Source organism: Achroia grisella, unplaced genomic scaffold (genome assembly GCF_030625045.1).
Source record: "Achroia grisella isolate CSIRO2021 unplaced genomic scaffold, CSIRO_AGI_Agris_v1 utg1867, whole genome shotgun sequence".
Taxonomy (NCBI): domain Eukaryota; kingdom Metazoa; phylum Arthropoda; class Insecta; order Lepidoptera; family Pyralidae; genus Achroia; species Achroia grisella.
The window spans coordinates 408,381-531,285 of NW_026712690.1; the positions used below are offsets into that span (position 1 = coordinate 408,381).

General features: G+C 33.0%; 5 protein-coding genes and 10 non-coding genes across 15 annotated transcripts; 6 read left to right on the top strand and 9 right to left on the bottom strand.

Annotated features, from left to right (window-relative positions):
* The first annotated feature begins 1,605 nt into the window (after nucleotides 1–1,605).
* On the top strand, nucleotides 1,606–44,101 carry LOC131841653 (mucin-2). Its single transcript, XM_059189978.1, has 3 exons — nucleotides 1,606–1,833; nucleotides 37,545–42,053; nucleotides 42,296–44,101. The coding sequence occupies exons 2-3, from the start codon at nucleotides 37,545–37,547 to the stop codon at nucleotides 43,229–43,231; spliced, it is 5,445 nt and encodes a 1,814-aa protein (XP_059045961.1). The 5' UTR covers nucleotides 1,606–1,833; the 3' UTR covers nucleotides 43,232–44,101.
* LOC131841668 (DNA-directed RNA polymerases I, II, and III subunit RPABC2-like) lies at nucleotides 14,699–18,107 on the bottom strand. Its single transcript, XM_059189993.1, is given in 3 exon segments — nucleotides 14,699–14,879; nucleotides 14,881–14,924; nucleotides 18,078–18,107. Coding segments are annotated over 3 exon segments (255 nt in total).
* An 896-nt stretch (nucleotides 44,102–44,997) lies between the features above and the next one.
* On the top strand, nucleotides 44,998–45,752 carry LOC131841662 (uncharacterized). The gene has a single exon (XM_059189987.1). The coding sequence runs from the start codon at nucleotides 45,100–45,102 to the stop codon at nucleotides 45,607–45,609; it is 510 nt and encodes a 169-aa protein (XP_059045970.1). The 5' UTR covers nucleotides 44,998–45,099; the 3' UTR covers nucleotides 45,610–45,752.
* Nucleotides 45,753–51,069: 5,317 nt separating this feature from the next.
* Trnal-caa (transfer RNA leucine (anticodon CAA)) lies at nucleotides 51,070–51,184 on the top strand. Its single transcript has 2 exons — nucleotides 51,070–51,107; nucleotides 51,140–51,184. It is a non-coding gene; the product is annotated as a tRNA-Leu (tRNA).
* Nucleotides 51,185–52,116: 932 nt separating this feature from the next.
* Nucleotides 52,117–52,278, top strand: LOC131841671 (U1 spliceosomal RNA). The gene has a single exon (XR_009357458.1). It is a non-coding gene; the product is annotated as a U1 spliceosomal RNA (small nuclear RNA).
* Nucleotides 52,279–54,779: 2,501 nt separating this feature from the next.
* On the top strand, nucleotides 54,780–54,941 carry LOC131841670 (U1 spliceosomal RNA). Its single transcript, XR_009357457.1, has one exon. It is a non-coding gene; the product is annotated as a U1 spliceosomal RNA (small nuclear RNA).
* Nucleotides 54,942–55,994: 1,053 nt separating this feature from the next.
* On the bottom strand, nucleotides 55,995–56,076 carry Trnas-cga (transfer RNA serine (anticodon CGA)). The gene has a single exon. It is a non-coding gene; the product is annotated as a tRNA-Ser (tRNA).
* A 2,166-nt stretch (nucleotides 56,077–58,242) lies between these two features.
* Nucleotides 58,243–58,314, bottom strand: Trnac-gca (transfer RNA cysteine (anticodon GCA)). The gene has a single exon. It is a non-coding gene; the product is annotated as a tRNA-Cys (tRNA).
* Nucleotides 58,315–59,497: 1,183 nt separating this feature from the next.
* Trnan-guu (transfer RNA asparagine (anticodon GUU)) lies at nucleotides 59,498–59,571 on the bottom strand. The gene has a single exon. It is a non-coding gene; the product is annotated as a tRNA-Asn (tRNA).
* A 1,031-nt stretch (nucleotides 59,572–60,602) lies between these two features.
* Nucleotides 60,603–60,764, top strand: LOC131841673 (U1 spliceosomal RNA). Its single transcript, XR_009357459.1, has one exon. It is a non-coding gene; the product is annotated as a U1 spliceosomal RNA (small nuclear RNA).
* Nucleotides 60,765–62,930: 2,166 nt separating this feature from the next.
* On the bottom strand, nucleotides 62,931–65,109 carry LOC131841659 (growth arrest and DNA damage-inducible protein GADD45 alpha). The gene is made up of 3 exons (XM_059189984.1): nucleotides 64,835–65,109; nucleotides 64,084–64,300; nucleotides 62,931–63,753 (listed from the first exon to the last, which is right to left on the bottom strand). The coding sequence occupies exons 1-3, from the start codon at nucleotides 64,894–64,896 to the stop codon at nucleotides 63,538–63,540; spliced, it is 495 nt and encodes a 164-aa protein (XP_059045967.1). The 5' UTR covers nucleotides 64,897–65,109; the 3' UTR covers nucleotides 62,931–63,537.
* Nucleotides 64,410–64,481, bottom strand: Trnad-guc (transfer RNA aspartic acid (anticodon GUC)). The gene has a single exon. It is a non-coding gene; the product is annotated as a tRNA-Asp (tRNA).
* Nucleotides 65,110–77,761: 12,652 nt separating the features above from the next.
* LOC131841674 (U1 spliceosomal RNA) lies at nucleotides 77,762–77,923 on the bottom strand. Its single transcript, XR_009357460.1, has one exon. It is a non-coding gene; the product is annotated as a U1 spliceosomal RNA (small nuclear RNA).
* Nucleotides 77,924–104,101: 26,178 nt separating this feature from the next.
* On the bottom strand, nucleotides 104,102–104,173 carry Trnaa-ugc (transfer RNA alanine (anticodon UGC)). Its single transcript has one exon. It is a non-coding gene; the product is annotated as a tRNA-Ala (tRNA).
* A 15,340-nt stretch (nucleotides 104,174–119,513) lies between these two features.
* LOC131841655 (tektin-4-like) lies at nucleotides 119,514–121,581 on the bottom strand. Its single transcript, XM_059189979.1, has one exon. It carries the CDS (start codon nucleotides 121,497–121,499, stop codon nucleotides 119,979–119,981), a length of 1,521 nt encoding a protein of 506 aa, XP_059045962.1. The 5' UTR covers nucleotides 121,500–121,581; the 3' UTR covers nucleotides 119,514–119,978.
* Nucleotides 121,582–122,905: the final 1,324 nt, after the last annotated feature.

Below are 122,905 nucleotides of genomic sequence, written 5' to 3' on the forward strand. Positions count from 1 at the left end.
TTTAAAATAAAATTATATAAAAAAATGTACAGCTTCGTGGCAACATTGGTGATATTCTTAGCTTCCTGTCCATGGCAGAATACATAATTATTAAAAAAAAATCTTAGCTTCTCTGGCCAACGCTTGCTCAAAGGATCATGTGGATGTGAAAAAGTCGTTTATAAGAAAAATTACATTGTACTTTGCTAGTAATGGGGTTATCAATCCATATCAATCCCTCCTGTACATATATTACGTGCTTTGTATATTATATATGTGTTTAATTCTGTCTGTTTATTATTTTCCTCCTGTCCTTCTTTGCTAACTGGGTAGCGAAGAAAAAACTTAAAACTTGGTTAGCATGCCATTCAAACTTAGGCCAAAATTTTAATAAATAAACAAAAAATTAAAAAAAATCCCGGGTCAATAACAACTAGTACTAACGAACGCCTTTACGGTAGCGTTAAACAACCAACAATGACGTTCCCAAGGAGGGTTGGTATTAGGCAGGCGGCCGGCCGTATAAAAACTTATGCCGAAATACCTATGCAGTATAGAAAATACGAATACAGTGGAAGAGAATGACATACTGCGCCAATCCTAAATAATGGGATAAAAGCAAGGCAATGATCATGATATAGTTTTATAACTATGTAGTCCAGCCATAAGTTCTGTTACAAATGAAAAAGCATTTTTTTAATGAAGTAATGTAAAATTTTTAATATTTATACCTACATATTTTCTAAAGTCTCAGCAAAAAAAATATTCTATTCGAAATGGCCACCTTTGGCTTTTATCAGGCCAGGATATCTATTTGGCCACGAATCTATGGATTTACGTACTGTATCCAAGGGAAATGGTCCCCTCCGATCGATCCCCCATTCAATTCAAACGGGGATCGAAATTACGACGGCCTGAGCCGAGGTTCGAACCCCTAGTGGTGCCCTCAGACTCGTATTCGTCAGGTAGGAGTTGGCCTTCAGCCGCTCCATAAGTCCTTCCGCGGGTTTGGAGTGCCATCTGCACTCGCCCCCTAACGTCCGGTGAAGCTGTAAAGGCCAGCTGCGGCCAACAGCATTAGAGTAGTCCGAAAAAAAAAATCCAAGGGAAATTTCGCCACTATTTGCTCCAAAGATTTAAGTGACTCAATGTCGCCGTGTCATTGTGAGCAGGCTATGTCTTCTAAAACTGATCAATATTTATCTAAAGATTTGAGATCTAGGCTAGATGAGGGCTCCATCTGCCGAAGACCAGAAAAGATCGGGGCGGCCGCGTGTTATTAACTAGAAAGGCTATTAATGCTGTTAAAGTCAGAATTCGTCGAAACCCCATTAGGAAGAAAAAAATCGTAGTTATAACAATGCAATTTAACTTGTCATTCATCACTTTGAACGCGTGCACTAATTTACCACTAATTCGTAACGAAAGTTTAATTAATTAATTTGTTTCTAACTTGATGTAGTTAATAAGTACTTAACACACGTTTAGTGTAATGCAACACACTTCTGTCTCATGAATAGATTAACATAGTTTAAATACCAAATCCGGCCCTGTTTCACAAGTGATAGTTAAGTTATTCTCTTTTACTTCGAACTCGGACTCAGTGTGAACACTAGCTTCGTCGTGGTAACACGTATCTTAAACCTCACTTAAGTTGATATTAAGTAATGCTAAGTAAGTGATGATGAACCATTTTTGTTTGACGGAAAATGTGATTCAGTCGACGAGACGTTTTGGATTTTGATGTTGGTTTTCTTTTTGTAAATTAACTTTTTTGGATTTTTTTTGTTGTTGTGATTGGACTTTTGAAGGATCGCCGGTTGGTTGGAGTTTTGTGTCGTTTATTTTAAAAAGGTGCGTATTGTACATATAATTCCTCATTTTTAAATAAATGTATAAAAATATTTTTTGTTTTCTAATATAAATATAAATTATTTTAAGTGGTATTTTTAAATTGCGAATACATATTCAAGAATTGGGTTTGGATTGTTCTATAAAATCTTTCTTTATAGAACAAAACATAAAAAAAAAATACGACGTCACTTGTTTTATGCAAGGCAAGACGTCGTATTTTTTTACTTATTCAGAATTTTCAATTATAATATTTTTTTTAAATTAGTACATACTTACGTCTTGAATTAATAATTCAAAAGGAATTTAATTTTTTTCTATATCATTTACGATATATTTTGTTACATCGATGTATCTAATAGAAGCACAATTCTACCAGACTTCTTTCATTCTTACATATTAAACTACCTTTGTCCCGTGGCGCTGCCTGCGTGGAAAACGAATAAAAAAACTTGTACTACTTGCTACCGAATTTATAAATCGGTGGAAACTTTTTTTTTTCTATTACAAATGTACTAAAACTAAATTATTCCCTCTTTATAATATTAATACAGACTATCGATGTTCCACGAGTGTACCCGCTGTTTCAAATAAACGAAATGGCGGTCATGGTCATTGGCGGATCCATATCCTAACGTCGCCCGAGGCACGTTCATGTTGACCCAACGATCCCATAATGGCAGCAAACCTCCCTATGGTTCCTCTCGCTACGTCCCTACCTCGCTATCACACCAACATACGACACCGTCCTCATACGTAAGGACGATGACCCCAACCACAAAGACCAGCTCAATCAACTTATGCTCCAAACCGTACTCGTTCGTCCCTCAGATCTATCCCCTATGTTATCCAAAATGAACCAATATTACGAAGGTCTGAGCTGATGTTCGAATTATCTGTACTGTCTGACTAAAGTTAGATAGTAATTTGTCTTCTATAAGTCTTCTTCTTTCGTGGTTTGGAGTGTCATCATTGTGAACATCATTAGAATATATAGTCTATAAATATTTTATTATACGAATCTAAAAACAAATTATTTCCAATACTTTCAGTAGTTTTGCGTGAAAGACTAACAGTCATCCATAAAGCATCATAAACTTTCGCCTTTAAAATATTAATAGGATTCCGTTCCACGATACGTAATAACCCAAAAGTTATTATTTAAGTTATTTAATACAGTAATTACACTGCATTAATTCGCGAGAACAAATGAATAGGTATTACTAAATACATAATAACACTTTTTATGCCATCAAATGACTTTTTATAAGGCAATAATAAATCATTCTTACTCTACCTCAAACGAAAGGTATATTTGACAGGTGGCGAATCAAATTTACTTTCACTAGATAGAACGTCAAGGGCGATTAAAACTGAGTTTTATATCATACAGCAGAAGGTTGGAAACTGTCCGTAATTTTAGATACGCGATTATTCGATTTAATCATTGAGTCGGATTTATATAAATTGTATATAAATATAATAAGGAGAGAGAGTGCCTACTTAGCTTTATGACAATGATGACTGCGCATGCGCTAAAGTCGAGGCAATCTAATAGTATATCCGATCGATTATTTATCCAAATCCGACGGATATCGAAGTTACGAAGACCTAAAATAGAAATAATCTTCTAATAAACTCAATATAAGCACTTTTGAAGAGTCACATTATTTTTATTCTACCACTCATTCAAAACGCATACTCGCCACAAGAAAAATGAGCAAGAAACTTGTGTATTGCTCTTTTAACCCGAGCCGAGGTTCGAACCCCTAGCAGCGGCTAATGCCCTGAAGGTTGTAATTTTATTTTATATGTGTATAGGTAAAAGGAAAACTATAGAAAAAGACTTGGAATACGAAGATACATATTAAGAAACTGTTGACAAGACAAAATTGAATTATACATATACAAGAATGTACTATAAAATAACTATAAATTTAAATAAAAATTTAGAATAAAACATACATTTCTGATTACCCAGATACAACAAAGGCTTCTCTCCGTGTTTGGAGTGGCCTTGCACTTGACTTCAAATTCGTGCGGTGAATCTGTAAAAGCAAACTTTCAGAATAGTCTGAAAATCAAAAGATAAGGATGAAATCTGGTCACTTAGTCTATAGAGGAGAATTGACCTCCACCCAAACTATCTACCATCATTATTGCCTTGTCTTTATCCCATTATTTGTGGTCGACGCAGTTTGTCATCCTCTTCCACTGAATCCTATCAACCGTCATATCATCAATCATCAATATATCAATCCATCCATTTATTTTTTGTTTTCCTCTCCTTTCCATCCATCCACGTTCATGTATATACTTTCTAATAAAACTAAAATATTCTCAAACTATCTATATGTCTCTAATATTTAAAATTCTGATATCATCACGTTCGCAACATAACTTTTTGATTACGATTTGACCGATTCTTATGAAATTTTGTTGGTATATTCTATAGATCTGAGAATAGGACGTGAATTATTTGTCCCTCAAGTGATAAGGGTGGTTTATCCTAAAAATTTATACTTGTTATTAAAAAATATATACGGGTTATATGTACTTTTTTTAAAGAAATAATAGCACTCCTACCCGCAAGTAGAGGAATGTTTCTACCGAACATTGTAGCTACCTAATTATTCAGAGCCTCAAGCTAACATTTTAAGTATGTATGTACATAAAAGATTCAATTGTTATTTGTATTGCATAATGATGGATGCTAATGTAGTAAATCAAATAGAAAGTTGTTAGTTGATGATTGTGTATTTTCTCATACATACAAAATTTTGCCTCAAGGCTTCTTGTACAACATATATGCAAGTTATAAAATCAATTAATTATACTTTTTGGTGTGACCTTGTAACCTATGCTCATTGGTAACAGGCTTAATGAACAAACAAAACAATAAATATCACAATTAAGTGATTCTTTTTTAAATAAAAAATTATAGATATAACTTTCTAGAATCTTCTAAAAGATCGTGACCATTTCTAGAACTGCAGTAAATTCTACATATATAGGAATCTATAATATGTATCTAAAGCTGCACTAGGAGGCTCTTACCACATTTGTTTGGGCAGGGAGAGAAACACGAGCGGTGAAGGTGAGAGTTGAGGTAATAAAGGGCCTGTTAAATCTACACCCAGGTGTGTTGACGTACGTTTTCAAGATGCCCCTTATACCTACACCCTGGTCACAAGTCCCGAGAACTGCTCGGAGTTTCCCTCTCTGCCACACGATGGATCCGGCACCCGTACTGTGAATCCATAGAATGATCCATAATTTCTTCTCTGAAGACGTAGGCATATTAGATGACACTGATGTCACAATTTCGACCACAATAGCCACTGGTCATATGCCATATGTCACGGTGTCATTGACCTTGCTTTCGCTAGATGAAAGCTCAGCTAGACAAGTTATTATTATTGACAAATATTCGAAGACAGTGAAACCGGAACTCTTCCGCAGATGGCATGGAGATAAGGAAATATTATACCTAACTTCAGAGAAATACTTCCGATGGTCGCAGGTTCGTTTCCTCGCACTGTGCAAATATTTGTATTCATCTGTCTGGCTATTTTCTATAAAACTTATCGAGGAAGACTATCTAAGGCACGTTTAAAACTTGCGAAAAAGCTATAAAAAATTGCTGCAAAACAGAGAAAATGTGACGCAGACGAAGCTGCGTGGCTCAGCTAGTGTTATATAAAATAATTTGAATAGAATACATAATTATTAGACAAGATTCGTTCATTTATTGACACAAAAGATCCGAACGAATCCTGTTTAGGTCAAGACTATACAATAAGAAGTTTCGAGAATATTTTCACATCATTATAATAGTCTTATGAATAAACCATAACGAAATGTTATTTCACCAATTAAGGGTGAAACTTTTACTTTTATATTTCAACTTACTGTAAAAGGAAGTTTTTTTATTTATATATATATTTATTTTAGTGGATAACGATACAATGGTGTTAATACTAACTATCAGATATAGATAGTCTATCTATAAGAAGTCATTCACCGATCGATCTCCCGTTCAATTCAAACGGAATCGAAATTACGACGGCCTGAGCCGAGGTTCGAACCCCTCAGGTGCCCTCGTATTGAAGGCGTATCCGTCAGGCGGGAGTTGGCCTTCAACCGCTCCATAAGTCCTTCCTTTGGTTTGGAGTAACATCTGCACTCGCCCCCTGATGAAGCCGTAAAGGCCAGCTGCGGCCAACAGCATTAGAGTAGTCCGAAAAAAACTGCATAATTCAACGTCTCATGTTTTAATTTGAGCACAATCATTTGCTGATAATATTTTTTAAAACAAATTATCTTATAGTATCATTACTATGTTTTAATTATTATTTGGTGCTGTTTCCTACAATTTTGTCTACATGACACTTTCGTTTGTAATAATAGATAATAATAATAATAATAGTGTGGAGAAAACCAGCAAAAGCTGAGAAAAAAAAAATAATAAAAGATGAGATTTTTTTTGGAAGTTAGGAATAATAATAATCTTTATTTACTGCTCACAAGGAAACTTATAATATTGAACAAAGTAACAAAAGTATGTATTTAATCTTACAAGATATTCCTTGTGAGAGTCTGGAGTCTGAACTAAGTCAAAACCAAAACCAAAAAAAAAGTACTACAGATCTCCAGGCTCTCTCCGAGGACTTACTGGTATTTAATAAATCTAACAAATCTAAAAAGATATCCTTGAAACAATCTACATTCATGACAAACATTAAAATCTGTTTAGTAGTAATGAGTAACAAACCAACAAGACAGACCGACAGACAGATCTAGACAGAAATAATTTCTCACTTATAACATTTTCAAGCATATTTCCAGCTTTTTATCTCGCATGTAACCGTGATCTTTAAAAATATACGTAAAGAAAATCTTGAGTTATTTATTAGCCAATAATACGCAGTGTTCCAAAATGCATACGGCTGGACAAAATGTAAATACACTGTCTCACAATAGCTCGCGTGTGATCCGCAGTGCGGTTATTTAGCGCAGTGGGCCGCCTGTTTCCACATACCAACGATTTTTATATGCTTAATTAATTTTGTTGCCTCTTATACAGTCAAATGTTACATTGTGCAGTAACGGTCAATGTTAATTACGGCCTGGTGTGTAATTTTGGGAATTTTTAATTTTGTTGTTGTTTCTTCTCGGATAACTATGTTATATATATATTCTTTATTGCACTTTAAGATACGGTAGCAATCTTAATTATAAACAATGTGAATAAAAAGTAAAATATTGTTACTTTTTAAAAGAAAATGTTATGTTTAAACGGGAAATACGTTTTTTAGTCTATTCGGTTACAGAAATTTAAAAAAATCAAATAGGATAATTAATTCATGAATAGTAAAATGTAACACTAGCTGTTCCCCGTGACATCGGCTGCTTATTTTAAGATAGAAGATAATAGATCTATGATAAGATAAGATAAGGATCTATCTTCACGCCAATGAAATTCATTACGATCCATTCAGCTGTTTAGTTAGTTATTATTATAACAACTGGAAACTAAGACCTTTATGAATATACGTATATATACATGTATCTAATAAACAACTGAATTTACTAGACCATTCTGAAAGTAATGAAAATATAATTACTTAAACGCCGTAGCGTAAATTATACACGAAAAACAGTTGAATGGGAACATCCGTTAAAATCGGTTAAGTATATCGTACAACAGTGGAAACACGCATAGAATGCCGGGTACGTCGACCGCACGGTCGCTTTCCGCGATCGTTTCAGATTGAAACCGTATCGAGAACAATTTCACTTGCCGGCGATGGATTGTTAGCGTGGATTCCTATATAATATCCCCTTTTTTAAGCATCCATCACAGCCCCACTAATCAATCCTGTCCCATTCAAGGATTGAAATTACGAGGTTCGAACCCTGATGCCCTCATACTAAAGTCGTCTCAAACTAAACAGAGTTTTATGGCAAATAAAGGTATTTACATCTCTCGACGTTTCAACTAGGTGCAAAGTGTTTGTAACAGAAATATTATTATTCTTATTATTGACTAGCTTTTTTTTTTATTTTTCTAAAATAAAAGTTGCCTAAGTTACTCCTTATTACATCCCGACATAAAAGTCCCGTCAAAATCGGTCCAACACCAACACAACAACTAATACAAATACTTAAATATGTTTTAGAAATGCACAATATATGATACATAGAATACACCCAGACTAATAAAAACAATTATACTCCTTAACACAAATGTATCGTGCGAGGTATCGAACCCGCGACCATAACCAAGTAACGGAGTATTATTATTACGTCTGCAAATTATTAAATTACAGTCATATTTAATGGCAATACACTTTCTCTTTTACAAATGATGTATCCAGCGGTCAACTGGAGAATTTCGTACTACTAAATATGGTTGGTAAAAGAATGTGACCACAAATAACAGCTTTTACTTGTTACTTCACGTACGCCCACGATAACCACTATTTAAACTTGGTATTTGCTTATCGATAACCTGTTATAATACTTCAATTACATATAATTGATACCGTCATATTCGTCAACGGTGCTGCTTGATGGGACTGGTCTGCGGCAACCTTACCCATTACGAGGCTCTGGGCTTTGCGAGGCCCTTTGTTCTACGTAAAAAGCGTGTGATACGAACGATTATACGGAAATTTTCAGCTAATTCAAGAAAACTATACCTTATTATAGTTTTTTTTTTCATTTGTATATTTTTGCAATTAAATACCTAAATTGGGAAGTTTTTGCAAATTACCACTAGGCAAAAAGCCACTCATTTGTTGTTTAAAATTTGCTGTGATTGTTATGCGAGGCCCCTACAAGAGCGAAGCCCCGTACGATTACCCTATTCGCCACCCCCTAAGGCTGTAACCCGAACAGATCTGCAGTGGCTGATCTGTTCGGGTTACGGCCTTAAGGTTTTCGGGTTAGGATACTAATTCTACTATTTCATTTGACAAAATTGCAATAGCATATGCTGATGATCACTCTATTCCAATTGGAATTAAAAAATAAATCTGTATCTAGTAAACTTGAACAAGCTTAATTGAAAAGAATAAGAGCTGAGGTTATTGTAATTGGCAAGAAATGATGTATAAAATTTCATTAAAATCCATTCTGTAGTTTTTGCATGTTTGATGTTGAAGTTTTGTTGATGTTTGTTACTCTTTCAGAGTAACAAACATCCATCCATCCATATATCCATCAATACTTATAAACTTTCGCGTTTATAATATTAGTAAAATATATCCTGTAATTTCATTTGCGGCTGAAATAGGTGAAACGGAAGTGACGGCAGACTTTTTACAAAGTCAAACCCGATAAGAGTAATTTCTAGACAATTTTAATAGTTATTATTTATTAAAACACGTAATACATGACGTGTTTTACCGTGTGTCATTAGTTGAAAATATCCAATTCAAATATCAGGCTGGATAACCTCTTGTTGACCTACTGTAACAGATACTGCATACTAAAGTTTTATTTACTTTGTTACAAAATGTCGAGTTTATAAAATTATTTCAATATCTTTTCTTATTCGCTATATCGTTATTTTTATTTCTTTAATCAAAATAAAAATGTGACAGACTAAAACTGTCTGTATGTCTGCGTATTAATGATTCATGTTGAAACAGCACGTGGTATTTGGATATAAATTTCACAGATTAGGTCAAATATGGTTTAATATATACCCTAAAGAAATCTTAGAAAAATGCCCATCAAAGAGGTAAATGTGTATTATTCTTAATTTTAAAAATGCTATATACTATTGCTAATTCATTTATTTATTAATAAATTAACAGATCGCTTTATACAAACTTATTATTTATTTCAAATCATTGATGTTTAATAAATTCTCTATGATAGTATTATACATTTCAATGTAAGCCATAAATAATTACAGCAAATATACTTTTAAGTTACGTTGTATAATTATAGGTTAAGATCCGTAAATGAGATAATAAGTAAATAGTTAAATGTTGTCGTTCCATTATCGTCTATAAAAGTGCAGGCGAAATTAAGGGGCACTACTAGTACTAAAAAATCACGTGACACGACGTAATAAAGCTTACCTATGACTCAACGGCTTGTAATAAGTAGTCTAGCCGAGTAACCACTGCGACTCCGAATACTTGTTATTCAATAGTGAGAACATTCCTTTAAAACAAGTGTTCCAAATATTGCATCATAACGGGTTTGCGTAATCCGATAATTAGTGTGACGATGAAAAACAAAAGATAACGTTAACGCGTCCGTCCGCGTAATGCGAAGAAAGTGAGTATCGCGACCTGTTATCGGCGAAAGTTGAATATAAGAAAAAAGTATTCAAATTCCGTAACAGCTGTACAATTGTTACACTGTCTTGTAATGTTACGTTTCAAGACGATTGTTAGGTTTTCATCAGGGTTGCCAACTGCAGTAGAATCTTTATAAGAGTACGATACATTTGGTTTTTTTTTTTCATAATAAATACTCGTGATCGGGTGCTGCTTGTCTGTTATCTGTTCGGGTTACGAACACTGATAGAATTTTTGCATTTGAAATAGCATATGTTGGTGGTCACACTATTCTCCCAAATTAGAATTTAAATGAAATTGTATTATTGTAAATATGTACAACATTTAAAAAAAAATACGGTTCGAGTTTCTTGTCAGTTCTTCTCATCTCGAAATCATTCCGAACTGACGGTAGATTTGACATATCATAAGAGTCTGTAATAGACCTACATGAATAAAGATATTTTGAATTTGAATGGAGATAATAATGAAATGATACCTGCCTGCGCTGATGGTCTACGCTGGCGGGGCACCAGTAGAGGATGATAGGATAACCATAAAGTCAATTCAGCACATCTTTAATTGAATAAGTACTTTTCAATATTTGAATTCTAAACTTGGCAACCCTAAATTCCGTGTACAAATATAGTTTCTGCATCTGTTATCACTTACCGCTATCACTCTATTAGTGATAATACGTGAAATGTTTTTCACCTTTTTAAGTATATAATGCAATTCACACATATTATATCACAAGAGTAGAGAGTCGTGGTGTAATGGTTTACTACCCGGATTTTCATCTCAAAGGCAGTGACTTCGAACTTAAAAACTATAATTATATAACATATATAATCTATGTTACTGCAGAATACTGTGTATTTCAGTTTTGAAAGAATTAAAATATGGTGAAATAGAAAATATGGTGCCCTGCACCAGAGTTTCGGAGTTTAATTTAATTCCTCATAAAACAGTCTGCTGCTTCTGTTTTTCTCTATAATATTAGTATAGATATTCTTAATATAACAATTACCATCCGTCGCCATAAATTACTTATATATATTTATATATTAAGGTTCTATATATATGTATATATACAGCCTCGGTGGTCTAGCGGTTGAGCACACCGCCTTTCTTCCGATAGTCGCGGGTTCGTCTCCCCGCACGGCACACTGTATCTGTCTGGGAGTTTTATACATATTTAATATTTATGTCTTTATGAAATATATCTATGTATTTGTATCAGTTATCTAGTACTCATAACACAAGCTTTAGCTAGCTTAACTTGGGTCAAGACGACGCCGTGTGAATTGTCCTAAAATTATATATCCCTTTGATACACTTGCATCCACATAATTTTAATAAAAAGTAGTACAAAGTAATTGTGATTTTAACTACAATATGAGGTCACACCGACTCTATCATCTAAGTATAACAGGTTCAATTCCGCTGCAGCTAAAGATAATAAGGCTGCAGTGTTCAGACGTGATCCAATTCTGTATTGTATGCAGATCCGACGTGCGAAGGACAAGGCGAGCTTTTGTTTGCGTTGCGATGTATAGGCGGTGATACATTTCATTATTTTAACAATGAAATTGTTAGCTAGAGATGAAAGATAATAAAAAAAACATTCATGTTAACATCAAGTTAATTATCGATATACTATACTTTTTTACACTATGACGTTGATAATCAAGCATACGGCTCATCTGATCGTAAACGGTTACATTAACCTATGGACTGACCCGTAGCGGTGCCCTCAGACTAAAGCCGGAGTGGGCCTTCAGCCGCTCCATAAGTCCTTCCGCGGCTGTGGAGTGCCATCTGCACTCGCCCCTATCGTCCGATGAAGCTGTAAAGGCCAGCTGTGGTCAACAGCATTAACAGTCCATAAAAAAAGCAATAGAATAGAATAGAATAGAAAATACAAGCAGTATACATTACAGTTTATTTAGACTAATACAATAGAAATGGGTATTTTTTTTATTACGGATTTTGGGCCATTGTTAGGTGCAAGGACCTGTAGCACTGCGATCTGCATAGATCTATTGTGCTCAAAATTCGCTACCTAGACCCGACAGGGACAAAATTGAGGGATATTTTTATGAGCGATGATTTTTATCTCCTCAGGATAGAGTGTAAACTTTCCAAAGGAGATATTTCGTTTATACATGAGTGGACTGCAACCACATAGGATGTCTTTTGCTTGGCAAAATCTGCAGATTGTTGTAAATCTAACGACTAATTTCGCCATCTGTTTATTCAATTTGCTGTGTCCAATGAGGGCCCTAGTTATCATGTATAAATTGATTTTACGCAATAATAATAGTCTATTAGAGTATTGATTCGAGTAGCCTGTTATTAAGGCTTTTGAATGTACTAATCCTAGCATATTCTACTAGTGACTCAGTGCTTGCTGTTTGGTTATTATTATGAGATGTGCCAGTTTTAGGCACACCACAAGAGTTGTTTGGGCAGTTTTGTATATAGATAAACCTGCATATATGTGCCATAACAATATAAAATGATTTCTTAGCTTATGATTTTGTGTAATCATTACATTGTATAAAATAAAGTCGCTGTCGCTCTCTGTCCGTCCCTATATATGCTTAAGTCTTTAAAACTACGCAATGGATTTTGAAGCGGTTTTTTTTAACAGCTAGAATGATTCAAGAGGAAGGTTTATATATAATACATGTACACCCGGGCGAAGCCGGAGCGAGTAGCTAGTAAACATATAAATAAAAACATGCATTTACAAAATGTCAAACAACGTACCTACGACTAGCCGTTTCTTTAACATTAAGCTCGTTGAAATCTTTTATATGTAAAACTAACACCTTGAAACAAAAAGATTTAATTATCATTTTAATTGTAGAAGTCTTTATAGAAATAACGCCTTAACTTTTACAATGGGTATAATTAAGAAGCCTACGTATATATTACTAGAGGTTACGCGTAATATGACGCCCACAATTGTCATTATTAAACATATTTAATGTACACTCATGTAGAATAAGTTTTATATGAAACTTACATTTCATTCAATATTTGTTTTTTTTCGTAATTGTCAGGATAAAAGTTGTATAAAACAAAATTATAGAATAGTGGTCTAGCAGTTAGCACACCGCTTTACTTCCAATGGTCGCGGATTTAATTTCTCACACGGTGCAAACATTCATAAATACGATTGTTTGTATCGATCTTAGTGTTTTCAATGTGTTATGTATGTATTTACAAAAAAATAATACCCTAAGTGTTTATATCAGTTGTCTAGTATCCATAACTCAAGCTTTGCTTACTGTGGGATAAGATGGTGCTGTGTCAATTATCCAAGTTTATTTATCGTATCTATAAAAGGGCATAAAATATTTTAGGTAAAAAATCCGTCTAATTACAAGAATATTAATTTAATACAAAATTTTGTGTAACAAAACTCTAATAAATTGTATCTAAGAATCATTTCATTAGACATGTTTGGAATCGACTTCAACTTAATCGCATATAAAAATCATTCTATTTTTATATTGTGCGAGGAATCAAACCTGCGAACATCATCGTGAAAAACAAATCAATAAATAACTTACCCACTGATTATATACTTAAATGTATACAGTACTATATAACTGTATAAATTCTTAGAAATGTTACAAGGGCATTCATTTCGCCCACAGCCTTCGAACATAACAATGTTGTACCTTATTGCTGCAAAGTATAATAATTAAATAAAGAAAGAATCAATGTTATAAAGTACTAAAGTTTGTGAGTGTAAATATTGGCCGTAATTTCCGGTACTACTAATCCGATTTTGAAAATTCTTTTAGTGTTCAATAGACCATTTATCGAATGTTATAAGCTATATAACATCAGGCTACGATAAATAACACCGGAGCTGTAAGAAACATGTTGCAAAAATGGCGAATATATAACGCATACAAAGTTTGCAAAAAATTACCCTTAAATTACCCCTTTTAACCTTTAAGGGTAAAAAAATAGGGCATTATAGTTCGTATGGAAATTCTTAATTTTTAAAGCTACAACGATGAAACTTTTTTCTTTGGGTTTTTTGGGTTAGATTAATAAATATATTTTTTTATTTGGTCACGCTCACTCTTCCACGCGGTCGATGTCGCGGGCATAGGTAGTACTATATAAATATGTGATGTATATACTAGACACCGTATTAGGTATCTAATATCTGAGATGCTTAAAACCTGAATGTAGGCTCGCTAATAGCGTTCCTTGCGAAATACCTTTTACGCTATTCTAACTACAATTGAGCAATGCGTGCCCATTACTTCTAGAATAGTTTTAGTTTCCTGTCACTATATGGTATGTTTTAGTTTCTTTGAAACCATTTCTACCATTTTTTTCAATCAGTTATACAATTTACACACAGCTATGTGGAACTACATGGCGCTGTGCAAATTTTAAAACTATACTAGATGTAATTGTACTAGACAAGAGATAAATATACATATTTTTTAATCATCAACATCATCATCATGACTTAAGTACTATATATGAATATCAAATTTTATTATTATAAAATAGAAAGACTATTTTTTAACTTAATGATCAATTATAATAAGTTCATCAATGCTCCAGTCTTCATAGGAATGATCTGGAAGGTATCTTCTGATGATAATTGGAATTTTACTTTGTTTTAATTCTTTCATAGCTATTTGCAGTGGATCAGTTTTTCCCTCCAGCTCTACCATAACTGGTGCACACATTGCTATTTGCAGCGCCCACTCTTGCACGCTCGTACTTAGTCATATATCGAGTTGTGATACGCTTTCATCTCATCATCATTTCATCATCGCAGCCCGGATGACGTCCACCGCTGGACATAGGTCTCCCCCAAAGATCTCCATTTTTTAATATCTACACAATATTAGTTTTGTACTTTTTGAAGTCTTAAATGAAATAATAAGTTTTAGTAGTATATAGTTGTTTGAAACATTTGTAATGTTATATATAAAAGTCTCTGGAACTCACTACCACTCTGCATTCGATCCGCTCAATCTCATGCAATATTTAAATATCGTCTAAAGTCTCATTATCTGTCTCTATAGCTCATTTTTTCCTATTTATTTCTGAAATCTTCCAATATGTTGTGTGTAAGTTTATTTATATATATCTATATATGTATGTCTATTTATTCGTTTAATAATTATAGTGTCTTGTGTGTGCCATTTACCTCTTCTATGTACCTTAGTCCTATTGCTTGCTAGCAGGTTGTCTGTAAGAAATTGCCTATAGCGATAAGACCGCCTTTTGTGATTATTTTTTTATTTACTATTTTTCTTATTGTATTATATGTGCACAATAAAGAGTTTATTATTATTATTATTATTAACATATACCTCCAAAACGGCTTAACCAAATTTTCTGAAATATTTTATATGCATATTTAGTAGATCTGAGAATCGGCTACTATATATTTGTTTGCCGGGACAGCTAATAAATCAAACATCTTTTTTCAGGTATGTAGAGAGAGTGAACTACAGTATCAGTAAGTTTTTCGGTTGTATACTCTTGACAAAGTGACTTTCATACTGATAAATATATACAGTGCTAAATTCTAAGCGAATAAACATAGGTCTAAACCACACGAACGTGGGGGCAAGGCAAACCGGACTATGAATACCATTAACTGGATAGTTAAGTTATAAACTTGATTACAAATTACATGGGCTGATAATATATTTTCTAACAGTCGTTATATGTGACAACTTCCTAAACGTTAATAATAATTATGCTGTAGTTCTAATTTATGTATTATATTTAAAATCTAATTTCCGACTATTTCGAGTCGTTACATCCAATGGTATTGGGTTCGATTCATTGCACTGCACATACTTTTGTATTCATGAGTATGATTTGTTAATTTATATATAATTGGTTAATTAACAAATTCGAATTATATGTTTAAATACATACACAGAATTTTATACAATTATCTATTAGAAATAGATAATTATATAAAATTCTTTGGTCAGAACTCTAAATAATATATAATAAAAGAATCTATAATAGATAATATAACTGTTTATTGCGCACAGCACGCTATACAAAACGCGTCCTTATACCTATATAATAAAGCATTTTCTTACAAACAGAAAAAATGTATAAAATCCCCAATATTTATCTATAAGTACATAAAATATTTCTTAAATTTTATATACAGTGAACAGTAATGTAAATATAATTAAACTAAACATATTTTCCTGTATTGATTATACAGGGAATCAAACCCCATTTACAAACTCTATATTCTATATATGTTAAAAGACTTTCTAATCATACAACAGTGTTTGCTAATTAAAATTACTTTGAACTAATTAACTAGGAATCCGGTCACTTAGTGTAAGTCGAATTGAAAAACTTTCTCCCTAATTGTAGTTAATTAAATTTATATTAAAATTTTCGAAATGTCTCCCGCAATTTGTCACAGATAATTAAATAATGTGTCATTCTACTCTCTATATATTAAAGTAGCTAAACTTTGTACCTCTTTTTATTAAAATTACACTAAATGACGAGTATCCATACAGTTACAGTTTATATGAGAATGAGTTCAAAACATTTAAATAATAAAGTTAATTCAGTACACAGCTTTACTTCCGATAGTAACAGGTTTTATTCCTCGTACGCTGCACAAAATTGTATGGAGGAGAATGATTGTTTGTATCGGTCTGGGTGTTTATTGTGTATATATTTATAAAAAAAGTATTTTCCATATATAAGTTGTCTGTCACTGTGGACTAGATGGCGATGTTTAATTTGTCCAGGATTATTATTAGACACGTATTTGACATACACACACATAATATAGTCTTTTTCAATATAACCCTAATAACATTGAAACCTGAGACTTAAAATTGAAATTAAATACGGTCTATTTTCGACTAGCAGGCGACTATTTTATATAAACAGTCTGACTTAAAACAGATAGGCAACATCGTGAAAACAGTGTCCGTACAATTATCCCACATTTCTAAATGGAGGAAACTATTTGAGCACACAGTTATTGCTTTGTAAATCAAGCGCACAACGAAAGTGGGGCATAGCTGTTTTAGAAATGCTAGAAATTTTCTTGTCAAATCACCTTAAAATATAGGTTGATGAAATTGCAAATCTTATTCAATTTACCAATAGGAAAATATTTCAACACCGCGGTTCTCTAGCGATCTAGGTTTAGTATCCGGTGGTCGCGAGTTCAGTTCCTCCTACCGTAAAATAGTACGATTATTTGTATCGGTCTATCGGTTTCAATGTATATAATGGATGTATTTACAAAAAAATTCTATATAAGTTATCTAGTTATAACACTAGCTCTTAGATTGGGTCTAGATGTCACTGTGTAAATAGTCCTGTGAAAAGAAATAGAGGATAGTTCCTTTTTTTCCAAATTAGATTTTATTTTGCGGAAATCATCTTATTACTTAAAAAAATTATATTAATTTATTTAATGTGCTGTTTACTTGTGATCATTTAATATGATAAATAGATTACTTGTTCAATGATAGTAAACTTAAAAGATGAGCATGAACTTTTTTATTGAAAGTATATTTATTGGAGAGTTTGAATGCGTTCAGGGAGTGAGTTTCAAAGCTGTGAAGTTTGTAGACTAAAAGAATGAATACAAAAAAAAAATATGGAGTTAGCAATAAAAGAGAATCCTTTCCTCTTTTAAACAGAAATGTTAAGAATTTAACGGTTAAATTGACAGTGAAATTACAAATTAAGAGGCATAATATTAAAGGTTTTTTTTTTATAATAGTACCTGATCCCGGATATTAAATTCCAGGCTTGTTACTTATTTACTAAACACTACACTACTTATTTACTACGGAATACAAGAGTACTTTAAACAGTCTAGAATATTACATGATAACGTGATGTCAGTAGTGCCGTTGATAATACGCGACGGTCACCACTTACCATCAGGTATGCTGTCAGCTTGTTCGCCATTCCAATTACATAAACAATATGAGCATCTATTTTAGGCGATCATAAATTATAAACGTACGGTCAAGTTAAAACTTTCACTTGTGGTCATGACCGGCCCGGTCACGATCATGACCGCAGTTCATTGACATTTGCCTCTAATCATATAATTGAAATATAATTGAATCTGTATACTGAACTGGACGATAGGGAAATAATTGAAATATAAAAAAATTTATGTTCATACAGCTGAAATGTCCTATATGAATAAATGTTTTTTGAATTTGAATTTGAATCATAAACTAGCTGACTCTGTCAACGTTGTTTTACCATATAAATAGAAATAACTATTAAAAAATAGGGGTTGGTGGTAGAAGTATATAAATTTAAGTCTGTGTGTATTTTTAATGCCACGTAATAAAAAAAAATTGTCGAATGAATGAAAAAAAATTTTATCACCCTTAACACTTAGGGGTATAAAAAATAGTTATAAATATAGTCTCAGTCGTTTGGGAGTAGTATAAACACAAAACCTGTAACACGAGAATTTAATATATTAGATATACATGATGACAATGCAATAAAAACATAAAAATATTACGAACTAATAAACCTATGTAGTTAATTTATACGCAGAGCAAGAGGTATATCAGCGAAATCGTCTCTACAATTTTCTAGAAAATCTAAAAGTAAGCAGTAACTTCAATGAAATCAAATCAAAATATCTTTATTCATGTAGACCTATTACAGACTCATGATATGTCAGATTTACCATCAGTTCGAAGTGCTTAAGAACTCAGAAGACCTGACTAGTAACTCGGCTCTTATTCATTTTTTAAGTTAAATTTGGGAGAATACATTGACTACCAGCATTTGTCATTTGTCTAATATTAATTTAGAAAAGTGTATGTCTGTCTATTTCTTAAATTTTCAATACTAAAGGGCTGAACGAAACTTTATAAAAATTGTCGTAAAAACAGATAAGATCAGAAGGAAGAATATGACTAAAAAATGTCGCGGTATAAGCTATTAATATATATGTCCAATCGCTATCTCGCAAACGGAATTCATTATAAAATCACTGCAGTAATCAAAATACAAAGCCTTTCACACCTCTTGTTTACATACCTGTCACTTTTCGAATAATACCAACAAGAAGCGAATGTCCCCTACATTCACATTCAAAAGTCGTAACTGTAATAGTTATATCATTTCGTCTTTTATATAATTGATTGTTTATATTCACTTTGCATTTCAATTTTCTTTCACCTATTGTTTGTCCTACCTGTGCGTCTAATGCGAACAGATGCGACGCGATAATATCATAGTAATATTTAATTGATGACGGCCTCGTTGGTCTAGCGGTTTAGCACAGGAATTTACTTCCGATGGTCTCGAGTTCGACTCCTCGCACGGTGCAACAATTGTATTCATGAGTATGACTGTTTGTATCAGTCTGGGGATTTTCTATTTATATTATGTATGTATTTAAAAATATCTAATTATTTATATCAGTTGTCTAGTACCTATATACAAGCTCTACTCACCGTGAAACTAGTTGGCTCTATTTTAATTGTCCGGGGTTATTTATTATTATTTAATTCGTTTATTTCTTCTCTCAAGAGGGGAAAATCTATGAGACACAGTTACCTAGATACATACTTGCAATTAATGTAATACTTGCAATTAATTAAGGTTGGTAAGATAAACTAAATACTGTCTACTAAACACTGCACAAACCGCGTCATTATCACATCTGCCTTGCATTTTACTATTGTTATTTTGTACATAAGATCGATATTTCAATATACATGTATCAGTTCAATATCATATGTAATATACATCACCTCAACTGACAATATCGTAATATTAACCCGCTATAATCCGCAGTTACCGTTCACCATTTTAGGACTCTATGTAGATGGAATCATATAATAGAAACACGGTATATAAGATCAAATAAAGATTTTGCTGTGAGTTCTGTCTATTCCCATACGCTAAAATCGCTGTTTCGATTTGAAAATTAGGTCGTATAAAATCATAATTCCAACGCATCATATAGCTTAATTTGTCGCGTGTTATCACTAGGCTTACATCGCTCATGTATGACACAAACACAGTATGATATAATGAGTTGGGAAGTAATTAGACAACTGGATGTTCTATTGTTTACCACTATGAGAATATCCGACGGTCAAGGTTAGCTAATTTTGTACATTCCCTAGAAATATTACATAAATAACAAAACGTTATATCATCAAAAAAACATAACACCAGATGCACGAATTTAAATTTTTAAAAATTTATGTCTCATGTAAATTTATTTAAAAACGTTATAAAATACCAAAAGATATTTTAGATCTACCTTTTAATAAATTAAAAAACGTATTAAGAAATACTTATTGAAGAAAGGATATTATCTGTAAACGAATATTTGGGTGAGGACCTCACATTGTATTCAGACAACGGATGTCCTATTTTAAATATATTAGATGTATATGCTATTTAAATGTTATATAATATTTAGATAATAGAGGCTTTAATAATAATAAATATATTTACTGTCAACAATAATACAGTACACAATTATACTAAAGTTTTATAAAAAGATTGTCAATAGGTACACACAAACTCGGATATTGATGGACTGTAGTGCATCTAAGGGGACGGGGGACAACACGGAGTCCATGCCTCGGGCGGCAAGTTCTGGGTGCGGCTAATTCTCCTTTAAAATTTGAATCATTAATACATCTTTGACAAGGTAACATGTGTATTGTAAAAATGTTGGCCTGAGGGGGAGGGCGGAGATAGTCCTAGGGGGGCGGCATTTTTAGATTTTGCCCGCCGCCGCAGTAAGAATAGGAGAACCGTGGCTGCAGACGAGCTTTAATTTTTAGTTTTTAATTTATACCTTATTTGGAGTTACATACTACTACTATATACTGGATCCACAGTAAATACACAATATTGATCATTATTCCTTAGTTTTGAGACGTTTCACTGACCCCCTGGCCGTTCTACTTCGTCGCACAACTGCTATGGCCTAATAACCTAACATTGTTTGAAGATAACTTTCTATATCATTAACACGAGACCGTGATGGGTATTCATTGTCATGGGAGAAAATACAACTTGAACTTGGAATGAAAGTGAATTTATTCCGGTTAATTAGTTCCTACTTATAATTATTTCCGGAAAGATCGATTTTTCTTTTCATCCATAATAAAAAAATATCTTCGTTTTTATGTGAAATGGCAAAGAAACTGTTAACCACACACACACAGATATACCTTGCACATTGCACAGATAAACAAAGAATAATAAAAGTATTTTACAAAAAGTCTTATCGCTATAAGAAATCTCATACAGACGACCTCGTATTGCTAGACTATATACATAGAGAGAGAATAAATTTCTTTCTTTCTTTCAAAGCATATGGCTTCGCGGCTGAAGAAGATGAGTCTGATTTACCTACAGACGATATTTTACAATCGGCATGTGTTAATCATTACTTACATAGTATAAAACAAAGTCGCTGTCGCTGTCTGACCGTCACTATGTATGCTTAAATCTTTAAAACTACGTAACGGATTTTGAAGCGATTTTTTTAATCGGTAGAGTGATTCAGGAGGAGGGTTTATATGTATAATACATGTACACCCGGGTGAAGCCGAGGCGTGTAGCTAGTTAATAAACATAATATGTAAATTTGTAAAAATATTTAAACCTATATTTATGACTTCCCCATCATGGATGACAATAAACAAACATTGTTTAAACGACCAACATTAAGTGTTGCCATTGTGGTTTGTCACCATTAATGATGGCAACTTTAAGAAAAAGCGTATACAAGTCAGGGTGTAACCGCATCGATTAGAGTGAAAGTGCCAAGCTGAGCCACCCATGTTGTTAATGCTTTCAACACCATACAAAGAGACTTTACATTAACATTACGTTAAACTTAACTTGAATGATGATGACGTTGTTATGTTGTAAACTGACAATTGTTTTTTTTAAATCTTCGAATCTAAATCTTACTAGCTAGCTAAAGCTTCTGTTATGGGTACTACACAAATAAATAAATAAATAAGTAACCCTGGACAATTACCATCTAGACCCAAGTTAAGCTAGCTATGGGTAATAGACAACTGAAGCAAATACATAGATATTTTTTTTTCATAAATACAAACATAATATGTACACATACTAAAAACCTAGAAGTCTCGCACGATACAAATATTTGTATTCCTAAGTATGATTGTTTGTATCGCTCTAGGTGTTTTGTATGTTTTATGTGTATTTACAAATATAAATGTATCGAAGTATTAGTATCAGTTGTTTAGTACCTATAACACACGATCTGTTTATCTTGGGACTACATGGCGCTATGTGTATTGTCATAGTGATATTATTATATTAATATTAATTTAATGCATTTTTTATTAATAAATGCTGAACGGTAATCGCTTTCAGCGTTACCAGTAGGTTTTAACTTTGAAGCTTATTATCTTAACATAATTTGATATGAAGTCGCTTCCTCTGTCTTTCGCTTAGATCTTTTAAACTACGCAATAGATTCTAATACTATTTTTAGCATTAGATAGAGTGATTGAAATGTGATTGAATATTGAAAATGAAGGTTTATATGTATAATACTTGTACACCCGTGAGAATCCGAGGCGGGTAGCTGGTACAACAATGTACAACCTTATTATTGTATTATTATTATCTAGTTGCATAAAAAGAGTAGTACTGATTATCGTTAAAGAAATCTACAATAAAAAAATGAATATTTACAGAAATTACTCACAAAAATTATCATAACAAGTAATACAAGAGCATAAATCTCTTATGGACGCACAAATTGTAAGGTCAGAGTCCAAATATCACACAAAATTCACTTTTTACTGAAGCCAACTGGTTTCGTTTCACTTTCCCCCAAACGTGTTCCATTCAGTGAGTCTTATTTGCTTTGTATATTTCTCTGCTCGGTATAGAAAAGGGCTTGTATAATAACAATAGAGAAAATATTACAAGTTTTAATTTATTAATACGGATATGTATATACGCCTACTGTTGCTGGCAGCTTGTCTACCATTCTTTTTATAAGCTTTTTATTTTTGATATCTATTTATTATATGTCACTTTTGACTTCTTCTTGTTTTTTTCATTGTTCTCTGTGAGCCCTTTTGGGAAAAATAAACATTTTTTTACTGTTATTTGATTTTTAATTAAAATAGTAGTTGTGTTCACGCTCAAGTCACACTTGCACTAACGGTCTATCGGTATGTACTAGTACTACTAGAGTACCATTGGAGGATAATAGAAATATTTATTCATATAAACTTAATATAAGCACTTTTGAATAGTCAAATTTTGACGACCTCGTTGGTCTAGCGGTCTAGCATACCGCTTTACTTCCGATGGTCGCGGGTTCGATTCCTCGCACGGCACAAACATTTGTATTCATGAGTATGATGGTTTGTATCGGTCTGGGTATTTTCTATGTATAATATGTATGTATTTACGAAAAAAAATTATTTATGTTTTTGTATCAGTAATCTAGTACTCATAACACAAGCTTTAGCTAGCTTAACTTGGATCTAGATGGTGCTGTGTGAATTGTCCTGAGATTATTATTATTATTTTTTGTTTTTACCACTCATTCGGAATGTAGACTCATCACAAGAATAATGAGCAAGTAACTCGTGTGTTACTCTTTTAAATAAATATTCTTTTAATTATATTTATATTAACAAGGATTAGGCATGCGACAATCACAACAATTCACAGCGCCATCTAGTCCCAATCTAATCAAAGTCTGTATCATAGGTACTAGATAACTGATAGATATATTTAGATATTTTTTTAACAAATTTTATACATGTATTTACAAAAATTCAGACAAATACAAACAATCATATTTATGGATATAAATATTTGTATTGTGAGTGGTATCGAACCCACGATAATCAGATGTAAGGCGATATGTTAAACCGCTAAGCCACCGAGCATGATAAATATATCATAACTAGCCGTTATCCGCGACTTTATCTGCTTTTTGAGATAAAACACAGTATATGTTCAGTACCAACACAATCTATCTTTAATAGACAGACATTTTCTTACAGCTACTATTATACCCTCAAATTCCTCTGCACAAACTTCCATCCCTTATTTCACCCCTTCCGGATTACATTTTTATACAAAATATAATTTATCTCCTTTATTCAATCAATCTCAAAACATAATTATATTATTTATCTGCTGTTTATTCCAACTTCCTTAGAAAGCGAAAGAGTGGATGCGCGTCGTCGGTGCAACACCGGTTCTTGGTCTCTTAACACACATACAGACATACATATTTAGCTGTGATATACAAAGCCACTCTCCATCCGGAGAATTTACTTGATTTTCCTCTGTTTTATGGGTAATCAAGTGAATGTACTTGTACCATTCACTTATTTTATCAATGATCTTGCAAGTGGCGTACAGTCAGCTTCATAAAAATCATAAAGATAACGATCAATACTATTTTAATGTATCTGGCCGCATAGCTACTAGTACTAGAGTTTAAGAGACTCCGGTCTAAGAGTCTCTCAACTTGGGAACTAGCGGAAAGGTTTTCAGTCAGCGCCTGACAGCTGACTCATTGAACCAGCCTCATCAATTGAAAGGAATATAGCGATTTAAAAAAACGAGCAATCAGATTGGATTATTGTCTTATTAATATTATAATCTCGAAAGTTTGTGTGTATGGATGGATGGATAGATGTTTGTGACTCTTTCACGCAAAAACTACTGAATGGATTTTGATGAAACTTTACAATAATACAGCTTATACATCAGAATATCACATATGCTATAATTTACAAAAAAAAACATTATATAAATTGGGCGAAATATAATGTAAAATTCAAGTAAGTGTAATGTGTTCATGTTAGTAAGATAGCTGTATGCACACAGTACCTTAGCTTTTCCTAATGGATACACAGAACGAATAAAAAACATAAATATTCTAAATTTAAAAATAAACTTCACTCAAATACCCCATTAGTTCCGTAATGGAACAAAAAGATCGTATTCACCGCAGCACAGAACGGTTACAAACCGGTTATAAGTTAATCTATCTACTGGCTGGACTGACCACTCTTCCTGACATTTCACTTATTTTTTACCACTCCGCGTTGCCACAGATGTCCGTCCACTGAATTGTAATCCTTAATCCTGGTAAACAAAGTCTCTTTTTCTAATCCCATGTCGTTTAACATTGTAAACACTTATAGGTTGTATACCCATTTTGAGCTAGATAAATCTCTTCCTAGATTGTATGTAACAATTTCTAGTATATTGACTTTCGTTTAGAAAATTAACAACACATTAGATTCGTTTTTATGCGCATAGTTATTAGAGAAAAATCTGTGACCGCTCGAATGCATATTAATTCGTTTCTAATAAAATAAATTAATATAGATTAATATTTAAAAACTAACTTTGAATTCCGCCATATTGAATCCATAGTGACGTTATATAATTTTTCGTATTTATTTCAGCAAACTCTTTCATTTGATATCCTGATTTTAGATAAAAGACCACCTATGTACATCCTCATGAATCATTCTTGTCGCCCTCGGTGATTTAGGCCTCGAACGGTGGAGTATGAAATTTCGCACACTTATAGTTTACTAGCTTTTTCCCGCGGCTTCGCTCACGTTAATTTATCTCCTTAGGGGTGGAATTTATCAAAATCCTTTCATAGGGGATGCCTACGTCATAGTAGATTTATGCATGCAAAGTCTCAGCCCGATCAGTTTAAAATTGACAAAGTTTCATACAAATTTCCATCCCCTATTTTATCTCCTTGGGTGTAGAATTAATCAAAATGCTTTCTTAGCGGATGCCTACGTCATAACATCTACCTGCATGCCAATTTTCAGCCCGATCCGTCCAGTGGTTTGGGCTGTGTGTTGATAGATCAGTATGTAAGTCACCTTTGAGTTATATATATTTAGATATAGATATAGAGAGTGCAGATTGTTAATATTTTTTTAAATAAAAAATTCATTAATATGTAACATTATATACACTATCGACCTCTAGGTTAGATAGATAGATAAGATTTATTATTTTTAATTTACTACACACCTATAGTTTTAATTACAAAGAGAGCATTACAGATACCTGAGTGTGAGAATCACTCAAGGAGGAAAAAACTGAGGAGGGTGATGTGCTATTTAAAAAAATATATATTAAAAATTTACAGCATGAGAGAGAGAGACTCTCTCTTAAAGTACCACATTCTTGTTATTGTTTGATTATTTATTTTAAAAAAATTATAATAAAAAAAAACATTTTTTCAAAAGAGCAGAACACACAAAGTTCTTGCTCATTCTTCTTGAGAAGAGTCTGCGTTCCGAATGAGTGGTAGAATAAAAAATATAATTATTCAAAAGTGCTTGTATTGAGTTTATTTGAATATAGTTTACTAGCTACTCGCCCCGGCTTCGCACGAGTGTACATGTATTATATATTTAAACCTTCCTCTAGAACCACTCTATCTATTAAAAAAAACCACATCAACATCAGTTGCGTAGTTTTAAAGATTTAAGCATACGTAGGAACAGACAGCGACTTTGTTTTATACTATACTACCTACTCGCCCCGGCTTCGCACAGTTATACATGTATTATATATATAAACCTTCCTCTTGAACTACTGGATCTATTAAAAAATCACTTCAATATCCGAAGCGTAGTTTTAAAGAGGATAGACAGCGACAGCGACTTTGTTTTATACTATGTAATGATTTCTATTTCTACCACACTAATTTACAGCTAGGTCCTATATAGATATAATAGAGTGATATGCATAAATCAGTACTGAACTAGTATACTTACGCAAAACGTAATATCTCGTTACATGTTAGAAAGGCTATCCCCCCATGCATATCGTATTTACGTACAGACAATTTGAAATTACTCTTAAACGTAGAACCAATATCAGAATTCATATACAACTCTATGCGTATTGAAATAAGATTCAAAATATGTGCTGTTAAAGAAGATAGAACGAAATAATTGGATTTAATTTTCGTGTACAGTCAAATGTCAAATTGGATCGACGTAATAGAAACTGAAAGCGTTCGCACAAAACAGCCTTAGTGGTCTAGTGGTTTAGCACACCGCTTTACTTCCGTTGGTCATAGGTTCGATTCCTCACACGGTACAAACATATGTATTCATGACTATGATTGTTTGTATCGGTCTAGGTGTTATCTATGTATAGTATGTATGTATTTACAGAAAAAGTATCTAAGTATTTATATTAGCTGTCTAGTACCCATAAGAGAAGAATTTGTAAATTTTTTTTATTAATTTTAATAGAATATCTTAAAAAGTGTAGCCTAAGTGACTCCTAATAGTATTAACTATCTACCAGTAAAGTATCATTCCGGTGATTAGATAAGAATAAACAGGCTGACAGCTAAAAATTTTTTTTTATTATTTGATGTAAGTCCTACCGTATAATTTGAAATTACAAACAGACAGTTGAACTTTAATTTTTTGTAAATAAGATACTAGCTGTGCCTGTGGTTTCACTTGCGTGAAATTTATAGCTATATTGTAAAGTTTCATAAAAATTCGTTTAGTAGTTTTTGCATGAAAGAGTAACAAACACTCATCCATTCACAAAATTCCGCGTAATTTTTTTGTTAATCTTGACCTGCATCTCAATATGAAAATATAACTTTTAAGTAATATTTTATACTTGCCTCTATCGTAATTAATTTCCAAATTCCCAACTCGTGTTACCTAAAACAAAAAAAAAATAGTCGCCCAACCATCCGGGCATAGAATTGAAACTGGTTCGACTGCATTCGATACAATCACTGAACCATAGCGGTATTGTCATTAACATTGCTGAATGCTTATTAGAGTTTTAATTGATGTAATTAGAAATTGTTTGTTGGCAAAATATTTGTACAGAATTATTTATGACGGCCTCGGTGGTCTAGCGGTTTAGCACCTTGTACTTCCGAAGGTTGCAGGTTCTATTCCTCGCATGGTACAAACATTATGATTGTTTGTATCGGGCTGGATGTTTTCTATGTATGTTATATATTCAAATTCAAATTCAAATTCAAATTCAAAAATAATTTATTCATGTAGGACATTTTAGCCAAGTTTTTACAATATATTTTTTTCCCTACCATCCTATATGTACAGACAAATCAATCTTGCATGGCAATAATAGTTCAAGCATAGGATTTTCACTTAATATTAAACATAGACACCTACATAAGTATATAATGTAAAAAAAAATGGCTTTTAAAAAAAATCCGTTGAGTTTCTTGCCAGTTCTTCTCAATTGAATCTGTATACTGAACTGGACGGGAAATAAAATATTAATACAAAAAACGTGTCGTTCATAAGCGGCTAAAATGTCCACAGTTTTGAATTTGGAATTTGATTTTTTGTATCAATTATCTCGTACTATATAATATTGTCTTATCTGTGCTAGTACCTATAACACAAGCTCTGCTTAGCTTGAGACTAGATGTCGCTCTGTAAATGGTCCAAGGATATTCATATTATTAAAGAAGCGTGTACTAATAATAACCAGATCATCCATTATATGTTCATCAATAACAATATATGAAGTTATTGTACCTGTGCATGTGACAGATAAACAAACAATAGATACATTGCCCTTGTACCACAAACGGTGACGTTCTCCTCATACATCAACCATCCAAACCAGTTTATATGACATTTAATGTAATGCAAATCATTATTAATAATACAAGTGATCTATTTTTTTTTTCGGATTACTCTAATGCTATTAGCCGCAGCTGGCCTTTACAGCTTCGCCGGACGATAGGGGGCGAGTGCAGATGGCACTTTAAACCAAAGGAAGGACTTATGGAGCGGCTGAAGGCCAACTCCCGCCTGACGGATACGACTTTAGCCTCAGCTCACTGCTAGGGGTTCGAACCTCGGCTCAGATCGTCATAATTTCGATTCCTGTTTGAATTGGACGGGGGATCCATCGGAAGGCTTTTAGTGGCTGGTAAGGGAATGGTTTTTATGGAGCAAAAATGTTAGACTTGATGCGGCCGATGAATTTAAGAAAGTTATCATTTAAGGAAAGATAGTATAAAAGATGGGAAGGGGAAGACCAAAGTAATTTCAAATTAACAGCTTTTCACTAAATACATTTTTTTTTGTCTGTCTGTTTGTTCTTGCTAATCTTTGAAACGGCTGTACTGATTTTCACGGGACTTACATCACAGATAACAAATATTAGGCTAGACTTAACATTAGTTAAGCTTAGACTACATTTATTTTTAAATTTTATACATTTAATATTAAAATAAAAACATAAATCCACGGGGTCGAATTTGCGTTTAACAGCTAATATGGGCCATAAGATTGCTAAAAACATGCTAATCTATTAAAAATATACTACATTCTACATTCGATAGAATTTTCATAGTCACGATCAGTAAAATCACTAAAATTCTATTCTATTCTAATAAAAGCCACCCCCGATCTTAAATTAGAAGACAAATAAACAACCAGACCATGTAACCATGCAACACGTAACCATGTTGTTATAAACATAAATTACAACAGGAAATCAGAGTGCATTGGACAACAACTTACAAGACAGACGTGTATTATATTACATTCAAACACATTACCTCGCTTCCTACAATCGGTAAATTGACACCGGTCAAGCAAAACAGACAGACATTGAGCTCGGGTTCTTGTGAATACTTTCCTTACTTTTCAACATACTTGCTCGTAAAATGGATCTATTTTCACCGGTTTTTGATATATAAAGCAGTTCATGAAACACACAGGCGTCGATAACGTAAATGTACTATTGAGTAATAACAATATATGCATCATGACTAGACAGCTTGCAGTGAGGGCTCACTGGACACTTCAAGCTGAAAAAGCACATGGTGAAATTAGGCCTTAGCTTAACATCAATCTGCAGATTTTGCCAAGCAGAAGAGGAAACGCCACTACACATCCTGTGTGGTTATAGCTTATGCATAAATGAAACATCTAAGGAGATGTTTCGTTTATATCCTCAGGATATAGTTGTATACTTTCCAAAGGTGGAAAGTATACAACTATATCCTGAGGAGATAAAAACCATCGCTCCTAAATTTGTCTGTCTGTCTGTCGGTCGGTGAAAGGTTGTATGGAAGTATCGTCAGTTTTAAAACTAGAAGTTTGAAACTTAATTTTTAGGCTGTTGATTAAATATAAATAAATATAACACATTTTTTTTTATTTTTACCCTTATGGGGGAAAAATAAAATAGAGAATAAAAAGTTTGTGTGGACTTTCGTCATTTTTGAAGCTAGACGATTTTTTTTCATTTGGCTATTTGGGTTAAATTATGAAATATATTTTCATTATTTGGTCAAAATCACTATTCCACACAGACGAAGTCGCTGGTACAGCTAGTTATACATATGTATAACCCCTCCTCCCCGTATACCTCTTTCCCGCCCTGACTTGCATGCCTAATTCCCATTAGCACTTAGCATGCAATTGGTATTTCATATTTCACCTAATCCGCCTTAAGCAACAACCAAATCGTTGTAATATTTTCATAGTTTCCCAATAACCGGCTTTGAAAACAATGAAAACATGTTAATCTTTCCGACATCAACTGATTGCCAAAATGAGGTTTAAAATTCAGTGGTGTTTTTTAATAAAGTTTTTTTAAGGAACGGCAGCTTCTCTGACAGCTAGGGTTGCAAACTCACGAAAAGAAATATCCGAGAGTATGTACAGGTTGTCCCAGAACTAAACACTCTTTATACTCATTTTTTTTAGTATGAAACTAACAAGTATTGTACTATGATACAATGCGCGGCACTTTCGTACCTTTTTTTAAAGGGACGCCTTTCAAAAATTATAATTTTACAAATAGTCTTAATTCTAGAAAACTTGGGGCAATTGTATCATTATTTTTGACTGTGGTTATTAGCCGAGGCAGAGACACCCACGCAGATGACTTTTTATAAAGTTAATTGATTTATTATGATCATTATCTGTATTGTGTTTTTAGATTTATTACCCGTTTTTTAATACTTCCTAGTTGCATATCTTACTCAAATTCCTTGTATGTCGAAATATAGGTATTTCGACATACAAGGAATTTTTCGAAGCAAAATATTTAAGTAACAATTTCGTTATAGGTAATAAAAAAACGAAGGTCATTTGTTTATAACTCGAATAGCAAACAAACCGACGGGCCATTTGGTAGGAAATGGCAATCGTAAATACATGAAAAACGTCATGCTTCTACTCTTTCGGGCAAAAATTACTGAACGGATTTTGATAAAACTGTACAGTAATATAATTTACACATCAGAATAACACATACGTTACAAATTTCATGCGGAACCGCGGGTATAGCTAGTCACTACATAGTATAAAACAAAGTCGCTGTCGCTGTCTGTCCCTCCCTATGTATGCTTAAATCTTTAAAACTACGCAACGGATTTGAAGCGATTTTTTAGAGTGATTCTAGATGAAGGTTTATATATATAATACATGTACACCGAGCAAAGCCAGGGCGAGTATCTAGTTAAATAAACAAAAGAATATATGCATCAAAGTGTGTGTAATTTTTTTTTAATGATTTAATGTATTTTTATACATAATTTAAAAAAATACTTATATTGTCATTTTGCACTCTCTCTCTCTGTCTATATAAACTATAACAGCACGTCAGCACAATTTTTTTAAAACTGGGTACAAAGTTTTTGCATCCCCTAATAATACATATATAGATTACTAGTTGTGCCCGAGGTTTCGCCTGCCTGAAATTTATACCCTATATGTTATTCTGATGTATAAGCTGCTATATTAGTGTAAGCTACATCACTATAAAGTTTCATCAAAATCCGTTCTGTAGTTTTTGCGTGAAAGAGTAACAAACATCCATTCATACTCACAAACTTTTACGTTTATAATATTAATAAGATTGAATGAGTGTCTTCACCAACACAATTGCGATATATATATAGATAAAAAATGGGAATTTATTTACGAGCATTTGTAGGCATTTAAACTTACATATACGACGCCATATTGGTCATGGGCGGTTGAATATCTTGGACAATTGATTGCGTGTAACGGAACGGGACTTAGTATTTGCCTACACATTTTACGTTCGGTTTTACGTAATTTATTACATATGTAAAGTTGACCAATGACTGGACTGCGCTATAATTTATCAGGAATCAAGCAATAAACGTTAATCAATGTTATAGTACTGTAAACATAACAGAATCTATGTAATAAACAAATGTTATAGTACTGTAGATACTTATATCTATTGGCCTTAGCCAATACCGTCTTTACCATAAGGGCACACGGGGCCCGTGCCCAGGGCCCCTATTCTCAAGAGAGCCCTGAAGGACTGACAATTTTTCTCACACATTTATTCTCAAAAGATTTTTGTCGGGACTTTTTTCACAAATCAGTAATGTTATTGTTCTACTACCTAATGACCTTTTTTTTTACTTTCCAAAAAGGCCCCGTATTCTTGTGTGTCCAAGGGCCCCAGCCTAGTTTAAAACGGCGGTGTATAATGCTTCTGTGCACGACGCACCTCTTTGTATATTATTTATGTATTTTATGTATTATTTTATATAGAAACATATATATGACATTGTCATTCTTGTCCTGCTAATTATTATACTTTTGTACATAATATTATATTATTGCTTCCTAAAACCCGTGTTTGCATAATTATATCTACCAGCCCATATATATACAATCCTTCGTTCACAGCTTCTATTCTATGTATATTATTATTTGCATGTATTTAAAAAAAAATCCATATCTATAACACAAGCTCTGCTTACCGTGGGACTAGATGGCGCTGCGTTAATTTTTCAGGGTTATTTACTATTTATTTACGGATAAATAGAGTCGTAACAATGACAGACTGTACAAAAACTGTCGTATTTATATGACAAAAACGTATGACTAATAAATTGAAACTCGTAAATAATCTTTTAATTGATCTATTTTTTGTTTACGTTACACCGTTGACTGTACCCATATTGAGAGCGTTTTTTATACTACAATCATGATTAACAAGGCTATTGGTGACATTTGGTTGGCCGTATGCTACGTTTACCGGTAACCGTCTGACGTCCATTTCCTACTGAATAAAAAAAAGTTAAGATATCTTTTACATCGTCTCTCTAGAACTACGAGAATGATTATCATCATCTTCTTTATATGTGCAGTTTATATGTTTATTCTATACTATAACACACATGTATTATACATATAAACCTTCCTCTTGAATGACTCTATCTATTGCTGAAAACTGCATTAAAATCAGTTGCGTAATTTAAAAGATATAAGCGAACAGACAACGGTGGCGACTTTGTTTTATATTGTGTAAAGAAATGTATACTCTTATCCTTATACCTATTTACCATATATATATTTGACAGTCATTATTAGCAACTAATATGTTATGCGGAGGAACGAGGACCATGTCTTATGGAAAGTGTATAATATGAATGTGGATGGATGTAAAGTGAGGGGACGTCCTAAGAAAAGATGGATGGATTGTGTGGAAGACGACATGAATAAAAGAGTATGTTCAGATATGACGACCGATAGAGAGCAGTGGAAGAGAATGACATACTGCGCCGACCCTAAATAATGGGATAAAGGCCAGGCAATGATGATATTAGCAACTAACATATATTCTACGTGAGCGGGGCCGCGGGATATATTTATTTATTTAAACTTTAATGCACAAATACAATATATAAATGTACATATGGCGAACTTAACACCTAAGGAAGGGCGTTCTCTACCAGTCAACCATAAGGCAAACTGAGAAGTTAGTAAGCGGCGCATTATACTTTATATCTAGTTATTTATAAAAAAAACTCATGAAAAAAAATTTACATCTATCTTAATTTTTTACCGTTCCATCATTAATTACAAGTCCCTTACTCTTATAGTCTAAATAATAATAAAAATCATCATGATCTTTATTTGTTTCAAACTAATACAGTTGCTACCCATACAATAATCAAATTTTAAACTAATGAACAAGACAAAACGGTCTATAACACAGTGAGGGCAGTGAATCCACCCTCTGCTATTCTGTTACAGCCTTTACCAGTAAATTAATACAATAAGAGATCGACAACGACGATAAGCTATTAACAAAGTAAACATAACAATTGACAATAACTTAACAAGACAAACTAATAAAATTGGATAATAACAAACTAAATCCATCTTAACTTAACCGTCTTCCTGATTTCAATAATATTATGGTGTTATTACAATATGCGACAAAATGCCTTTTGCTTTCCAAAGCTGTGGTGAAAACAGTATTATTACAGCACCGTGTTACTTTCGCTTCATTATCGTATTAAATCGATATAAGGAATAATACTTATCATTAGTAACCACTTAACTTGACGGCCCCGGTGGTCCAGCGGTTAAGCACACCGCTTTCCGATGGTCGTGGGTTCGATTCATCGCACGGTGCAAACATTTGTATTCATGAGTATGATTGTTTGTATCGATCAGAGTGTTATCTATGTATATTATTTATGTATTTACGAAAAAAAATCTATATATTTGTATCCGTTGTTTCGTACCTATAATACAAGCTTTAGCTAGCTTAACTTGGGTCTTGATGGCGCTGTTTCAATTGTGCAAGGTTATTATCTTTATTATTATTATTATTAACTTGAATGCCTTTATAGTGTAGTAGTAAGTAGGGAATGGGTTCCGAAATATCAGTTTCGGGTTCAATTCTGTTTAGAAAAAAAAAATATTAAAGGCATCTGTGTACTTAGATAAATATAATAAAGTGGAAAGGTTTGTAACTTCGTAACGAATAATTAAAAAAAAAATGCTACATCCCTGAGTAACATAGCCTATATGGTGTTTATTATTAGAAAAAAATACCAAAACTTTAATAATGTTACCCAAAGTTAATAAAAAATGCCTTTACACTATGTTTATATCAAATTGTTAAAATAAATAAATGTACGCCCGTGTAAAGCCGAGCTGCGTCGCTAGTATACAATATTCCCTCAAAAAACTGATTATAAATACATATACATAGAATTGTCGATAAAATTTCGTCTTTATTATATAATATGTAAAATTCTTTATTCATAAACCAACTAGCTGTCCCGCAAACGTTGATTTGCCATATAAATTTAAGTACTAATATCGCTATTTAAAAATAGATTTCGGTGATAGAAGAGTGAAAATTTAGGGTTGTATGTATTTTTATACCACATTATATATATTTTTTAAAAATTATCCAGAAAATACAAAATAAAGTTAGGATTGGACAACCCTTATCACTTAGGGGTATGAAAAATAGATATCAGCCGATTCTCAGACCTACCAAAATTGCTTATAAATTCATAAAAACCCATCGAGCCGTTTCGGAGGAGTATGGTAACTGACATTGCGACATGAGAATTTTATATACAGTGGACCCGCGGTAATCCGGCCCCTGTCTAATCCGGCCCCCCTTGTAATCCGACATTGTCTATTATTTATTATTGAATATTACTTTGACAATATACCGCAGAGTACATATACATACATATATAACAGAATCTTATCACTGGATCTGTAATTTGTCGGATTACAAGATACTCTTTTGTAAAAAATTCTGGACTATAGGGACCCTTAAGCAGCACTCTATAATCCGACAAATACGCTGGTCCGACACTGCCAAACATTTGTCGGATAACCGGGGGTCCACTGTATATTCGTTTATAGCTTATAGAACTTGAAACCTAAGCTAATAAGCTATAAGTATATTGCAACGGATAATAAGGGCCATTGCTCATTACATCATACGAAATCATTTAGTATGTATTGTTACTCTTCACGCGTACGTAGGTGGTCGTTGCTTCATTACCTCGATTGTGACATGGATATGACGTTTGGAATTAGTTAGTGGTATTACCTTCACTGTCCTTTCGTAATTCCACAAATAAACAATCAGCAGCAGGCGTGATGGATTTTTTTAATGGATGATTATGGTATGATGCACCCACCTGCGCCAATGATTTACGCTGGTGGAGCACCAGTGGAGGATGATAAGATGAGGTCAAGCCAGTTAGCCCACCGTGAATTTATCACGATGGTTTCCAAGGGATTCGCGTGGAGGTCAACCTGACAATATTACTAGCAATCTTCTTTCCTCTTAGGTTGAAGAACTCTACCGTTGTTGACCTCCACACTCTAGAAACCACTGTAGGTAATTCCTGGTCAACTAATCATGATATATCATTCTCCACTGGTACCAGCACCACATTTGGCTTAGCACTCTGCTTAGCTTAGAACTGGACAGATGTCCTTGTGTGAATTGTATGTGAATTAACAGGGTGTTAGCTTCAATACATAAAGAACACTCAGTTGACTAGTTTGTTACTTACATTTCAAATTTGGAACCGTAGTGAGTCACGTGATGTTGGTGGCGTCACGATTATGCCGCCACCAATAGCAATAGATATAAAGAGGCCGGGAACAAGGAGGGAGGGGACTGCTCTCTTTGTTCGAGGCGACCGAGACGACCAGACATGAATGTACAGCGATGCAATTTATGTGGAGTGTAATTAGAAAAATGAATAAAATAAAAGTACTGCTGCATTGACGTATCATTTCTGAAACTTCCCAATAAGGGATAAAATGACCTGATAACCAAATTGTACGTAGAGCCTCAAGAAAAATAGACATATGAAGAGAGAAGTATATATATTTCTAAATAAATCTTCAGTAAAATAAACACCAATTTGAAATCAATAAATCGTAACAAAAACGATAACCATCGATTACTAAAAACATCAAAGTAATAATTGAAACTTCGCAATAATATGGTAACATATGGAAAATAAATATCTCAATGTTCTGTACATTTCCCATTGGGTTGTAAACATTTGGAAACAATATTACGAGCGAGTAAACTTAAAAACATTGAGATTATATAAAAAGAGCAATTAGTTACATACGCAATGTATTGTGTAAGTATTCTTAAAAAGTAAATTGCTCACATCACGCCAATGTTGATTCAGTCTTTGTTTCTGAAACCCCATAAGATGCTAGAGATAAAGTTAAATTTCCATTGCAATGTTATAATTACTTATTCGAAGATTACAATAGAAACATCACGCGCTAAATATTACGTTTACCTTATATATAAATTTCTCGTGTCACAATTTTAGTTGCCATACTCCTCCGAAACGGCCGATTTTTATGAATTAATTAACAATTCACACAGCGTAATATAATCCCAAGCTAAGTACATACATACATACACATACTACATAGAAAACGCCCTGTTCAATGTGAATAGTTACACTCATGAATACAAGAAGAAATAAAATATCTTAAACCGTAATTTTTTTTTCAGATGGCGCACCACATTGTGCCCCAACTGGCCTGCTTCATACTGCTGTTGGCTGCCACATCATCACACAAGGAACAAACGAGATGGTCTCGACAAATTAGCTCCTACACTTCAGACATTAGCGATTGGGTACCTCTTTCCGGACCTATAGAGAGAGAGGCACCTCAGATCAAACCAGCGACTCCGATCAAGAGGCAGGCGGTCGCTGAACCCAGAATACTGACAGAACCTTTCCCAGGATTTGCAAGACCGAATGGCTTTAGCCAAGAATCTTTCCCATCGAGAACATACTTCAATTCCCCAGCAAACAGACAGTTATATTTGCAATCCGTGCCGTCAGCCCCACAGAACTTTTTAACTGATCAAGGTTTTGGCCAGAGCATTAGATTTGGTCTGTCACAACCAAATTTCCCATTGAACCAAGGTTTTGTCGCACCTCAACTCAGTTTCGAAAATGGTCCTCCAACACGCGCGCCTCAGAAACAACCTATACCACCCAGTCAAGTTCAATTTACAAAGCCAAATATACCGTCGATACAACAAACCAAACCATTTATAAATCAAGTACCGAAACCAACTCTGGAAACTGCGAAATTTGTAGACGGATACCGCGTGGAAAATCAATCTAGTAGCAACTTTGGTTTTAATGCACAAAAGAAACTGCAATCACTTCAGAAGCTTAAATTTGAAGTACCAAAAACAGAGCAGATAGCATCAAAAACAAAACCTGAAAGAGAAGAAGTACAACTACTTTATGTTCCTCTAGAATCGTTAAATAGAGGGCAGTTTAATTTCAGAAGTCCAGTAGCTACCCCACAAATATTAAACTCTGACTTATATTCTCAAGGACTACCAAAACTTGAACCAATGCAACAAACATTCATAGCTGATTATCAGAGACCAGTAGCGAAGCCAGTCGACGCTTTCTCATCTAATAAAGATTACTTCAGTAACTACGATCTTTTCAAAGAAATTGACCAAGTGCCAAAGTTCTCTACTATTACTTCACCTTTTCCCACTTCTCCACCTACTACTCCTAAACCAAAAAAATTGAAGCCGCATCAACCACCTCTAGCTATATTTCAAGAAGGGAAGAAAAATAGTAATATAAAAGTTGGTGACGTTTTAGCATCATTGAAAAATGCTAACACTATCGCCGTCCTAGATTCTGTCAATCCTTTAAATGCACCAAAGGTATTTATCGGCCCATCTTCGTTGACACCACCTGAAAATTTCGTCAAATTTGAATTACCATACTTGTCTAACATTGAACATACCGATAAAAAACTTCGACAATTACCATTTTTTGTTGCACCCTTGAGTTATAATACTCCTAATGGTTTTGCCAAAATTCCTTTTCCATCTCCACACGTGGGTTCTGTAGTAATAAATTCACTGATTAAAGAGACGCCATCTACTGCATATCCAACATCTAAGTTCCAATCTACGCCACAATACCACACAACGCCAACAGTGCTTTCAACTCCAACCGCTAAAATAATTCCAAATTCGTATTCGATAACCCCATCACATAAACAAGAACATAAACCGGAGATATCTCAAAATTATAATTATTATACTACGAGAGCTCCTAAAACGAATCCACCACCAAGGCATGAATCAACTTATTACTCAATTGAACCTCAAACGATCACAGCTCTACCGCCTTTGAGGGAATCCGCACCTAATCCTGAGAAAGCACAAAAGACTGGTTATTTCTTATCCAATATTGGTGATCAATATAATGCTCCTCAATTTGTTAAATTTCCAACTCAAAATGATGATAGAAAACCAGACAATACAAGATTTTATACTGCCGGACCAAAGGCAGAAACAACAACTTTAAAACCAACGACCACAGTTACGACTACGAAATCATCAACTCATTCAAATCAATTACTAGAGACACATAACCCTTATTCCATAAATCAAGCTTTCCACTTCAGTACCCCATTAGATTATCACAGTTATTTCGACGAATTCAAAGATTCATACGCTCCTCCTCCACCTGGATTAAAACTTGAATTACCAAAGACTTCCCAGGCCCCAATAAGCACAACTCCACGACAAAATCTGCCCGCGAAATCTGACGAAATTGTCACACAGAAATCAACACAACAAACATCTCCAAATTATTTACAAAATTATAGCCCTGAAATTCACTATGAATCTGAAATAGAAAACATAAAACATTCAGTGTATAATTCCAACGACTTTACCACAAAAACTCAAACGACGTATAATCCACTTCAAAATGCTAATATTGCTAATGTCGATACTAGTTTACAAAGTAATCAAAATAACCAACCACAATACTCCGTAAATGATAACGTACAAGGTTATGAAAACTTAACAGAAACTATAATTAATAAAATAACAGGACCCTCAGCAGAAGTAGATAATCAAAGACAAGTCTACAATAGATATGAAAATGGATACGAGTCCGAAGAAATCGCACGTCCAAGCCCTACCACTTCGACAACAAGTACTACAACGGCTGCATCCACTACTAGAAGGAACCCAATCAGAACCAGAGGCCGACCGAGATATACTACGACTCCGAGAACCGAGTCAAGCGAATCTATAACCAAATCTACGGTCACTCGTAGACCACTGAGAGAAAGAAGACCTCTACCTTCTAGGCCTAGATATGAACCTAACAAAATTTCAAACGAAAGGACGACTCGAAAACCTATCGATACTAATGAAAGTTCTACAAAATCTCCTCGAACGAGATCAAGAGGTCGTATTCAATACAAACCTTCTGGAAATGATGAAATATATGAGAAGAAAAATAAATTACAGAACGGAAAAGAGACTGATCTTGCATATCAAAGAGATATTCTCCACCAAAACTATCCAGTCACATTAATGGAAAGAACAAGTACAGTAGATATAGAGGCTATAACTGAACCATCTCCAAAAAATCATTATACTAAATCTGTACAAAATGGACCTGAAATTTATGATACAGAAAATGCCTATGCTCATCAATCCCCTGCTGTAACTCAATTGGGTGGTGATATTGATTACAAAGAAGAAGTTCCCAATTATACTTCACGGTCAGAATCCTCTATAGAATATCAGCAAACTCGAAGTAGCCCAGCACCAGTTCAACAAACAGTATCGCAAGAAGATTATATTGAAAAACAACAAGAACTGCCAAGTCAAACAATATCTGAACAAAATTTTGAAAAACCAGAAATAATAGCATATGCCACAGAGCCAACTTTTAGTGCCAATACTGAACAACCTGAGTATTCAGTTGCCCATGAAGAATCTTCGGCAAAACAAGAAGACACTACCAGTCACGACATTGAAATTACCAAAGTTGGAAGTCAGGAAACTAATACTGAAAGTGAACCAGAAGAAAATATTGTTCAAACTACGCCATCGTACAACAGAGTACGAGTACGTCCAGGAGTAATAAAACAATATCATCAAGCCTCGTCTACAGAAAGTTCTAGATCAAAATCTGACAGAAGAAGACCTGTACATGCTGTAACTTACAGACCAGCTTTTGATAGACGTAGAACTACAATGCGGATTGAAGAAATAGAAGCTGACTTAAAAACAAAGCAAGTACATGCTCGTACTGAGGTTCAGGATCATAGACATCCGGTCTATAAACCAGATTCTTCTACAGAGCCTTCTATAAGTTCATCTACACAAGAGTCTTTCATAAAACGTGGTCAGTTTCGTCGTCGTCGCCCGTCCTACTCAACAACAACTACTGAAGCTACAAGCACAAAAAAGATATATGAAGTAAAAAATAGATTTAGAGGCCGACGACCCACAGAAAAACCTACTGAAAAACCTGACATTCAAACGGAATCATCTCCAGCAACTGTTAGAAGTACATACAGCAGTAGATACAATCATAAATCAAGGTTATCAGAAAGGTACAACAAGAAACCCGAAATTGAATCTGAAGAATCAGAAGATCAGGATCCCAACTACTCCATCACCAGACCAAAGTATCTTGCGCCGGAAACTGAACAGTGGTCACCAAAAATTTCATCCGAATCTTTTAAACCCTATAACCCTAATGACATTTTAGATGAAAGTAAAGTTGCTACAACTGAGCGCAGATCTGACAAATTACAAGATAATATTGAATTAGATATTATAACAGCAAGAAATGAGTACGATGATATTCTCATATCTGTAACACCAGCTACAAATAATAGAGTCAACAAGAAGATACCTGATATACCACCGACACTTGAAGCTCTTGTAGAGCAAAGTAAAACAACAAAAGGCGAATCTAGCGATAATATGTCTACTTTTGAGACTATGTTAGAAGAAGTAATGAAAAGCTTAGAAGAACAAGATAAAGATGAATATACATCGAAAGTAACCAAACATAAGGGTGGTGAAATTGGAGAGATACCACCAGAGAGAATAATTTATCCAGGAGAAGAGTTTGCGACTAAACAATCTACCACTATCGAAGATGAGATTATAACAGCGGCACCTGCGACTGAAGATAATACTGCCAATATCAGCCAGGTACCTTAATATTATTATTATATACTTTTATTATGACTTATCGACATAAATGTTGCATATCCATTATTTTATTCCATTTTCCACAATAAAATGTAAAAAGTTAGCTTCATTTAAATAGTTGACATAATTCAGTATTTACTAAGAACTAAATTTTTTTACCTCAACTGTGACAATGTTTTATATTAGAAATTAGATTTTAATTTTTTTAACTTAGTACATAATTTACAATAATATTGTTTCAGGATGGGCCCAAAGGAAAAAATCGTCGTCGGGGATTCTGGAAGAAAGTTAAAGTACGACCCAGCACAGAATCTATAGAAGTAGCAGAATCTCAATACTACACTAACACAGTTAATCGACTTGGAGAATCTGTGAAACTTTCTAACGCGGTACATGAGAAATCTAATATAAACGAGAAGCCTAAAATATCTGCCACGACTTACAAACCGAGCTTCCAATTCATAAAAGATATTTTTGCGAGCAATGAGGAAAGTCTTTATGATGCCGATGCACTTTCATACGTAGACATACCAAAAATTGACAAAGAGGTTACATCAGAGCATAGTGAAGGACCTGTAGATGACGAAGCTAAAATTAGTGAAACGTATACTACGAAAGAAGCTACAACTATCAAATCAACCAGTGTGGAAGATGAAGATGTTGGTACAAATACCCCAGATCCTACTATCATGGACAATATGTATTTTAGTACACCTACTGAACCCACAGCGAGTGAAAATGTATTAGGAATACTTGACAAAACTGACAGTTTCAGTTTTATGGACTATCTCTTCGGTACAACTTCTAGTGATAATAAAGACGTAGTAAGAAATGACACCATTACAAAGGTACCTCAGAAAAATATCGAATTAACCACAGAACAAATAAAGACTAAATTATCTACCACCGAAACAACTTATATTCCTGATGAAATCACAACTGAACCTTCAAATCAGGATGATCAGGATACTTTTGAGGATATTAAAAAGATTTCTAATGACGATAAAACAAAAGCCGCAATAACTACAACCCCAATAACAAATATAGAAACGTCTTCTGTTTCTAGTTTTATGAACCCAGCGAATGTTCTAAGTACATCTATGTCAACAGAAATATCACATGAAACGGAAATTTGCTTTAGAGGAAAATGTATTAAAACTAATAAAGATATTTTATAAAACTAGAAAATGTTAATCTATGGTGCTAAAGACTTGTTCAGAAGTAGTGACTAGAGACAAAGTGATTATGTGTAAATTGTGTAAACCTCAAATATTTTTGTATTATTTTTTGTAGTATTTGAGTCATTGTCTAACGTAGCCTTATGAGATATTTATTGATGTACCTAAATGTAAGTTTTGCGGTGAAATCTTGTAAATAGCATAACCTCTTTACTTGGTTCCACCTTCTTATTTTTATTCTTAGGATGTAGAACTAATGTTATTTTAACTTTTAGGTTTGTGGCCACATCTAAAAGTTAGACGGTGTATAAAATTAAAATATAATATTACATAGTATTTAATGTATAGTTTTAAAGTTTTCTATTTTTGTATAAAAAAAATTATTTATATACGATGACAAGAAAATTTATATTCTAGACTTCAAATCATAATCGTCATGTTTTGGACCGTGTACCCAAAATTATATTATTGGAGCAAGGTATTACTTTCTTCGCTCCAACTCTTAGGTGACTCGCAGTATTCATCAGCTCCTGTATTATGGTACCTCGGTCTCGTCTCCGAATAGGATGAAGGTATTCGGAACTGATGGCCCTACATAATATGTATAAATAGGTTTTATGACTGAAAATTATGTTACAGCTACAATAGAATAGAATTCTAATTAAAAATCTTATTATTTATTTATTTTCTCATCTCTAACTACTATTTACGAACGGGCATTTTATATACATACCTACTTGATACAATTTATGTAATAAATCCCACCCGAAGCCTTGTTAAATTTAAAGCTATTATTCTCTATTTTAGAATTGAAATGGACTTGAATAGTATGTTTTGTACTAAAATGTTAAAATTGTAATTTGTATTAAACAAAATAAAGTATTCAATAATATTTATTTACTTTTTCATTAAGATTTTTTTTTATGTAATTGGAATGACAAACAAGCTGATGACCCACCTGACAGTAAGCGGTAATCGTCTCAAATATACTGTACCACATATACAACATATGTATACTTATGTATACTATAAGTCCTACCGCAAATTTGGTGTGCCATATGTACATGCCCCCTAGCATCCAGTGGAGCTGTAAATGCCGGCAGCAGCTAACAGCATTAGAGTAGTTCGAAAAAAGGACCAATGATACCATTCATGCGTTGCCATTCTAAAGGACTAATATGTCCTGTTTCTTGAAATTACAGTATTATAGCTAGTGTAATTTCGGGGCAAGAAATAGGACGAACTAAAGTTATTGCTTTTGCTCACTGCTGGGAAATGGAATAGCCCATCCCGATATTATACAAATGTACCTACCACCCGAACAGTTGGAGATAGTACCACAATTATTAAATAATAATACCACAGATGACATAATATTACACAATAATATACTAATACATATTTATCAACTTCTATCTTAATATGTACGATAGCGTCATCTAGTAGACTAATTATAATACACTCTCAGTATGATTTTTCAAGACGTTCCTTAAAGGGACGCTAGAGGGAGCTATTACATTTTTTAAACTAATGATTAAAATTAAATATGTAAAACTATGAAAAACTTATATTAAAAAAAATATGAATGTTAAAATTTATATAGGTACTGGAACTAGATATTAATACCCAACACACTCCAGTTTGTTGTTTGTCAATTTCATTTTGATACTTATATATTTTTTTTAGACTGTTTATCCTTTAAAGGAAACGCAAAGGGATCTGCGCTCATACAGCCATGTCTGTACGTAATGACACTTAGACAACTGTTGCTGTTTTGTCAGTTACGTTATTTTAAGGTTATCCGAAACATTAAAAGAATAGTGGTAAACCCGTAAATAATAATACAAATTAAATATCAACTAACAACGATGGATATTGAAACGAAAATAAAAGAAGACATGAAATCGCTCGGCTGTAATTCCGAATTGAAGATATCCCTGACATTCCATTTATATATACATTTAGTGGACGAGAAACTTATGTACGACACCGAATATTGCTATAACAAGGATATAGACACATTGTATGTTGTTGCGAGGCCCAGTAAGAATGATAAACTAAATATCTACGTACCCATTCCTACGTACGACGATATAAGTTTAGATTTTATTAACAAAATGCAAGAGAATTTATGCACAGTAGAGACCGGGCCTACTATTAATTTAGCGTTTATAGAAAGCGATTCCACAACTGTTATTTACTCATTTACAAAAGGATTAGTGGAGAGACAACCTCCTGAGAGGGTTATAGAAAATAAGGCAAAAGAAGAGCGACGTAAATTTATAAATAAAGAATTGAAAAATCAGTGGAAGGAAATAATAGATAGAGCTTTGAATGGCGGTATTGTTGATGATGACGATTGTTTAATACTCGATTGAATCAATAATAATATACAATATTGACTGTATCAACTAAAGGAAGTTATTCTAGTCACAGAGTACCTACTACCTACAGATGAATTTCATTTTTAACACAAATATATTTTTTAAAATAACTGTTGTACAATCACACTGTTGACTTAATAAAAAAGCTGATAAGTTACTTCTACAGCTTAATAAATTCATAGAAAACCTGAATTATCTGTGGTATTATAATTGACAATTATTATATATAATTATAATTATCCTATGGGACATATGCTATAGCATAGAGACTCACAGCAGTACTAGCATGTAAGTGGGAAGCACTACCATGTAGATTCACCGGTCCAGTTTAATAGCAGAGCAAATACTAGAAAGCCAGAAGAATTGAGCATTGAATGATAATAAAAATAATAATTATCATAGACTATTCATACTAAGCCATTTTGTTACAAGGAAAGCAGTTGTGTTTTTTAAATACGTAGAAAAAACTATAACCAATACAAACAATAATATTTATGAATATTTGCATTGTATTGCAATCATTAGTCCTATACTGCTAAACCTATGAAACTGACCATGAAGTAACTTGAAGTAATGACCTTTGAATGTATACATAACTTCCTTAACTGAGGATTTCAACCTGCGACTGTAAAAAGTAAGGTGGTGTGCTGTAATGTAATGTAAGTTGGATTCCATTTTCCGCAATCAGCCTTTCATCTGGGCTGTTATACGTGAAGAGCCGAGCTACTAAAGTAGCCAGCCAAGCTCCTTCCAAATGTGCAGAAGTCTCCAACTGTCTTCACAGGCGTCATAGAGCTACCTCAACATTCCGAAGACTTGTTTCCGTTGTGTGGCCACTACTATGCACTCCAGGATTATGTTATCAGCCAGTTATTCGGCTTAGGACTATAGTCTGAAGGATGTGGTGTATTGGCACTACCGTCAATATATTAGTATTATAATATTTATTCAAATGTATGTTAGTCTGTAAGGTATGAGCCTGATATGGGCCTGAAATAAATAAATAAAGTAAACTTCACCTTGGTGGCAAAATTAGGTGATTCTAAGGTCCCGACTCAGATAACATTTTACAAAATCTATCTTGGTGACAACCAAAGATCCGAGTGCAGCAACTAAAACACTCAGGCCATTTTGGTGTTCATAATTAGCACCTTATTTGTTCTGAACTATACTTAGAAGCCATAGAAATTATAAAATATCCTAAATCTAAATATTAAAATTTTAATAAGAGTAACAATATTTTAAATTTAATACACACCAGCTACCTTCCTCAGCGTTGCATGGGTATACATATAAGCCTATCTGTTGAATCACTCTTACCTTTTGCTAAAGACTGCATTAAAATTTGTTGCATAGTGTATGAGATTGAAGGAACTTCATTTTATTCTGTTTATAGATATACATATATTATATTATGTAGTATGTCAATGTGTATGATAATCCAATATGACAATATTAATTATAATAATAATAATATGTTTATTTTGGCATCAATGGCCCATTTGTTAGTATTTTTTTCTAATCTATTGTGAGTAAAGTTCTTAACTCTAGTACTACAGTTACAGTCGTTACAAATTGTTAGACCTCTGTCTAACAAGTATACTCACACATTGTTGTATCATAGGCAAATCAATTTTTTTCATCAATGTGTTCAGAATGTTACGGTTAACTAGCTGTACTTGCAATTTCGTCCGCATGGAATTAAACTTTATTTTCTACAATAAAAGTAGCCTAAGATACTCCTTATTACATCAGCTACCTGCCAATAAAAGTCCCGTCAAAATTGGTCCAGCCATTTCAGAGATTGGCCGGAACAAACAGACAGACAGACAAAAATTGTAAAAAATGTTATTTTGGTGTATGTACCGTATTAGTATTCATATCCATGTAATAAAGAATGGTTATTTGAATATTACAGACACTCCAATTTTATTTATATGTATAGATTATCCTATTTCATAATAATATATAATGTAATGTAACATTTTTCTGAGGTGAAAATAAAATATTAATATGTATTCACAATGGTTCTTCTAATTTCTTCCTCAGTCATCAGTTGTTAATTTTATGACCATTTATACCAGGGTCATGTATCAGAGGCATGCACAAAAGAAAAGTAGATCCAAAAAACCATGTAGTTTTAGCCTTTCTAGTATAGAGACAACAAAAAAATTAGTGTCAAATAAAACCAGCAGAAAATATATAATAAATATTAAATATAGCATATTAATTGTTTTATTTTCAAAAACTTGTACCTTATATTTTATATTTGTATTCTATCAATGAAAGGATCAATCTTTGAGATAGATTTCTCTTAAATTACAATTTTACAGGATAAGAAGTATGTCATCTCAGTTCTCAAGAATGGGAATGCATGAGGAGTAACACAGGTATAATGTGATGGCCATAGTGATTTTCATGCATATAGCCTGTGGTCACTGCTTACCATCAAGTGGACAGTCAAATTCTTTAACATTAAAGTGACATAATAAATATTAAAGTTAAAACTTCTATAAAATTGGTTTAAATTAGATTACATAGTCTACATACCCTATGTAACTTATTTTTGATGACCTCGGTAGTTTAGCACACCGCTTTTCTACCGATGGGTGCAGGTGCGATTCTCGCATAATACAAACATTTGTATTCATAAGTATGATTGTGCCGGTCTGGGTGTTTCCTACATATATTATTTATTTAATTACAAAAAAAGTATCTATTTATTTATATCGGTAGTCTAGTAGCTGTAACACAAGCTCTGCTTAATTAGAACTAGATGGCGCTATATGAATTGTCCAAGGACTATTATCATTATTATAATTAAAGTCCTTTAAATGTACCTAGTTTTATTACTTTTAAACAACTTGACATTTTACAATTTTAATTGTCATTTTTATTTTTGCTCTATTAGTACTGGAACGAAATAATCGAAGTATTGGGAACTAGTGGACCCATTGCCAGCAATGTAGCATATCAAGTCAACCTCCACGCGGTAAGCCCTATAAGTCTTGGTAAATTTATAGTGATTTCTCCACAAGGGCCTAACTGAACTGACTTCATCCTAATCGTATGATCCATCATTGGTCTCCAGCCAGCACGTACTCTTAGCATTAGAGGGAGGACCATACAATTTTCAGATTAATAATCAGATAATCAATACTACAGATTACTGTAATAATGATTACAGCAATGTCAGTTGCGCTAGACTTAGTGATTATTTGCTCATTGAGTCAAATCACATAGTGCGTGTGTATATTTTATCCACAAGTCGTTATTGTTGAATTAATGGCCCTATTTAATATTTAGTTTCTTTATAGGAGATCTAGTAAAAATTTCTTCTAGTGGAATAACTTATTCTTATTATATGCCAATTAGAAATATTACCCCCTGAACACTAACCAAAAATTTAAACAATCGGATTCTTTCTAAAAAAAATATTTATTTATTAGACGTCACATAGTAGTAATCTGTGAAAAAGGTACACAGCAAATTTTATAACATCTACTCTGTGGAACAGTGTGACCAGTTTCCGATCGATTACCTTAGAAAAAAAAAACCGTTTATTCGAAAATACAAAAACCATTTTTTTCTGTTTATTTATACTGTGTAGAAAGAAATACTTTAAAGTAGAACTTAGAACTTTGTCTTATAAATACATGTAGCTCTCAAATTGTTTTACAGGCTGCTACATTTTGAATTAATATATAAAATCTGTTAGACAAAAACAATGTATGAAATGAAATGAAACTTTTATTTGCGAGGAATATCCTAACAATGATTAGCTATATATAAGTAGGCATAAAATATTAGTTCCAAACAGTAAATGTAATACATATAACACTTAGTTCTCAGGAACGACAATGGTGGTACTATGACTATGGGTTTATAGGGTTGATTAATATTATCAATATTATCTTCTTTGCACTATTCCGCTGTATATGGAATCCAAATTTTTAGTATTAGATTATATGTATATTGATTAATATTAAATAAAAAAATAATAGATCACAAATCAGAGAGGTAAGTAAGGTTTTTGTCCTGTGTAATAGATAATCTAATAAAAATGACATATATACATTTTAAAATATAGTACCTTAAAAAGTCAATTTTAGGGTAATGTAGAAATAAAAAGTGACAACACTGCTGTGGAAAACATCTACAAAAAAGAAAAAAGATTTCAACATTTTAGTCAGTTGTAAACAAAAAAGTGTTTGCTTTTTAAAGTTTTATGATTTTAAACTAGCTGATATTGAAGTTAAAGATATAAAAATTGAATTTGGAATTTCAATAAGAATATTTTGCGTCGATGCAAAGAATATTGAGCCGTAAAAAAAGGTAAGTACCCAGTTAATATTAAAAATTAATAAGATATGTTGAAAACTCAAAATGTCAGAAGAAAATTTAACATATTTTCTTCAAAATATTTTGATTTTTTAATTTCTGGCTTAAATGGTAATAGTATTTTAGTCTGCTATATAATTAATATTACTATTTATAGGGGAAATGCCCGAAATTACGTAGATGTATCTTTACATAGTATAAAATGTACTCTCTTCCGTTTACTGTTCGCTTAGATCTTTTAAACTACTCAACGGATTTTAATGCAGTTTTTAACAATAGTTAGAGTGATAGGACGGTTTATGTGTATAGTATATTTACATCCGTGCGAAGTCGGGGCGGGTAGCTAGTAATTTATAAATTTATTTTAAAAACTAATTAAAGAACTTTTAAGCACGTAGCGACATCTACTACGCAGACAGGACAACCACAAGTATGTGATTTGGATGATTTTAAAACTACTTAGTTGCGTTTACTTTGCGTTATTATTATCTTTAATTATTTAGCTTTCTAAATAGATATGATTCCAAAATAATATAATTTAACTGATATTCTGTAGATAACATATTTGTGGACATTGAGAATTATAAACACAATAAAATTTCTAATAGTCAAGTGATTAGCATAGGTAGTGTTTTTAGTTGTAATATTAGCCACTAGATGGTGCTAGTATTATTAAAATGATTGAATAAATGGTAATTTTGAAGACTACCTAATATTTTTTATTGATTTAAAAAGAAAACCATCAATATTTTTTTATCTATTTTTAATGTAAATGTATTATGTTTGTCAAAAAGGAAATTTGTGTTTTTCTAAAAAATTTTTTTATAAATCCAGAGATGTTTTATCTGAGATATTTTGTCTTTGTAAAGAAACTTTATTCTCATTCTCACAATGTTTTAATTTTGCCACACACATAATGCGCTTTACTTATTGTGTAGGACACTATACGTACTATAGTTTGTTTGTACCTAAACACTGTGTCGTTCGTACGTTTGTAGGCGGATAAATATAAAATTATATTAGTAAACTAATAATAACTATTCTTTTTACACAATTTTATTTTTATAATACGGCTGTAGATAGATATCCATAATTTCGCAGTATCCTCTATATGTCAGGATGGCCGAGCGGTCTAAGGCGCCAGACTCAAGGTTAACCTTGCCTACTAAGTAGGTATGAGCTGTTCTGGTCCTCTCTGAGGGCGTGGGTTCGAATCCCACTTCTGACAAATCTTTTTGGTAGTTTTCTACTTGTTTTTTTTTCTAGTGTATTTTTTTATCTCTCCATATTTACAACTTCGCAAGTCTAGAATCAGTAGTAATCAGTTCATATTTGGCGAAGATATTTAATGGATTAATTAACAATGTTCTGATTGCTATATGAGGCACTTCATAAATCTCTCAAAATTTGTTAATTGTACTTATTAAAACATTATTTATAATTATAGTTTTTTAATAATATTTTTTTTGCATTATAAAATACTTACTTACTCTGGCGAACCTAATTGCTGGCAGAGGGAGAAGCAAGTCAGATAAAAAAGTTAGATTTTAACTAATTGCACAATGTATTGTAACGAATTTTCAAGGTAAATGGGTAGCCCATGCTTAACTCCGTTCCTTGTATTGCACTTACCCACGCATACCTATACTTGTAATTTACATAACAATCTGTGTTAAGATAGTTAATAAATTTGTAAAATAATTATACGACGTTGATATTGATCGAGTTTAGAGGTTATGAGGGTAATATGCATATTCTCGCCAACGCTTAACGTTATCAAAACTAATAATAATATACATTTATTACTAAAAGCGCCATCTGTGTGTCAGTATACGAACTTTTCAGCTGAAATATTATGCTTTATCTCATGGAGTCACCTCACTGTATAATTCGTATCGGTTACATACTTACACCCTCATTTTAATGAAATAAAATTTACCCCCAAAAGTTACCAAAAAACTGAATTACTTCATATACCTCATCAGTAAATTGCGTTATAGTTGTGTATGCAAATTGCTCAGAATAAAATATATATATGAATAATTTTAGTTCCGAAGCTTACGATAGATGTCGCTAGTGTAATGTTTACATGATTTTCTACATCGCGCTAACAAGATTTTTTCGCTCCGAATGACTACCCCAGCGCGATGCAGTGAATTCATACTTACCTGGCGTAGGGGACACCGTGATCAAGAAGGCGGTTCCCCCAGGGTGAGGCCCTCCCATTGCACTGCGGTTGGGTTGACCCCTGCGATTATCCCTAATGTGGATAACTCGGACGCGTAATTTTTGGTAGTGGGGACTGCGTACGCGCTGTCCCCCTTAAAAACTAAAAAAATCTAATTATGTAGTGTACCAAATAACGGAATTATTTGGTACATTATGGTAAATATTTTCACTTACATTATTTGTAGAGGTTTGTTGCAATATTTAAATCGGCTTTAAAAGCCAGCCTACTCTGTATTGTAGTATGTGTACTGTAGTGTATTAATTATTTTTCCCGTCCTGTTACGAATATTAATTATAATATGCCTAATGATAGACCTGTTCTTCAAAATTCTCCATAGAGGGTTTAGAAGATTCGAAGAGTTTACATTTACCTCGGCGGATGATCTCATTATTTTTTTGTAGGCTAAAGTTTGATGTAAATATTCCGCACATCACTAGTGGTCATTATTTTCTTTTATAGGTCTGTACAGATTTTTGTTACTTAAATTATAATAGTGTTTGACTTACTTAAACAATTATATTTCTAAATATATAATTATATGATTTTCAATCAGTCCTGTAGCTATATAATATTGCGTCTTTTCTAAAAACCTTTCTAATGAATCTTAATAGATAGATAGATAATGCACTGTTTTTACACTACATATAGACGACTCTTATAAGAATAATAATTGTATTGAAATCTATCTATTTAAAAAAACCGCCTTAAAATCCGTAGCGTAGTTTTAAAGATTTACGCAGATATAAGAGCGGACAGCACAGTCTGTCCGTCCTTGTGTACAGCGACTTTATTTTATACTATGTAATGAAGAATATAATTGTTATCATGTATGTAATTGTTAGGCTTAGTAATAAAACTTAACATGTCTACTGAAAATAGGCATATTACAGCGCTGCCTGATATACATTACAGTGCTAATATTACTGTGGCTTAATTGTTTATCTACGTCTGTCTGTAATGCAAATAAATAACTTACTTACTTAATAACTAGACAAAGCTGTGGATTTAATTTCATATAATATATTTTATTAAACCTTTTGTTTAACAAACGTAAAGTTGTAAGTAGTGATTATAGGGAATAAAATTACCAATTTTTCTATAAACCATCCCTGCATTGCAGTGTCAAATGCTCAGTAAAATTTATTATAATCGATTAAGTTGTTTATGAGTTTTTTTTATATAAAATATAACTAGCTGACAGATCCGGCTTCCCACAGGTGGACATTTCCAACACATGCAATGAAAAAGAATAAAAAAAAGTGCTGTTTTAATAGGAATAACTACTTTTTCTAGTAATAAATACAACCTATGTTACTCAGGTATAGATCTTTCCTAGTTATAATCTAAATATATATAACTCAAAGCTGACTGACATAGTGATCTATCAACGCACAGCCCAAACCACTGGACGGATCGGGCTGAAATTTGGTATGCAGGTAGATACTATGACGTAGGCATCCGCTAAGAAAGGATTTTGATTATTTCTACCCCCAAGGGCATGAAAATTTGTATGAAACTTTGTCTATTTTAAACCGATCGGGCTGAGACTTTGCATGCATAAAACTACTATGACGTAGGCTATCCCCTAAGAAAGAATTTTGATAAATTCCACCCCTAAGGGGATAAATTAACGCGAGCGAAGCCGCGGGCAAAAGCTAGTATTAGTATAAACAGGTTATTGGAGGACAATAAGTTATAAATGGCTTTGTAATGGCCTTTAATTACGTAGTACAATAGTACAGTACAGTATAGTACAGTACAGTAGTTGTATAGTGATATAGGAATGGTGGAAATTGATAACGGTATGCTTAATGTACTTACCATTTAATGAACAATAATGATATAGATATCGTATCATTTACCACAAAATATCTATCATAAAATATCTAATGAATTCGTATGTTTACTACGTGGTCAATATAAATAATAATAATAATCATCATCTTTATTTGTCTCGGATAAAAACTATAATAGAGTTGCCGTTTATAATAAAAATAAAAGTAATAAATGAGACAAAACAGTCTATAATATAGAGGAGGCAGTGAGTTCACCCTCTCGCCTATTCTGTTATAGCCTTTATTAGTAAATTAATACAATAGTTGTTATTGCTTATATATAGCTTTATTTTTTTAATTTAAATGAAATTGCTTTGCAAATAGCTTCTGCTTTTGGTCTTAGAAAGCTATCTACATGTTTTGGTAAGTAACTACTAAATGCTATTATTGCTAATGATCTGCTTTCACGAACAAATAATTGCAATATTACATTTGTAAATCTTAATCATATTTACGTATTTATTAACAGTAAATACAGCTTTTGCCATATAGGTACTTTAAGATCAATGATATTCTGGTTGTATCCATCATCACATGTATATAATAAACTGTTCTTTTAAATATACATTTAAAAGAACAGTTTATTTATAGAGCTTCATAATAATATCTATTAATGTTATTGTCGAAAGATTCAACAAGCTTATATAGTTACGATACCTCTCCATAGATGGCGCTATTCTAATTTGCATGTACTGCTAGACCGCGCTATTAAGATTTTTTCGCTCTGAATGACTACCCCGGCGCGAAGCGGTGAATTCATACTTACCTGGCGTAGGGGACACCGTGATCAAGAAGGCGGTTCCCCCAGGGTGAGGCCCTTCCATTGCACTGCGGTTGGGTTGACCCCTGCGATTATCCCTAATGTGGATAACTCGGACGCGTAATTTTTGGTAGTGGGGACTGCGTACGCGCTGTCCCCCTTAAAAATTAATAATATTATCAGAAGGAAGAGGACAAGTGTTAGTAATGTGGACAAAACCCATTACTAGAAATTTACTAATTCAGGTTGACCTCCACGCGGTTCCCCTGGAAACCATCGTGATAAATTCCTGGTGAATTTACCATGATGGCCTGACCTTACCTCATGTTCATCCTCACCACCACAATTCCACTATTATCCATTAAAAATTATATGTTTTTATGTTTGATGGTTCCCGGTTGTTCCCATCGCGATATTACATTTGTAAAAGACTTTAAAAGTAACTATTTTTGCTGTTATTTTATATTTCAAATATTGTTACGTAATATTTTATAGAATAAATTAGGAAAGGAGAAATCTGGAAACTAGTTTAATCGGAAATACACATACATTTATCATTAAAATAGAAATTAATTTAATGATTTTATTAAAAAAATTGCCGGTTTTTTCTGGCGTACAATTACAACTGTATTCAGTCAATGTCGACATTATTAAAAACTAGCTGTGGCTGCGACTTCGTCCGCGTGGAATAGTGACTTTGATAATTTAAAAAAATCTAACCCAAAAAGTCAAAGAGATGTTTCAAAGTTTATGTTATATATATACAGGGGGTATTACAAAATTTAAATGTATTTATTAATTTAATCAACAGGCTAAAAATAGTCACAATTCACAACCTAAAAGTTACAAGCTTTAAAAATGACGATACTGCTATACAACCTTTCGTCTCCCCTTTCAAGCCCTTACAGCATTTTTTCGCATTAAAAAGTATGTGTAAATAAAAGTAAAAAGTAAATGTCCTTTCTCAGGATCTTTTACGGTGAAGTAAGTGCTTAAAAACAATGTAATGCAAAATTATATACAATTACAACAAAATTGAAAAAACAAAAATAATATATTCAAGGTGAAAAATACATAATTTTCGTATAATAAAATAAATCTTAAAAGTAACTTCTATACCTTTTTAATATACTTCTGTATTTATTTCTTTACTCCATATAATGTTTACAAATTACACAAGATACTTCGTATAAAAATACAAAACAAAAAGATTCGCAGCCGGTAGGATTCGAACCTACGCTCCCAGAGGGAATCTGATTTCGAGTCAGACGCCTTAACCACTCGGCCACGACTGCTACGCTGTCATTGGTCGAATTTTTGGTGTACATTCTATATAGTCGAGAGACGGTTTATAAAAATAAAAAATGAACTAATGATTTACTAAAGAAGCTATTGTGTCGTTATATAATACATTTTTTTTTAATTTTTCGTGTTTTTTGTGTATAAAGAGTAAGAAAGTACCTTATAACTGGTGGTAACTCTATTCTCCCATGTTTGAATTTTAAAATGAAAATGTATTTTAGTAAACACTAGCTACTTGCCCCGGCTTCGCACGAGTGTACATCTATTATATATGTAAACCTTGCTCTAGAATCACTCTATCTATTAAAAAAACTCTTTCAAAATCCGTTGCGTAGTTTTAAAGATTCAAGCATACATAGGGACGGACAGACAGCGACAGCGACTTTATTTTATACTATGTAATGATGTACAAGCTTATTTGAAAAGGATAACGGCTGAGTTTCTTATCAATTCTTCTTAGCAATCAATAATGACGGTAGATTTGACATAACATAAGAATATGTTATAAACCTACATATATAAAGAGAATTATTTTGATTTGATTTTGTATTGTGTGTTCTCTTCTTCCATACAAATAAAACTTATTCTCATACGTATAATAGGAGAAGTAATTGATATTCAACACTGCAAAGCAACTTCACTAGTATAATAAATAATTATAATTGTATATAACAACGCTTTATTTATATAGAAGTAAAATGAAATAGATTTTGATGGTTTACATTAAATATATTATATATATATTACATTCTCTTACAAGTAGGGACAACAACTTCATATGGTTATATCAGTTGTCTCGTAGCCATAACACAAGCTTTTCTTACGTTGAGCTGTAATATTATACAAATACAAATACAAATATCTTTATTTTGCCTGAAAAGTGGTTTACAGGATTTTAAAAATTATAATTTATGTATCACACTTTTTACCAGAAACTAGCATGCAAAATTAACAGTGTCCATTTATTATTATAAGATTGTACATATTTCTCAGTTTCATTTTTATTTTCATCATTATTAAATTAAATTTAAATTTCTGGGCAAAGTACTACGATTACCTACTTCATGAATTAAAGTACTCATCAACAGAGTAAAAACACTTATTGATCAGCCATCTTTTTAACTCTCTCTTGAACATATTTATCGGTAGTATTTTTATATCATCCCGCAACTTATTGTAAATTTTTATTGACATACAATAGGCTTATGTTATCTGTGCCTGGATATATCTACACATATAAATAAAATTGGAGTGTCTGTCTGTAATATTGAAATAACCGTTTTTTACTATATGCATATTAATGTAAATAGGGTACATATACCAAAATATTTTTTTTACTATTTTTGTCTGTCTGTCTGTTTGTTCCGGCTAATCTCTGAAATGGCCGGGCCGATTTTGGCAGGAAGTTGATGTAATAAGGAGTACTACTTTTTTTTTAGAATAAATAATTTATTTTAGAAAAATAAAGATAAATTCCACGCGGACAAAGTCGCGGGAATCGCTAGTAACGTATAAAATTTGCGAGTGAAGCAAAAAGTTTGTCAAAAGTTTTAACAAAAATTGCGCGGACGAAAGAGTAGGTATGAAATTTCCTTCACTTCTTGTTTAATATTATAACCGTCAAAGTTTGTGCGTATGGATGGATGGAAGGATGTTTGTCACTATTTCATGCAATAATTACTGAACGTATTTCTGTGAAACTTTACAATGTAACTTATATGTCAAAATAATACATAATATAATATTTCATGCGAGAGAAGCTCCGGGCGCAGCAAGTAGTTTATGTAGAGGTGTGCATTATTATGTTAAATTTATCCACAACAAATACATTAAATTAATAAAAAAAATACACACTACTATGTGTTTGATATACACATACTATTTGGGGTCGGCGTAATATGTTTTTCGCTTCCATTCATCCCTGTTCGCAGTCAACGCGTTATTTACTTCCTTTCTTACCATATCATCTTTCACACAGTCCATCCATCTCTTTTTTCGGCCTTCCTCTGCCCTTATAATATTGTCTGACTTAGACAATAGAACCTTAATAATGTTCAAACTTATAATTTAAATTTTTATGGTCAACTTTCGACCACTAACTGACCACTAGTAAAAAATAAAAATACTATTTATAACATAATGAATGCAAAAAAGAAGATAGGGGACACCCGGGTTTGAACCGGGGACCTCTCGATCTGCAGTCGAATGCTCTACCACTGAGCTATATCCCCGATGCGTTTTGTTCTCAAACTTGTTGTCTTATATTGTACAATGAAATTGTCTAAATAAATATTTTTTAATTATATTTGTAAATAATATATATTTTAGATAAATATTATAATAATTTACAGCCTAATCTTACTAATAGATTACATTATTCCGTTTTTTATAATTAATATAACCTAACGATGTCGCTGTTAATTCATTTTTTGTTTACATCTCCGGTGATGAAAAATAATACAAAAGAAACTAATATGGCGGTGAACTCACCCCAGGCCATGTGGGGCTCAAGTATAACTAGGGCACGAGGGGAAGAGGATTGTTATTAATGAGGACTAATGACCCCATTGCTAGTAATGTACCATGTCAGGTAGACCCCCACCCTGTTTCCCCTGGAAACCATCGTGATAATCTCGTGAATTCATCACGATGGGCTAACTGGCCTGATCTCATGTTTATCTTATTGCCCTCTACTGGTGCCCCTCCAGCGAATACCTTTATCGCAGGCTAAACACCATTCCATTATTATCCATTAAAAAAAAACTAGTGGGCATACACAGCATCTGGAATTGCAGTTGTGAATTGTGATTTCCTAATAGCTATTGAATCACCGAAGTTCAATTTCAGTTTTCAGATTATGGTTACTAGCGCCATCTGTGTAAAAATTGTTGAAACTTATACATGGATAGTAGTAACAGTTTAGCATAATACTGGATAGATGGCGCTGTATCGTATTTAGCTGAGATATGGCAGGTACAAACTTATTTGCGATAAAGGGCACACACACAAGGCACATTAATATAAAAAAAAAGAAAATACACAATTATTGGTATGACCTTATAACATTTAATTAGGGGGAAGGGTTAGTAATGGGGAATAGTAATCCCATTGCTGATTGCTGAGTTTACCATGTTATTAGCTCGACCTCCACGCTATCTCCCCCGATTATCGTGGCTAAATCGTGGTAAATTTAGCATGATGTGCTATCTGGCCTAATTTCTTGCATACTTGCAAAGATTGGCCAGACAGCCTGACCCCGAATAAATGAGACTAAGGTCAGCTAATAGAAAATACATATAATACATTCCATATAGATAATAAATACATATAGTAAATCCAACGGCAACAAAACTAATTATTTTTTAAAAGTCGCTTCTAAAATGTGATACGAATGTATGATTAAAAAAAGTTGCTCGCCCCCGGGTGGGCTTGAACCACCAACCTTTCGGTTAACAGCCGAACGCGCTAACCAATTGCGCCACGGAGGCGTTGGCAACAACTCTGAAAATATCGACCATTTAGAGTAATGTTGTTAAGAGAGGAATTCTATTAAATTTAAAATAAAAGAAATTTATTTAAAGAATAATAATTGTAACGAGTCTATAGTCTGTATTCTCAATGACATCTTTAGCAGTCCACGGGAATAAATTAAAATTCTGTATTAGTGTGGGATATCGAGTTCCATTACACTCTAGTACGTAATACGGTCTTAACGCCACTCATTTTCGAACACAACTGTACACAAGCCGCGCCGTATTAATGTTTCTTTAACTTTTAAAATTGCTTTGACTTCCACAATACAGGAATAGCCTTGTAAGGTCATAGATAAAATATTAATTATATTAAATTTTCAGAAATAAAAGTTATTCCATTCTATTCTACATAGCAACGGTAACAACAACTACACAGCAATTTATAATGTAGCGTATTATAATTTCATTAATGTACATATTAAGTATCGCCTTGTAGAATTTCTTTTATTTATTTAAGTATATGTATACTCTTTTTGCACCTTATATATTACAGGAATCAAAATTAACAAAAGGCGGTCTTTTATTTTAATAATTATATTCATTTATAATGGGATATATAATAACCTAATATTATTTTACATATACATTATTGTAGACGGAAGTTTATTATATTAGCTATTAATTCTGAAAAAAAAAATCTTTAATATTAGAAATAATATTAGTATAATTCTGTTTCTTTTCTCTTCTTCATGAATTTAGATAGATAATATAAAAATGTATCTGTATTTGGGTCATAGATTTAAAGTGAACAAAGCGAGCCAAACTAAACTATATTGTATTAAATACAGCTATGTCGTGGATATTACACTGCTTTGCTTTTACGCTTTTTAGATGCTACATGCTTGCTTTGTAAATTTTCACCCTTCCTGTTTAAATTTGATCAGCGCCGCTAGATGTCGCTAGTGTAATATTTACATGATTTTCTACATCGCGCTAACAAGATTTTTTCGCTCCGAATGACTACCCCGGCGCGACGCAGTGAATTCATACTTACCTGGCGTAGGGGACACCGTGATCAAGAAGGCGGTTCCCCCAGGGTGAGGCCCTCCCATTGCACTGCGGTTGGGTTGACCCCTGCGATTATCCCTAATGTGGATAACTCGGACGCGTAATTTTTGGTAGTGGGGACTGCGTACGCGCTGTCCCCCTTAAAAACTAAAAAAATCCAATTATGTAGTGTACCAAATAACGGAATTATTTGGTACATTATGGTAAATATTTTCACTTACATTATTTGTAGAGGTTAGTCCAAAAAAGGTTTGTTGCAATATTTAAATCGGCTTTAAAAGCCAGCCTACTCTGTATTGTAGTATGTGTACTGTAGTGTATTAATTATTTTTCCCGTCCTGTTACGAATATTAATTACAATATGCCTAGTGATAGACCTGTTCTTCAAAATTCTCCATAGAGGGTTTAGAAGATTCGAAGAGTTTACATTTACCTCGGCGGATGATCTCATTATTTTTTTGTAGGCTAAAGTTTGATGTAAATATTCCGCACATCACTATTGGCCATTATTTTCTTTTATAGGTCTGTACAGATTTTTATTACTTAAATTATAATAGTGTTTGACTTACTTAAACAATTATATTTCTAAATATATAATTATATGATTTTCAATCAGTCCTGTAGCTATATAATATTGCGTCTTTTCTAAAAACCTTTCTAATGAATCTTAATATATAGATAGATAATGCACTGTTTTTACTCTACATATAGACGACTCTTATAAGAATAATAATTGTATTGATGATAGTAATAATTGTTAAATATTAAATACTAGTTACTCGCCCCGGCTTCGCACTGGTATGAATCTTCCTCTTGAATCGCTCGATCTATTTAAAAAAACCGCTTCAAAATCTGTAGCGTAGTTTTAAAGATTTACGCATATATAAGAGCGGACAGCGCAGTCTGTCCGTCCTTATGTACAGCGAGTTTATTTTATACTATGTAATATAATTGTTGAGAGGGACCTCATAAAACTAAATGATTAGTAATCCCTAGTTTGATAACATTATGTTGTCTTTGCGTAGCAGAGAACTAAAAAGCTATGCTCGTATCCTGTAATTTCACCGTCTCATGCCGACAGAAATGACTGACATAGACTACTTTTTAAAAAGTCTAATGTCCTCCTCTGTAATTTTTAATAGTATATGTTGGTAGCAGACTAGCGCAAACTCTTCTGCATCATACTTACTTGATATATATCATTATATTTCGCCTAATTTACATATCTTATTAAATTATAGTCTAGTATATGTGTGATTCTAATGTGTAAGCTATATTACTGAAAAGTTTCATTAAAATCCATAGAATAGTGCTTGCGTGAAAGAGTAACAAACATTTGTCCATCCATCCATACGTACAACCTTTCGCGTCTATAATATTAGTATGTAATATTATCTTGTCTGTGATATTAGTAAGATTGACTTCGCAAGACCTATCTAAACTATGAATATTGACTTTATGCATTGTAAAATAGGCAGACATTATAGAAAACTTAACCAACGTATGTATATTAATAATGTTCCGCGCATCTTTCTAAATTTTCAAAGCACCGGACTATAACAAACAAAAAAATAATTAGCGAAATCGATCCAGCACCCGTATTTTAAAGGGATTATATTATTGTGTGCATAGATACTATATTATATATATCTATTACAAACTCTAAATGTCATATTTATTTATATTTAATCAACAGTATAAACAATAAGGTCTACCTTTAAAAATGACCGTAATTATTTCCATACAACATTCGTCTCCCCTTTCAACTCTTTTTTGACATTATTAAGTAGTGTTCTTTCTCAGGGTTTAGATTATCTGTGTACCGAATTTCATTTAAATCGGTTCAGTAGTCTGGACTAAGACCGCGACAGAATATAATATAATTCCTATTTCCTTTGGTCACGGAATTATGCTTGTACGTCTGGACCGATTTTAGTTTTTTTGAAGTTTTTTTTATAGTAGTTTTTTTTTGTGTTTATTATAGCGCATTGACATAAATTTCTAGCATATATGCTATTAGGTTTGACTTGTTTGTAATTGATAGGCTCTGCAAATCACCACCTGTGGTAGATAAAAAACAAATTGTTATGACTATTCAAAAGTGCTTAAACTAAGTTTATTTGAATAAATGATTTTCTATGTTTTCTACTTTTCTATTTTCCTGTTTTAATTTTGGTGTTTTAGGATAATAGTAGGTATAAATTTTGTAACTAATAACCTGAATACTAAATAATAAGTGAGGGTTCTCTCTCAGTATTAAAAATTAGGTAATATTGAAAAATTAAAGACATTTTTAATAATGTGTTGTTAATTTATTATACACTTTTTATAAACTTTAACAAAATTAAACCTTACAAAAGTATAAAATCTTAAAATCCATTAGTTTTCATTCACAATGTATTTCTACCACGAATTTCGAAGTCAATAACAAGTACATACGTACAAAAAGCCAAAATGGCGACAATGAGCAAATTTCGCAAGGAACAGACAAGTCGTAACGACGTATTTACATAATTTTTTTTGGCTGATGAAATGTCAAAATGGAATATTCAATTTTATCAAATTACATAGTTCCAATACCGTAAAATGGTAATTATAAGTACAACACTATTATTTCTACATTACAATATTTTAATATTATTCAATTATGAAATTTGTTAATACATTTTGTAAAATCACTAAAATAAAATTATCCTAGCTACCATTATTCTCCACAATTCACCGAAATCATTTTCTAATACAAATTCAATAAGCCCGTACAAAATGGGTGACGAACATAGTTCCCTTATTGAACACTAGATGGCGTTATACCGCCGAAGCCGAAAAAAATGGCCGACCAGCGGCGTCCATTTTGGGACCAATCAATGGTGTATATTTTTTTTTGTTCTCAATATGTTTCTTTGATTTTTTTATTCACTTCTCGGGCAATTTGATGACTGGCATCTGAGAATATCCCCAGTTCTCTTCGCAGTGTTCGACCAAGTCTCTCTCCGCTTCAGTTAAGATGGACAGATCGATCTCCTGGCTGTCTGTAAACGGGTCTGTGTACGGAAAGTGCACCAGGATGCAACTGTAGTCTGAAGAAGTGCAACGACCCAGGAGGCTCTTCATTTTTTCTTGTGAATCAACCTGGAGACAAAACAAAACAAAAATTAGCCAATTGAATACATGCCTAATGATATAGTGTGATATTTAGTGACTCTAAACGCCGCTAGATGTCGTTGTTTTATGCAAATTAGATTTTTACAAAAATTAATATCAAAGAGAAAAAATGTGTTTCTTGTTTATATTAGATCTATGAAATAATATATAATTTTAATTTTTCGGCAAGTATGAACTTATTATATGCGGCCGGCGTCGTAGAACACAATTAGTATTTTTCAGGTTTATAATCGTATTATTTTAACAAGAATATTCTAAATTAATAGTTTATAATATAAATAATATAAAAATAATTACCTTAATGACATAGATGTCGTTTTCAGTGCAATAAGCCTGCAACAGGACTTCTTGCATGTGCGTTGCACTATCACCAGGGGGCGCTTCCGCTGTCAGGCAGAAGAGGGCTCCGTCGCTATGCTTCGACAAATATTGAATAGCAGGAAGAAGGCCGATTGTCAGCCTCTTCTCTATGCATGCTCGCCGTAGCACCGTTTTGATGCACTGGCCGATTGAGCTGCAAAAAAAAAAATATGTATATTAGATAAACTGAAAATTTAAAAATATTACAACTTAAAAAGTTCTATTAATTATATTTTTTTGAAATATTACAACAAAAAGGTATCCTCCCCGGCGGGGAATCGAACCCCGGTCTCCCGCGTGACAGGCGGGGATACTTACCACTATACTACCGAGGACTACATGGTAATTGTTGAAATTACCTAAGGTATTTCGATTAGAATTAACACTACTATTCAAAGACTATTTATGTAGTTTTATCAATAGAATTCGAGAATCAAAGAATTATAACAACTTGAACATTTAGAACTTTTTATATATATAATAGAATAAAAAAAAACTAATTCAATTTTAATATTGTGAAATCAACGGCCAAGTAATAACCGGTAACAAATTTTCTTGATTTATGAAGCTTTTTAATAATTGTACCAGATGTATTTCAGATATCTTAGGATATGCACTGGTCATACAATATTACAGAAATTAATGATATAATAATATCCTAGTCAATGAAATTAAAAAAGATAGTTACCATTTAGCCGCAACTCCACTGAACGTCTCCATTTTCACAGGAACTACCGAGTCTTTATACATCTTGTTTAACTGGATACTTTTCAGGTTATAATGGTCACTAATATTGGTAACTTTATCCCAATTGGTCGGAATTTTCACTTTATCACTTGCACTTGACACAATAATTATGCAATCCAAGCGCGTGCCAACAGGATCCGATTGTAACGCCACTAACGTAACTTATGTCACAACAATTTCACAACTTCACGAGCTCAACGGACGTGGTTTCGCTTCAAATGTTTCAGTCGGAATGTTTATCTGTGACGCAGCCGGCATTTATATAGAGACGATCACACATGCGCGATTTTCGATGTGTGCGTGGCGCCTCCGTGTAATAACAGGACAATTCTTTGGAAAACCTCGTGCGTTTACGATAAAAATCTATGTGTGCGTGGGGCAGATCTCTGGGCAGGTTACAACGTGCTCGGTCATTATATTGTGTATCGGAAAGGACTACTCTGCCCCCCACTTCTTGGTAAACTTGCGGTGACAGAAGAGGTTAGTAGTCAAATTGCAGAGGTCATTTAAAGTGGTTATCATACTGTATGTGTGCATTCCATCCGTTGAAAATGGAATTCCCGCGCGCTTGGGTTTTTATCGAAGGAAACAGTTACAAGAATCCATGTTAATACAGATTACCAACTTTGTTCCTTTCATTAGAACTTTCAGAACTTATTACAATTAGCACGGCGAATGAATTTGATTTGATATGTAATAAGTATCTAAATCCTGCGGAGATATGTCTGCTGTTTATATTAGATTAGATTGTGACTCTCTATTTATTCTATGATAATGAGAGATAATGGCGTTGATTTTTTAAATAGGTTATGTTTGCATGATTAAACCTTTTGTTAACTTAACAGAATACTCAAATGAGAATTTTCTTTAGAATCTAAACACTTCATAGCCTAAATACTAAACAACTAGACTTAACAATAACAATTTTCGTAGCGTTCACCGCATTGTATTCGTTTTATTGTTAATGACCATAATTTGAAACAAACAAAATTTGATTTTGTTACTTTCTGTGAGCATCATAAAGAATTCAAATCAAAATATATTATCATATATTCATGTAGGTAGATCTATTACAGACTCTTTGAAATATCGTATACTCTTATGATATGTCACATCTACCGTTAGTTCAGAGTGCATTCAAGGTAAAAAAAAACTGACTCGAAACTCTTACAAAAACGTAGATTCGTTTTCAAATTTGAATTAAAATGACCAATTTACAATTTGTTGATATTTTACACATCAAAATTACACAATTTACACAAAATAGACAATATGAAATGCTATTTTTGAATAACTAAGATACGATCGATACAAACTAGTCTGTAATCTAATCAACAAATACAGAAAAGCGAGCCAACATTCGATAATGCCATAAAAGGGCAAACATAATGTAGGTAATATGCTTATCAGTTATAGGATGATTAATTTATATTTTATTGTATCAGAAGCGAGCTCGCAACAAAGAATTATTATATTTGATTCTATGAAAGTGATAAAAAAAATGTCTTGCATATTTGAAAATGGACTTTTAGTAATTCCAATTAAAAGTGATAAACTTCTTAGCATTCCATATTCACGGTGCGGGTGCCGTGTCCATTGTGCGGCAGAGAGGGAAACTCCGAGCAATTACCGGAACTTGTGACCCGGGTATAGGTTTAAAAGGTCCCTTGCCGTCGACTCGCCTTCACCTCTCGTGCTTCACTCCCTGCCCAGCCTCTGTTAGGAGCCTGTTAGTTCTGCTTTTGATACATGTTCTAGTAGTACTTATAGTAGATTAAGATCTTTTAGAAGATTATACTAAGATTTCGCTGGTATAACTCTCGCTCCCACTATGACGGTTACAAATTAACGATATAGCTATTATTATATATTAGCTATTAATTGGTTTATTCGTAATATTTGTTTCTATTGCATGGCCTACTAATAATATATACGCGTAATTTATGTAAAACTCATAACCTATAAGATGGGTTCATTCTTTGATAATTTAAGAGCTACGCTCTTGTTGGTGGAGCTCTTGTCACTTCCGAGATCTTCCATCATGCTCTTTAAATGTTGATGTGACACAACTCCTCTAAATTAGGTATTCCACTGGAATTAGGTACGAATGAAAATTTGTAATTCCAATTTCAAAATATTAAATTAAAAATTTCATAGTTTTTAAAAAGAATAGAAAAGAAATAAAATGTCAAATTGTATGCTTTCGTGATGATTGTTTTCTTGAGTCACACGTCATAATGGCACGCGATCAATGTTCTGTGTCACTCTGTTTACATTGATAGAGTAGTGACTCCGAGTGACTCCGAGTGACTCGAGTCAATGATCTGACTGCGTTATGTAATAAATTGATTTACTTAGTTCGATGAATTGATTTTTTATTATTATGTAACAGTTTTTATAAGTAAACATTCGTAGTGATTTTAATGCATATTTAATAGTGAATCATAATTCTACACTTTATATATATACATCTGACTATAACTTTTTTATGTTCCTTTTTTAAAATAATTAATAAATAAAAAATTTAAAATATTTAAAAATTTTAATAAGACAACTAATATTTGTACTTCTGACTAAATAATATTCTTTGTTTTGTGTTCCATTTTCAAAATATTTAAATATTTATTTTTTTATTTTTGATTAGATAATTAAAATGTTAAATGAAATATTTTCGTCATGATTTTTTACTTGTGTCATGCGTCATCATGGAACGAGATCTGCTCTGTGTCACTCTGTTTACATTGATTAGCGTAATGACTCTAAATGACTCGAGTCTATGATCCGACTGCGTTATGTAATCAATTGATTGATCAATTCCTTAGATTGATAGATTGATCGTTATTAATTTTTTTTACAGCAAACCATTCCTTGTCATTTTATCATTTATCAGTCATCTGACTATTGAACCTTTGCACGGATTTTTCAACTAATTTACTTAGAACCCTAATTAATTATACGCCTAAACATTCCTCAGATATCAATCTGTATAAAATCGCATATAAATAAGTTTAGTAGTTTTTGAGATTATCGCGTAAACAAACAGACGCGATGGAGAAATTCGTCATAAGATATAAATTGAAATATATAGGTTCTCTAGAAGATACGATTACGTATTATTTTATATCTCAATGGTGGTAAATGGTAGCCTATCTGATGGTAGTACAAACCGGAAAAAATGGGAGGAAGGGGATTATTAGTAATGTGGACTAATAAACTCGCTCTAGCAATGTACCATAGCAGTTTGATCTCCACTCAGTTCCCCCTGGAATCCATTATGATAAATTCCTGGTGAATTTGTCACCATGGGTTAACTAACTTGACCTCATGCTCGTCTTATCATTCTCCACTGGTCTCCATTCTAAACCGTTAGTGCAGGCTGTTTACAATCGATTATCATCCATAAAAAAGACCGGACAAAATAACAATAATATAGGTAATCGAAATTCATAAACGATTAATTAAATAACATATTGACCATTATTATGAAGTAATAATGATTTTTCCCACTCGCGCTTTGTTATCAATTCATATTAATTGTTGTTTGAAATATTTCAACACAACATTACCACTAATTCTGATGTTTGTCTCTATTTGGATATTCTGTGGTTATCTGTACATGGAATAACAAACAGATGTTTTGTTAATTTCATTTTAGTCAAATGTAAATACGTATATGTTAATTATTTCCCGTTTATTGTAAAATTCTATTTAAAAATGTATATATATTTATAGGTATTTGTTATTATTGTAAAACTAATGGCCAACTTACTCCTAACTTTGAGAGATTTGTGTATATTTATATCTTATCTTATTAATATTATAAACGCGAAAGTTTGTAAGTCTGGATGTTTGTTATTCTTTCACGCAAAAATTACTGAACGGATCTTGATGAAATTTTACAGCTTATACATCAGAATAATATAGGCTATAAATTTCACGCTAGTGAAACGGTGGTCACAGATTACTATCTGTAATAACAATATTCTGGACAATTTACATAGCGCCATCTAGTTCCACTTTAAGCGGAGCTTGTGTTATGGGTACTAGACAACTGATGTAAATACATTTTTTTTTTTGTAAATACATACGTAATATACATAGAAAACACCCAGTCTGATACAGACAGTCACCACGAATACAAATGTTTGCACCGTGCGAGGAATCGAACACGCGACCATCGGAAGTAAAGCGGTGTGCTAAACCACTAGACCATCGAAACCATCATTATGTGTACGAACTTTATATTATTTCAATAAATTTGTTATTCAATGCGTGATAAATTATGCACAGGCTTTCTCCTATAGCATTAACACTGAACATTCTGTATCGGGGGTGACTAAGCTCGCAGATGACTCATACAGGGGTTGCTTATTTTTTAAACTAAGGGTTGGTTGGTCCGTTTGTGTATTGTTTTCTTGCCTAGAACTTGAATGTATATTGTTATATAAGTTATAATGTAAGTTAACTAAAAAAAATTTATTCAGATCACTGGGCTAGTGATCTGAAAATATATTTTCAATGTCCAGCAAGAAGTGAATATAGAAAAAAGTTACTAATATTTTTTTAATTACTCCTTTACAAAAAATTAAAAAAAGACAAATCTAATAAATCTTCTATTATAATATTTGTATAACTGAAAATAAAAAAATGTTAACCTAACTATTTATGTGCGTTTTTATTTCTTTCTATACTGGATATATCTTTATATTTCATACAAAAACACTTGAAGCACGCAATAAAATCATAGTATATTTTCTACTGAAGGTTTCTAACATACTGCGTGTTTGAAATTATGCCATAATATTGTGATCATTGTACAAAATATTTGTTGAGGGCGTCGTGAAAACATTCTACTCTTGAACTTGTCTAATCTAACAATGTAATAAGTACATCACTTAACCTTTTATCCATAAACAAATTAAAAGTAAAAAATATGTGAAAACAAGCTTCTGTTTAAATACGCTTCTTTACGTCTTATATATAAAATTCTCGTGTCACAATATTAGTTACCATACGCCTCCGAAACGAATTAACCGATTTTCATGAAGATTTATATGCATATTCAGTAGGTCTGAGAATTGGCTACTGTCTATTTTTCATACTCCTAAGTGATAAGGGTTGTCGACCTCTAACATTTTTTTTTATTTGTTGGTAAATTTTTTTTTTTCTTTATTTATAATGTGACATTAAATAATACACACAACTCTAAAATTTCACACCTCTACCATCAATCCTTATTTTTAATAGTGATTTTAATTTATATGGCAAATCAACATTTGCGGGTTAGCTAGTATGGTATAATATAAAATGAAGATTTTTTTAAACTTTTATGATTTTAATGCAGTTTTTAGCATTTATATGTTGTATGATATATGTAGTGGCATACATATATATATATAGGTAAGTTTGTTATAATGATAATAATAATATCTCAGGACTATTCACACAGTGTCTTCTATATACATAATTTTTTTGTGCAAAAAACGTGTTTATTCGGTAATATTGTTTATAAAATTAGACATATTAGCAGTAAATCCAAATTATATATCAAAATTTTATAATACACTCAAAAATTAGCATAATAACTCGAAGCAGGACTACCCGGTTTTGAAACTCGTCTCGTTTATAACCACTGGGCAATGAGGGGAGGGTTTTAACCCCGCGTATTGATCCCGCTTCTCGGTAGTGACACTGTCAAGGTCGATTCGAACCCTGACCTTCTGTGCCCTACTAATCAGTTCTCGGTAGACGATTGTTTATCGTACACTGGATTATGTAGTTCATCAGAAGTATCGTTTATATGGAAAATTGTGGCTCTTCAATATTTTATTTGTTTTATAGGAAATGTACGACGTTAATAATTTATGTGAGAATGTCGCGGTGGTTGTACAGTAATTTATATCGAAATGTTGCGAGTTCAATTCTGACTGACACCAAAAACAAAACTTTGCGTGATTATTACATATTTCTAATTCTGCAGTGTTAATTAAATATTAATATAGTAATAATATTTAAGAATAATTCATACAGCATCAGATCAGCAGATGATGATACTGATAGGGCTAAGGGACATTATGAGAGCTGTTGGTGAAGGACCAAATTTATTAGGAAAAAATTGGTTTAAGCCTCTGACTATACATATTTCTGAATTGTGCTGGTCTAATGATGAATTATTTTTCATACAAATAATAATCAAACTACCCATTGTGTACATACATAATACATACATATTTACAAACAATCATACTCATGAATACAACATTTACATCCAAGGAATCAAAACCGAATAATGAATATGATTATTCGCATTAGTCTGAGTGTTTTCTATCTATATTATATAACTAGCTTTTGCCCGCGGCTTCGCTCGCGTTAATTTATCCCCTTAGGGGTGGAATTTATCAAAGTCCTTTCTTAGGGGATGTCTACGTCATAGTAGCTTTATACATGCAAAGTCACAGCCCGATCGGTTTAAAATGGACAAAGTTTCATTCAAATTTTCATCCCCTATTTTATCCCCGTGGGGGTAGAATTAATCAAAACCCTTTCTTAGCGGACGCCTACGTCATAACATCTACCTGCATGCCAAATTTCAGCCCGATCCGTCCAGTGGTTTGACCTGTACATTGATAAATCACTATGTCAGTCAGTCACCTTTGAGTTATATATATTTAGATATAGATAGAAAATATATAATATATAATAAACACATATATATGTATTTACAGAAAATACTTATTTAAGAATTTATATCAGTTGTTTAGCATCCATAGCACAAGCTGTAGGCTCCACGCTCATGATAAATTCCTTGTCAATTTGTCACGATGTGCTAACTGACCTGACCTCATGCTCATCTTATCATCCTCTACTGGTGCTCCGCCAGCGTATACCGTTAGATGCAGCATTACATTATCATCCATGAAAAAAACAGAAACTTAGCTTTGAACTAGCGCTGTGTGATTTATTCAGGAAAAAAACAAGGATGCTAATGTAGAATTAAGAATCCCTTTTGATAGTCGGTTGGAAACATAACATTTTCCTCAATTATTTAATTATTTATTCTATCTTTGCAGACAATCAAATGATAATAAGATTTATATTATCAAACAAGTAATATTAATTATGTTAATGATAAGAAATAAATATATTTTAATTTACTGTATCTATGGCAACCTCTACTGTGATATGCGTCATATAATTATCATCATCATCATCATCGCAGCCCGGAAGACGTCCACTGCTGGACATAGGCCTCCCCCAAAGATCTCCACGACGATCGGTCCATATAATTATTATTGACACCAATTATCCAATCAATAGAAATAAGAATAGGGTTGCCACGTGCCAAATTAGGGTTACTTTAAATTTATTTTAGACTTATTTTTAAGAAAGCGTGTATTCATAAAAAAATATAGCCGTCTAGAGATGAAATAATTTTTAAAACGGTTTAAAAATGGCCTCCTTGTTCTAGTGACACACTGTCTTTCTTGCAATTATCGCAGGTTTGATTCCAGAGGTTGGAACCCATAGTGGTACCCTCAGACTAAAGTCGTATCCGTTAAGCGGGAGTTAGCCTTCAGCCGCTCCATAAGTCCTTCCTTTGGTTTGGAGTGCCATCTGCACTCGCCCCCTATCGTCCGATGAAGCTGTAAAGGCCAGCTGAAGGCAATAGCATTAGAGAAGTCCGAAGAAAGTCGCGCTGTACAAACATTTGAATTCATGAGTATAATTATTTGTATTGGTCTAGGTGTTTTCTATGTACATTATGTATGTACAATGTACAAAAATGTACTTGAGTATTTATATCAACTCAGTCCCTTCTCTCCTTAGCTTGTTAGAAGATAGTGCTGTCAGAATTATTCTGTTTTTTAGTTAATCCAAAACAGTCAAAGCAATCAAAGTTTCTAAACCATTATTATGCTATATATTTGAATAATATGATGAAATTATTTTATCTGTAATCATAATTTCTTATCTGTCGTGCCAATTGGTATCTATCCTCTGATACAGAGAACGGCACATGCCATAGATAATAATTACCTTATCAGAACAATACGAAATGATAATATTTATTTTTGGATATGTAAATACTTGTTATAAATTTTAAGAGTTTAAAAACTGTTGCACCATATTGCATAATAAGAACTTTAAAAAAAAAATTAAATTCGTATATGTACACTATGATTTGTCTGGGTTAAAAAAAAAGAAATTCAGTTGAGTTTCTTGCCAGTTCTTCTTAACCTACATGAAAAAAATATTTAATACCTAGGTACATAAATACATAACAAAATCTATTCTCTAAACTATCGAGTATTTAAAATTTCATCGAAATGGGTTGAGCCGTTTCGGAGAAGTATGACAACGAGAATTTTATATAGATTTCAACATGTATAAACATGTCAATAACCATAGTTTTTATCTCCAAATCATACACTAATTACTGAGGTTCAATGGACTACAGTAATTTGTAGCACTCGTGCGCTACAAGCGGTCTGCTTGCAAGGAAATGTAAACATCAATACCCTTCATAAGATCCGGAGACATGTTCTGACTGATGTAGTGGAAGTCACTGAACCTCAGGGTTGCCAACCTTAAGGCTATGTACCTTACCCCTCTCAATACAAAACGTACTACTCTGACAATTTTCTCGAATAACTACATAATTAAAATCGATGAAATTTTGCCTAAATCAAATCAAATCATAAATAATTTATTCATTCTCAAATTTTCTTTAAACAAGGTTGTTTTAGAATCATACGTACAATCTCGATTTTCGACAAAAAAAGGTGAAACCACCTGTACGACGATAAAAACCTCCTCGTACCGAAGGCCAATAATAATATCTTAATTTAATTCACACAGCGCCATCTAGTCCCAAACTAAGCAGAGCTTATATTATGGGTACTAATACTAAACAATTGACGCAAAAACATAGATACGTTTTTTGTAAATACTATAGAAATCACCCAGACCGATACAAACGTACACATGAATACAAATGTTTGTATGAGGAATCGAACTCGTGACCGTGATTGCTAGACTACCGAGGTCGTCTCTCGTATTTGTACAAGGATTTTCGAACGGTTGGCATCCCTGCTAATCCTACAAAATGGTCAAATCGTTACTCGTAAACTAAAAGCAATCACATGTATCTCTTTTACCACTTACCATCAGGTAACCGTCAGCTTGTATGCCATTAGTTTTAAAAAAAAAATACAAGGTTATTATGAACCACTAGGTAATTAAAAACCTAATTTAACCAGTTTTTTTTACTAAGGTTCACTTTGTACAAAACATCTTACAAACTCTTTCACGCAAAAACACAATGGATTTTCATGAAACCACAGTAACATAGCTTATACATTAGAATGACATATAAATTTCATGCGGGTGAAAACTCTTTGCACATTGTTATATATTTATTTTTGTACCAATTATGAATGTATCTTTACAGTTTTTAGAGATTTCATTTTTTATTGTTACTGTTCGTACCTTCATCATAAGTATTTACTATTTTCTATCCATTGTTTGATTTATATCACGTATACACTTCATTCATTCTATCGCCTACATGTAGTATGTTATAATTTCAATCAAATCAAATCAAATCAAAATATCTTTAATCATGCAGGTCTATTACAGACTCTTATGATATATCAAATCAACCGTCAATTCGGAATGCTTTCGCGATGAGAATAACTGGCAAGAAACTCGGCTCGTAATCTTTTCAAATATGGTTGTACATGTTTACAAAAATACAGATTCACTTTTAAATTAAAATTTGGTAGAATATAGTGATAACCAACATATGCTATAGCAATTTTGTCAAAGCAAAGTCTAATCAATGTTCGTATCCCAAACAGAGCAGTCCCCACAAGCAATACTTTATCTATACCTTCAGCCTAAGAACTTACAAAGCAAGTTGCTTTGCAGCTGGATTAGGTGAGACAGTGGTATTTATGCAGGAGGCTTTGAACAAAATCAAACTTACTCATCTAGACTTCCTGTGAACTCATATCATCGATAGCGTGTTTGATCGCTTTGTAAAACACAGTTACCACGTGTTGTGTATTGCTATGTATTTTGTTATCGTAAGGTCAAGGTTGTGTAAACATTGGTTAGGGGTTAGCAACCCTACTGTTAATGTTACAAACTGAAGGTTACATCATGACTCGTCATTACGGCAGTTTGCAGTATTAGTGATTTGTGTGACTCGCTTAGTTGGTAGTAGGGATTGATAGTTTTCTGCTAATTATTTGTCAACTCCAGTCAAAATGTCTTTATTCATGTAGATCTATTACCGACTCTTATGATATGTCAAAAAACGCCGTCAATTCTGAGAGCATTCGTACTAAGAACTGACAAGAAACTCTGCTCTTATTCTTTTCAAATGTACTTGTACAAGTTTGTAGTTTTTTTAAATTCAAAATTTGGGAGAATATAGTGACAACTAGCATATGCTATTACAATGTTGTCAAAAGAAATGTCATGATGAAGCTAACTGATCTTTATCGTTATCCTCTTTATCCTCATAGCATCATGCTATGAGGGTAATATCCAGCCAGCGTATTTTTGAGCATTGACGGGATCAACACTGTCTATTTTACAATAGTGACAAGTTAAAAACCGGATTAGATCAGGAATATTAAATATGTATATTTCTAATAAAAAATATATCTTACTAATATTATAAACGCTAATTTGTAAGTGTGGATGGATGGACGTTTGTTACTCTTTCACCCAAAAATTACTGAATGGATTTTAATGAAACTTTACACTTATATAACTTATACATTAGAATAACATGTAGGCTATAAATTTCATGGGTCTGAACCGCGGGCACAACAAGTGCACTATATATTCCCTGGATTTACCTATGCTGTGCACATAACTGGCACAGTTATCATTATCACTCGTATCGTACTAGACCTCTATAATTTTTTTCGAACTATTCTAACGTTATAGGCCGCGAATGAGTTAGGCGAGTGCAGATGTTACTCCGAGCTCGCGGAAGGACTCATGGAGCGGGTCAAGGCCAACCCCTGCTTGAGAGATACGATTTTAGTCTGAGGGCAGCGTTATGGGTTCAAACCTCGGTATACAAAACCACATCAGCCAGTATGAAGGGTCTTTAAGTATTAAAAGAAAATCAGCAATAATGACCCATTAAAATCGGAGCAGGTCGGTAATGTTAAGTATGTAGATATGTATTTAAAAATAGATAGAATAAAATCCCTGGATTTACCCTGTGATTATAACCACAGTTAACATTAACATTGTTATCATATTATATCTATCTGGTGGTTTAGTGGTTAGGGAACTCCCAGTATGTACCAGTTATACAGGAAAGGAACTTGATAAAGTAGGTATGGTTGGGGATTTTTGTATGTTTATTGACTGGCCAATATGTATAAGTTATGATATAAAAATATAATTTTAAATTGACAATGAAATAAAGTATAAACTATTTATCTCATATAAAATTCTGACCAATAAATTTAAATAAATTATTTTTCGTATAACAGCCAATAAAAAATATTAAATTTATATATATATATATATATATATTAATAAAGACTATTTATCTTATATAAAATTCTGATCAATAAATTTAATCAATTCATTTATATTATTAATAAATTGATTATTTTTTATTGGCTGGTATATGAAAAATAATTTATTATAGAAAAAATATTCAATAAAAAATGGATGTTGTTAGTGGATTTTAATTTTCTAATAGAACTAAAATTTATTAAGTAACTAGCTACTCGCCCCGGCTTCGCACGGGTGTACATGTATTATATATATAAAAGGTTTATATATATATAGGAATAGAATCACTCTATCTATTAAAAAAAACCGCTTCAAAATCCGTTGTATAGTTTTAAAGATTTAAGCATACATAGGACGGACAGACAGCGACAGTGACTTTATATTATACTATGTAATGATAAACGATCTATTTACACATATTTCTTTCATTAGTTGGAATAAATGGCCTAAAAAAACATAAACACGCTTTGTTTAAGACGAAGAGACTAAATTGTGACCTACAAAAACAACACTAGGTCGACAAACCCAGATAACAGATTATCATCAACTGCTTCCAAATATTATGGTAAGAAAACAATTGAATAATCTTAATTCTCGTGTCACAATGTTAGTTACCATACTCCTCCCAAACGGCTTGACCTATTTTTATGAAATTTTATATTTTTAAATATTCAGTAGGTCTGAGAATCGGCTACTCTATCTATTTATCTATTTTATGTACCCCTAAGTGGGTTGTCCACCCCTAACATTATTTTTTTATTTTTCAGGCAAAAATTGTTATCTATATTTTTTATTGTGTCATTAAAAAATACATACAACCCAAAATTTTCACCCTTCTGTCACCGACCCCTATTTTTTTTATAGCGTTATTAATATATATGCCAAAACAACGTTTGCCGGGACAGCTAGTTATTAATAGATATTTTATTTATGTAGAATCCATATTCTATATTATTAACAACCCCGTCCCTACCAGATAAAACTCCAAAACGGCTTGATCGATTCTTATGAAATTTTGTGTATATATTCTAACTATAATATAGCAAGTATAGGAAGATGTCGTAAATTATTTTTCATATCCCTAAGTAATAAGGATAACCTCTAAATTTTTTATTTATAATTTGTGCACTAAGTATTTTTAAAAAGACAACTACTAAAAATATCACCCTTCTACCATCAACCTCTATTCTGTAATAACGGTATTAGTATTCATATGGCAATACAACATTGCCGGGTCACCTAGAATACTATTTTTGTTTTCATATATGCAATAGCAAACAGCATCTAATTATACTAGGCAAATATTATTAATTATTGAGGGGGACAGCGCGTACGCAGTCCCCACTACCAAAAATTACGCGTCCGAGTTATCCACATTAGGGATAATCGCAGGGGTCAACCCAACCGCAGTGCAATGGGAGGGCCTCACCCTGGGGGAACCGCCTTCTTGATCACGGTGTCCCCTACGCCAGGTAAGTATGAATTCACTACGTCGAGCCGGGGTAGTCATTCGGAGCGAAAAAATCTTAATAGCGCGTTTTAGAATCTGCACAGCGACATCTAGCGGCACATATTGATATTGCTTTGTTAATTTAGAACAATGTCCGTTAACATCAGAAATTGTTCAACCAAAATGATTCAACAAAACAGCGACAAAAGATTAATTAAAATATTAATAATTTCAATCGAGTTCAAAAAGTGAAAGTGCACTTACAAGTGTCTATCTATACATAAAAATAATTTGATTTTAATGAAATTTTATATACATATTCAGTAGGTCTGAGAATCGGCTATCTATTTTATATACCCCTAAGTGGGCTGTCCATCCCTAACATTATTTTTTTATTTTTTAGGCAAAATTTTTTATATATAATTTTTATTATGTGTCATTAAAAAATACATACAACCCTAGATTTTCACCCTTCTATCACCAACCTCTATTTTTTTACGTAATACGTGAAATATTTTCCTTCCCTCTCTTTTATTGATGCCCTATCATCGAACCTAATTACAGTCTATAAGTATATGTATTGGGTTTTCTATACTGTCCTATAATATGTATTACTGTATTGTTTTACTAATAAAAAAATATAATTTAAATTAATTAGTATCTATAGGATATTTTAGTAATTTATGCAAATCAAGATTTAACGTTAATTTTCTATCCCTATCGTTTATGTAGGTAATGTACATTCAATTGAGAAAAAGAAATTATCTCTGTCTGACATTAAATAATAATTCAGTACGTAAACAAATATTACCAGAAACTCGCTCAGTAAATAGTTTTTTAAATTTATTTAAGAACAACTGAATAATAAATGAATATTTAAACGTGAAAGGTGAGCATGTTTGTGTTGATTATTACGCTTCTACAATACATCTCCCTGACAATACATGATATCAATGATTCCCAAATAATTTTCGCTGCGTACCACTTCAAAAAAGACCTCAAACCTTGCGTACCCCTTATTGTAGCAATCACACTAGTATTATAAATGTGAAAGTTTGTGAGTGTGTGTATGTTTGTTTTACTGATAGCCGCACGTACCCCTTGATGCAACTTCACGTACCCCTGGGTGTACGCGTGCCACTAATTAGGAAACACCCCATTATACGATAGGCGCTATCATTAAATTTTATTAATATACATACTTATTTATTAAAACAGTTTGTAAATTCCGAAAAACAAATACTAACTATCCACTTTCCATCAGGTGGTCCGTCCGCTTTTTTCCATCCTAGTTACATAAAAAAACTACTGACCACGTCAATTAACCGGTCAAGGTGAATAAACTGTTATTATTACGCAATAACAACGCCTTTGTGGTGTCGCAAAAACGGCCACGTCTCTTAAACCACGAATGTAATATATGACACATCCTTCGGTTGATTTTCATCATCCATAAATTTTTGATTGTCCGATTTCCAATTTCATGAATATGTAAAATCCTATTCCAAAATATTTAAAGGGGTTTGTTAAACAGCTAAGTCTTTAGGTAAAATAATAACTAAATCTAAAGATAAAATAACAGCCACTTAGATAGTAATAAATAGCGAAACTGGAAAAGTTAATGTTCAAAATAGGAAAATAGCTTTAAATAACAAATTGGTAAATTCGGATACAGTCGCGGATACATTCGATATTATTTTACTAATGTACAAATTCACGAGTTATATGTCACTAGTTTCCAGCGCGAACTGCACGAAGGTCAACCTAACTAGGTATATTGCCAACAATGTGACCATCAGTCCACATTACTAAAAATCCCCATTTCCTCTCACCATCTATATTTGCCACTGTCACATGTCTAAAAAAATAATTGTGTCACACTTCTGGGACGACATTCTTTATTCGTATCTTGTATTGTCACATCTTTACAACCACAAATGTAAAATTGTGACATAATTCTTGAATGACTTCTACGCATGTATTTTTTATTAAGCTAGGGCAGTGTTTCTCAACCCTTTGCTGCCATGCCCCACTTTAGCCTTTCTAAAATTCTTATAACGTGTTCACCCTTTTTAAAGTTCAGGACAACAATTGAAGGATATTCTTAGGAGTGATGGTTTTTATCTCCTCAGGATAATACGTTTCAAAGGATATATTTCGTTATATATCCTTTGTCGCTTAAGCTAACCAGTGCAACTGACTTTCATCATTCTTTTATACTTTGCAATATCTCTGATACACAACACTTCGCTTATCTTCAATATATTCTAAACAAGTGGTTTATTTACAGTTAAAAATAACAACCATAATATATTTTTGAATTAAACTTTTTGTATACTTCGGGAAATTTGAATGCTGAGTCAGTCTTCGATAGCACAATGGTAAACCAAATCCTATTTTTTGTCTGTTTGTGATGAAAAACCTAAGTTTGTTTTATTGTGTCATTATGTAACTGGGTAAAACATTCAAGGCCAATAGTGTTTTGATTGTCTAACGTGTTTTACATATTTATACTGTGTGACGGCCTCGGTGGTCTAGCGGTTTAGCCTTACTTCTGATGTTCGCGAGTTCGATTTCTCACATACAAACATTTGTATTCTTGAGTATGACTGTTTGTATTGATTTTCTATATATGTTACCTAATATACAGTGGGTTGCCAAATTAATAGGGACAGTCACGAAATATTCGTTTTTTGTAAAACATTGGTCTATAATTAATTAAAAACGTCACTTTAGGCTATAATTATATTTAATAATATCAGACACATATCTTATAATGAATTTAGACTATAATAATTTAATATTTGAACAACTAGAAAATATAAACAAGTATAATAAAAATGATGATGGGAAATTATTAGTATTTTGTCACATTTCCTTTTGCTTCTATCAGTGCTTGAATCCGCCTCGGCATACTTTAAATACACTGTTTAGCACTTTCTTTTATTTTGGGATTGTGAAACCATACATTTATTAATTTTTCAATTAGTTTTACTTTGGTAGTTATGATTTCCTTAGCAATTTCCGCCTTGGTAATTTCCCACAAGTTTTCTATGGAATTCATATCAGGAGAATTGCCAGGCCAAGGTAAAACTGGAATGTTGTGGTCTTCCAAAAATTTGGTTACACTCCTCGCTTTATGACATGGAGCTGAATCGTGCATAAACACGAATTCCTCCCCATTCGGGAACCATTCCTGAAGTGGCGGCAACAGGCGAGTTTCTAATACTTGCTTGTATTGGTCCTGTCTCATGGTTCCCTGGACGATATAGAGACGCCCAACTCCTTTTGCGCTGATGACAGACCATACCATTATTTTTACAGGGTGTTTAATTCGTTCCACTATGCAATCAGGATGAAATTTCTCGCCTGGGCGCCGCCTCACGAAGTTACTTTTGTTGGCCAGAATTTCAAAAGTTGACTCGTCTGAGAAACATACCTAAAAAAATATAGCAACTATTTATAATTTTTGTAAATATGATTTTATATAACACAAATAAAATTAACCATAGAACTGACCTTATTCCAGTCTTCAACAGTTTTCAGGCGGTGCTCACGAGCCCAAGCAAGCCTTTTCTTTTTCATCGCCTCTGTTAATCGGGGTTTCTTAACTAGACGATGACCTGTCAGGCCTTCCTCTGCCAACTTGACGGCAGATTTCGATATCCCGGCCAGTTGTTCTATCATCCTCTGAGAGTGATTTGTGTGTTGTTGGAGAAGGGTTTTAACCTCGGATTTTTTTCTCGGAGTCAAATCTACCCCTCGACCCATAGCCAAAGCTGAAAATATAAAAATAAATTTAAATTGTTCTAAAATCTGCTCCAAAATACTTTAATTTTAATTATAGTAAAATATTACTTACTTGCAGGTATTGATTATTTCACAAAACCACTAAAGAACTGTTTAAAAGAATAATTTACGTGTTTCACTTTTACACGTGTGAACGACTGTGTGTCTCTCCCGTCATTAAAATATATTTCCAAAATAAACAAATCTCTCAGCACTTGAAATTCACTTTGAATTTGAGTTATAGAGACAAGGTGAACATAAAAACATATCAGCAAAAAACTTTTACCACTTAAAAACGTAGTCAAGACCACTTGAAGAACAAAAATTATAAAAAATGTGACTGTCCCTATTAATTTGGCAACCCACTGTACATAGAAAATACATGTTTTTTTATTAATACTTGTAAGTATGGTATTATATTTACAAAAAAAAAATGTATCTAAGTATTTATAACTGTCTAGTATCCATAACAAGCTTTACTTAGCTTGCGACTAGATGGCGCTATGTGAATTCTCCTGTAATATTTTTTTTATGTAATTGGAATTATTTTGTATAAACAGCTTACAAAGCAAGCTGTTTGGCAGCTGATATAGTTAGTGAAATAGCCCCAATGGACTAACAAATCCCAAAGAAGTTGGGAGGGAGAGAGTGAATTTACTTACATCTCTATTCTATACTAGCTATTTACCGCGGTTTCATCCGCGGGAAATTTATAGCCTATGTATTATTCTGATGTATAAGCTATATCACTGTAAAGTTTCAACAAAATCCGTTCAGTAGTTTCTGCGTGAAAGAGTAAAAAACATCCATCCGTCTCACAAACTTTCGCATTCAAAACATTAATAAAATCTATAATAATAATATTGTTCAGACATTTATTCTGACGTGTCTACAGAATATATTTTTCAAACTTATATAGTTATTTTACTACACGATCATTCTATTGCCATCCTTATCGGAACTAATAGGCGTGAGTGAGACGGTAAACCAAATAAACTGGATACGAACACGTAAAAATTGACACGTGTTATTTCGCATAAATGTATCTAGAATACATACAAGTCATCTGATGTTGTGGAATCTGATAAAGTGATGCAAATTATTCCTCTATTGTATAACTACTTCAATCATACAATAACGACAATGACAGTCAAGTTTTCTAATGTATACTCGAAATCGTACAATATAAAAAGTAAATCTATCGTGACCATTTTGTATGAAAAGTTTCATATTTTTTACAGATTTTGTTTAACGTTTTTGCGACAAGTTGGTAATTTTGATAACTCAATTGTATTATCATTGAGTTTCACTCCATTTCTTTTGTACCATGTTTTATGGATGATACTGGAATAGTGCACCCGCCTATACGAACGGGTTACGATAGCGGGGCAACAGTGGAGATGATAAGATGAACATGAGGACAGGTCAGTTAACCCAAATTCACAAGGAACTTATCACGATGGCTTCCAAGGGCGACCGCGTGGAGGTCAACTTGACACAGTTCATTGATAGCAATTATCCATTACTAAGATGAGGTGTTAAATTCGTCAAATGTACTACTACCTTTTGTATAGCGTCCATTGTTTTTATCTATATATTGATACGTAAAACAAAAACTTTGTACCCCTTTTTAAGAAAATTGCGAAGACGTAGGAGTATGAAATTTCGCACACTTATAGTTTATATAGAGAAGGAGGGCAGCATGCAAATTTTTTTTTAAATTATGCATAAAAAATAAATTAAATCAATAAAAAAAATTACTCACCTTACTTACCTTACCTTACCCTTACCTACCATATATTTGACACATACACACAGTCTTTGACACTGAAACCTTAATGATATTCGTAACTTATAATTTAAATTAATTATTGTCGAAATTCGACCATCGGGCGACCACTAGTATAAATAAATAAATAATTAACAAGTAGGTATATAACATAACTGATATTACATTATACCTAAAATAATTTATTATGCGTTATCTAAGACCAATATTACAATGATTAAGCAGTAATGCAGAATTTTGTTTGTTTGAAAGTCATCGTCCTACCGGACTTTGGACGGTCATTAGGACTGATTGCCTACCATACATATAGTGAACTGACTGAGGTATCAAGACAATTGCTGCTTGTAGGGACTGGTCTGCTCTACTCACTACGACTGTTTTAATCCTATTGTGTACTTAATATCTGACCCTAATAAATTTGTGTTAGATAGTGGCTTGTATTCAAGTTTCGAATTGGAAATGTAAAGTTACAATGATTATTCAAAAGAGCAACACGCAGGTTTCGTTCTTCTTGTGATGAGACAGCTGTCCGAACGAGCGGTAGATTAAAAGAATGATAACTATGACTATTCTAAAGTGCTTAAACTAAGTTTATTTGTATAAATTATTTTCTATTCTAATGTGTGGTTTGTTAAACAATATTTTTTTATACGACTACCTCTTTTCTCTCTGTAAATGGAAAAGGAAATCCCGAAAACCCAAACACAAACATTACCTCTTATAATATTTTATTTATCTTACTAATATTATTATCGAAGTTTTATGATGGATACATGGGTGGATCGATGTTTGTTATTCTTTCACCCAAAAACTATTTTTCGAATTTTGATTAAACTTTACAGTAATATAGCTTCTACATCAGAATAACACATAGGCTGTAAATATCATGCGAGTGAAACCGCAGGCACACCTAGTCTTATATAAAATTCTCGTAAAGTAAAGTAAGTAAAGTCTTAAATAATTTCTCTGTGTTATATTATATGACATAATAATTTACCTCATGAAAAGCACGTGTCATACCAAAACCGCAATATCGGAATCTTGATATCAATAATAATATAATATAATTATCACGACAGTTCTAAGCGATATGTATATGCAATAAACGTGCTTAGTGTATGTCAGATTCAATCTGATACCGTATCAGTTCGTATTCAAGATACGAGGGCGTGATACGCTCCGATGCGCAAACTATATACGATACGCGAATAACGTGTGTTATTCGCGTATCGTATAGTAACCCGGACTTGGGATTACATTCAAAGAATATCCTGTCTCAACTTCTACTTATTAACAATCTTTTTTAGGAGGAAGTTTTAATTTCAGAACAAATAAAACATACAAGTTTATATAGCATAGGGGACAAAGAAGCTTGCAGATCACCTGAAGTAACATCAGGTGAATGCAAGTTGCCGACCTTTGAGATGGGATAAGCTCTTCCTTTGAAGGTTTAAATATCTTATTGGTTAAGAAATACAATTTCTGGAAGGTATTTTTGCGCACAATTACAATGTGGTTGTGCGTAAAAAGTTTCGTGAAAAACGCGCAGTGAAATCGCCATTCATCCAGATTGTCAGGATAGTATTTTAGATTGTGCGATGGATAGACAAACAAACATACCGTTACGACTGTTATCCCAGATGAGGTAGATAGAGGCATTGTTAACTTTCGGACTACTCTAATGCTGTTGGCCGCAGCTGGTTTTACAGCTTCACCGGACGATAGGGAGCGAGTGCAGATGGCACTCCAAACCCGCGGATGGACTTATAAAGCGGTGATGGCGAACTCCCCCCTGACGGCTACGACTTTAGTCTGAGGGCAGCGCTAGGGGTTCGAACCTTGGCTCACGCTCACGTAATTTCGATCCCAATTTGAATTGGATGGGGGATCAATCTGAGGGAGATACAAGATACGAGATCGTTATACGCTCTTACACGCAATCTATATAAGACAAACGAATAGCATATATAGTAACCCGGACTCAGTCACCCAGCCTCAACGTCTACTTACTAATAATCTTTTTTTAGGGGGAAAAGGATTGTTTGTCATCTGGACTAAAAGATCTATTGCCAGCAATGTACGGTACATTGCTGGCAATAGGTTGATAGGATCCCCCTGGAAACCATCGTGGTAAATTTGTAGTGAATTTGCTACGATGGACTAGCTGACCTGATCTCTTATTCATCTTATCATCCTCCACTGGTGCCCGCCAGCGTAAACCGTTAGCACAGGCAGGTGCACCACTCCATTATCATCCATAAGCTATATAAGTGTAGACAATAATTTCACAATACTACAACTGACTTATATCATACCTAACAGTTGCGACTTACAACTTGATGTTAAACAAACAAATAGTGATTCATATTATATATTTAAAATAAAACATTACATTATCTTTTTGTAATAGTCACTTACTTCATTTTGTCGGTCGGGTCGGTATAACATAGTCTAAGTGTATATCTATCTGTTAAAGTTTTGATATTTTATATGAACATTTAATTTCCACTATAATATGTAATAGAGTACATATATACAAAATGATAGTAACAACAATTTGTATAATTATCTAAATAAAAATAAAATGTATATGGACTTAATAATTTAACAATTAAATGTCATATTTCTAAAATTTTACTTTAATATTTTTATCAACAGAATCAAAAATATATTATTAAACTAGCTACACCCGCATCTTCCTCCGCGTGGAATTTAACTTTATTTTTCTAAAATAAAAGTAGCCTAAGTTACTCCTTATTACAGCAGCTACCTGCCAAAAAAAAGTCCCGTCAAAATCGGTCCAGCCATTTCAGAAATCAGCCGAAACAAACAGGCAGGCAGACAGATAGACAAAAATTTTTAAAAATCTTTATATTCATATGCATGTAGTAAAAACGGTTATTTCAATATTACAAATAGACACTCCAAATTTATTTATATGTTTAGATAAAGTAGAACATCGACTTGAAAATGATATGTTTAGAATCTATTTTACATATATTTTTTGGTAAACCTAATTCATTATTTTCAATATGCTATATGTATATTATACGTATAGATATAGGTTTATGTTTATATTATATAGGTAGTATATATATTAAATTATATGTATAGGTATATTAATGGTAATGCAATAACATTGTTTTTCAGTTTTATCATCGGCCCCCAGTACCGCCTTCATAGATATATTCCAAAAAATATATATTAGAAAATCTACTTTAAAGCCAAAACTTTAAAGTACATTTTTTAATAATATACTGGTTAATGGAGTTTATTTGTGTTTTTAATACTAATGTAAATAATATCGTATTTCAGTATCATCGGCGCCTAGTACCGACATCTCCATCTAGCACGGGTGTGCATTCGTCCCATTACACGTCAATATTAGATAAAGTATTGTCCATACGCTAAACATAGTGGACACCAATTATAGAATATAAATAAAAAACAAAATAAAAAAGAAAACAATTCACACTATGCCATCTAGTCACATGGTAAGCAGAGCTTATGTTTTGGTGACTAGACAACTGATATAAATATATATTTTTTAAATATGTAGATAATATAAACAGGCCGATACAATCATACTCATGAAAACAAATGTTTGTACTGTATTTTGATTCGAATCGTAACCTCAAATGGCATGTTAAACCGCTGGGCACCGGGGCAGTCGAATTAATCGTACTTTTTTTAAGTCGGTTAGGTTAGGATAGGTTAGTTTTATTAATTCTTTGATTTGTAAGATTAAAAAAAATATATATTCATATAACTTATGAAAAATACATATGACGGACTTAACACTTAGACAAATAACTAGCTGACACCCGCGACTTCGTCTGCATCACACTTACTTAACATTTGTCATTATATCGCTTAATTTACATTGTATCTTGTATTCTCATGTACCTACAACCTATATTACTGTAAAGTTTCATCATAATCCATACAGTACTTTTTGCGTGAAAGAGTAGCAAACATTTGTCCATCCATCCATACTCACACTTTCGCGTTTATAATATTAGTAAGATAAAACAGCGCACTTGTTTTTAGTGGATAATGTATAGTTGTATATGGATTGCGTATAAGTAGGAGATAGTATTGTATGTTTTGATTGGTTTTGAATATTGCACCCCTTTATCTAAAGTGGGAGGAAAATCGACAAAAAACAGATTTCCAGTGAAGTTTTAGAAACATAATGTAAAAATGTTTTTATTTATATGATAAATAATACACAACATCATTCCATATAATACAACTAAGTCGCTGTCCATCCGTCCCTATGTATGCTTAAATATTTAAAACTGCGTAACGGATTTTGAAGCGGTTTTTTTTAATAAATAGACTGATTCATAAGGAAGGTTCATATGTATAATACATGTACACCCGGGCGAAGCCGGGGCGAGTAGCTAGTAATATAATGTAACAAAAAATATAATAACATAGCTAGATTTCATCACTCTTCTACCATCAACCCTTTATCTAAATAGCGATATTAATTTATATGGTATATAAGCCCACTTAAGATTGAAATTGAAAGATATATACATATATATGCCAGTATCTTCGGAACGTTGCCTAAAGGGACCCCTTTTAATAATATATTTTAGTCATCATATTATATTTTTTTTAAGCTTTTTAATTTTAGGTTCTTAGTTGTACAATTAGGTTATGTAAATACTAGTAATAAATTTAAATTAATATATTATAATAATCAATTTAGATGTATATATATATCTTTCAATTTCAAACGTTTGACGAGGCAAGTAGCTTCCTATATGTTACATTATAAATATTCATTAACTCAGTATTACAATAGTAAATAATACACATATATTTACATTAACATAATTTTGCTATACACCAGCAAACGTGCGTATTGCTGTGTTTTTACTTAAAAAAATCTGGGTCAATGACGCGAAAGGCGTTCGGTGTAATCTAAGAATCATTGAATTAAATATATTTCAACTGTAGTATATGAAACACAGTATAGGTTTTTCCTCAAAATGAACAGGAAAATAGTTTTGTTCTTATTAAGAACTAGCTGTACTCGCGACTTCGTCCGCGTGGAATTTAACTTTTTTTCAAAAATAAAAGTAGCCTAAGTTGCTCCTTGTTTCATCAGATACCTGCCAAAAAATTATTCCCGTCAAAATCGGTACAGCCAATTCAAAGATTAGCCGGAACAAACAGACAGACAGACAAAAATATTTAAAAATGTTATTTTGGTGTATGTTACGTATTTATATTCATATACATGTAGTAAAAAACGGTTATTTCAATATTACAAACAGATACTCCAATTTTATTTGTATGTATAGATTTAATTTGATTTCTGAAGTTGTCTATTCTAATGAAATTTTAAATTTTATAGTGGGTATATATTTACTAAGTTTGTATCTCAACTTATACAGCTTATTTGTTGTATATTACTATTAAATAATTGTAATATTTTTATTATCTCTGATCATACCAATGCTAATTTCACTTGCTTTGACTTCCCCGAGTGTGAGTCATAGACAAAATGTAAAGTTATCCTTATATTCGTATTCTTATTCCTAGATAGTCTTTATATGAAATTGTTTATTTTATATAAGCCGCTTGCTATATTAACTATTTAACTAGGTTTGTCTTTCATTTCTATTAAATATATTTACTTTACTGTAATTTGATTATTAAAAAATATATGTTATATATTTATAATCGTTGAAAAAGTTTGACATTAAAAATTGCTTCTAAATATTTTTTTGTTATGGCAACAATAAACTAATTAAAAATTGAGGTCAAACTGTTTTCTTCAAAAAATGCATACATCTATATTTTAATGCCTTGTGTTGTTTAAATTGGCCAGCAATAATAAAAAAGAAAACATAATTCATATTTAGATTCATTGAATAAAAAAAGAGCGCGAAGTGAAATATTCCATTTTCAAAATTTAAACAGTTCTAAGAAAAAGTTCGCTTCAAAAACTCGTCGTATGTAAATAATTAGGTACATATAAATAGAGCATTTACACCATTAACACAAGATCGCTAATTATATAAATAAACTAGCACATAATACGTTGCTATTTCACTAGAATTCACTTCTAATTATAACATGAACAAGGTTATCCAACTTTACGTCGATTGTTTGCAAATAATATTAGTCGTATTTTAATTAGGTACATTTTCCTCATATTTCTTCTATGAACGGTTTTGTAGTAATTATTACCGGTCAGCATTGAGAAAAGAATGGAGTATTTTAATATCTTTACTACTACTTTTACGACTACAAACCCGGATAGGGTATTCAGGAGTATTGTCAACAGTCGACGTTGTGGTAAATACACATATAACATTCGCTTAGTATATGTATATCGAGTTGTATTTGAAACTAGTAACCCGCCCCAGCTTCGCATAGGCCCAATATTTGTTTTATTTTTAAACTGATAAACTATTCGACACATTTTAGTAAGTAAAAAATCGCAAAAAACGTCATCGCAAACATTGTCAGCTACTTTTTTTTTTAGAATTTAAAAGTCCGAAAATTTTAACAGAATTCGAAATTCCGAAAATAACAGACGAATTTAAAACTTTAACAGTTTTCGCAGTTTATATAGCCTATAGAAATCGGGGTTAATATACCTTTCTAACATTTAAAATTTTAAAGAATTTTAAAAATCGGATCATTAGAATCGGATAATACCCTAAACAAACATACAAACTTTATCTATTTCTAATATTAGTAAAAATTGTTTCGATATTTCTATCACCGGAGAGTAAGTTAGATATAAATCGACACAGTCGTCCCACTAATAAATAGTCAAGTTCCATTAGCTCCTTTTAAAATTTCCAAATCGCTCGCATAAATCCATTTTATGATACAAAAATTCCATTCTGTTCTCAACAGCATTAGGTTCGATATTGATATAGCAAATAACAAACGTAATTAAAAATCTATAAGATAAACCAGTGACGTAGACGCGGTCGTCCAACTCGCAGTTTCTATGACTTTTCCTTTAGCAACGAGCGTGTGACGTCACAATTGACGCCTTCTGTAATGGCAGACGCCGCTGTATATGTGTGTTTACATGCATACACACAGCATACGCAAACACACACACTGGCAGACACGCGTCTGGCGGTGTGTGCGTGTGTGTATGCATTCTGTAGAAATACCACTATATAACCCTTATTCATATTATTAATGCGAAGTCTCTCTGTCTGTATCGTTTTCACGCCAAAACTAATAGACCGATTTGAATGAAATTTGGTACACAGATAGTATACACTGAGAAAGGACATAGGCTACTTTTTAATGCGAAAAAAGGGTTGTAAGAACTTGAAAGGAAAGATGAAAGTTTGAATGGAAATATCGTAATTTTTAAAACTAGAAGCTTGAATCTTATTTTGTAGGTTGTTGATTAAATATAAATAAATATGATATTCAAAGTTTATAAAAATGTTTTAGAATTTGAGACTTTTGGTTTGATATTGAAATGGAATTTCAGGGTAAGGTATAATGCATGGCAACACGGAGTATCAAAGACATCGCAATACTTTTAAGAAGCCAGATGTATAGCCAATGGCAACACTACCCATCAGGCCTATCATTCCAATTACAAACACAGTTTTATGACGATTACACAAATATAAATAATCTTTATATATAAAAATTACGTGTCACGTTGTTTGTCCGCGATGAACTCCTAAATTACTGAACCGATTGCAAATATGATTTGCATATTGTGTGCAATTTGATCCAACTTGAAAGATAGGATAACTTATAGTCGTAATATTATTTTATTCAAGAACCTTAGCCACAGCAACGCGTGGCCGGGTCTGCTATTTAATTATATTATTAACGAAACAGTTGCCGTAATTTTATGTCAAAACTGTGGGCACACTATTGTTTCATTTGTTTATATTCTGCAAACGTGTAAATTGAAATCGTAACGTCTTGTAATATGGATTACTTTGCAAAGTTTCTTTATTTGTGTACTTATAGGATGAAATCGAACGATTTTGCAAGTGAAAATACTGAAATTTAAGTTGCACACTGTTGTAATATGGTTTATTTTGTAATGTTTTCTTACTTACTTACTTGTTTGTTATAGGATGAAATTGAACTGTTTTGCAAGTTATATTTTTTATTAATAAATATCGCTCCTGCTTGAGCCAATGGAACAGGTTTATGGTCGGCAACTTGCATGTGACACCCCTGGTGTCTCAGATGTCTATTTACCATCATATGGGCCGTATACCCTCCGATCGATCCCCCAATTCAAACGGGAATCGAATTTACGACGGCCTAGCCGAGGTTCGAACCCCTAGCGGTACCCCCAGACTAAAGTCATATCCGTCAGGCGGGAGTTGACCTTCAGCCGCTCCATAAGTTTGGAGTGCCGTCTGCACTCGCCTCCTATCGTCCTGTGAAGCTGTAAAGGCTAGCTGCGGCCAACAGCATTAGAGTAGTCCGAAAAAAAAAGATACTGGAAGATGAAAGTATGAGTAAAAAGGTCTTTTAATGGATTATAATGGAATGGTGCACCCACACCTGCGCTAACAATATACGCTGGCGGAGCACCAGTGGAGGATGATAAGAAGAATAACGTAATATCTATGGCGATATTTATTATATAACCAACCGTTACCACTTACCATCAATGTGGTCTCCCAGCTTGTTTACCATTCAAATTATAGCAGCGTATTATTACTACGACACTCAAATTATTTTGTGATTTTAAGAAGTTATAATGGATCTTTTTAATCTGCATACATCTTTGAACTAAATTATAAATGACATTAATATAACCCAATTACAGTATGTTTATCAATTAGAAACTACTTCTTATAACTTTATTACAACAGAAACGCAGTTTAGTGTAGTTTAGTTGCATTAGAGTAGTCCGAAAGACCTTACAATGGAAACAGCTTACAAAGCAAGCTGCTTAGTCGAAATAGGTGAGACTGAGGTACCCATGACTTTATACAAAGTAAGGTAAAACATAATATCTTGATGTTGATTATCGCATGCCTAATCCTTGTTAATATATACTTACTTGAAACATCGTTTATTTAAAATAGCAATACACAAGTTTCTTTTTCATTCTTCTTATGAAGAGTTTGCGTTCCGAATGAGTGGTAGATTACAAGAAAATGTTACTATTCAAAAGTGCTTATATTAAGTTTATTCGAATAAAGATTATTTCTATTTCCCTATTTCTAATACGTGCTATTATCCTATACCCTTTTGTCTGACATTGATTATTAACAGTTACAAGGTTCAATGAAAAACGCGTTTTGAATATTAACTCCACTCCAAAAACCCCGTTATTGTTATTTGGGCTTATCTTTGACGTATGTGTAAGTACCGTCTTTCATTGCAACCTTGAAATATAGAATATATAATAATGTTTGTACATGAGATTAACTGTTTTGAATATGAATATGATTTTTAGTAGGATTTTGTGTTGAATTTAAACGCTTGAGGTAGTTCTCTTTCAGCTATTCTTTATGTAATCAAGGTAAATCAAAAGTTTAGTCGACATCACAGAAGACCGAAGAGCTAGCAGCTACCTTGGACAAAGAATTAGTCTAGCCATTCAAAGAGGAAACGCTGCCAGTATCTTCGGAACTTTGCCCAAAGGGACTCTTTTTAATAATATATTTTAGTTATTATATTATATTTTTAACGTTTTTCATTTTAGGTTCTTAGTTGTAATAATAACCCAAGACAGCGCCATCTAGATACAGACTAATTGGCATGTTATATTTGAGATAGTTTTATTTCACTTATTCTTTACGTAATTATAAAAAAAAATTCTGGACAATACACAGCGCCGTCTAGTCCCAAGTTATGCAGACATTGTGTTATGGGTACTAGACAACTGAAATAATTACTTAATTATATATATTAGTAAAAGCATACATTACATACATAGAAATCGTCCATAACATCCATACTCATGCATACAAATATTTGTAAAGCGCGAGAATCGACCCTATAACTATTGCAGATTAGTTTCAAAATTATTAAAGAGAAATAAATATATTTCTTGAGGGTTTAATTATTTAATTGGTATCAATTATCATTGCTGAGAGGATTCCAAAAAAATGTACGTAGTAAAAAGTTTCTGGAATTAAAACCCTTAGTTTATAATACACTAGCTGTGTCCGCGACTTCGTCCGCGTGGCCTTGACCAAATAAAGAAAATATATTTAGTTAGATTATAACCCAAAAAAGTTTGTACTACTTAAAAAATGGCGATACTTTTATACAACCTTTCATCTCCGGAAATACTGGGCCAAAATTGAGAAATAACGTGTCGTTCTCACTCTTTGGCTTCGGTCAAAGTGTTTATAGTACATTTCCATCTGTATATACAAGTGTAAACTAGAATGGTAATAACATTTAACTATGTTAATGACCTGCATCTCAAAATAGACACCGTTAGGTAGTCTCGTCCTCTTCAGTAATTATCTGCTCGAAATGTGTTACAACGCAATAGTATATATATCGCAAACTCTTCGAGAATCGATTATTTTTGTTACCATAATAATCGAATCAAAAAAATCGATTTCTTATTTCATAATCACCTAACTCAGTAACAGCTGAAACCGCGGAATGTCTTAAAATAGTTAAAATAAATAACTTAGCAATCCTTTGCTGTAGAACGTATATTTGCAACTAAAACTTAGAATTAGTAAGTTAGTAAAAGTTACAAGTACTTATTATTTTATTTTTAATATTTTCATTGAAATCCCGATATTTCAGCAATGTTTCGGAAATAAAAATAATAAATTAATTCATTAATTACAATATTTTTATCAAAAGAAAACCAGGGGGCAAAATTAAAGGTTGTTGGAGTAAGATCGAAGTAGTTTCTAAACTCGTTCAAATTAATCGATAGTCAGACGATATTGACGGTTAGTAGGCTTCAATATTAATTGTCCTGACACTTCAGAACTGTCTATAATATCGAAATACCTTGAAGTAACATAGATAACACAAATTATTTGTTTTTTATACTTTAATCTTGCTTCGCCGGGGAAAGATTGAACTAGAGGTTCTCAAACTTTTCACTTTACCTGAATAAGATTATACAGAAAGTGAAAGATAACAGTCATATAAAATCTTTTATTGTTAATGTCAAGATGATTTTAATAACAATTATGTACATGTACCTTTTACCATTTTATGCAGTTTATGCAGCTTTAGTAGCAGAGCCACCTCGTCTGCATCACACATACTTTACATTTATTATTATTATTGAATTATAGTAATAATGTAATCAATTATTCTGATGTATAAAGTTATATTACTGTAATATTTCATAAAATTCCGTTAAGTAGTTTTTGCGCGAAACTTTCACGTTTATAATATTAGTAAGATAATGTTTTTTGTGCATACCTATAATAATTTTGCGTACTTTAACCTTGTTTCATTGTTATCAATCAATGCTATTTCCATCAAGTTTGCTATTGGTCCGTCCCAGTGACGTATCGTCCCGCCATAACGACGTAGTTTCGCAAATAGGTTATTTAACCATGATGTGCTAACTGACCTGACTTTATTCTCATTTTTTTTGTAATTGGTATGGCAAACAAGATAACAGCCCACCTGATGGTAAGTGGTAACTGTCTCCTATATACATGAATAGCATGACATCACGTTATCATGTGCCACTAATGTGTTGCCATTCTAGAAGACTAAGATGTCGTGTCTCTTATTACATAATTTCACGGCCTCATATGCACCCGTAATACCACTAATGTGTTTCAATTCCAGAGGACTAAGACGTCATGCCTCTTATTCTCTCATTTTACTGCCTAATCTGTACCCGGCAGCCGAAACACAAGTTGTGAAATTAAAAAAAAAGAAAAAAAACCTTAGTAGGCACTGGGGATTGTAAAATACTATCAGTATCTGAAGATAGTTATGAACATTGAAAAGTAAACATTGTTATCAGTTACAAGTATTTCCTCGTAAATTCCTATACAGTTATAGATACAACAATTATCCTTATACAAAACTAGTTGTAATTCGTTATCCTTATAACAGGATTATATGTAAACTTAATTATTTTCCTCACGAAATATCTTCGTTTTTGGTTGTAAACAGTTTATGTTTCCCATATATATATGTATATATAATAACCTACAGGAAAATAGCATTTTCAAATATACACCTCTTGCTAGATTTTGCCAAAAATATCTATTAAAAACAGCAACACATAAGTTTATTGCTCATTCTTCATTCTTATTCAGAAGAGAGTAGTCTTGTAGAATAAAACATATGACTCTAAAAACTTCTTGAATAAAGATTATATTTTTTCTATTTATATCGGTCGAATAACAAAACCGCCCTATATTAAAGTAAAATGTAATAAGTGAAATACAATGATTTTTGAATTAATAACATTATATTGTTGGTAATAATATATTTTAAAGGCCTTGTGCTGGTCAACATATTCTCCCTAATTAAATTTTAAATTGTATATGTTTTTTTGTAATTGTACAAGCTCATTACAAAAGAATAGAATAGAATAACATTTATTACATTACACATCACAACACTACAATGATGAGACTGATAGCAACATATATAAATTACTAGCTGACCCCGCTAACGTTGTTTTGCCATATGGCATATTTATATAATTTATATAAATTAAATTCGCTATTAAAAAAATTGGGGTTCATGCTAGAAGGGTGAAAATTTAGAGTTGTACGTATTTTTCAATCCTAAATAATAATAAAACGAAAATAAAATCTTATGTCGAAAAAAATAATATACGGAAACGGAAATCAAAAAATGCATTAAATTGAAGATAAAATCATTACATAACAAAAAATAAGAGCTGAGTTTCTTGTCAGTTCTTCTTAGCGAAAACACTACGAACTGACGGTAGATTTGACAAATCATATGAGTCTGTGTGTGAAATAGACCTACATGAATAAAGATATTTTGATTAAAAAAAAAAAGTAGTTTTGACAATAAACTACGAAAAGAATATCATTCAACATGGACTAAACCGGTATTTCGTGTTCTCGTATTTTGCATCCCAGACTCGTCTTTAAACTTCATGGTGACCATTTCTGGCTTCATTGACGTAGAATATTTACGTAAGTAGATACAAAAATGTCGAATTTACGCAGAGAAATACTAAATTTCGTTAAATTTCAGATATTTTTATCGTTAAATGCATATATTACATACCTACACATATGACGTAAATTCCAAATGGAATATGAATATAAATTTATCAAAAACTACAATTTCAATGTACCTCGGTGTTAGTTGCTTGGTCTTACAATTGATAGTCGCGGATTCGTATTGTACTCATGAGTATGATTGTTTGTATTGGTCTGTGTGTTTTCTATGTAAAGTAGATATGGAGAACGGGTACTGCTTGTAGGGACTGGTCTGCACTAATCACTATGACTGATTTCCTATTATTAAATGTTTAACCAGTTGGTTGTATATTTAATATTTTTTCTATTTGAGTATTTAATTTAATTAGTGCTAGTTGGTAGTTTGTATTCACACACTTAAACTTAAAAATGTAAAGTAAGGATAAAATTATTTAAAAGAGCAACACGCAAGTTTCTTGCTCGTTTTTGTGATGAGACAGCTTTCCGAATGAGCGGTAGATTAAAAAAAATGTGATGACTATTCAAAAGTACTTCAATGTAAGTTTATTTGAATAAATGATTTTCTATTCTATTCTATTCTATGCATGTATTTAAAAAAATAGCGACAGTTGATAATGTCTCTGTCTACCCCATGGCATCTTGGATAACAGTCATAATAATACGTTGTATATTAAATGTTGAGTAAATGTAATGAAAAATATATGTATGAAGGTATCCGCAGAATACCAGCGTCGGGGCATCCCGTCACGACATATGCTGAGCGGAGACCTATTTTGTACCAAAATAATCCAATATGTAATTTAAAAATTAATTTTGTTATTGTTATGTGTATCAAACATACTTATTTTCTTTCTTTCCTTTCAATAAAATACAAAAGTCGGATTTAACGCTATAAGCATTCTCTAACAGTTAACCTTGGGGGGGAAGGGGATTGTTAGTAATGTGGACTAATGATCCCATTGTTAGCAATGTACAATATCAGATCGACCTCCACGCGGTTCCCCCTGGAAACCATCGTGATAAACTCCCGGTGAATTTGTCACGTTGGGCTAACTGATCTGACTTCATGTTCATCCTATCATCCTCCACTGGTGCCTCGCCAGCGTAAACCGCTAGCGCAGGCAAGTGCATCATTCCATTATCATCCTTTAAAAAAAAAAACAGTTAACCTTCGAGTGGAGAGATACACCTTTTAATTATAAACTTTACAAATTGTAATTATAACAGGATTATTAAAAAAAAATTATTTTACTTACATTCATCATTCATCAAAACATTTAAAATTGGAATACGAAAAATATAATTAAGTGAACAATAATTAAGTGTTCTATTTTTAAAACATATAAAATTTGTTTTAAAAATAGAACACTTAATTATTTAATGATTGATTGACAAAATGCCAGTCTTATTCTGAATTATTCTTTTGTCTATATTTTTATCTTAATGAAAGAATAACTAATTATCAACTAAAATTGTCTCGTTTCTTACCTGGCTCAAAGGTTTCGGTAACACTTGCAGCATTTCCACGCTGAATCGCTAGAGAAATCCGTTCAGCCAACGATTCGGAATATGGCCTTTATCCATTTTCCAACGTCATCCATCTATTTTTTAATATGATAAATATTAAACATCTCAATACACGACCTCTGTCACGCACGCTACTGTAGAAATTTGGAATACCAATCAACTTTTTCTTCATGCAATAGCTGTGACCCACTAACACCGTGCAAGATGACATGTAGGCACAGACATACATACATGCAAATAGCATTTTTTATGTGAAATGAATGAACCGGATCACCCGCACCCTCAGACCAAAATTTGTGAGTCTGGGTCTGATTTCAGGTAGATAGAAAGATAAACTTACATTTACACCCGGTTATCGCTGCCAATTATCCGGCAAGACACGTCTGATAGCCTAGTTAACATACAAACTTGTATTTCCTAAATAAAAAAAACCCAAACACTTGTATAAAGAAAAATTTACCTGTTAGCAATTTACCAATGCCAAATCCATTTACATTCATACAATTTTGTATGTATTACAAGTCCGGTTTATGAATGGAACTGTTTTACGCTTGCGTAAAATTTTAACACATTGAAAAACCAACCGTAACTGATTGTCTTAAGGTTCATTTTTGTATATGCGATGGTTTTACAATCTTGGTATTTTATCAAGTTTCTGCTCAAGAAATGCTAAAGAAAATAATACCCTAATTGTCTTGCTATAACGTTTATATTCAGTTGGTAGTATGAGTCACTCGGAGATTTCTCTGTGCTCTTATTCACGAATTGATAATAGATACTATGCATGCAATCACGTATTGATAATGCAATGATAATAAAAAAATAAGTCAACTTGCTTAGTGACTGGGAGTTTTATTGGATTTTCCGCCTTTTACGAGTAATTCTGCTTAAAACAGTTTTTTTTGTAACTGCAAATAGAATAAATACAAATAGCAAATAAGTTGATAGCTCATTCATTTCTGAGATTACTAAGACAAACAGACAGACTAAAAATATTTTATTTAAGCTCCCTATATGTATACTTTCATATGGATTTTGTGAAAAGATGTTAAATTATTTCCAGCCATTATAAATGAGCTAAATCGTCTTTTAAATTGATTTATTCTTCGTGCTGATAACGAATGTTGTATAAATATGTAATAAAACTATTAATGACTGAAAATTGTATTTTAATGTTATGGTAGATAGAGAAGGTGACACAATATAATTTTTGTTTTATATTTTTTGATTATAGAATAAAGAAAAAACTTTTAAATATATTAATATCAAAAGAGTTTTCTCAACAGTATGGAAATTAGTAATTCTTGAAGCTAGAAAGGATTTTATTCTTTAATTTTTTTGGGTAAGATTTTTTTTATTTATCATTATTGAAGAAGGAAGAATTGCAGAAGAAGGCGCGGGCACAGCTAGCTACATATATATCTACGGATATGTCATTCTTCAATACTATTCCATACATATACGGACATTAAATACTAAATAGCTTAACTGGATTTCAAACACCGCATTGCATGCTAGAAAGAGAAGAAGCATACACTATCAGCGTGAATCAGAAGAGAACCAACGATACACGGTAAATTATAAGAGATAAAGAGAGAGAAAGTGGTGGGTATACGAGGGAAAGGGATAGAAAATCGGTGAATCATCCAGGAATGTTTCAGTTAAGAGGCATTTGTACGTAAAATGAGTCATACTTTTCGTTCAAAATCATAACAGTTTGTATGAAAATTATGTTATTTTAAATACTTTTTTTAAGTAATTATAATAATACACAAGCTCGTCTGTATCAAACTTATTTGACATTTATCTTTATATGTATTTCGCCTAATTGACAAAATTAAAAAGATAAATTATAGCCAAGGTTATGTTATGTATAAGGTATATTACAGTAAAGTTTCATTAAATTTATTCATTAGTTTTTGCGTGAAAGAGTAACAAACATCCATCCATACATACTCACAAACTTTCCCGTTTATAATAATAGTAAGATAATGTATTAGGACAATTCATACAGCGCCATCTAGTCCCAAGCTAAACAGAGCTTGACTTATGGTTACTAGACCACTGATATAAATACTTAAATGCACATTTTGTAAATGCATGCCAGGTTGACCTCCACGCAGTTCCCCTTGGAAACCATCATGATAAATTCCTGGCGAATTTGTCACTGATCTTACCTCATGCTCATCTTATCATCCTCCACTGGTGCCCCGCCAGTGTAAACCGTTAGCGCAGGCGGGAGCACCATTCTATTATCAGATAGGCCTTATGCTATATGCAAACATTATTATATAAAAAAAAATATATAAAAAAATTAATATATTATATATCAAATTCAAAAATCATTTATTCATGTAGGACATTTTAGCCGCTTATGAACGTCAAATTTTTACATTCTAATTTTATTTTTTTTTCCGTCCAGTTCGGTATATAGATCCAATTGAGAAGAACTGGCAAGAAACTCAATTGAATTACTTTTTTTTTTAAAGCCAGTTTATATATTATGTATATATATTCTGATAACGTTTATTGGGTGATTTCCCATGTATGTTTGATTGTTACAAATAAGGGAACTCCCGATGTCAAGGACTTTCTGAGTGAATATATATTTATATTAGCTATGTAGCTTGCTTTGAAAATTATCGTGGAGTCACCTTTCAACAATGGTATTTCCGAACCGATACGATATTGAAACCTTCAAGAAAAATGCTTTTTCCTTCTTAAAAGGCCGGCAACGCACTTGCATTTCACCTGGTGTTGCAGTGTTCATGGGCGACGGTAATCACTTACAATCAAGCGTGCTGCAAGCTCGTTTGTCCCCTATGCTATAAAACAGAAAAAATTACAAGTAAATAATGAGAAAATATATAATACTTTATAATATAATGGTTGCTGTCAGTGGGAGACTCTATCAAAGTAATAGAATTCAAAACAAGGTTTATTGATATGTTTGGCTATTGAGTGCGCCAATCTCAGTAATGACTCAACCGCTTTGGATGTAGTTTTCATTTAAAATTCTGAAATTTTAATATTTCTGTATTTCAATGGCCATTGAAATACAGAAATATTAAAATTTCAATCGAGAAGACGGTTATAGGCTCTCTAATGTATAATCCAGTAATTGGTTTAATTAAACAAAAACAAAAAACGCGATCGAAAAGTGTATTAAATGTACGTAAAGATACTGTGAGTACAGTTTGCCGAGATGAATATCGAGCGAGTTCCAGTAGTAGCAACAAACGAAGACGTGTGAAGGTAGACGCATATGTCTGCCCATAAAAAGATTTCATTTTCCATCTACCCGCTGCTCTTCAGTTTACCCGTGATCATGGTGGTTGAAACACTACCGAAATATCGGGAATTCAGCAAATAAATATAAAACGTGGTAAGATCCCGTGATTTCTACTAATTATACGTATAAAATTCTGTATTTGTCTAAAATAAATTGATTATACAAACGAGTTATAATTAAAACTGTTACTCCTTCGAATATCATGGCGCGTGTGTAAAAAGTCGCAGGCTCAGCTAGTCTCCAATAAACGTAATAAAAATAATTGAACAAGTAATAGTAATATGTAAATCGCTATTTCGCAAAATGGCCGGCCATTGTTACCTCTATATCGTAATTTTTTTTTAATATTTGTTGTACATAGTATTGTATTTGTTATTTTCTTTTGTTATCTTCTGCGAGAAGAACAATAAAGAGATTTTCATTCATTCATTGTTAAAAAAATTGAAAGTGTCAGTGTATCGTTTCAGTAGACCGTATGAGTCATCTTATAGGCCTGTAACTGAAACTCACGAATGAGTCACGCTATCTCTGTGATAAATTATGGAAAATACGATTAACTTTCTGTGGTTTAGTGCATAGATAAAGTTTATCTCGTCGCTGTTCGTTTTATATAGTCTGGGTGTTTTCTATATTAAGTATAGATTAAAAAAATATATTATATCAGTTATCTTGTACCGTTAACACAAGATCTGCTTACCGTGGAACTAGATGGCGTTGGGTTATTTATTTTATTAATAAATTTCTATTAAAAAAAAATTGTATCCCACATAATAGGTGCAAGTACGAATAGTTACTACCGACCTTCTACAGACTATGCACCATCACAATATCTTCATCATTATAGGTTTATTACAAACACTTGCATAACAATTATGAAAACTGATTACCCCACCTGAAATTACAGACATAAACGTAACTTGTTTTAAAACTTTTTAATTACGTCCAGAAAGTTCTAAGGTCGATTCCTAGGAATGCCCTTGCAGTAAACAGCGTCTCGACACTTGCCGTACTCCGAATGCCCCCTATGGGGGTGATCCGGCGGCTGTGTAGGCGTGCATCTCCCTAGTTTCTTAGAATTCAATCGCTCAGCGATGCCATATAAATTCCTCAGAATTTTCCAGAATTTTACGAGCTACGCAATAGGTACAATAACAACAGATTTAATGTATTAAATGCCTATGTTAAATAAAATACAAGTAGGTAGGTGAAATTAAAATATATAAACATTTTTAAAGTCTCTGTGATGTTATATACGTTTTATTACTTTAATATTTATTTTTATTTATTTCTTTATTTATGGTACTATATAATGTTACATTTTTATCCATATAATAAGGTAAAAAAAAACCTTCCTCCTAAATAGGAAAGAATAAACAGTTAGCACTTAATTATAATATTATGTTTAATTATAATTAATTGCTAACGTGGCAGATAAATGCAGTAATCATATCAATACATATATATTGAATATATATGTTACTTGTATTATATTCAAGTTATACTATATTACACAATTAAGTCATTTAATCAACACTTTTACGAAATTTTATCCTTATACATTTTTCTTCTATTTATCACACATACTTATAATTCATCCATTTAACTGATTCTTCATCTTATATATTTAAATTCATCACGAATGCTATTACTTTTTTTCAAGTGGCTCCACTGAAAATCAGCGCTGTAGTGACACGCTGCGGTACAAGCTGAGTGGAGGCTCTTTCAGCTCATAGCAAAATATTAATTTTTAAAATTTCTATATTTTTACTCTGTACTGTGATGCTGAATAAATGATTATTATTATTATTAATTAGGTAATTAATCATTACACAGTATAAAACAAAGCCGCCGTTGTCTGTTCGCATTTTTTAAATTATTCGTGATTCAAGAGGAAGGTTTATGTATAATACATGTGTCATAGTATATAACGAGATAAGAAATGTATAGATTTGTAATGCATCCGTGCAAAACCGGGACGGGTTGCTGGTTATATAATAATTAATATCTTTATCAAATTTTTCATTAATAGATTTGAATTACTATTTATTAAATATAGACATATCCCGCCATCTATTGGAGTATTTATTAAATACATATATGTCAATAGATGGCGCTATTCCACATTACAAAGTTTAATCTGCTTTCCAAAATTAGCAGAGCGCAATAGCAAGTGAAATTACTAAGTTAGCAATATATAATAATACAAAGTCAATAAATACAAAAACCTTAATTAATTACAGTTTTTCTGATAATTCAGAAAAATATTGTATATGCAAAAAAAACCATATTAGTTTTTTTTTGCATTTTAAAACTTCTTGGTACGTTATTGTTGCATTTACACAAACGAATTGCATTTTATAAAGTTGCTGGTAGATGGCGTTAAAACTATTTATTAACATTAGAGTTTGAGTACCTCTTCTTAGTACCTCGGTATCAAATATGTCATTTAATGTTATTCAATTAATCTTACCTCTGATTAATTTTGTTAATATTATAAACGCGAAAGATTGTGAGTATGGATGGAGAGATGTATAGATGTTTGTAATTCTTTCACGCAAAAACTATTGAACGGATTTTCATTAAACATTAAAATAACGTAGCTTATACATTAGAGTTAAACCGTTTAAAATAAAAAAATATAAGTTTGACATCAATATAAAAGGAAACCACGATTTTGGAGATGCCGGGGATCGAACCCGGGGCCTTTCACATGCAAAGCGAACGCTCTACCACTGAGCTACATCCCCGCATAGACTACTGTTCTAAATTAACAAATCCGTTTTATATTAATTTTATTCATGTAGAAAACAGGCTTAACATGTTTTAAGTATGAGAACGCGTGCACGGTGGCGACTTGGCGAAGACTAGTGTATAAAAACCTATCTCAGACTCAAACCACTTTTAAGATGTAATTATTGTTTGTAAAGCTATACCATTCTAATTACGTCACAAGAATTCCGTAATTATTTGACGGCTTCCTGTGTCTTTGTCAAAGTCGGTCACATTCTAGTATTTTAACTATATTATATGCGGGGTAAGGTATGGGGATTTCTAATAATGTAAACTGATGACCACATAGCAAACAATGTACCTTGTTAGGTTGACCTCAACGCGGTTTCCCCTGGTAACCAACGTGATAAATTTCTGATGTATTTGACACTATGAGATAATTGACCTGACTTCATGATCACTTTATTATCCTCCACTGGTGCCCCGCCAGCGTAAACCGGAAGCAAAGTTAGGTAGGTAGGTATAGGTACAAGTTCTTGTTGTCTTGATTTACCGTCAGTACCTTAGCTCAAAATCACTCCGAACTGACAGTAGATTTGACATATTATAGGAATTTTTAATACACCTACATCAACACATAAGGTATGTTGATTTGATTTGAGTGAAGCCATTTCAGTGCATTTTTGGATGTAAAAAATGATTATTTTATGTTTGTTTTTAATTATTTACATGGTAAATTAAGTTTAATTATATGTACCTACATTTTATTTGCTCTTTTTTATATGCAATGCTGTTATAGTGCACTGAATAAAATTTTTTTCTTTCTTTCTTTCATTTGAAACGAAAATCTTAACATTCCATGTATCACTGTGCTGGGTTCATCGTGTGGCAGAAAGGGAAACTCCGAGCTGTTCCCGGGACTTGTGACACGGGTGCTTTAAGTGGCCTGTTTTTTTTAAACAATGTGTAAAGTTGATGTTCTCTTTTACATTAGCTTTTGCCAAAAAAACCAAAAAAAAATACTCGGTAAACGGCCCGCCTTTACCGGTTTTGGTTTTTTATTTATGTATTTGGATTAATTTGGTTTGTGAGGTTGGTTTATGATTTTTAATTATTCTGTACTGTTGAAATTAGTGTATTTGCCGATTTACGTCACTACTGACCTTTACCGCTTGTGATTTTCTCCTTGCTAGATTCACCGTGCGGGTGCCGTGTCCATTGTGCGGTAGAGAGGGAAACTCCGAGCTGTTCCCGGGACTTGTGACCCGGTTGTAGGTTTAAGGGGTCCTTGCCATCGTACGTCAACACTCACCTTCACTGCTCGTGTCTCTCCCTTGCTGACAAATCTGGTAGAATGCTTGTGCAGCTTTAGATACACATTCTAGTATAGAACTAACTGCAGTTCTAGACAGGCCAAGTTCTTTTAGAAGACTGTAGAGAGAGAGACCTCTCGCTTGCACTTCGATATCATTTAAATTAACCACATAATCATTTTTCGGTAATTCAACTCCGGTTTCAGTTGTAGGGTGGGGTAGTCAAATTATAGAATATGAGGCATTACATTTTATATTTACTTTTTTTTCGGACTACTCAAACGCTGTTGGCCGCAGCTGGCCTTTACAGCTTCACTGGACGATAGGAGGCAAGTGCAGATGGCACTCCAAACCCGCGGAAGGACTTATGGAGCGGCTGAAGACTGCCGTCTGACAGCACCGCTAGGGATTCGAACTTCGGCTCAGGTCGTCGTAATTTCGATCCCCGTTTGAATTAGACGGGGGATCAATCAATCGGCGACCGATCAATCAGAGAGACGACCATTACATCTTAGTTCCTCAGAGTGATTATCCAGTAGTATCACGGGTGTCACATGATAACGTTATGTCCATAGTGTTGTTCATGTATATAAGACCACGGCATCGGTGGTCTAGATCTTTCAGAACCCTTACCACAATTTTTTTTTGGAGGATACCTTACCACATTGTGTTAAGGTGTCTCACACACTACACACTAAAGAGTTTTGAGCCCTACTGATCATTGGCACAAAATTTATCAAAATCGATTAGGCCGTTTCGGAGAAGTATGATAACTAACACTGTGATATGAGAATTTTATAAATTAGGAAACAGGAATAGATAGGACAGGAATATTAAGAATTACAGGTTTAATAAAACAACAAATTATAAAGCTATCATAAAGTACTTAAGACCTGTTTAATTAAAAACGTATAAAAATACAACATTTCAATCACATAATTATACTTATAATTATTTATTCGTTGTTTTGTAAGTGTTACAAATTATTAAATACTAATTCAATTACATTAATACCATTAAAATCTTACATATATTTACACAACTAAAACTACAGTAATATCTTACATTAATTGTTTAAATTAAATTCAGGTATGTATTAATTATACTTACAAATAAGACAAAACTAATAATTAAATTAGCTTTTCTGTACCGCGAATTACAATTTGGAACAGAGCCATCTATTGGCAAATGGCGGCACTTCTTATAAAATTATAACTTTATATGCTTACATAGTATAAACAAAGTCATTGGCGCTGTTTCTTCGCTAATATCTTTTAAATTTCGTAACGGATTTTAATGCAGTTTACAGCAATAGATAGAGTGATCCAAGAGGAACGTTTACATGTATAATACATGCGTGTTATAGTATAGAACAAGTCGAGAAATTCAAAGATTTGTAATGAATCGGTGCAACGACGCGACGGGTCGCTAGTAAGTTATATTTTATAGTTGATAATTATTATGCATAGTGTTAGCATAAATGCCATGTTTTGATCTCGCAGTTCTTCCAGAGTAATGCGAGTAGGTGTCCATGTCCATTGGAGCGTGAGGGTGCATTATCAGAACTGGTTGGAGGGCGAGGGATTTCCGCGATCCTGAGACAGATGTCGCGTCTGTCACGTAAGCGTTGTTCACTTCACCTGGAAATAAAAGAAGATAAATAAGTTTGTGTCTACACTTAATGGTAGGGAAAAATATATTTAAAACTTGACGTTCATAAGCGGCTAAAATGTCCTACATGAATAAATGATTTTTTGATTTTGTAATATTTTTGTCAACACTCGGCACCCTTCCATTGGTGTATTTGGTGTTGTAAAAGGATGGAAAGAATTAGCTGGATAGATAAAGTAAGAAATTAAAAAGTATTACACAGCGTGAAAGATATATGGCAGATATTGAATGCTGAAAATAGACGATGAAAAATGTTAGGACACTTGATACCGCACGATGGATATAGGACAATTATTATTGAGGGAAAGATAAAAGGAAAGAGGCCCTCTCTTTCCTTTATCCCCTCTTTCCTACATAAAATTGAAGACAGAATTGGAGTCGTGACGTATCAATGTTTAAAGAGTATGACAGAAGATCATGGAAAGTGGTAAGAGCTCCACCGACAAGAGCGTCGTTCTTAAATTATGAATTAATGAATGTAGTACAATTATAACCCTTGTATAATCACTACCTATATAAGTTAGTTTATTAGTTCCTTAGTACGGAATTAAATATATGTATTATGTAGCAACACCTCATCACATCATATATAATGCTACAGTGATGAAGTGATTGACCATCACGCTGCAAGTACATTAATAATAATAATCTCAAGACAATTCACACAGCGCCATCTAGACCCAATTTAAGCCAGCTAAAGCTTGTGTTATAGGTACTGGACAACTGATACAAATATATAATATATAGTTTTTTTTCGTAAATACATACATATTATACATAGAAAACACCCAGACCTATACAAGTCATGCTTATGAATACAAATGTTTGTGCCGTGCGAAGAATCGAACCCGCGACCATCGGAAGTAAGACAGTGTGTTAAACCGCTAGACCACCGAGGTCGTGCAATTACCTTATGCATACATTAACGGTATTGTAATTTAATTGCTAATAAAATTGCCTAACTCATTAATTACTAGGCAAATAAGTAGGTAGATATTTCAATGAATCTGGTATCCCTACTACACAGTGGGGTTTTTTGCAATTGGTAAAATAAGCGGATTGTTAGTAATATCATAGATAACATAATATTAATAGTAATATGGACTGTTGACCCCATTCTAGCAATGTACCATGTCAAATGGAACTCCAACGGTTCCCCCTGGAACACCATCGTGATAAGTTCCTGGTGAATTTGTCACGATGGTCTAACTGACCTGACGTCATGCTCATCTTATCATCCTACACTGGTGCCCCGCCAGCGTAAACCGTTAGCGCAGGCGGGTGCACCATTCCATTATTATGGATTAAAAAAAATAGTACACAAAAATATATTTTTATTCTATAACACAATAAGTAAATCTTTGTGCGTGGAAATTGTTAAAACAAAACAACAATATGTTGCAATAAGGAAGTATTTTTTTTATGAAACTCCAATAGTTTTGTATGATATTTATATATGGCGACATTCAGGTATAAAATTGCATACTCGCTAATATGATATGATCAATTTTTACCAAAAAAAGTCATTAAAAAAAAGAAATAAAAAAGGTAGATAGGCACCTAGATTAATAATTGTAACTATGTATTCAAAAGTGATAAAAATTATATCAAATTTAATACAGATCACTTCTATTATATTATCTTATGTTACATATATAATTCTCTGTCACAATGTTACTTACCGAAACGGCGACGGCGAAAAATTTTATATGCATATATGTACAGTAGGTCTGAGAATCTGTTACTATCTATTTTTCATTTCAAGTGATTTATTTTTTGGTCATTTTTTTATAATGTGGCATTAAAAATATATGCTACCCTAAACTTTCACCCTTCTATCACCAACCCCTATTTTCTAATAGTGATTTTAATTTATATAGAAAAACATATTTTGCGTGTTCAGCTAGTATTTAATAATAGTAAAAACTAACAACTAATTGGAAAAAAGTTACAGAATACAAAATTCCATGACGCATGTCTCTAACAAGCGACTCTGGCATCTCGCGGAATCGAATCGGTAAGTATGTCGTGTGCCCGTTAGCATATTCATGAGATGGCAGCTATGACTCTTCGAGTTAGGGTTGGGCGTCAAAATATCGATATTTATAGTGATGGCCCGCTTTCCATAATGTTAACATGGCGATTAACATTTTTTAAATATGAATCTTATACCGTTATTTATAAAACTACTTAATTCAATCATAATTTAAGTGCCGCATTCTTGTCGCTGGAGGCACTTACTACGATATTTCGAAGTAGTACGTACGTATACCTAATAAAAATATTTTTATTCATGTAGGTTTGTTGTTTTTTAATTTTGAAGGAAAGAGAAGGAGGGCGTGACCAAGGCGCAGTTACATCAAGCAAATTAAAGAAAAAATTGGAGACGCGTCGTATCAACAGGAAAGTTTGTATGGATCATTTTTGAAGCTATGAAACTTTTTTCTTTCTCATTTTTGGATTACATTAATAATACATTTATAATACTTTTTCTTCATATCAAGGTCACTCTTGCGAGTGGACGAAGTCGGGGGCACATCTAGTATTATATAGCAATATTTAACAAATCACAGCCCTTGTTCTCAGTATGCACGAATGACAAGCAACGTTTGAATTCCGTAAATTGCGCTGCGTCAATCAAAATGACTGACCAAGTAAAGCGAAACGGTTGCAAAATAAATTGTGGACATTTTGCACTTTATTTGCACAAAAACGTTGAAAGTAAACATGGTTAGTGTGAAACAAACAAGTTTTTAGCGGAGATTAACCAAATGACACCGTTTAAATGATAGTTACCTACTTCTAGGAATATATATTTCTTATGGATGATAATGGAATGGTGCACCCGCCTGCGCTGGTGGAAGGGGATTGTTAGTAATGTGGACTAATGACCCCATTGCTAGCAATGTCAGATCGACCTCCACGCGGTTCCCCCTGGAAACCATCGTGATACATTCCCGGTGAATTTGCCACGTTGTGCTAACTGATCTGACTTCATGTTCATCGTATCCTCCACTGGTGCCCCAGCGTAAGAATGAGGTCAGGTCAGTTAGCCCATCCTGGTAAATTCACCAGGAATTTATTACGATGGTTTCCAGAGGGAATCGCGTGGAGGTCAACCTAACGTAGTACACTGCTAGCAAAGGTACCAAGTTAGTACCAAGAACACAAGCTCAGCTCAGCTTGGGACTAGATGGCGCTGTGTGAATAGTTTTAATATATTATTATATACTCTGTGCTGTTACTTAATCGATTTTAAATATGAGTGCATATTATATAGCAATTAAGTAACTTTCTACGTTTGTTAGTGAATGAACATTCGCTTTTGTCGTCGGACACCGTATCGTATGGTACAGTCGTTCCGCCGTCATAACTAGACTAGAAAATTATTTATATTATGTGTCTATTGCCAGGGATGTCAACCCGTAAAATCCTTGTTCAAATACAAGATTGATCTTTGACGAGGTTTCAGTTCAATTCAATTAGGTTTCTTGCCAGTTCAGTTCAGTTGGTTCTATTTACTGAACTCGACGGTAGGGAAAAATTATAATATAAAAAAAATTACGTTCATAAGCGGCTATGATGTCCTACATGAATAAATGATTTTTGAATATTGAATTTTGACAATTTCATCCTTAGGAGATGTAAGTGCGTCCAGGTCCAAAGACGCGAAGATGACTAAGTGTTTTTTTATGAATTATAATGGAATGGTGCATCCGCCTGCGCTAACGGTTTACGCTGGCGGGGCACCAGTGAAGGATGATGAGATGAGAATGAGGTCAGGTCAATTAGCCCACCAGGAATTTATCATGATAGTTTCCAAGAGGAAACGCATGGAGGTCAATATGGTTAAAAAAGTGCTTGAAATACCAGTCTCGAGCAGAAGTAGAGGCAGGCCACACGCCACTTGGTGGAACAATATTAAGAAGCAGATTAAACTGGATAAAACCTTACTATACAGACAACCCAGAACAGAATTCACTTTAGCATATTTACAGGGAGACTCGACCCCAGATAAATTGGGAACATGGGTCGGACAGAGAGAGAAGATGTAAGTGCGTAAGATTTATATGTTACAAAATTCCTAATGACATGTAAACACTGAACGTAATTTGATGAAACTTTGCAATAATATAGCTTACACATCAGAATAACACATAGGCTACAATTTTGACGCGGGTGAAATGTTTTTGCCAGATAAATCTGGCAAACCATGTCTGTATACTATAATGTGACTATGATTTAAGCAAATAAATAAATAAATAAAAAATCGGCTATATTCTTACTACGTTGTCTACTACAACGTAGTAAGAATATATATATATATATATATTATAAGCAAGGCAAACTGAGCAAAATATGTGAGATTTTGTCAGATTTTTATTTCTTTGGACATAGGATTTTAAAGTTGGCAACCCTAATGTCAATGAACCTGATGGTTCCTGCCCGTAGCCTAACTGATCGTGGAAGATACTGAAGGAGTTTGAGTGATGTTTGCATGATGTGCTGAGTAGTGTTCATGTACATAGGTGAGTTCTATATTGAGAATTGCATTGCAATTCTCAATATAGAACTCACCATCACTCACAATTACATAATGCCCTACATGACAATTCGTCAAGATCTGACAGATCAACAGATCAAGTTGTGTATGTTGATCGATTTGTCTAGATGCATCTGTTTATGTAAGCAGTGTTGCCAGATGATCGTCTTGATTTACCCCAGTATCTACTCCAAAAAGTCTTTACTAGCATATCTAATATATTATTGTTTTTTTAGCTTGCTAATTTAGGCCGCAAGTATTCCAAACCTGCCTGATATTTTTATACTTAAACTGTCCAAGGTAAAACAAAATAAGACAGAGAGGACTTATTTTGTTTATTGTACATCCCTACGCAAATAAAGACTATATTCATTCATTTTTCTTAAAAATTTCGAATGATATATTTGAAATAATTTAGAAACGAATAACAATATTTACTTGTTTTCAAGTAAATATTGTTATTGGTACATTATCTAATTATCCTTTATATCCTCTATTAACATTCCCAAACAAATTAAAATTTCTTTCCCCTCCCTCTTGACCTTACAAATAAATGCAAACATTTGTTACCCCAACTTTTCACCCATCGACTGAAAATCTCCCAAAATTTGGGGAAACCCACCTAGCATCACTGGCGGTGCAGTTAGACCGTATCGCTGGACAATGGTTGCGTCTGTGTCAACGTAATTGGGTTGGAAACACCACGCGTTTATGTGATACTGGTACTTTATGTAATGTTCACGTATTAACTAACTACATCCCGCGGCTGTATCATGTATAGATGTCTATTTTTTTTTTTATAAATGATAATGTAATGGTGCACCCGCCTGCGCTAACGGTTTACGCTGGCGGGGCACTAGTGGAGGATGATAAGATGAGAATGAAGTCAGGTCAGTTAGCCCATCGTGACAAATTCACCAAGAATTTATCACGATGGTTTCCAGGGGGAAACCACGTGGAGGTCAACCTGACATGGTACATTGCTAGCAATAAGATAATCAATCCACATTACTAACAATCCCCGTTCCCCCCTATATTATTATTTATAGTCTATTATTAATTAACGGAGAAACTACTGATGCGTTGGACTGCCATTTACATGTTTTTTTTTGGAGTACGCTAATGCCAGCTGGCATTGCCGTATGGCCGCAGCTGGCATTTACAGCTTCACCGGACGATAGGGGGTAAGAGCAGATGGCACTCTAAATCCGCTTTAAAAAGGATTTATGGAGTGACTGAAAGCCGTATATAATATAAACATGTATTATAAAGTATATCGATCAACAGTCATGCTCGCTATAAGTTTGAACTTGTGCCGACGTGGACGTGTGCCGTCATACTCGTGAATGGGTGCTGCTTGTGGGAACTGGTCTGTTCGGTTTACGAACACTGATTAGACTTGCTTTTGTAATAGCATATGCTGGTAGTCACTCTATTCTCCCAAATATGAATTTAGAAATGAATCTGTATTATTGTAAACATGTACAACATTTATTTAAAACGAATACGAGCTGAGTTTCTTGTCAGTTCTCCTCATTTCGAAATCATTCCGATCTACTGTAGATTTGACATATCATAAGAGTCTGTAATAGACCTACATGAATAAAGATATTTTTAATATGTATATAATATTTGTTTACTTTCATTTACCTTTGTACAATGACGGCGGTGGGTAAGCGCTGTCTGGCTGTAACCGCACATGTCTAGTGGCTAGTATGAACGCGAGGGCAGCCAGTACGATTCCGTCGAGGCATCCAATCACTGCCAACAAATAAGCCCAGCGGATGTGACAGCGACCTGGAAGCGGAAGATATGAATACAATTTTATAAAAAAAAACATTTTTTTAATATTTTTTTATAATTTTCATCAATCATATGGATACTAATAATAATAATAAACCTGGACAATTAACACAGCGCCATCTAGTCCCACGGTAAGCAGAGCTTGTTATGGGTACTAGACAACTGATACAAATACTTAGATTTTTTTGTAAATACATACATAATATAAATAGAAAACACCCAGAGTGATACAAACAATTATACTCATGAATACAAATGTTTTTACCGAGGAATCGAACCCGCGACCATCGAAATAAAAGCGGCCATTACTAGTAAATAGAACATACCAATATTATACTGGTCTGCAGTCGGTCCGCACGTCTCCTGAACTGAGGTTTCACTCCAAGCTGCTGGGTACACCGCCACACCTGCCACCATGGCTGCAGCTGTAACAAGACAAACATATAATAATACATGTTTGTACCACGCGGGGAATCGAACCCGCGCCCATTGGACGTCGGCCTGTCTAGCCACTATACCACTGATCTTAATTACTAGAAAAAAATTGAGTATCCTTAATAAAACTACAATAATGTAACCTAACATCTGACGTCTTTTGATAGTAAGGTGCAAATGTCGCTTAGTAATTTCACTGGTAAATTTCAACCTTGTTAACATACCATATTATAAGCAAGCTGCTTGGCAGCTGAAATGAATGATGAATCCATTTAGATGACTTTATACAGAACTGCAGTGGTATCTAAGGTAAGGTAAATATCTAATATATCCGGTAATCTAAGGTAAGGTAAATATAAAGCATTAACTTCTACCCTACTCGTTCCACCTACACTACGCCGCCAAGGAACTGGACATCGTCGACTATACCCGGATCAAAAGTAACCTGACATTGGGTGACGCAGCTGCAATTGAGACGAGAGACGCAGGCTTCAAAGCGTTTCCGGCCCTGGTGCCCACTAACATGCTGAAGAGGGATGTCTATCGGCTCTACCGTAGCAGATTACCGTCGTCAGTGCCGTGACCACAGAGACAATTTTAGTTTATATTTTATTATTATTTCTTCTCGTACATATGTTAGTCTATAAGGTATTTATAATATGGGCCATGTAGCCTGAACAAAATAAAACAAAAAGTACCCAGTCATTATCCATAAAAACCCATACAAAGAACATTAAAGTCATCGCTGATTCTTTTTTCCCATTGTTCAAATGTGAATTAATCTCTTCCTATTCAAAATGGTAATAAAAAACACCATATTTAATTGTTATTGAAAGTAAAATTTACGCTCGACCGGCAAGAAAGCCTGCAAATGACCATTTCTCTCGGTTATGCACTAAAGAAGGGAAAACGGACAATTTCCAATCCAGCGGCTGGTTAATGGGTTTGGTTCCGTTGCAGAGGAAAGTTAGATATAATTGAGATTGGATCATCGGATCGAATTGATTGATCTACAATGCAGCATAGTTAAGATCTGAGTGAATTTTCAATTGCGACAAATTCTACATAAAACATTCGCGATAAGGTGAATTTTTCTATTGTGACAAATGTATTTTTTGCTAAAAACTAACTAAAGGTTTTGTAGTATGTAAAATTACATTTCATTGCCTTTAAGGCTATATATATGTATTTTTACTAAAATTAGGTCCCCTCCGATTGAACCCCCGTCCAACTCAAACAGGGATCGAAATTATGACGACCTGAGCAGGTATTACATATTTGCCACCCAAAATTGGTCTGACTACATACATTTAAAGCAATTAAACACTGTCTATGTTGGTACACACAAATTACAGTTGGCAAATTGATATACCTAGTTACAACAACTGTTTAAATTAATTTATGAAGAAAATAGTTTCGGTAATAAAACGGTTACGCTGTTATAAAAAAAAACAATTAAAATTTAAGAACAAATATAAAAAAAGTCCTTTTTTATATCATTACTTAAACATTGGTAAGCATGTAATTCATATTTTACTCATATTGTGACAAACTGTGTTTTAATTTATGTCACAATGTGAGTAAAAATTAATATTATTCTCACTTTTATTCAGCCTATATTATTATGTTGTTCGATATATAACGGATACTCCGTTACATGAAATTTTCCTTGTAATTCCTTGAGCAGGTTTTACAAAGAACATAACACACAAACAAACAAAATGTATGGTTATGTTATGTAAAGATAAAGAAGTAAAGAAAAGTTTGTATCAAATAATTAGGAACAGGGTGTTGTGCGATTATATGCGTCCGTCTGTTACTATTAGCGCATCCGCTCTCCGCAACTAACATTGCAACAGCTGTTGAAATTAGAGAAATCGAACCGAAAGCCCTTTGGCTTCAGACGAATAATGGCCGACGATTGCAAACCGCGATGCGTAATTATATTATTATTATTAATAATACAAGTGGAATTGTAATAGAATTATTAAAGTCTGTGCTATTTGTTTTATAAAAAAGACTGCCTTTTTTATAAAACAAATAGCTAATATAATATAAACTATTTCTAACAATTAACAATATGTGTCTAACATTTCTATCACGATCAAATTATACTTACTGAACTGAACCATCTTGTATCTAGTGTTAAAACTAATAATATGAATGGACTACGCAGTGTTTCATAGGAAAAACATAATTATTGATTTTTAATCGCATCCCCAGTTGCTTGAAAGTTCCTGTATGGTTTGAAAACAGTGTTGTAGCTGGTAGGTGGCGCTGTTGTTCCAGGCAAGACATTTGTCGTGACTGCTAATGTAATATTATTTCTTATATGTAATACTAGTTACGCGCCCCGGCTTCGTACGGGTGTACTCGCTAAAAACTACATTACAATACGGTACGTATTTTAATAAACAGAACATACAGCGGAAGTGTTATCATTTTATACTGTTTAAAGATATGTAATTATAATAATAATGTCTCGGGACAACTCACACAGCGCCGGCTAGTCTCAAGCTAAGCAGAGCTTGCGTTTTGGGTACTAAACAACTGATATATATATATAGATTTTTGTGTTAATACATACTTAACATACATAGAAAACACCCAGACAAATACAACCAATCACACTCATGAATACAAATGTTCGTGCCGTGCGAGGAATCGAAACCGGTACCAATGGAAGTACAGCGATGTGCTAAACCGCTATACCACCGAGGCTGTCAATGGAATGTAATGGAAAACAAGCTAACAGTCTACCTGATGGTAAGTGGTAACAGTCGTTATACCTTTATAAATCTAAAACTGCTGTTTTCAACATAATATACATTTCTAGTGACGAGTCCCGGCATCGAACCATTACAAATCTTTGAAATTCTCGACTTATTCTATATAAACATGCATGTATTATACATATAAACCTTCCTCTTGAATCACTCTATCTATTGCTGAAAACTGCATTAAAATCCGTTGCGTAATTTAAAAGATATAAGCGAACAGACAGCGGTGGCGACTGTTTTATAGTAAAGACTAGCTACTCGCACCGGCTTCGCACAGGTGTAGGTATATATATTATATATATATTTATTTTTTTATTATTTTAATTTTTATATATAAACCTTCCTCTCGAAACACTCTATCTATTAAAAAAAACCGCTTCAAAATCCATTGCGTAGTTTTAAAGATTTAAGCATACATAGGGACGGATAGACAGCGACAGCCACTTTGTTTTATACTATGTAATGACGATTTACACAGCAGTCTTGTGGAAATATTATATATCCTTTATTGCACTTACATATATACATTTTTAAATATTATTAATTAGAAATAATGTTAACAAAGGAGAACTTATCTCTAAAAGAAATCTCGTCCAGTCAACCCAATACAGCGTGGTGGGAAGTGTTGAGTGGGTCAAAATAGGTATTTTTTAAACATCAAGTCATACCTTTTATTCTCTTAACTAGCTGTACCCGCGTCTACATCCGAGTGGAATTTAACTTTATTTTTCTAAAATAAAAGTAGCCTAAGTTACTGCTTCTTACATCAGATACCTGCCAATAAAAATCCGGTCAAAATCGGTCCAGCCATTTCAGACATTAGCCGGAACAAACAGCCAGACCGACAGACAGACAAAAATCGTAAAAAATGCATGTAGTATAAACAGACACTCCAAATTTATTTATATGTATATATTATTGCCTAATCGCATATACTAATAATTCTATATTATTCTTATCACCCATTGCATAGATTTCATTTATGCGATAGAATATGTGGAGAATATAGCTGTCTATGAATAAAGCACGTACGGTTGTAATAGACTCGTGACTTTTTCTTTTTTTTATACAACGTAGGTAGCAAACAAGCATACGACCCATCTGATGGTAATCTTTTTAATCGATTAAAAGCGGAGATTCTCTATACGACTGTATTTCGTTACGTTTAGAAATTAGTTAACTTAGAAAACGTCTAGCCAACCCGTGCAATATCATCTGCCTTTTTTTTTCTCAATTATATTTGTCTGCCATTTCATTGATGTTTCTCTAGTATTGATCGCACAAGTTACATAGCCTATAGTCTTCCTCGACAAATAGTCCATCCCACACCGAATTTTCCATACATAACCACATTATTCATTGCTGCTCCGCTCCTATTGTCCGTAGCGTGATGTCATAATTTCATTGTCAGATCATTAAGTACTTATACATATATAGGATTTATCTTTATATTTATATATGCATTATTTTGGTTTATTGTCAATCTTTCTCTGTAACATTCATGGTTGCCTGGTAGGTAGCGCCGCTAGGGCTAGCTAAATATAGTCTCAATATATAGTACTCAGGGAGTTTAGTAATGTGTCCTAATAATTTCATTGCTAGTAATGTATCATGTCAGGTTGACCTCCACGCGGTGCCCCCTGGAAACCATAGTGGCAAATACCCATTTGCCAATATGGGCTAACGGACCTGACCACATGTTCAGCCTATCATGCTCTACTGATGCCCCGCCAGCGTAAACAGTTAACGCAGGCGGGTACATCGTTCCATCCTCATCCATAAAAAAATTACCTTTCTAACAGTGAAAGAATTTTCAAAATCAGATCAATCGTACCGGTGATATACCCGGATATACAAACTCACAAATTTATAATATTAACAGATTGAACAATAATCACAAAACCATCTATTTTACATAACATTAAATTACACAATTGTAACTCAATAAAAGTAGGTAACATGACCCAATATTTTATAAGTGTGAACAAACAATACAGATTTCGGTTTGGAGATAATTTTAGTAGTTGTTACGCGTATTTCACTATTTGAACTGTGAGAAGAGACTTCAATGGACAAACTGACAATTCTTTTATATAATACAGTTGAATAATCCAAGTCATACTGATAGACGCTTTTCATCTCTATTACATACTAGCTGTGCCGGTTTCACCCGCATGTAATTTGTAGCCTATATGTTTTTTTGGTGTATAAGCTATATTATTGTAAAGTTTCATCAAAACCCGTTCAGTAGTTTTTGCGTGAAAGAGTAACAAACATGCATCCATATTCACAAACTTTCGTTTATAATATAAAATAATTCATTTAAAATATTTAAAGCATAATTAGTTTTTCACTAAATGCATATGAAAGTATTTAGTTTTTTACATCAAAAAAATAATAATAAAAAAAATTTTTTGCCTGTATGTTCTTGCTTATCTCTGAAACGCCTGGACCGATTGTGACGAGATTTTCACGAGTATAAGGTACTCCTTATATTCGTTATCTGTGAGTGAAAATCTCGTAGTAGATTAAGCAGCCTAAGTTACTACTTAGGCTACTTTTATTTTAGAATTTTTCATTATTTTAAATCTTAGCAGACGAAATCGCTGGTAACAGCTAGTTCTAATTTCAGTATATTGGTTATGATTTTATTTGTACCCACTCTTTAAGGACACCAAAACACCTACCTAATAGTCTGTAGGTACAACATGTATACAATCAAATATAAACAGAAAACAAATCCACTAACGTTGTTTAATTGTGGTAATGTTTTTCTAACGCATTGAATTTTAATTGAATATTTTTAATGACACTAATAATTTCAGAAAGGCTCAATAGATAGACGACGGCCTCGGTGGTCTAGAAGTTTAGCACCCCACCGTATTGACGATGGTTCCGGGTACGAATCCTCGCACACGATGCAAATTTTTGTATTCATAAGTATGATTGTTTATGTTGATCTGTGTGTTTTCTATGTATGTAAAAGAAAATGTATTTCAGTTTTAATATCACTAGGAAACTGTTCCTACTGCCCATAACACAAGATCTTAGCTTGAAAATAAATATAAATTTCATTGGAATCCTAGAGTTTTCGCGTGTACAAGTAATAAATATACATCATCCATCCATCCTCACAATCTTAGAATGTATTATATTAGGATATTACTTTTCAAATTGGGGACTTTGTATGATGAATTTCATTACCCTGAATTTTATTCATAGACAGAAATTTACACGTCATATTTATCTAAAATCTTAAATGTTGTATCTATCTTATTTATCCTGCTGCAAATTCTTCGGGAGTAGGCATATGCGCGCGAACCCTAGCTAATCTGTCTTGATCTATATTGAGACTTTTTCGTTTACAAGCTATTTCTTTCTCCAAATCCCCTCGATATTTCAATAGTTCAGACCTAACAGTTTCTGCTTCTCTTATTTTCTCACACAATGACTCGCTAGTTTCTTTAATAAACTTTGCTTCAGCTATCAAAGCGTATTGTGCTTCATCTCTGCAATTTTCTACATTCGGTCTGTCATAATTTCGGACGTGTAGTCTTGTCATTGCCAACTTTGCTCTCTCGTCAACTTTTCTTAAACTATCTTTGAGATAATCAATTAAGTTTTCAATATCAGCTATCTTTTGTAAATTATCCTTTAAGTTTTCTTCCAATTTTTTACACAATTCTTCCGTTGCTGATACAGTTTCTGCCAAAGCATAGTTCGTTCTTTCTGCTTGTAGTTTCATATCTTGACTACCATTTGTAATAATTGTCGATAAATCTCTACGTAGGTTTTCTGACATTTTTCTAATCACATCACAGTTTTGTATACTCTCACTGCAGAAGTGTTCCCAATATTCTAAAGTTGTAGCATTTTCTGGCCATCTAGCTACTCCAGGGTGGTACAGTAATAAATTTGATTCTGGTGTTAAGTTTAAGTTTTGTCGATCCCCTTTCAGGCTAACCATTTTATCACTCCAGTCAAACTCGATACTAGTTTTGGCAGCTTTATTCATAGCCATTTGTTCTTCAACTTTCGCGAGGGTGTTATTAAAAACTCTTCGTATTTCCCCAACTATTGCCACCTCCTTTATTAGTTCTTGTTCAGCATCATCTCTAACTAAATCTGGTTCATATCTATTAGTTCGGAGTTCTAAACATTCTCTAGATATAGCCTCAGGCATATTTAGAATCCTACATGCTCCTTTAAGCCGCGTTCGATCTTCATCCAAAATATGAATCTCTTCAGTGATAGCTTTAAGAGTATCTTCTACTTGATTTTTCCAATAAGAAAGATCTTTCAAACGTTTTTCTAACTGTTTATTTGTATCAGCCTGCTTGTTATCCAGTTTCATGAAAGCATTTGCGACATCTTTTCGGGTGTTAACATCTGTTGCTTTAGCCTTATCTGTGGCTCTTGGAGTTAAAATAAATTCATTGTACTTTCTCCATTCGCCTGTAGAGTACCTAGTGATAGAATATTTGTCTACAACAGGTCTGACACCAGTTGTTCCAGCTTGCGGTGTCCAGTCTAAGTGTCCAGATGCCCAGGGTCCTACAGGTCCCATGCCCAGTATATCGCCGCTTGTACTGTCCGTTGGTTGTGGAAGATATCGCGGCGGTGCTCCAGGAGGATAGATTTTCTTCTCGGGTGGTTGTATCAAACCAGGGACATAAGGGGAAGCAAAAGGATTTTCTGATCCACTAGACATTCCCCCTACCAGATACTCCGGAGTATTTTCGACAACTCTATCAACATTTGGACAAATATTGGGGCAAGTTAACGTATTTGCCGCCATTTTAACTATAATTTATATAATTTTGTAAATATATATAATGGATTCTTTTATGTAAATATGAATATTATAATACTAAAATAAGACTATACTCTAATAAAACTGTCATAATTATCAACAATTGTCAACTATATAAATAAAAAAAAACTATGTAGGATATTGAAACTTTTTAGAAAAATTTTCAGCGCAAAACTTAATCCAACAGCTAAATTAGGTTTATTAGGGGTTTATCATTTATAACAATAAAGGGTAATTTACTTTTTCTTTTTTTTATGTAATTGGGTGGCAAAGAAGGCTATGGCTTGATGATAGGAAGTAACCGTTCCCAATATTCCATATACAGCACTATAAACATTACGTGATCGTACGACACCAGTACATATATTATGTTATTATACCAGAGAACAAAGATATTGTGACTTATCATACAATTTCACTACCTAGTCTGTACCCTAGCATTGAAACAGAGGTTATAAAGATCAATTCACTATCTAATCTGTACCGTACAACCGAAACACAGCTTACATAAGCCGCTTAGCGGCTAAAGTAGGTGAGACTGGGGAACAGAGGCAGGATTTTTATAGATTTTTACAATATACCCTTAGTAAATAACGACGGTAATGTATTTAATAAGTTAAAAAAAAACAGTATAGCTTTGTATGCATGAGACGTGGACATGAACTCAAAAAGAAAGGGACAAACTGGAAGCTTTTGAAATACGGCGCTGGAGAAGGATGGAAAGGATTAGCTGGAAAGATAAAATAAGAAATGAAGAAGTAATGCGCAGGTTGCAAGAAAAAGTCAGATCTTGAATACTATAATAGAAAAAAGACGAGGAAAAATGTTAGGACATTTGGCACGACGAATTTATGAAAGTTATTATTGAGGGAGAGATAGAAGGGAATATCAAGGCACGGCTACATCAAGCAAATGAAAGACAGAATTGGAGTATCGTATCAAGGTTTAAAGAGTACGATGAAAGATCGCGGAAAGTGGCAAGACTTTCCCAAGCTAGAGTTTACCGACAAGAACGTCGCTCATAAATTATGAAGTAATAAAAAAAATAGTAGTAAATCGACATTTGCTTTTACCATATGTTCCAGTTACTAAATCTGTCTCAAGGAGTTCAGTTCACGATTCAAATAAATTAACTATGAACAAACATAAATAAGCACAATAGACATACCACACGTGAATAGAAGTACATTCCCAGTTTATAAGATGCAATAGGAGATACCAACAAACGTTACTTCACATGAAAGGTCACATTTATATTGTTAGAATGGCAGTTACCGTGGGAGACTACTGAGGTCGTAACTAGTGTTGTGACTCTGAAATATAATTCAATGAATCAATCTATTGATAACCTAAGAATGGTAGAATGTAACCAAACAAGTTTAATGCACCGC

What these genes read in the sequence shown, in the direction of transcription:
- LOC131841653 (XM_059189978.1), top strand. Translation starts at nt 37,545, where the DNA reads ATGGCGCACCACATTGTGCCCCAACTGGCCTGCTTCATACTGCTGTTG. An exon ending in ATACTGCCAATATCAGCCAG is followed by an intron (nt 42,054 to 42,295) that starts GTACCTTAATAT and finishes ATATTGTTTCAG; the next exon opens with GATGGGCCCAAAGGAAAAAA.
- LOC131841662 (XM_059189987.1), top strand. Translation starts at nt 45,100, where the DNA reads ATGGATATTGAAACGAAAATAAAAGAAGACATGAAATCGCTCGGCTGT.
- LOC131841659 (XM_059189984.1), bottom strand. Translation starts at nt 64,896, where the DNA reads ATGTATAAAGACTCGGTAGTTCCTGTGAAAATGGAGACGTTCAGTGGA. An exon ending in AGTGGAGTTGCGGCTAAATG is followed by an intron (nt 64,301 to 64,834) that starts GTAACTATCTTT and finishes TTTTTTTTGCAG; the next exon opens with CTCAATCGGCCAGTGCATCA. An exon ending in ACGACATCTATGTCATTAAG is followed by an intron (nt 63,754 to 64,083) that starts GTAATTATTTTT and finishes TTTTGTCTCCAG; the next exon opens with GTTGATTCACAAGAAAAAAT.
- LOC131841655 (XM_059189979.1), bottom strand. Translation starts at nt 121,499, where the DNA reads ATGGCGGCAAATACGTTAACTTGCCCCAATATTTGTCCAAATGTTGAT.